Source organism: Podarcis vaucheri (genome assembly GCF_965113315.1).
Source record: "Podarcis vaucheri genome assembly, chromosome: Z".
NCBI lineage: Eukaryota > Metazoa > Chordata > Lepidosauria > Squamata > Lacertidae > Podarcis > Podarcis vaucheri.
In genome coordinates this window covers 27,100,150-27,244,328 of record NC_138758.1, presented here as the reverse complement: position 1 = coordinate 27,244,328, position 144,179 = coordinate 27,100,150, and the positions used below count along the sequence as shown (strand labels likewise).

General features: G+C 43.9%; 1 protein-coding gene and 2 long non-coding RNA genes across 4 annotated transcripts; 1 reads left to right on the top strand and 2 right to left on the bottom strand.

Annotated features, from left to right (window-relative positions):
• Nucleotides 1–30,752: 30,752 nt before the first annotated feature.
• On the top strand, nucleotides 30,753–137,879 carry DCX (doublecortin). Of its 2 annotated transcripts, none has more exons than XM_082208665.1 (7): nucleotides 30,753–30,885; nucleotides 32,508–32,898; nucleotides 53,957–54,297; nucleotides 112,349–112,451; nucleotides 123,958–124,080; nucleotides 130,592–130,686; nucleotides 135,761–137,879. In XM_082208665.1, the coding sequence occupies exons 2-7, from the start codon at nucleotides 32,535–32,537 to the stop codon at nucleotides 135,815–135,817; spliced, it is 1,083 nt and encodes a 360-aa protein (XP_082064791.1). In that variant the 5' UTR covers nucleotides 30,753–30,885; nucleotides 32,508–32,534; the 3' UTR covers nucleotides 135,818–137,879. The 2 variants fall into 2 exon arrangements, with proteins under 2 accessions (XP_082064791.1, XP_082064790.1); XM_082208664.1 differs by having other exon boundaries at nucleotides 123,958–124,095.
• LOC309524213 lies at nucleotides 51,597–64,397 on the bottom strand. The gene is made up of 3 exons (XR_014215857.1): nucleotides 64,359–64,397; nucleotides 62,018–62,326; nucleotides 51,597–51,860 (listed from the first exon to the last, which is right to left on the bottom strand). It is a non-coding gene; the product is annotated as an uncharacterized lncRNA (long non-coding RNA).
• On the bottom strand, nucleotides 102,784–124,004 carry LOC309524216. The gene is made up of 4 exons (XR_014215862.1): nucleotides 123,933–124,004; nucleotides 116,821–117,023; nucleotides 107,777–107,967; nucleotides 102,784–103,102 (listed from the first exon to the last, which is right to left on the bottom strand). It is a non-coding gene; the product is annotated as an uncharacterized lncRNA (long non-coding RNA).
• Nucleotides 137,880–144,179: the final 6,300 nt, after the last annotated feature.

Genomic DNA, 144,179 nt, shown 5'->3' with positions numbered 1-144,179 from the left:
GGCTGGGGGAGGGCTTTTGGAAAGATTTGGGCAGGGGGTGGGAAGGAGTTGAGCACCCTTGCTTACGGTTCAACAAATGTGCCCTTCACATTACCATTAACTGGCCCCCTGAGTTAGGATAATGTGTGGTTTCACCTCAGTCCACAGAATAGGGCAGGTATGGGGGAACTTTTTCAGTTCGAGGGCCACATTCCCTTCTGGGCAAACTTGCAGGGGGGCACATGCCAACAGGTGGGCAGGGCCAGATGTGGAAGTGGGTGGAGCAACACATGCCATTTTCACCTTTCAGTTGGATTGTTATGTACTGAAGTTCTCACCCTGGGCCAGCAGGGGGATACTGTAGATAGTTTTCACTCAGGTCCACGTCAGCTATTTTAGGCGGGAAACCCTGGGTTGTTGTTGCTACAATGTTGACAGCCGGCTGCCTATAAAAGCAGGCCGGCTGAGCTGTTTGCTGTTCAGTTCTGTCCAGCTTACAAATAAAGAGCTGCTCTGGAGAAATCGCTGTGTCGTCTGCTATGTTCGCCCACAACTTAACACTGGCGACGAAGGTGAGATCGATGGACATCAGAGCACAGCCAGATGCAGCCACCCTCTGAGCAGAGCTGAATCACTGAGCTGAATCACTGAACGAAATCACTGAACAGAACCAATTCAGAGCTGACTGTTCTGGCTAGAGCACGGTGTTCCATCCATTGTCCTTCACGCCGGCATCGGAATCATGGCTTCACTTGTGCCTCTACCGCCATTTGCGTCAGCCTCTGAATCATGGGACTCCTACCTCGCTCGGTTCGACTGCTACCTCCAAGCCAACGACCTGACGCAAGTATCACAGGAGTGTAAGCGGGGCCTATTCCTCAGCCTCTGTGGGCCTGAGGTGTTTGATACGGCCCGAGCATTGGTTGCGCCTGAAGCAGTCCAGGCAACACCGTGGGACACGATCCAAGAGAAGCTCCGCAACCACTACGCACCAAAGCCGTCCAAGATTGCTGCCCGCCATGCATTCTACCACCGGAACCAGGCAGAGGGGGAGTCAATCAACAACTACACCACCGCCCTGCGACAGGCTGCAATGCACTGTGAGTTCCGAGACTTAGACGATGCCCTGATGGATTGAATCATCTGCGGGGTCCGGGACATCCATCTGCAATGGCGTCTCCTCGCCAAGCCAGACCTCACGCTACAGAAAGCCATTGAGGAGGCTGTGGCCTCAGAAGCTGCTGAACGCTCTGCCCAGGAGATCCGCAAGTCCAGCAGCCTGCGTCTTGCTAGGAAGCCAGTTCAAGTGCATCATGAAGAGGCCAGCAGTGATGAGGTGAAGACGATGACGTGCACCAGACAAAGCGGGAGCGCAGGAAGTTCCAACAGAAGTCCAAGGGCCAACCGGAATGTGCTGGCTGCGGAGGCAACCATTCCCATGCCAAGTGTCAATTCAGAGACGCCATCTGTAGGAAGTGTTCCAGAAGGGGCCACATCGCTAAGGTCTGCCGATCGGCTCCGTCTGACACACCCCCTTCACCGACTCGCAAGTCCAAGTCTTCACTCCAGTCTGCCAAGGAAAGCTGTTTTGCTCTCACCAACTGCCGCTGCCCGTCTGGAAGCACGATTGGCCAAACCGACTCGCCTACGCAACGCAAGCTGAACATCACGGTGCTTATTGAAGGAGCTCCATGTGACGTGGAGATCGACACCGGGTCTGCCCTGTCCATCGTGTCTTGGAGCACCATCAAAAGACTGGTACCCAGAGTCTCCAAAAGGCAACTCAACTCTCACCGCGTACACCTGAGAGACTACCAGGGAAACGACATTCCCGTGGTAGGCGTTGGCCGGTTCTGGATCGCCTTCAAGGATTTTTCGGGCCTGCTCCAGTTGGTGGTGGTCGAAGGTCAGCGGCCAAGCCTCCTAGGGCTAGACTGGTTTGATGCCCTCGGCCTGGAAGTCACCGGCATCAACTGCATCGCTAACGCAGAGACTGAGGGTCTGGTCAAAGACTTTGCCGAGGTTTTTGACGGCACTTTGGGGCAATATACAGGTACGCCCATCTCCTTTAGCCTTGATCCACAAGTCGCCCCCATCAAGCTAAAGCCACGCCGGGTTCCCTTTGCTCTCAAGGCTAAGGTGAACGAACAACTGGACAAGTTGATCGCCCAAGGAGTTTTGGAGCCGGTTGACCACGCCTGTCAAGCCAGACGGGTCGGTGAGAATCTGCGCTGACTACAAGTGCACGATCAACAAGGCACTTCAGCAGCACGCTTATCCGGTTCCTGTTGTCCAACACCTGCTGCATTCCCTGGGTGAGGGTAAGGTCTTCGCTAAGCTGGACCTTGCCCAAGCCTATCAACAACTGCCCGTCGATGATGCCACTGCTGAAGCCCAGACGATCGTCACCCACCGAGGGGCATTCCGTTGCCACCAGTTGCAGTTCGGGGTGAGTGTGGCTCCTGGCATCTTCCAAAGCCTTATGGAGCGTCTCCTGCAAGGGCTTCCGGGCGTGGTACCATATTTTGATGACGTCTTGGTGTCCGCAGACTCACACCAGCAGCTGTTCAAGTGCCTCCGTGCCGTGCTGACCAGGTTCCAAGAGGCCGGGCTCAAGAGGGAGAAGTGCCAGATCGCCGTTTCACAGGTAGAGTTCCTGGGCTATCTTATCGACGCCTCCGGCCTTCACCTGACCACATCCGAGATCCGCGCTATCCAGCAGGCCCCCATCCCAAAGAACAAGACGGAGTTGCAGGCGTTCCTGGGGCTGCTGAACTTTTATAACATGTTCCTGCCCCACAAAGCCACGGTGGCTGGGCCTCTTCACCGACTCCTCAGCACAAAGATGCCTTGGTCCTGGGGTCATCGGGAGACGGCGGCCTTCAATGCGGTTAAGGCTCTCCTTTCATTGGACCGTGTGCTGGTACAGTACAGTGAATCCAGGCCGCTGGTCCTTGCCTGCGACGCCTCACCTTTTGGCATCGGCACTGTTCTTAGTCACCATTTTCCAGACAGAAGAGAAGCACCGCTCGCCTACTTTTCCAGGACGCTATCTCCAATGGAACGGAATTACAGCCAGCTCGACAAGGAGGCACTGGCACTTGTGGCTGGAGTGAAGAGGTTCCATGAATACCTCTATGGCAGGACTTTTGACCTCATCACTGACCACAAGCCGCTCCTGGGCCTCCTCGCCGGTGATCGTCCACCGGTCCTCTCGCCATGCATGCTGTGATGGACTGTTTTCCTGGCTGCCTACCACTACCAGCTCGTCCATCGTCCGGGGAAATCGATGGGCCATGCCGACGCCCTCAGCCGTTGCCCTCTTACAGCGTTTGTGGAAGACCCAGCTCCTGCTTCATCGCTCCTCCTGATTGAGGATCTTCCAGCAGTGCCTGTATCGGCTGCCACTGTGGCCTCCGCATCTGCCCAGGATCACACCATCAGCCGTGTGCTCAACTGGGTGTGGAGGGGGTGGCCACAAGGGCCTTTTGCATCAGAGTTCCAGCCCTTCGCAACCAGACAACATGAACTCTCGGCTCATCGCGGCTGTCTGCTGTGGGGAGACCGCGTCGTGATTCCCCAAAGACTCCGTCAATGCGTCCTGGAGGCTCTGCATGTTGGCCACCCGGGAATTGTCAAAATGAAGGCGTTGGCTCGGTGTTACGTCTGGTGGCCTAACATGGACGATGCCATCACTGCCTGGGTGTCCGCCTGTCAAGTGTGCCAAGAATTGAGGCCTGCACCACCGGCAGCTAAGGGACACACCTGGGAGACGCCAAAGACACCCTGGTTGAGGGTGCACATCGATCTGGCTGGCCCCTTTCACGGCCGTATCTTTATGGTAGTGGTGGACGCCTATTCCAAATGGCTGGAGGTGGCCCTGATACCCTCCACCACTACCGAGGCCGTCATCCGGATGCTGCGAGGCCTGTTTGCGATGCATGGGTGTCCTGATGTCCTTGTCTCCAACAACAGACCGCAGTTCACGTCAGGCACTTTTGAGCGGTATCTTTTGGGACTGGGCATCTGCCATGCCCTAACGGCACCGTTTCATCCATCCAGCAACCGGCAAGTGGAGAGAATGGTGCGCTCGGCAAAAGAGGCACTGGCGCGCCTGGACCGGGGAGACTGGCATGAGCGGGTCGCCGAATACTTGTTCGTGCAACACATCACCCCTCATGCGGCCACAGGGCGGAGTCCTGCTGAACTGCTTATGGGCTGCCGCCTCAGGTCACCGCTCGACCGGCTGCATCCAGACTTTGCCGTGGCCGAACCCCCAAGCTGTGCCAACGCGCCACGGTCAATTGTTCCAGGAAACCAGGTCTTTGCCCGGAACTATGTGGGGGACATTCCTTGGGTGCCAGCCACAGTAGTGGGAGTCACTGGACCTCGCTCGTACCAGGTGGCACTCAAAGACGGACGCTTGTGGCGCCGGCACATAGACCATCTTAGGCGCAGGGTTGGGGACTTTGACACTACCGTGGTGCCCCCAACTGCGCTTGTGGCTCCAGAAGAGACACTTACAGATGGCGAGGCTCCACCTACACCTCCCTTGCAAACTGCCAGTGTGGAGCCGAACCAAGCCGCTTCAGAGGGTCTGCCAGACTTACCACAAACTCAGACCACTCCATTTGCGGAGGCTCCACCCACAGCAGCGGATCCAGGGGATTTGGTTTCAACGCCACCTAGGGTCGCACCACAGCCTCAGCAAGAATTGTGTGGCCCCCCGGACTTGGCTACCAGTCCCCGGAGGTCTGGCAGAGTTTCCAAGCGCCCAACTTATTTAAAGGACTATGTTGTTGGACATGTATCACTGTTGGTCTAAGTATGGGAAACGTAACCGATCTGCTTTTGTGCCTAATTGAACCATTACGTGTAGTGCTGTATATAAGGAAACCATTATGATTGTAATTAACGCCTTATCTCGGTGGGGAGGGGTGTTATGTACTGAAGTTCTCACCCTGGGCCAGCAGGGGGATACTGTAGATAGTTTTCACTCAGGTCCACGTCAGCTATTTTAGGCGGGAAACCCTGGGTTGTTGTTGCTACGATGTTGACAGCCAGCTGCCTATAAAAGCAGGCCGGCTGAGCTGTTTGCTGTTCAGTTCTGTCCAGCTTACAAATAAAGAGCTGCTCTGGAGAAATCGCTGTGTCGTCTGCTATGTTCGCCCACAACTTAACATGGATAGTTTCAACACCCACCCACCCAAGTGTTATCAGATTTCAAGTTTGACCTAGGCAAACACACTCCAGGACAGTGAGAGATGTAGCTTGGGCAGAGAGGGTGTGCCTCGGGAGGGATGTACAGCCTGGGGAGAGTCCCAAGGGCCAGAGAGAGACCATGAGAGGTGCATTTGGCCCTCAGGCCCCCTGTCCCTGGATCAGCTGATTCTTAAACTCCCGTATTCAAGGCTCCTGGTGGGAATTTCTTGGATTTTGTGTCTTTGGGCCCATGCAGTTTATTTTTCTTCTGTTATTGAATGGAATCTAACTGGAATAAAAACCAGATGTATTCCCCACATTGTGTTGGCACATAGCTTGGAGTCAAGATGAATGGCAACTGGGCATTTGGGAGCAATTTAGTGTAGGGGGTTGGACGGTTCTGGTAGAACGTCCATATTTTCTGAGCAGAGCTTGCTTTGCTTCATTTATTGATTAGATCAGCAAATGGGCTTGTGGGGCATTTTCTCTCCCTCCCCTTTGTTTCCATGTGCAGTCAGTGCTCTTCCCCTTTCCTGCTGGTTGTGTTTTTCTTGATTGCAAACTGAATTCATTGCTTAAACGTGGTTCATCTGTAAATGCGTTTCTATGCTCTTTATAGTGGGGGTGGGGGAGGGAGGGCAATGTGTGTGATCATATCAAGAGCCAAATTTAAAAAGAGGCAGAAAGGAACACACCCTGCCTGGATTTTTCAAGAATTGAGAGGATGTTTCCTTTGTCATTCTTTAATTCACCTTTGAATTTACATGAGAAAATTGTAGTTTAGCTATTGCATTCCTTGATAAAATGGTGTGTGTGTGTGTGTGTGTGTGTGTGAGAGAGAGAGAGAGAGAGAGAGAGAGAGAGAGAGAGAGAGAGAGAGAACAATGGGATCGGAAGAACAATGGTGATCTGCAATTTTGGCGGAGAAATTCTGCAATGGTGGCATTTGGCAGTAACCATACTGTAAATGAGAAATAAAGGAGAACACTTTGAATGGGAGGGGGAGTCCGATTGCACACCCCTCCTTAAGTCTGTTTTTGGTGATCGGTTCAAGCTGTTTGTACAGTCTTGGTTTCTCAGCTGTTCTTGCCGGTAAAAGGAGGATAGGCTGTGGAAGCAGAACGGCAATTATTCCTAGTATGTAACTTGACAGCGGAGTGTTTTGCGCACAGCAGCTGAGCTCAACCAGAATCCACACACTCACACTCTCACGACTGATTACTCATCTCCTGCCAACAGACAGGTTTCCTCAGGGCCTCACTGCTATCTTGGGGAATGTCTGGCACCCATATTCTCCAGCCTGAGGACACACATTGATTCAGCATTACAAACTCCAGTGCAAGTTCAACTGATAATGCATATGTTTCACCAGGGATATGGGAGTTAAAGAGAACTCATAAAATTTCACAACCAGTAAATTATATGATTGGAACATATATCACTAGAACTTTGGGGCATGCAGTTAAGCTGAATCCTGGAAGCTTGAGGGCAGGCAAAACGAAGTGCACAGCACATAATTAAAGTAACAAATTTGCTTCCATAGGAGGTAGTAGTGGTTATGAACTTGGATGCTTTTAAAAACGTGTTAGCCACATTCATGAAGGCTATGGCTATCAGACTATTAGCTACAATGGCTGTGTTTTATCTCCACTGTTGGAGGCACTATAGCTCTGAGTACCAGGTGCTGGAAATCACAAGTGGGTAGAGTGCTCCTGCGCTCAGGTCCTGCATTCAAGTTTCCCACAGGGATCTGGCTGGCCACTGTGAGAACAGGATGCTGGACAAGATGGGCCTATGGCCTGATCCAGGCTTATCTTATGTTCTTAGTTGCATAAGTGGATTTTAGTTGTAGATTTGCTCTTGCTGGAGAAAATTATAGTGGAAATGGGCTTGCTTGACTGGGTGCCCTGTAGTCAAGGGTGAACAGTGTAGAGCAGTTGTCATAGACTGGCCAAATCCAGGGGAGTGATGGGAGGCACCAGCCACGGAAACTTCTAGGGAACCCCCTAGGAAGAAGGCTCAGTGTCAGCGGATTGGTGGTGGGACAGTGATGAGTGGTCAGAGCGAGAAGTTGCAGACTGGGTAGAAGGAGGTGCCAGGAGCAACAGGGTTTAGTGTGCAAGAAGAGGCTGTGCAGACTCCGAGGCTGAGTGTAGGCAGGCTGTGGAAGAAGACAGGAAGTCTTCCTCTCCTGCTGCAGCCAGCTCCCCTTCCTCCTGGGCTCCCAGAACACACAGAGAAGTGAAGAGGGTGGAGCAACAAGAGGCAAGAAGGTGACGCCTTAAGCTACTGGGGAAGGAACCGGGGGTGGGCGGTGGAAGTCTTAAAGAGTGGAGGGAAGGCAGGAACCTTCAGTCTTTGCAGCTGCTTCATTGACGCAACACATTTTGGAAAGAGTTGCTGAGACTATTAGGCCTGAGCTGTGGTTTGTGTCCTTGAATAAAGAGTTAAATGGTCTTGGGTGATTTACTGTTTTATTGCTGACCTACAGCTGACTCCAGCCCTGACAGCAGTGGAGGGCAGATTTCAGGCTTGCAGAATCGGGTGGTTTTTTTAATAGACTTGAAAGATCCACCAACTGTAGCCAGTTCCATTGGACATAACACTTGGAAAATCTTGAGACTAGAAATTATTACCTTTAGTATCAGAATTGAACTGAGATGATACTGCTACTACTAATAATAATATATGCCAGACATTGTAGGAATGTGACAAGTGCTATCGGAATACACTTATAATAAAGGTACAGTACTTTGGAAGCTAGACTTGGATAGTTGCAAGCCCAGACATGCTACCACATAATGGATGGCAAGACCCTCCTATAAGTTGTACGATGTCAGGGCTATTGCAGCTTTGGAGACATCTGTTCCCTATAAAATGAATTATTATGACTCAGGTCTGAAATTTATGCTTTATTTTGGTGGGTCATTTTTTATTAGCCCTTAGCGATGAATCATGGCCATTAGTGCTCAAGAATGTGCTAAAAATAGCAGCTTCACCCAAGTGGGCAGCAACTGAGCCGCCAGCAACACTTGTAATAGGTAGGCATGGACAAGTTGAATCAATTTCGGTCCCTCTGTTTCTCATTTGTCCAGACTTAAGTTCTGTGCATGTCATTTTGTATACGTTTGCAAATATGTTTTGAAAGAGGGGGAAAGTCTGCCTGAACTCTCATACACATTTTCATGTGTATACTAGGGCTAATGTCCAGAGCCTGAACTGAATTAAAACAATGCAGGGTGATCCAGTCTTGGTTTGAGACAACCCCAGATGGCCTTGGGTCAGGTTAGCCCACCCAGAGTGATACAGCACTGTCAAAAGGAAATGTACTGGTGAAAGAGCACCCAGCAGGATCAAACTCTGCACTCACCAGGTGGTAGTAGAAGGTTTAGTCTTACTCTCTGCGCTACAGTAGAGGAGCAGGGGAGTTTCCTCTTTCCCCTCCCTCTTGATCACATGTTTAACAGGGTTTGGAACCCTAACTGAACATTAGGGCTAGGCTCCTGAATTGATCTGGGGTCTGGATTTGAGTTGGGTCAGTCTTGGATTGAACTGGGAGACCCTATACTGAGCCAGACCTTGGTCTATCTAGCACAATACTGTTTAGACCGACTGGTCTCCAGGGCTTTAGGTAGATATTGTTCCCAGACGTATCTGGAGATGCTAGGGACTGAGCCTGGGATCTTCTGAATTAAGGGCAGATTTTCCACCACTGGCCATATGACTGTTATGTCAATAATAACTAAGGGGTGGAGCGCAAGCATTATCCAAAAAGAAAAGGGGGGGAGACCAAGGGCCTCCTCTTTTTACCTACCCTTCTCCATGATTAGTGACGGGCAAATATGAAATTTTCAGTTTTTCTGTTTCTCATTTTTCCCACCTTAAGTACAGTTCTCAATATTTCCACATCAGCGTGTGAATTGTTATTATTATTTTAAAAGGCCTCATACTAAATTCATCAGTATCTTGATGCGATCTCCCTATATGCAATTTTTTTCTATGCAATTTTGCCCAATGTAGACTTTTTTTTCATTTTTCCTTTTTTTTGCAAAGCAGTGTTCCCTGGTATAATGCACTTTCTGCATTTATAGTGGTACCTCGGGTTAAGTACTTAATTCGTTCTGGAGGTCTGTTCTTAACCTGAAACGTCTTAACCTGAAGCACCACTTTAGCTAATGGGGCCTCCTGCTGCTGCCACACCGCCGGAGCACTATTTCTGTTCTCAACCTGAAGCAAAGTTCTTAACCTGAAGCACTATTTCTGGGTTAGCAGAGTGTGAAACCTGAAGTGTATGTAACCTGAAGCGTATGTAACCCGAGGTACCACTGTATAATCTATGCCTTTTCATGCACACTTTACCCTGTAAAATGTATTTTCCCACACATCGCTTGGCTGGAGAACTGCATTGCAAAACTTAGAGAAGTTTAAATCTCAAAGGATGGCTGTGTTTCAGTTCACGTATTCTTTCAGAAATTGCAAATTAATTAGGTTCACTTGTGAACTGGATTGAATTTCTTCGCCATTCCTATGAGCATAATGTAGATGACTTTCTTAGCCTAACACATATGCATTCAGGGGCTAGTAACCACAGAAGCCTTTTTGCAGTAAAATCTGCTAGCTCTGCCCAAGCAACAGCCTACAAACAGCTTATGAGTCTTAAGGTATTACAGTTGCTAATGAAAAGAGCTATACATTTCCAAATCCATCATGCATCGTTTTGTGTTATCATTCAGTGCAGCAATGCCCAAGAAAAGGCAATGTTTGAAAGGCTGATTACAAATCACTAAGAAAAGGGATAATTGGGGGAAATGTTGCAAGTTCCTCCTGGAAATTAATGGCAGCTAATGAGCCATTGTCAGAAATTGCAGCAGGGTGGGTAGGTGGGAAATCCTGGGCCAGTAATTTCTTTTTGTGTCTGGATCTGGATCCGGACAGCCAGAATAAGGAAGGATAGTTAAAGGTGAATTTCATGGAAGATCCCATAGTGTTGTAAATTTGCATGGCATAAAATATGTTAAATGTTGGCTTTGTGGTGCTGGCAAACGGACTTTGTTTTTTATTATTATTATTTTGGCACATTCGATGGACTGAGCCATTCTAACAGGCTGTAAAGCTGAGGGAGTGTTGGGAACTTTGGCTCTGCTTTGCTCCTTAGCTCTCCCCTCAACAGGCTACCACCAAATTATCTGCTTGCACTTTATCTGGTGACCTTCCTGTTTCTGAACCTTTTGTCAACCTTTTATCAGTGTGACTGTTTGGCCCAGTACTCTGTTGATCAACAGAGCCAGACTGATACCCAGAGAGAACTTGCTGCAAGACAGACCCAAAAAAGAAAAAAACAGAACACCTCTAGTCATCACATACAGCTCCCAAGTCAAAACAGTACAACACATCATCAGAGATCTACAACCTCTCCTGGACAATGACAGTTCTCTTTCTCAAGCTCTGGGAGGAAAACCTTTCATTGCCTACAGACAGCCACCCAATCTTAAACAACTCCTAACCCACAATAATACTACAACCAGACTTAACACGGACACTGGCACCAGAGCCTGCAATAAACCCAGATGCCAACTTTGCTGCCACATAACCCGGACAACACCATTACTGGCCCCAACAACATCACACATACCATCTCGGGACTATTTAATTGCTCATCGCCTAACATTGTGTATGCCATCAAATGCCAACAGTGTCCTTCAGCTCTCTATATTGGACAAACAGGCCAAACCTTACGCCAAAGAATAAACGGACATAAATCTGACATCAAGAATCACAAAACAGAGAAACCAGTAGGAGAACACTTCAATCTCCCAGGACATTCTATACAAGATCTCAAAGTAGCTGTTTTACTACAAAGGAATTTCAGAAATAGACTGGAAAGAGAAGCTGCTGAATTGCAACTCATTACCAAACTTAAAACCATGGAGAGACCTGGTATGAACAAAGACATTGGATTCTTATCTCATTATACATGACTAAGCCATTTTTCACCTTCTCACCCCTTGCCTTTTCCTGTAAGACCTATTGCAGTCGTTAAGAGTCGTCAACAGGCTCATCTCAGCTATCTGCCAATCTCCCATTCCCACCACCCTTCTGAGTAATACCCCTCCCCACCATCTCACTATATAGAAAGATCTGGCAACTTCTGTTTAAGTGTATCTGAAGAAGTGTGCATGCACACGAAAGCTCATACCAAGAACTAACTTAGTTGGTCTTTAAGGTGCTACTGGAAGGAATTTTTTTATTTTGACTATGGCAGACCAACACGGCTACCTATCTGTAACTGGAATCTTTTGCTGAGTCAGTTACAGATCACCTGCCATAAAACTGGTCCATTTTGACATAAGTAGCACCTTTTAGTATCACTAGCAGCAGGGCTTTTTTTTCAGCCAGAACTCGGTTCTGGTCCCTCTCGGATGGGCACCATAGCCTTCATAAGAGAACTAGAGAGGCATTCATAGTGAGTTTCAGCACCTCTTTTTCTAGAAAAATAGCACTGACTAGCAGTCATACAAATTTAGATGAGAGTGTTTGGATTGGGCAGATCATGGGCTCTCCAGGCTCAACCAGAGCTATGCGAGAGTAAATCCCTCACCCCAGTTCAGCCAGTTGAACTGGTGGTATTCAAGCCAGCATAATTAATCCCAGTGAATATCCCCAAAAGACGAGTTCTAGGGTCATGGTAGGGACATGGTGAGGAGGGCTGCTGCTGGTGGGGTGAGGAAAGGAGAGACTTAAACCCTATGTGCCAAGTGTCCTGGAAAAAATGTGACACCTCATTTCCACATGTGAGATCACAGTGGCCATTTGGGAGGGCACTATCTCCTCCCCCCAAGTGCTTTATTGAGGTGAGATCACAGCGCAGGTCATGTGATTCTCCTTGAGCACATCCTGGAAGACACGCATCCCAGTTTTTGATCTGAAAAAGTTGGATGGTATGCTTAAACTTATTCCATATCACTTTCAGGTCATTTGCGTGTTCAGACCCAGAAAAAAGGTAAAGGGACCCCTGACCATTAGGTCCAGTCGCGGACGACTCTGGGGTTGAGCACTCATCTCACTTTATTGGCCGAGGGAGCCGGAGTACAGCTTCCGGGTCATGTGGCCAGCATGACTAAGCCGCTTCTGGCGAACCAGAGCAGCGCACGGAAACGCCGTTTACCTTCCTGCTGGAGTGGTACCTATTGATCTACTTGCACTTTGACATGCTTTCGAACTGCTAGGTTGGCAGAAGCAGGGACCGAGCAGTGGGAGCTCACCCCGTGGCAGGGATTTGAACTGCCGACCTTCTGATCAGCAAGTCCTAGGCTCTGTGGTTTAACCCACAGCACCACCCGCGTCCCTTCAGACCCAGAAACCTCCCCCCTAAATAAATTCACACTTGACTCAAATTTTGGTTTTGGTTTTTGGCAGAATGTAGGCCACAACTTTATTGATTACAGAAAGTTCGTGGTTGCATAGGCTCTGGTTCGTCTAGCTCCCTACACCCTTGCAGGTAGTGCTGACCCAGGGTTCCAGCATAGCTCAGCCAAGGGTGAACACCTGGATACAGGCTATCTCTGCCACCCAGATGTCCCCCTGGACTCAGACACTGGCACAACACCCCCTTCTCAGGGGTTGACCAAACCATCAAGCCCCTTGATTCCTTTAACAGAATACCCTTCCCATAGGGCTGGCAAGAGCGCTCACCCATCCCTGTCACTTGAACCAGTGCCTATCCGCAACCTTACAAGTTGTGACGATTTGCTACGCGGCAGGCGAAACCCAAATGGCAACAGCCAATCAGCCAAGTGGGGAAAATTCCTGCCATGCCCCTGTCCCAACGACAGATGACACATGACGGCATAGCAATCACAAAAGACCCTAAATATAGGGAGAGGTGGGCGGGTGTTCCGATGGACGAGCCAAAAGAGGAAGCTCTGGGTCACGTGCATAGGCATATATTGGTCCCTCGAACCATTTAGACTGTACCCCATTGGTCAGATTAAGCCCAGCTTCGAGGGACCTACCAATCGGGTGTTGTGGCTTGTCCAATATACCCACCCACAACACAGGAGGTCAGTCTCCAGGTCTCACCGCAATACATGCCCTCTTTAAGGGAGGACCCGATTTATGTGACTTAGCAAGCCAATGGACCTTAAGCTGGCAAAAAGGGTGGAACAGGGATAAATTACTCTAGCAAAACTTTTACTGGTGCAAGGTAAACTGCCTTTGTTCGGTTAAGGGTGACTCTGTTAGTTAAATGGCAGATGTTTCATTGACTAAAAGTTATTCATTATGTTGACAGCCCTCTTGATAATGCATGCAATGTAGTGTGAACAGAATCAACGCCGGTTATAAAAATCCAACCCATTATGGGCCTCTCCTGATATTTTTTTCTATCTTGCCAATTTTTTTACTACTTTAAACTCCCTCTCTCCCTCTCCCTCTTTCCTCTGGAATCTATTTCCCTGGGATATGGAGTACAACTCAGCTGATTTCTTGTTGGGGTTCCACAAACAAGAAATGCTGCATCTGGTGCGAATTACTCTGATCTTCCTTGAAGCAAAACCGCTGCCTGTGTAGGATAGCCTGTTTCCATGATTCTGCAAATGACATTTCAACCCCATTGTAAAGAGTACACCACCAGGAAATCACACAACTGTGATTGATGATACACTGGATCTGTGCTAGGTGGGAAATAATTCACATTTCCAACGCAAATGTGACATGATCCTTTTTGATGGATTTAATGGGATTTACTTCCCTGTAATTTAAAATATAACAATAAAAGAATCATTCAGTCCTGTAGCTCAGTAACAGTTTTGTATGATCATGCTTCTGGCAGAGTTTCTTTTTGTTATCAAATTACATGGTAGTGTTTGGGAAATTGTTTTATTCTTAGAGTTCAAAAGGCCGGGGGTGCTAAACTGGGCTCCAGATTGTGGGTGCCCAGTACTGCATGTGACGTAACATGGCGTCATAATGTGACAACATGACATGGCATCACATTACGTCATGCATGCCACCTCAGAACCCCAGAAGTCGCATCCGAGGCCCTGCGTGGCCTCAGACACGACTTCCAGTTTCTCCTGGAAGTTGTGTCGGAGGCTCCAAGAGGCCTCGGACATGACCTCCGAGCCCTGCAAGACCTCTGATGTGACTTCCAGGGCCTCATGAAGCACCAGAAGTCTCATCGGAGATCCCATGGTGTGGGTACTGAGCACTCACAATTTTTTTGTGGGTCCCCAGGGCCCCCATGGGACATGGATGGCGCTGTGGGTTAAACCACAGAGCCTAGGACTTGCTGATCAGAAGGTCAGCGGTTTGAATCCCCACGACAGGGTGAGCTCCTGCTGCTCCTGCCAACCTAGCAGTTCAAAAGCATGTCAAAGTGCAAGTAGATAAATAGGTACCGCTCCGGTGGGAAGGTAAACGGCATTTCCGTGCGCTGCTCTGGTTCACCAGAAGCGGCTTAGTCATGCTGGCCACATGACCCGGAAGCTGTACGCTGACTCCCTCAGCCAATAAAGCGAGATGAGCGTCACAACCCCAGAGTCAGCCACAAATGGACCTAAGGGTCAGGAGTCCCTTTACCTAGGACCCCCTATAGTTGGTGCTAGTGCAAAAGGCTATTAAACAATATGGAGAAGGGCAATTTATTGAATGTAGGATCCCATCTTAGGGTGAACACAGACTTTTCTCCCAGCTAAGTGTGTGAGGGATTGCTAAGAGTAGTATCAGCAGGTTCTTCCCCCAAGATGTGTTGGCTACACAATTTGCATTAAACATAGCAAGCCGTTGGCCGGTCTAGCTCCATATTGTTTGCAGCAGCAATGGGAGACCTCTAACCCATAGGTTTAATTAGACCCACCAGGCCTCCCCACGTGGCTCGTGAAGACATTTATTTCAAGCTATGCCCACCTCCCTATACCTGATGCCATATATGCTCCTGGGCTGCTGGGCTGAAACTTGCGAAATGATGATCTGAAGGCATATGAGAGCACCAGTTTAATTTCAGTAGCACCCTGTGTGAGCCCAAAATTCAGCACCCCACTCCTCGCCTTCTGTTCTGCTCAATTCACTATGTCATAGTTGTGGCACTCTAGGCTCAGTACGCAGTGCAAGAGAACTGGTTGCACTGCCCTAAATCTAATTCTGTTTCAAATGTTAATTGTTAGGAGTCTAATTTTAAATCCTTAATTTCTTTTTTTAATTGAGAAAGTATGGCCTCTACATTCCAAGGACATATTCATTCACTGCCAATGCATGCTGATTTGAAGCTATAGCTGCAGTGCTGTTATAATTCATCATCTGCTGAAACTCTCTGCTTCCCTGCAACCATTAGCTCCTATGGCAACCAGTTACCTACTTGGGCAATTCATAGTCATGGTGGGGGGAGGTATACTTAAAAGATTATGCTAAGGCAATTTACCAGGAAGTGTTTTGACTATTGCAGCAGTCTTTGTTTTCTGCATACATTGAATTATACATGCATTATGCTTATGTGTGCCTATGGGTATATTATATGTGTGCAATATAATGTTGCATATTTTAATAAAGCAAAGGGGAGCAAACTTGCTTCTGATAGAGATAGATGAGTGAGATGGGAAGTAGAAAAAAAATCTGTGTGGATTAACTTGACATTGAGATTTTCAGAAACTTCCATCACTAGGTTCACCCTATTTCTGTTTTTTTGTTTTGTTTTGAAGTTAGCATGAAAATACATATGCAGTTTTGTATGCTTTAACACAATATATCCCTTTTTGCATGAATCTGTTTGGGGTGGGAAAAGAGAAATCATGTTACTCTTCTAGTTTTTGGAGGGCAATCCATTTAATTATAATATTATTATTATTTATTTATTTATTTATTTATTTATTTATTTATTTATTTATTTATTTCCCGCCCATCTGACTGGGTTTTCCCAGCCACTCTGGGTGGCTCCCAACAGAATATTAAAAACACAATAAAACATTAAAAACTTCCCTAAAGTAGGTGCCAGATGGCCTACTATGCTAAATGACTTCATCTTCATTATGAAAAAACTGGAAGAGCCTCAGTTTATTTTCTTGCCAGCTCCCTTCCCTTCTTGGAAGTACCCTCTAGGACTACAGTTCCTATCATCCCTGACCACTGATCTGGCTACCTTGGGATGATGGGAGTCCAAATACAGCTGGACCTTTATTGAACTACATGACTGGGAAATGAGGGCAAAGCGGCTACTTATATACATTTCTGAAAGCCTGAGCCACTCCCACTCCCAACCTGATTGGCTGTCTACACTTCCAAACTGTGAATCAAGACTTAGAGTTCAAGAGCAAATGGCAGAGGTCCAAATCCTGGAATGTTCTGTGATTGGACAACATGTATCGAATCAGAACACAGGAGCTCAGAATCCTTAGTCCGTACTCATGCTCAGGCAAACACAGACCACTGATTACATAACAAGACCCACATTTGGGAAACCCTGCTCTAGGAAGAGAAAAGGGAGAGCTATAATTTTAAATAGTTTGTTAGGAAAGAGGAGGCTTGGGGAAGGAGCGGGTCACCCCAATCATAGGCACCAGCTCCTAGGAGCCGAGGCACTTTTGGGGTCCCCTTTTGGGGGGGACCCCCCATTGTTCAGAGAGCAGAGGAGGGTGAATGTAGAGCTGGGCGTGACATGGCTTTGGTGGTAGGCAGCTCTTGCTGCTGCTGCTGCCGTACCTGGCTAATGCTGACTTCCCCTGTCTTTCCCTTGCACAGGAGGGGTAGGGGGAGGAGGGGGCCACCAGCTACTGAGGCCATGTGCTGCCACTGGGTTCAGCTCCGCTCCCTGGCTCTCATGAAATTGCACACATGATGTCAGGACATTGCATGTGTGCTGTCAGGACGTTGCGTCAGGCCCCCGCAATCTTTTCCAGAAGTTAATGCTTCTGATCTCAATTGCGTAACCCCACCATTTACAGCAGGGGTTGTCAACCTGGTCCCTGCCACCCACTAGTGGGCGTTTCAGGATTCTAGGTGGGCGGTAAGCGATTCTACTGCACAAGCTGAATCCTCCTTCCATCGAGCACTAGTGGAAGGAGGATTCAGCTTGTGCAGTAGAATCGCTTACCGCCCACCTAGAATCCTGAAACGCCCACTGAAACGCCCACCATTTACAGCAGGGGTTGTCAACCTGGTCCCTGCCACCCACTAGTGGGCGTTTCAGGATTCTAGGTGGGCGGTAAGCGATTCTACTGCACAAGCTGAATCCTCCTTCCATCGAGCACTAGTGGACGGTAAGGAAATTTTACCATCAATAAAGATGCATTAGTGGGCGGTAGGCATAAAAAGGTTGACTACCCCTGATTTACTGCCTGCTCTCACTCTGAATTGGGAAAGGAATTCACTGCTATTAAAAGCTAGGAGTTAGGACTTGGCTGGAGAACTATTTTGCAAAATTCTGAGATATGTGAGTTTAGAAGAATGCCTGTGTTTTGGTTCATGAATTGTTTTAGAAAGTGAATATCAGGGAGGTTCATCTTTAAATGTAAAGGTAAAAGGGCCCCTGACCATTAGGTCCAGTCGTGGCCGACTCTGGGGTTGTGGCGCTCATCTTGCCTTACTGGCCGAGGGAGTCAGCGTACAGCTTCTGGGTCATGTGGCCAGCATGACTAAGCCACTTCTGGCGAACCAGAGCAGCGCACGGAAATGCCGTTTACTTTCCCGCCGGAGCGGTACCTATTTATCTACTTGCACTTTGACGTGCTTTCGAACTGCTAGGTTGGCAGGAACAGGGACTGAGCAATGGGAGCTCACCCTGTCACGGGGATTCGAACTGCCGACCTTCTGATTAGCAAGTCCTAGGCTCTGTGGCTTAACCCACAGCACTCCCCTTGTCCCTTTCTTTAAATGTAAACTGAATCAAATTCCTCCCCCATCCCTAGTTTCTACTTATTCAGCAACTGTACATGTATCTTATAATGCACAACTCCTACAGATCATCAGAAGTCAACACTAAAGGATTGATTCCTTGAAAATCTGGAATGAATATTGTCTTGTAAAAGCAGCAGTTACACAGGTCAAAGTAGTAGAATGGCAATGCTTCAAGTTAACATTGTTTTTTGAAAGCAGGCTTTATATATAAACCAAAATCTCTTAAAAGTCATGACAAACTAAGATGTGGACATAATAACTGTGTTTAAAGTGTCCCTATGGTTACTCCTTGAGAAAACATTCAAGAGTTCATGAAATTTATCCAAGAATGTGCATTTTATGATCATGCCATGCAACGACAGAACATAGTTCTTAGTATCTTAACGTGTGTGGGGACGGTGGTTTTTGGTTGCTTTTTTTTGCTTTTTGTTCTTGATTTTATTATGTACAGTGGTGCCTTGCAAGACGAAATTAATTCGTTCCGCAAGTTTTTTCGTCTTGCGGTTTTTTTCGTCTTGCGAAGCACGGTTTCGGAAAAGTTTTGGAAAAGCTTCAAAAATCACCAAAGTCTTCAAAAACCTCAAAAAAGGCTACCACACCGCGTGCTATGAGTTGCTCCTCGAAGTCAAGTCGCAACTGTATTAACGGTTTTAAGAAAAAGGAAACAAACTTGCAAGACGTTTCCGTCTTGTGAAGCAAGCCCCTAGGGAAAATCGTCTTGCGAAGCAACTCAAAAAACCAAAAACCCTTTCGTTTTGCAAGTTTTCCGTCTTGCGAGGCATTCGTCTTGTGAGGTACCGCTGTATTAGGTATTTTTATCTTGTATTTTTATGTTGTGAACCGCCCTGAGTTCTACAAATGAAGGGCACTATACAAAATTAATAAATAAGAATAATTATAATCCTGCAAATATCAACATATTACTGTATTTTTTTATTTTGTATAAAGCTCCATGTTTTTAGCTCTTATGGTTGCAAGAATGAGCTTGATAGTGATAGAACTGAATGAAGACACACCTCTTCCAGCAGACTTTAACATGAGGGGAATTATGACCGTAATAATTTATGAACAGTTTCCTCCTCCTCCTGCTTTTATGAGAAGTTGTCTGCGGCCTTTTGATGAAGGGTGGCACACACATCTCATAAATAAATAACGCAAACTGAATTTCTCCCCCATTACTAGCATTTTCCCCATAACACTTAGCATAAATCTTAATTTATGCATAATGAAGGACCAATTGTCAATCACACACTGGTGTTGTCCACACATTTTCTGGTTTAACGCCACCATTTGGGAGCTGCTCTGATGACTTGAGTTTGTTTTCTCTGAAAGTGTATGATAAATCCCATCCAGTCAGGTATGATGTAGTGAACAGGAGAATGCCATGACAGCATGAAGTCAATTGGATTTGGTAGCCATTGCGACTCAAGTTTCATTTCTCTAAAAGGGTAATGATACATAATTTATATCCCATCTCAAGGTCATGTTCATGGTTCTCTGCCCCCACCTTATTTCACAACAGCCCTGTGAGATGGTGACTGGTCACCCACTGACTTTCACGTCTGAGAGGATTTGAACCATGGTCTCCCAGATCCTTGTTCAACACTCTAACCAATACACAACATGCACATCTCTGTGTAAGATGCAACACTGTGTGAACGATGTACGGTATACTGCTTGATAAATACATAGTAGTGTACAATTTCCCTGAAGAGATCCTTCCAGTTTTTCTTTGCCTGAGGCCACCTGGCATGTTTATTAAGGTGAAAGTTGATTTCAGCCATCACATAATCACCCCCAAGCAGTTCTGTGTTTAACCAGGAGGTCACCTTCTTCGATCAGTTTTGTGGTATCTCTCCCTCCCACCCCTGCCATTCATCATCACATGTACTATCACCGGTGGACAAACACAGGCCAAGTAATACCAACTACTCACATCTCAATCATCCTTTGCATATCTGAAAATGTGTATCAAGTAGTTCAGGTGTCTTCCACCTTTTCAGGCCCAGGACCCACTTTTAACCCAAAAATGCATATGTGGACCCATTTCTTAATGGGTTACCATGTATTTGCAGGGTGTTAGCACTCCTGTTGCATCTTGTTGAAGCCCAGTGATGTAGCTCATTCAGTCATTACTCTTTTTTTATTGATGAGGTCCATTGCTAGGACTTGGCCACTTAACTTGGCTGGGGCCACGGGGGAAAGCTAAGCTGACCCAGGGTGGCTGGAAGGTGTCACCCTTTGTTTCCACAGTTGAATCAAAGCCAGCCGTGGACATAAAGAACAGGCCAAGAGAAGTGGGAACAGTAGAAGGACTTGGTAGAGGTGTGTAAGGGATGTGAGGGCGATCTGGCTGCCACATCTGTCACCCCATTCATCACCAGGGTTGATTCGGCTAATCTGGCTGGCTGGGCGGGTGTCCCCTTCCTCCCTCACTGCTCCATGTGTGTCCCTCCCGAAGCTGCACACTCAGTGGAAGAGGAAGACCATCCCAGATAGGAGTGTACCATTCTTTGGTAAAGGGTATATGATAGCTGCACTCCCCTGCTAGAACCTCCGAACAAGCTCATGGTAGAGGTGTATAAGGTCATGCTTGGTGTGGAGAAAGTGGATATAGAGAAGTTTTTCTGCCTCTCTCTCATACTAGAACCCAAGACAATCCAACAGAAGATTCAGGACAGGAGGGGAGAATGCTTTTGTGCTTGAATCCTGCTTGAATTCCATGGGCACCTGGTTGATCTCTGTGAGAGCAGGATGCTGGACTAGGTGGGCCATTGGCCTGATCCAGCAGGCTCTTATGTTCTTATGTAAAATGTTTTCCGCAACATTGGGGAATTCCCTACTCACTCCTGAACCCAATCCAAAGTGCAGCTGTAAATGCTACACCCCTCATGAAGCCATTAGGAGTACAACAGGGACTGGTCCCTCCAGCGAGCCCCCCTGCACCTCGGTCCATCTCTCCCATTGCTTAATTACCTTTGTTGATGTTCTGCTGGGAGCAGAAGGAAGATCTGTCTCTCCGTTTTTTGGGGTTTTTTACTCTGTTGAGTTGCACTTGGGAAGGGAAAGCATTTCCCATTGCTCCTGGCCCCTGAAATGTAGCCACGGAAGTGTGTGAGACACCAGCACATGTGTGTAGTGGGAGGCTTGGGAGGGATACCTTCCTCCTTCCCTTTATTCCCATATTGCCATAGCAGCAACAAAGGTAAATGAAAGAGGTCTGGAGGTCATGGAGTAGGTAGGCAGGCATGCAGATAGAGTTGAATAAATTCTCTATTGTGGATTAAAAATTGAGCAGGAGAAGAAAAATCACAGACCTTTAAAATTAACCCAATTCATATTTCTGAAACTGGGAATATGAATGGTGGCACCATGCCACTGGCAGCACCAGAAGCCCACCTGCAGCCATTGAGAAAATGGATCGCCTCCAGCACCTTCAAGTGATCATTTCTAAATGAACCATTGTGGGCTAAGGTGGACCCACCTTTTCAGTGTGTGAAATTTACTTTTCCTGTATTACGTATACGTGTGTGTGTGTGTGTGTGTATGTATGAAACCAATATTATAAGAGGGGGATAGCTAACTTGGTGTCCTCCAGATGGAGTATGGATCTTCCCATGGAACCTATTCTAGAGATATAAGGGTTACTACAGAGAAGACCCTTCCCCTGGCACTGCTGGGGAAAAGCAATCTAGGATGCTGAGTGCACTTGCCCCTCCAGCGAAAGCTTTTAATCCAGAAACTCTCCAAAATCAAGGACTTGGGTAAGCATCCTGAGACATCAGTTAAGTAGCGAAGGGTTAAATCGCTCTCCCTCAGGCAGATGCAGTGGAGTAGAGAATGGAAGCCCTGGAGAACTGACTTCACCACCCACATAGTGCAAGAGAGTGTGGGTAGAGACAAATGATGAGGATAGGATTCCCCCAAGGAGGGTGTGGCTTGGAGGAGCGAATCAGCAATATTTATATATTTTATTTATTATTTTTATTTAGACAATTCCTGTTTCACTTAATGTACAGATGTCTTTAACTAAACCAACAACAAAAGTTACGGAAATGCACAGCAAAACCTTTAATACAAGTTACTGATATTAGTTCCTTCTCATTCTGACACACCTCCTTACTCCACCCTTTTGGCTCTCACACAGGGCCCAAACAAGCTCATAAATCAACCCCAAAACCTCACAACCAAGAGGGTTTCTGGAATCTGCTTACATCACCATACTACTTGACTTTGTGAGCAGCCACTAAGACTGATGAAGCTTGAGCTGTGAACCAGGATGGACTTGTCCTAAACCAGGGGTAGCCAATGTAGTGCCTTTCACATCCAATGGACTACAACATCCATTGGTCATGCTGCTAGGGTTTATGAGAATCCTTGTCCAGAACGCGTAGAGCACATCAGGTTAGCTGTTCTTGCTGCAATTGAGTATGAGAAAGGAAAACATTGAAATAATTCCTATCATAATCACATATATCAAAAGTCCTATTGATTCCGACTCAGATTTGAATGACAGCTAAAACTTCCATTACCCCCGTCCAAGGTATAATCCTGCTCCAATAACCTATGAATGGAATCCATTGTTTTGACAAAGTCTCAGATGAATAGCTCTCAACTTCCTAAACATGTTAGAAATAAGCCTGTTTACGCATCAGCATAGTTTTTGAATTCTTACATTTCCAAGTTTCCATTCACGCCAGATGTTCTTCTTTCTAGTAGTTAGCTTGTGATGTCCTACGTCCTACAACAAATTAGCCATTAGCTATCTGTGTTCTGCAGCAACACAGTGATTTCAATATACAAATGAAATAACTGGGCACCATCTCACAGTTAATATGAGGTGATAAAATATCCTCATAATATTTTTGAGCAGCTGGAAATTTCTTGGACCACAGCCTAAAGACTCAGTTCATTTTTTTATATCTGGAGTTGCCAACATGAATGTTGTTGCTCTATAGCTCCCATCAGCTCAGACAGCATGGCTATGGCCAGGGGTTACGGAACATATAGTCTAGCAGCATCTAGTGGCACCATATTGGCTGTCCTGGTTTATATGACCAATATAGACCATTTATGTTCTACATTTTCTGGAATGTAATGGGTATACAGAATAATATATACAGCCTCTGGCTTCTTCAGCAGCCTGCCTCATTGCTGCCTCTTGGCCCTCTCCTCTGCAGCCTCCTCTTCTGCCTCTGGTTCTGGGCTGCTCTCTGCTCCAGCCTCTTCCTGCTCACTAAACCCTGTTACCTTTTCAGCTTCTGACATCTTCTGCTCCCTCGTCCCCCTCTGACCACTCATCCCACCACCAACTCCTTGGCTCTGAGCTTTCTTCCCTTGGTGGTTGCCAGCTGGTGCCTCCCACCACTCTTGCATCCAGCCAGTCCATAGCAATATATCTGATCCATTTACTGCATGTTTGTTTTCTGATCTCTGGTCATTGCTGGTCCAGATGGAGGACCAGGTGAAGTCATTGCTATTCAAGGCTCATGTGTGAATGCACTCTAATTGCCTGTGCCCCAGAGCATCCTTATTCAACTGTGGGTCTCCAGAGGCTGTTGGATTAACAATGCTTATCACCCCTGGCTATTGGCTAAACTGTTTGAGGATTATGGGGATTGTAGTTCAACAATATATGGGGGCACGGTGTTGAAGAACTTTGCTGCAGAACCCCTCAAGTAGAAACTAGGAGTTGTATTCAGCTACTCAGAGTAGACCAATGGGTAGGCTGGCCCTGCCTTTGGCATTCATATGGCACTTTTGAATGCTAACACTTTGTACAGTTTACCTCAGTTTGCGCAATTTATTTTAGTAAATCAAATCTAGCAAGATCTAATGTTAGTTAGAACACACTCATTGAAGTAAATGTTGATTTCAATGGCTATACTCTGTGTATGACTAATGTTGGATCTCACCCATCAGCTCCATAATTCAGACATAAAGTTGTCTAGAAGGCAGGACATTGTCAATGACCACCTAGAGACTTTGTGGATGTGGTGCAGTGAGATTCAAACCAGGAGTTTCCATGATGGCTGCTTGTAACCATATTTTCTTTCATCACCCTTTTCCAAACAAAGGAGTGGGGTTGGGGGAGAAGGAAATCTCAAGGAACAGGGCAGCTATATATATTTAGCCAGATTTAATTGCTCAGGGTAAACATTGACTCTCTGCTACTGCTTGGCGGACAGAGCGTTTCCTTCATTTAGGCCAAGTAATTGGATTCAAGGAACTAAATTTAACCTACCTTTTTATCTAAATGAATTTATTGATGGGAGGGAAATGGCTGCAATTCCAGTGCCTCAGTCACTGGCCATGCCTGAAGTCATTAAGCAGTGAGGGCTTCACAAAACCACCTTTTCCCTCTGCCCAGCGAAAAGTGATGTAATCAGGGACAGCATCATCACTGAGGCCCATTAGTGTCTCAACAAGCATCAGATTATCTTATGTGAGGCTCCAACAAGGCACTAGCTGGGCTCACCCTGGTGGCCCCAGGGCTGACTCTGACTCTGATATTTGACTCTAGAAAAAAAAATGCATTTGCAGCCCCCTTAACTGAGAAAATCATGGGAGTAAAGTGACAACAATTGTGAAAGTTATTTTCATGGGGAAATCATGAGGGAATCATGGGGGAACAGAAACACATACATGCAGAAAGTGTTGGGGAGTAGCGATGTTGTCCAATGCAATGTTGTAGTGCCATACCACCACCACTGGTGTGAATGAAAATTAGCATGACATGACAGTTTCTCGGCCCCAAAGCCACAGTTCTGTAACAAAGCAAAACTATTACAGTGGTACGTTGCTTCCACTGGCGGAGGAAGAGGAGTGCGGGGGGAGCGCACCACCCCCGGCAGCACGATCCTGGTGGGGTGCCATCACTGCTGCCCCCCTGCTAGCACTGGGTGCCACACCCCCACAGGCGATGTGCCATGCCCCTAGGATGCGCACCATGCCCCTGCGGCCTGTGCCACCGCCCCCAGGATGCGCACCAGCCCCGCCTCTGCCTGCTCTCTGCCCCCTGGTGCCAGAGCATGAAGCTCCGCCACTGCTTGCTTCTCAACCGCCTTGGTTCTCAAACGCTGAAAACCCTGTAAAAGACAGGTCGGAGTCCTGACTGGTTACTCACGAGCAACCACCATTGCCATCTGACAATTAAGAAATCAGTAGACTAACTCATGGGAGGCAGGTCACTGGCTGCTACAACAGCAGGGCTGAGGAACCTGCTGGCTTCCAGTTGCTTTTGGGTGCCAGCTCCCATCAGCCTCAATGAGCATGGCCAGTGTTCAAGGATGATGGGCAATGTAGTACAGTAATAGCTGGATGGATTTCACATTCAGAGGTAGTATGCCTCTGAACACCAATTACTGGGCAGCAGCCATATCTTCAGGAGCACTTGACTTCATTATGCACATTATTTATTTATTATTAGTTGCAGTATTTTTATAGGTTTATTGAAACAGATTACGCTTGGATGTTGCTCTTGGCACTGGAAGACATGTAATACACAAGGAGACCAATGAATGTTGCCGGCACCTCAGTGGAGACCCATGGTCCGCTCCAGGCACCTCGATGATCCACATCGACCGAAAAGAGGGGCTTTTCCTCGTCATGTCTCACTGGTCGCGATGGCGGGTGCCGGGCTGAGGCTGCTTTGTCTGGCTGCGGCTGTGGCGCTGCTGGTGCTGAGCGGGGTGTGAGCTGAAACCTGTACAGACCCAGTCATCTCTCCATCCTACTACACTACCTCAGATGCTGTTGCAGTATTTTTATATCCACAGCATTTATAGACCACTTTTCAGGTGGACCTCACAAAGTGGTTTACATAAGATTATTACAACAACGGGTATAATTTCAGGTGTTTTTTTTTAAAAAAAAAACAAGTTGCAATAGAATGGAAAGGATAACATGTTTGTTTAGAACAAAAGCTGATACTGCTTCTGCTTCTTCTCCTCTCCCCCAGGGCCACTGCTCTCACTAGGCCAACTGGGCAGCAGCCTAAGATGCAGACCTTTGAGGAGCACAGTTTTATACAGATTAGTTTTTCTTTTACAGTATCTTATAAATTTCCAATAATGTTTTACTTTTATTATTATATTTTATATTAATGCTTTGAAACCACGGAGATACCATTTTGGTATGTGATGCTTTAATAAAAGGTCTTTGATGACACAAGCCTAAAAGGTTTAGCTGGGAATACTTCCCAAACTGAAGCTAAGGCCCTTTGCTGATGAAATTTGTAAGTTCAAGTTTGTGGTATCCCTTGTTATAGGGTACAACCTCCCTTTGGAAGTCAATCTTACAAGCAAGCTACTACAGAATAACTGATTTATATTCAGCTACAAGCCAATTGGAAGTGACCAATTGGAAGTGACCTTGTGGGCTGTAGGTGTGTTGAGGGTTTTGATAGATGCTACTGCAAAGGAGCTCGAAATTCTACCAGACTTTGGGACAGAACAAGTTAGAAAACAGAGAAAGAAACAGCAGTTTGAGATGAGGCCCAAGAAGAGGCACCACAAGCTCCAAAGCCACAATTCGATAAAGGTTTCTACGATGCTGTCTTAGTCATGGGCCATACAATCTGTTCAAGAGAGAGTCCAACAGCTACAATGTAATTTGGCTCCTGCATGATATATAGAGTATCAACAACAACAAATCTACTGAATATATACAGTACTTAAGGCCTGCAAGAATTTAGGAAAACCATTGATGCACAGTGGGAAATAGGATATTGATGCTGAACATCTGTGCTGTGAAGTTACAGCAATAGCTTGAAGACTGACATAGTCTCTGCTACCACAAGGAAAATTTCTCCTCATGCTACAGGAACCCTGCAACTTATGCAGGGGTTAACGTTCTGGGGATCAAAATCATGTATTGTCAAAACAGATTGGGTGCAATGGCGGATGGGATTGCCAAAGTCTTTCCCCCTTGATGCCCCTCCAATGCCCCCTTTTTACTTCTTCTTTTTTAACTTTCCCCCCAAGCACGGAAAGCTGAATGCACACAAGCTAAATGCATGTAGGTTGTGAGCTTACGGTTCAACAAAAACTCATGTATAATTTGCCTAATGTTTCTGTTCCTCTAAGGATCATACTCACACTTCCAGTGTCAGTGACAAGTATTGAATACAGTTTCTCAGAACTCAAACTTATAGAAACTTACATATGCTCAACTGTGTAGTAAAAGAGACTTGCTGGCTTGGCAAATATATTAGGGTTGCCATATTTCAAAAAGTGAAGCAATCCGGACACAAAATCTACACTTCGGACGTGCCATACATCCACCCAGATGCTGTTTAGGAGGGCTGAATACCGGCTATGTCCCGGAAATTCTAGATGTATGGCAACCCTAAACAATATCAATTGAACATGCCAGAGCATCAGCACTTGGCTTGAAGGAATTGGTGACCAAATTTCCAAAGAAAAAGGCATGCAAATTGCAATTCTGGTGTGTCTGAAATTGAAACTTTTAAGAGCCTTGAATTTTAACACCATAATTAACAAGATGATTAAAAGTGATTTGTGTGCTAAAACATTTTCTTTTGTATTCGAGAAAGATAATCCAAGATTGTTTAATTACGTATACTTAGAATTGAAATTTAGACATCTGTTTTTGAAAATTGAAGTTAGCATTTTGGGGGTGGGGTACAAGTAGTTAGCATCGCCTGGTCAGCTGTGCCTGTGATCATTCAGAAGCAAGCAATGTGACATCACTCACACTTGTAAACAGGGCCTGTCTTGATAGACATTAAGGGGAGGCAGCAAAGGTGGATTTAGGGGTGTCCCCACCCCAGTTCAGTTGCACTGAGAGGTTGCACCGCAGGGGATACCACAACTATTATTTAGGCCGAAGCAACAGAGGTTGGGGGCACCACATAGGGCACTGTTGAAATTGAGAACTCAAGGTCCACCACTGGAGGTGGGTCCACAATGAAGGCTGGAGCCAATTGAAAGTACACTGGACTGCCCATAGAATAGCCCAGCCTCTTTTCCCCAGATGCATTTGCAATTCCTATTCGCTCCCATGTACCCAAACAAAGACATGGTATGGGGGTTCCTGAACAGCTGTTGGGACTGAGTAACCATTTCCCTCCCACTTCAGCACACCGCTGGGCAAGACACTTGTGGTTTTTCTGCCTGCAACAGACAGTGTATGGGGTACAGGTTTATTTCTTCAGAGATATGCAATTACCGTATTTTTCGCTCTATAACACGCACCAGACCATAACACGCACGTAGTTTTTAGAGGAGGAAAACAAGAAAAAAAATATTCTAAACAAAATAGTGGATATATGATTTTTGTGGTTCATGCTGTGGCCACAGACATGTGATCTGACAGTGAGTTTGGAGTAGCCCAATGCAAAAATCCTGAGGGTCCATGTGGATCCATGCTTTGTAACCATGGAGGAGGGAAGGAAGGGGAACTATGGATCCTCTGCTCACGACTGCAGCAGATCCCCCCGCCACCCACAGGCATTCGCTCCATAACATGCACAGACATTTCCCCTTACTTTGTAGGAGGAAAAAAGTGAGTGTTATGGTGCAAAAAATACGGTAATTCAGTGCAATTAGTAGGTCACAAGTGGATTTGCCAGATCATGTAAAACATGATGTAAAAGTAAGGAATTTGGTTGTTCTTATTATTATTTTATTATTCCTGTATTGCAGGCTGTTGGACCAGATGATGAGTAGGCAAACTAAGGCCCGGGGGGCCGGATCCAGCCCAATCACCTTCTAAATCCAGATGGTCCAGGAATCAGCGTGTTTTTACATGAGTAGAATGTGTGCTTTTATTTAAAATGCATCTCTGGGTTATTTGTGGGGCATAGGAATTCATCCATTTTTTTTCCAAAATATAGTCCAGCCCCCCACAAGGTCTGAGGGACAGTGGACCGGCCCCCTGCTGAAAAGGTTTGCTGACCCCTGGACTAGATGACCTGTAGGGGCCCTTACAACTCTACAATTTTATGAATCTATTATTCTAGCCCATGTTTTAAGGCATATACTCAAAGCAGACTTCAATAAATCAGTACATCAGCTGCCCCAACCTGTTGCCCTTCAGATGTTTTGGACTACATCCCCCATCAGCTCCAGCCAGCATGGTGGTGCTGGTTGAGGCTGAGGCTACAGTGCAACATTAAAATTTAGCATGACAGTAAAAAACTAAACATCAAAAACAATAAAATAACAGGAGGAACTAAAGCGGTTATTAAATAAAACAAGCATAAATCTGGCTGAATCCAGGTCTTCTTGAATGTTTCCCCAAAGTTTAACATGTGAATTTCCCTGAAGAGGCCATTCCAGAGATACAGAGGCTACCACAGAGAAGGCCCTGTCCTTGGAACTCAATGCTGGTAAAAAGGTCTCCTGGACATGGAGGCCTGGAGCACGGCAGGTGGAAGCAGTGAATGGAGGACTTACCTTAGCAACCATGCAATGCCACAGGGTCTAAGTCATGAGTAGGCAAACTAAGGCTCAGGGTCCAGATCTGGCCTAATCACCTTCTAAATCCGGTCTGCAGACGGTCCAGGAATCAGCATGTTTTTACATGAGTAGAATGTGTGATTTTATTTAAAATGCACCTCTGGGTTATTTGTAGGGCCTGCTTGGTGTTTTTGCATGAATAGAATGTGTGCTTTTATTTAAAACGCATCTCTGGGTTATTTGTGGGGCATAGGAATTCATTCATTCTCCCCCCTTCAAAATATAGTCTGGCCCCCCACATGGTCTGAGGGATAGTGGACTGGCCCCCTGCTGAAAAAGTTTGCTGACCTCTGGTCTAAGTGGAAGTAAGTAAGGAGGGCAAGCTTATCTCAATGAGGTGTGGCTTAGAGGAGCTGATAGTAAGGGATTGAACTCAGAAACAGGGATGGGTTGTCCTAAAACAGGGGTCGTCAATATTGGTACCCTTCAGAAATTGTGGACTCCCACACCCATCATTCCTGACTATTGGCTATGCTCGCTAAAGCTGATGGGAGTCTCAGTCTAATATCACTAGATTGGGCACCCTGTTGGCTGCTACGCCTGCTCTAAAAGGTGCTGCTGTTGGCAGGTGCCTAAGGCATGCCTTTGCAACCTAAATAGTTACCCGTACTGTGGGCTTGGGGCTGCTTTTAATCAGGGGAGGCCATCCCATTGCAGATCCATTGTTTATAATGGATGAAGTTGTGGTCTTTAAAAATCATTCCAACAAAGTGCCTCCTTGTTCCCAGCCTTGTGGGCAGATTCTGTTCATGAGTGTGGCTGGGGAGCATCAGCTTATGCCATCATTTGCTCACAACCTCCCCCTCCTAGTCCACAAGGCAAGTGTGATTTTCAACAGGAATCAGAAATTCAGCTTACAAGACTTAACACCTTCATTGCATCTGCAGATTCGTAGCACTGTGGCATAAATCAAATGCTGGCTGATTCCAGCTGGGTCTGGAAGGTCATTAGGACAAGTAGAGACAATGGGAGGTTTGCCTTGGAACATAGTGAACAATGCAGTCAAGATGTAGCTCACTCAGCCCTCTTCATCTGCTTAAGCAAATGAAATCTGGAATCATGCTCTCTTTCCTCTGTTAAGTTTGGAGAGGGAGAATTTTAGAGAGTCAATCCATCATGAGCAGCAAGCCCACTGACACAAAAATACTTTGCAGAAGGGGTGTCTCTGTGTGTGTGTGTGTGTGTGTGTGTGTGTGTGAGTGACTCAAGGCACTAGGACCTAGGAGGAGTCCTAGCCAAACTGGCAGGAATTTCTTGCTTGGAGCTCAGACAACAAAGACAGAGTGTGGCTGGGTTTCTCTCTCTTAGCATCTCCACCCTGCGAGCTGAAAAACCGGTGAGTAGAGCTTACGCTTTCCCAGGCAGAAAGTAACAGATGCCAGATGCACAAGAGAGGGAGAAAGAAAGACCTCGCATTGCAAGTGAACAATGCCTCCCAACAAAAATCTCTTGACTGCAAAAGTTGTGCTGAGATTGCATTGTTTTCAGAACATCGTTTCTAGACCTGTGAGAGTCTTTAAGTGCTGGCAGGGGGAAACATTTTCTTAAACTTGGAGAAAGGAAGATAGGCTAGTGGGAATGGAAACTCCTTTTGCTACCCAACAGTGACAATAGGGTCAGAGACAGGTCACTGGCACGGAAGAGAATGAATGAAGGGACAGGGCTTGGCTAGCCGGATGAGAGGCAGAAGGAAAGCAACAGCTTTTTCCAGGATTTGTACCTGATTGCTGAGTCTAGGGCTTTAATCCCATTTCTGTTGTGTGAATCTGTGATGAGAAGATGTGAGCTGCATGTTAATAGCCCTGCATAGCCAAATGGTAGCGGTATAAGGTTTCCAGTCACCCAGAGCTTTCTTTCTGGTTTGGAGTTTTCCATTGCAAGAGGATACACTCTCTTGTGTCTTAGTTCATGCTCGGGATTATTTCTGTCATTCCTCCGCCCGCCCCCCTCTCCGCTCCGCTGCAGAAATTCAATTGACTCTCTTGTCCGCTCCCTCTTCCTATAGTAGTACTACGCCGCAGCCTCTGAACAATGAAAGGTGCGCTTGTAGTGGTGTGATGCACATACCTTCAGCAATTAAAAAATGCTTCATTAAGAGGGAAGGCGTGTGGGGGAGGGGATAAAAAAACCCCTCTTCCTGATTAGATGATGCAGCAGATTAACTGTGCAGGGGGAAATCTTGCAATTTAACATAAACTTATTCCAATGCCATTTGAATGTCAGGGATTCCCACCCACTGCCTCCCAGATTCTAATATCTGAAACTGATAGCTAGATCAGAGGAGGTCTATGAAGGACTGGTCACAAAGAAGTCTGGATCCTAGCTAGATGTCTTCCTGGTCTATCAGCCATTTCAATTTATAGTCCCCCATTTGACATAGCCCTGTGATTCAGCTTGTCGCCCCATCGGTGAATGGGCATGTTGAAAACCATGCAAGTGAAGCTGGTGGTTCAGTCTTTGGGATGCTTAATCCCCCAGGGTTGCTTAGTCTGTCACTTCCTTGTATCCACCTACCAGCCGAAGTTCTTTTTTTCTGCCTTCAGTCTGCAGCCCCAACTACACTGCAGTGAACTTCTGTTCACTGGTCTTTAGTAGTTTGTGGATGGCTTGCATTCTGAAATGGCAACCCTGGACATTTCTGTCCCAGTCTCACCTACTAAGCCAGATATAGCAAGGGATCCTTATAATCCCTGGGGCCAACTCCATGCAATTGGTTGCCTATTACTAAGTCTGCTCCATTGTATTGCCTAGAGTACACCCACCCTTCCCGGCACTTGAACCACACCCCCACATACAAGGAAGAAACCTTCTATGGTGTTACTCCAGGGGAAGTAAAACATAAGAGCAAAAGTGTGGGTTTCTTTCCACATCCAGGACCACCAATTGCCAGTTATTGGGTTGACTCACTTAATTCCTCCCTTTGCATCTTTCCCTTCTCCTGTTCCTCCTCTGCCTCAGCTTCACACCTCTAGGGCTCACCGAGCTATGGAACTTGATTTTGGACACTTTGACGAAAGAGATAAGGCGTCCAGAAACATGCGAGGCTCCCGTATGAATGGCCTGCCTAGCCCCACTCACAGTGCCCACTGTAGCTTCTACCGGACCAGGACCTTGCAAGCGCTGAGCAATGAGAAGAAAGCCAAGAAGGTGCGCTTCTACCGCAACGGAGACCGCTACTTCAAGGGGATTGTGTACGCTGTTTCCGGAGACCGCTTCCGAAGCTTTGACGCCTTGCTTGCTGACCTGACTCGGTCTCTGTCTGATAACATTAACCTGCCTCAGGGAGTTCGCTACATTTACACCATCGATGGCACCAGAAAGATTGGGAGCATGGATGAGCTGGAAGAAGGTAATTAGTAGTAGGAAACAATGCTTGCTTGCTGGTGCAGGGAGGGCATGGGTGTGTGGAAGAGGCATGATCAGCTTAGAAAGCAACGCATAGGAGTCCCACTACTTCAGCCCTCATTAGAGGAGCATGGGTCATGATCCAGTATATGAATGGCAAGGGCCTGGTTCACAGGATTGTTAAAAGAAGCAGCATTTAATCCATGGGTTCTTTTTCATGAATGGCAATATAATTCATTCAGAACCTTGGGTATGGATCCTATGAAGCTGCCTTTATACCAGACTGTTGATCATCTGGCCCAATATCTGATGGGTGGTAGCTTTCCATGGTCTCAAGTGGATGTCTCCCCTCAGCCCCCCTTCCTGAGACCACTTCACAGAAGACTGGACACACATGCAAATCATGTGCTCAGTTCCTACAGGGACTGAGAAGAAAAACAGTGCCTATTAAAAGGAGCAGGAAGTTCTCCACTGGTTGTTTAATAAGGACTTTTCTCCCCATCATTTAAATGATGTTCTGGGCAGGGGGGTCCTCAATGCACAGTGTATTTGCATGATTTCTGTACAAATTGTGGGCATGTTCCTGTACTATGTCTGTGCTTGGGTGTGCTTGCATGTATATGCATTTGAAGTCGAGTTCATTTGGGGAAGGAGGGGGAAATGTGCCAGGTATTCAAATATGTGCATAACAATTTGTATGTTGGTTTTGTCTGTTTGTGGCTTTTGGGTATTATGTTCAGTCTGTCCATAGGGATGTCCTTCTGTGGGTCATTAGTGAGGTTGCTGGAGGGTGGTATGTGTACAGGGCAACTACCATCATATGGAGGGGCATTAAGGACCATGTATGTGTTTAGAGCATGTGTGCACATAAGTAGTCATACCCAGTATATTTGCAGGATGCATGTTCTTCGGCTGGAAATATTACTAGAAAGCATGGTGTTTGTGTTATGCCATTTGGAATTATGTCTGTCTGTGTGTTGATTTGGAGTGGAAAGGAGAAGGCTGTTCTGAGTATTCCCTCAGGACCATGTCTGCAATATCACTCTCCGTGCCGCCTTGTACCCAATGCATCAGTGCTTCTGCTTTGTATTAAAGGGGGTGTGCCCAGGATTTCTGTAGGAGCGAGTGTGAATAAGAATGTGTATCCATGTGGTTGGAGGATTTGTGGAAAGTACTATTCCACATGGGTGTGTCTGGGTGAAGCTGTGTCTCGGTAGGGTGTATGTGAACAATTTGCACTATGTTCTGCAAGGTATATGCATGCATTTATGTTCTGCAAGGTATATACATGCATTTATGTAGCCATACATAGTTGTGCGGAGCATACAGGCATAGTTGTGTGGAGTCGCCGGTCTGTAAATGTGACTCAGTGTCTGCAGCATGCAAAGTCACCAACTCCAAATGCCCAAACCTCACATTGTGAGTCATGCAAAAAACCCAAAGTAGATTGCCTTAAAACTTGTAAGATCATTTAAGATGATTTAGTAAAGCACATTGCTGATGTGATCTTTAGTTTATCATTTGTGCTAAAGGATGCTTTTTTATTGCTCCTCATTACTGCAACAATTTTTTAAAAAATGTTTTATAATACAAGTTGAGCTTTCTCATGCTTCCAGTACCTGTGGCTTTACAAAACGTTTTTTCATGTGGGGTGGGGGGAACAAGGTTGGAGGGGGTGAAAACCACAGGATTTGCCATCCATGTGCATCAGTGTGACTGCAGGGTGTGTCCCTTTGTTTGGGGCGACTGTGTTCAGTGTCTCTGTAAGGTGCATCTGTGGCAGCTCAGAAGGGAAGCTACATGGAGATGCCCCAGGGGGAAGGTGTGTCTGCTGAAGTGAGAGAGGTGTAGCAGATGTGGGTGTGGATCTGTCAAAGGGGGCAGTTGGAGTATGAAAGGGGGCGGAGGAGGGATGTTTGCAGTGCTATGCCTGTTAAAAGAAGGCAGGAATGGATAGAGAGATGGACTAAAAGAAGGAATTCAGGCATGGTGATGCAGCAGAGTCTGGCATGTCTAATATTTCTCACAGCGTTCCATGGCGAGTTTGGAGATTCCTGCAGAGAGTCGTATTTTGTGATAAAGTAAGGAGTCATCCTTTTTTTTAAAAAAAAAAAGATCGCCACTCTCCACGGTATATCTGAGAGGCAAATGAAAGGTTTTTTCCTAGTATGTATATCTAAATAAGCATCTTTAAAAGCCTTGATTGTATGGTACCAGTCCTTTCTAAAGGTGGAGATTCTGGATATCCGTGTCTACAGCTGCTACCTTTTTTGTTTGTCAAGGTGGATGCACAAATAGATTTCTGCTCATTGTGTGCCTGGAGATGCAAAGGTTAAATCCCACGTTGCTTCTCATCCCTCTCAGGCAACATTTCCATGTACTCTTAAGTTGCAGAGGTACTCTGCCACTTGTCTTTAAGCCAGTGAGTTGCCATCTTGAATGATGTCATCCCATGGAAATGCTGTCCCTGAAGCTAGGATTTCCAATAATGACATCATGGTGTCAGCAATCAGCCAGGCCTGCTTTGTTACCATTTTGCCATGGGCAGGAAACTGATGTGCATTGAACATGAAGGGGGCAACATCCAGTTGCGGTGGCTGCTGATGCTACTGAGCCTGCTGTAAGTCTTCATGCTTTGTTTCAGCACCTGAGTTCCATCTTTAAAGCAGAAATCCAAGTGTTTTCCCCATTCACCTTGCCTCCTGGCTTTTTGTTAACACATATGACTCCTGCTCTGCCTTCCTCTCTTAGGAAGCAACATCTTTGCACTACAGAAAAAGAAAGAAAGAGAATAAACTCAACTGTACATGTACATTTGTGTGTCTTTGAGAGGAGTGGGGATAATGAAGTTTGGAAATAGGTGGAGCAAAGCCACTGCAGTTGTTCCCCTCTATCTTTGTTACCTGTGCCTTATCTGTCTTTTCTTCTCTTCCCTTCCAACTTTATGATTCTATGATTCACTTGATCCTCCCCCCCCCGCCCATATTTTCTAGCGAAATCAAATTGGAATCTGCTTGGGGCAGGGAGCTGATGTGTTTGCGTTGCTACTCAGTAAAGTCCCATGTATACTGAAGACACTACTGAGATAATTAAAATCATAATCCTAAAGCCACAAGGATTTACTACTAAAAACTCATATGGGATTTTGTGTGGGTGGAGGAGACAATATGGATTTGCTGGTAGAGTTACAATGGAACAATACCCTCAAACAAGTTCAGGATGAGTTTTTTTACCCTTGCAATTATATAATGCATATTTGTCCACACGCACGAGTGCACACACACACGCAGGGGGCATTGTGGCATAAAGGGTCACTGCATCTGGCTGGTAACCAGGAGGCTGGTGATTTTTTTTTTTAAAAAAAAATATTTTTATTAAACCATTTTAACAAAACAATTATCAATCATTCTTTGTTTTTCTTGGCAGGTCTCGTCCTAAAATCCCTAACTAAAACACTTCTGGCTTCTTTACAAATGTCATTTTAAACATTTTTTTCAATTCATTATATATCATCTCCCAAAATTTTTTAACTTCTCTACATTCCCACCACATATGATACAAGTTACCTTCTTTTTCTTTACATTTCCAACATATATTTGAACCAGTTTTGTACATTTTTGCCATTTGTACTGGTGTAATATACCATCTATACATCATTTTAATGTAATTTTATTTCAAAAGAGAACAATCTGTAAATTTCAAGTCCACCTTCTACAGCTTTTCCCAATCCTCAAATTGTATATTGTGCCCTATATCTTGTGCCCATTTGATCAGAACTGCTTTGACCTCCTCATCTTTTGTTTCCCATTCTAGCAGAACTCTATATGCTTTCTTCAGCAGCTTCACTACTTCTTCTATAACCTCCTTTTGAAATCTGGAGGTTGTGTAGCTAAACCGGAGGCTGGTGATTTGAGCCTGCCTAGGAATGGCTGTGGGCAGGATCCCTACATTGCAGGGGGTTGGACTAGATGACCCTCAGGATTCCTTCCAATTCTATGATTCTAATTTTTATTTCCAATCCCTGAAAAGTACTGCTTATGCAGAATACCATACTTTGGCTATGACAGGCTTGTTCATACATCACACATTTGTTTAGGCAAGCCTATACAGACATATAGATGTTGGTGTGCATTAATCTCTTTTTCCATTAATTTTAATTGTTTTGAATTGTTTTTAATTGATTTGAACTGATTTGTAATAATTTTAATATTTATTTCCAAGTGCTTAGTGGCTTTACCGCAATCAAGTGGCATATAAATTTTGTTAAATCAGTCAAATATATTACACTGGGTGTAGGTGCAAGCTAAGATTACACAGGTTTGTATGAAAGAATGATTGCTTGTTGATTTGTACAGTTCAACTATTCTGAGCACAGGTCCACAAACTGTACATTTGTTGAATGTAACATGTGAACACCACTTAAATGTCTACATTTCACTTATCTTTCCTGGTATTTAAATGCAATGAGTTGTTCACACATTATATACCGTGCACAGGTACAAGCTGCCTCTCTACACATGTACAAATGTGTATTCTTGTTTATTTGTACAGTTCATCTATTGTGTAACACACAGAATGCCCATACACTTAATGTTACATGTGTAGGAATATACAATTCAAATATTTGTTGAACAGGTACATAGACTGTACACTCATTGAATGTAATGTGCAGATACTCCTATGATGTGCTTGGGAAATCTGGCAAACTGATTTGCTTCTCTTGGCTACTCCAGGCACAGGTCCAGAGGAATTCAATCCAGTCACAAAACACAGCCCTTCATTAAGCACACACCCTGCTTTCTAACAGCACTTTGCCTGGATCTACTGAAATACAAAAAGCTTTGTCAAAGCCTCATAGAATTGTAGAGTTGGAAGGGACCCCAAGGGCCAACTATTCCAACCCCCCTCAAATGCAGGAACCGGAACCTCTATTACTGTTCACATGAGCAGAAAGAGGGTTAGAGCCCTGTGCTTGTGTCACCATGCGTGGAGGTGTGTCAGTAGGTGGAGCTAATATTGAGAAATGTTCGGTTCCAAATATGGCCCCCACCCCCAAAAAACAATAGTTGCTGAACAAGGTTTTGCACCTAGTGGCAAAGGATTATATAATGAAGTTGTGGGATTTCCTGCTACAAAATATGTGATGCTGATCACTAGGTAATAATACTCTAAAAGGGATTAGATACATTAATGGAGGAAGGAAGTTTATCAGTAGCTACTTTTTAGGATGGCCCAAATTAGACTTGGGGTGTCTTGGTCCTGCTTTACAGGGGACAGTCCTCTATTTTAGGGGTGGAGAAGCTGTTTCAGAACAAGAGCCACATTACAGAAACCTTTCAGGTGGGCAGTATATGGAGTAGGGGCTGGTCCAGAAGCAGAAGACCATTGGCTTTGGTTGAGATTACAGTCGTACCTCGGAAGTCAAATGGAATCCATTCTGTAAGTCCGTTTGACTTCCAAAAAGTTTGGAAACCAAGGCATGGCTTCCGATTGGTTGCAGGAAGCTCTTGCAGCCAATCAGAAGCTGCAGAAGCCGCGTCGGACGTTCGGGTTCCAAAGAACATTCGCAAACCAGAACACTCACTTCCAGGTTTGCAGCGTTCGGGAGCCAAAACATTTGACACGCAAGGCATTTGGGATCCAAGGTTCGACTGTACAATAATTCTATGTTCAGCACCCCAGTTGGCATCTGAGTGGGAAGAGACAGATGCCTTTACTCTGAGGGTAAGGAAACCTTTTCAGCCTGAGGATCACATTCTCTCCTGGGGAAACTTTTGGGGATCACGTGGAAGTGGTGGGTGTGGCCAGAGGCAAAAGTGGGTGAAGCATCAGATTCAACTCTATCTGAAGGTGTCCTTATTTGAAGGACTGCCTACTCCAAGTCAGGTTTAAGAATAAATATGTAGAAGCAAAGAATAGAGAACAGGAGCTTTGAAGTTACCCATCAATCATTAATACCTGGAGAGCAGACTGAGAAAGCCTATAGGTCACCTGATCTCAATCTCCCCTCCTATGTACTGTACTTCTGCTTAAATTATAATCACTATTTCTAAATTTACACCTGTAATTATGATCCAGCACATGCAAATTTTATGCAAACACATGTGCTTTTTCTGCCCTCTCATTTGACAGTGCAAAAATGGTCACCTTAATAGAACCTCTGAATACTCTTATGTTCTGGCCAGTTTCACAGTCATTGGTCTCCTGAAGAGTTCAGATGGAGCTTGATGGATCAAAGTAAAGCATAATCTGGTTTCTCTGAAAGTTCTGTAAAACTGTAGTTTGAAACATAATTGACATAGCACCTAGTACGTTCAACATTTGTACTGCTAGGTAAAATCTTATGTTCTGCATGCAGACTTTGTAAAAGGTGTTACTGTATAGGACTTTTGACAGTAGGGCTACAGAATGCCCAGAATGACTAGGCCCGTTTGTCATCGTGGTGCCCTCCAGATATTCTGGACTACAACTCCAAAACATCTGGCGGGTGCTAGAATGGCATAGGTAGCTATAGAGAATTCAGTGAAATAATTCTGCTATGACTCTGGGAATGTGAATGCCAATGCTATATTTAATGCCTGAAAGGGCTGTCGGCAGCAGAGTGAGCAGCCGTGCTTCCTTGAGTTTGCTGAAGGCCAGCTAGAAATGAAAATAGACATTAATGGGCTATGATCTATGATATATTGCCAGCATTTGCACCTGATGTAGTAGTTATAGCACAATGCATTTCATTTCAGGGAGTGACTTTCTTGCTCATGGTTTGAGGCAAGGTTCATGCATCAGGAATGCTAGAAGAAAACAGGCTTCCATAAGGAAAACGAAGTCCTTTGCAGAGTAGGGTTGGCTGTCCTTGCACATTGGTTTATTAGGCTACCTTGTCCCAAACTAAATGGTTTCAAAATGCCAGTGCAATGGGCAATGGTGGAGCTGCTGCATCTCCCATCTGATTCTTCCACTTGCCCTTTTGTATCTCCTGCTTCCTGTAGACAAACCAGATCTCAGTTTCACCTCATGATGAGCAGGGTGGGAGGGTGTATGGAAGGATCATGGAATTGTAGAGTTGGAAGGGACCCTGAAGATCATCTAGTCCAACCCCCTGCAAGGCAGGAATATGCAGTTGTCCATGAAGATGAACAAAGTGAGAAGCTTCATCTGTCTCCACCCTGTGACGTTATAAATTGTAGGCAGAATCTACAACAAGGTTGGGGAACTTTTTTTTCTCCTGAAGACTGGATCCCTCAAGTGAAAGAGGTCTGTGGTCTGCTTTGCCAACTCAGTGTAGAATGGGAGAAGTGGAGAAGGGGGAGGGGAGTGGATGTGCTTCAGGCGAAATGCATGGGCTTGGTTAACAGGTCTGGTGGGCTGTGATAGGTCTGTTGGCCAGAGGTTCTCTATGTTGGATCTACAGGTTGCGGTCTAGTAGCAACTGAACAGAGTCCATTCATTCATTCATTTTATGACTGACACATTTTATTACTGAAACCTTAAAAAGGACAACAGAACTAGTAAATCATACGACAATAATGCTAAACACAGTGAATAAAAAAACCAAAATCCAATAAAGCAGCCACTGGAATGGCTTTGTGGAAAATCAATGTGTAAGCAGATAGCAGAGAGGGAGGCATAAGGAAGCCAGTGAAAAGGAGGACTGTCATCTTGTTAAGCAGCATAGATGCCAACTCCCTGGGGTGCCCGAGCACCCACAAAATTTCCCATGAAGGGGCCAGGCATCCACAAGTTTCGGTGCCAGGGCCAGGCACGCTGCATGCCACCCATGGCCCCAGGAAGAGCCAAGTTGGCACTCCTGTTAAGTGGGGTCTGGTGAAGGGGGCAATATATGGACCTATCAGTCAAGCAGTCATATGTCATAGGTATTGCCAAATAAAGTCATACTGGGATAAGTGGCTTCATATGTTGTTTGCTCATGTGCACCACAAGTGCCCTCCAATAGGCAGCAAAGTCCATTGGCTTAGTACTCCCCTTCAAAACCTTAAGATGATGAGTTAATTTTTCTTAAGTCAATTCAAACTGAACTGTAGCCAACCAGTAGGGATGGGTGGACCAGCCAATTTCTATTATCTGTCAATTTTGCATGTCTTCAATCACAGGTCTATTCCATCTTGGTTTTGATTAATTTAAAGGGGGGAAAACATGCACGTGAAAATTCAGATGTAAATTGTATGGACTTTAGGCACATTGTTCCCATGCATTTCCCCTTTGATGGACAAACAAGACAGGCATGTAAATAGGTCTGTAGCTTAGGGCTCAATTTGATCTGATGTTAATTTTGTGTGGATGCACATTTGTTTGGTTATGCAAATAGCATAACCTGAACAGCCCCAGGTCCATCAGAGGTGGGGCGTTCAACTTCTTCTCATCCTTTCATGGACTTGTGCAGCTCCCCAAAGCTGTTGTTTGCAGACTTCCCTTGAAATGCAAATAGAGAGGTATTTTTGTTTGGATCATGGCACAGAGAGAGAGAGAGAGAGAGAGAGAGAGAGAGAGAGAGGCTGAAACTGCTCATCCCCACAGTCCAGAGGCTTCCCCACACATGCCATTTACATAACAAAAGCATACATCCTAATTGCATTGATGCAATTATAGTCACATGTGGCATTGTCTATATAGGAAGCAGTGCTGGTGGTCTCTCCAAAATATCACAGAATCTGACTTCTGTACTTCTTTGTTTCTATAGTATATTATTAGGGACACCTCTTTTCTAAAAGCCAGCATATTCACAAAACATTCCCTTTTCTATCTAGACACACTTCTAGAATCCAGAAATATTAGCTGAATTAGCTTCAGCGTGGTATGGTGCCCCCCTTTCTAACAGCTTGCGTCATTCTGAAAAGGATACAGCCGTGCCCCCTCAGGGGGGATGCCCTCCCTGCTGTGCAGATATTATATTATTTGTTATGCTAGCAGCTGTCCCTGGAGGGTCTGATTGATTTGTACAAACAAGGACAGAGGCTCTAGGAAAGACAAAGCTTGAAATATTTCAAACCTCAATATTTTAGGGGTTTTCAGAGCCTTCTTATGTGGGTTGATTTAAAGTTCAGGTGACAGAGGAAAGGGCAGATGTAGAGAAATTCCAAATGGGTTCTAAACATGTGTAATTCCCACTCAAATTGTAAATCCCTATAAAGTGGAAAGCTGAGAAATGCAATCCAAGTATGGCACATAATGGATGATGGGAGAGAGCTCAGCTGACAGTCAGAGAAATTGGCCGTTGCCCTCTGGAGAGTATTCATTCAAATGAGTTTTCATGGCTGAATTTCAAAATGGCCTCAACACAAAGTGTTCATATCCAACTGATTGCCAATGCAGAACCTGATGCTTTTTTGAAGTTTGCACGCAACATGTTTGAGGTGTAAAATATGTATTTTTATTACAGGAGGTGAAAGTAATCTGTGCATGAGGCAAACACACACGCTTGCAGTTATATGTGTCATGAGGTGAGATGGTCTGTAGCTCCCTGATGTCTGCCTTTTGTTGGAGCTGCATCAGCAGAGATCATTCCATATACAACTAAAGGGTTAATTCTGTTAGTATTCACAAGTGAAGAGGGGGGCAGGTAGAGGTGTTGCTTAGCAACCAAGCAGAGTACCATTATGTTTGCTGCTGAGGTAGCATGTGCTCTGATTGATGAATGAGTTCTTGATCTGTATGTTTGGTTGAGTTTCTCCCTGCTATGTATGAGGCCTGAAGTAAGAAAGACAAAAGCCCTCTCTATATGTCTCCTCCAGTTATATAGCTTATGTTCGGTTTTCCGCAGCAAAGTGTTATCAGCGTTTCTTTCTCTCTTTTGACTCTGTTTCTGTTATTTAAGGGACTCTACTAACACCTTTTCCTCCAGAGGGCTTCTTTCCCTCATAGGCAGCCATTTTGAGGGGCAAGTACCCATGGTGGCTCTTATTTTTCTAAGCCTACCCACAAACCACAGGCTTCTACAGTCACACACATCGCTCCATCCAGGAAAGAAAGAGGTATCACTACGGTTCTCGGACACACTATAGGTGTGCAAAAGTGTGTGAGGAGGGCACAAAGCAGGACTGATGAGGGGTGTGGCCCAGGGAGAGTCTGGGGGGCCATATGCATACAGGTTTCTTTTTGAACAGAACTCACCGGAACCAAGGATGCCAGTTTGAATAAAATGTTGGAGGGGGACAGGTAAGCCCCGTCCCACATAATTGATCACAAGGTGTGGCACATGCACCATTTGAATGGCAATACCTATAAACTTTTGGGGCCCTCAAATATTTTACTGGGGGGTGGGGGCAAAGGGACTTTGTCCCCTAGGAGTTGGCTGAGTTGGAACTAAGTTCTGGCACCTCTCAGAATGCGGTGTGGGGTGTTCATGGTGAGTTCCAGTACCTATTTTTCTAGAAAAATAGCACCAGATATATACATACATAATTTTATAGGTATGCTGCCTTTCCATGGTTAAAGCCATGCTCAATGCAGCTTACCACATGAAAAAATACATAATTAGAAATATAACAAAAGTAGTCATAACCAATGAGTAAAACATCAAAAATTACACAACCAAATTGATTTTTTTCCTTATAAATCATAACATCTAAAATAAAGATACAAAAATTTAATATCAATTACAGCAGCAATCCCCACCTCCACCCAAACCTCAGCCCAAGAGTCTGTTTAGCAGCCTCAGCTTTTGTAGCTGGAGTCAGTCCAGACCTTCCCTTCCCTGATCAGGTGGGAAAAGTCCTGCAAGTCAGGGAGCAGGTTTTCCAGGATTCACAGCAAGAATAATCTTTGGCCTCTTCAGCAGCCTCAGCTTCTATAAAGAGCCCTGGAGGAGCACATTCAAATAGTAAATTCCTGTAAAGTGAAAGCTGAGCCTTGGATTCCCACCTCTGTAATACATCATGGGAAATATGGGTTTGCTATCATGAAATGTTAGTCTGCAACTGTGGTCTCTCAATCTTTTTTGACAAACTCTTGAACTTTCAGTGCTTTTACATATGTAACAAAATTTATAGGCTACTTAATAAAATAAAACAAAAGTCTGCAATTGGTTTACACGGCACTCACCATGAAGTTGTTATAGTAAGCACCACATTTTTAATATGTGGGTGGGGGGAGGTTCAGTATCCCCAGGAAGAAAAGGACCGGGTTTATATAAAATAGTAAAAAATGTTTACAGGAAAATACCAATAGGATTTACAGACTATCAAAACAAGCAGGTGAGCAAACATAATAAAACTCTCAGTATACTGTGGAACCTCGGTCTCTGAAGCGTCTCTGAAGCTGAATGATTTGGAACACGAAATCATGCCGAAAACCTGGAAGTGAATGCTTCCGTTTTCGAATGCGTCTTGGATGTCAACCAGCTTCTGAGGTGCGCTTCTCCATTTTCTCCATTGAAATTGCCAACCGCCCATTGCAACTCAGTTGTCGAATGTTTCGGAAGTCGAAAGGTCTTCCGGAACAGATTACGTTCGACAACCAAGGTTCTACTGCATATATAAAATCAAGAGTTTAAGAATGTCTGCCTTGCCTAAACAAAAACATTTTTTGTTGTTGTTTAGTCGTTTAGTCGTGTCCGACTCTTTGTGACCCCATGGACCAGAGCACGCCAGGCACTTCTGTCCTCCACTGCCTCCATTTCTTCCCCTTCTATTTGCCAGGAGGTGATGGGCCCAGTGGCCATGATCTTCGTTTTTTTGATGTTGAGCTTCAGACCATATTTTGCGCTCTCCTCTTTCACCCTCATTAAAAGGTTCTTTAATTCCTCTTCACTTTCTGCCATCAAGGTTGTGTCATCTGCATATCTGAGGTTGTTGATATTTCTTCCGGCAATCTTAATTCCGGTTTGGGATTCATCTAGCCCAGCCTTTCGCATGATGAATTCTGCATATAAGTTAAATAAGCAGGGAGACAATATACAGCCTTGCCGTACTCCTTTCCCAATTTGGAACCAATCAGTTGTTCCATATCCAGTTCTAACTGTAGCTTCTTGTCCCACATAGAGATTTCTCAGGAGACAGATGAGGTGATCAGGCACTCACATTTCTTTAAGAACTTGCCATAGTTTGCTGTGGTCAACACAGTCAAAGGCTTTTGCATAGTCAATGAAGCAGAAGTAGATGTCTTTCTGGAACTCTCTAGCTTTCTCCATAATCCAGCGCATGTTTGCAATTTGGTCTCTGGTTCCTCTGCCTCTTCTAAATCCAGCTTGCACTTCTGGGAGTTCTCGGTCCACATACTGCTTGAGCCTTCCTTGTAGAATTTTAAGCATAACCTTGCTAGCATGTGAAATGAGTGAAATTGTGCGGTAGTTGGAGCATTCTTTGGCACTGCCTTTCTTTGGGATTGGGATGTAGACTGATCTTCTCCAATCCTCTGGCCACTGCTGAGTTTTCCAAACTTGCTGGCATATTGAGTGTAGCAACTTAACAGCATCATCTTTTAAAATTTTAATCAGTTCAGCTGGAATACCATCACTTCCACTGGCCTTGTTATTTGCAGTGCTTTCTAAGGCCCATTTGACTTCACTCTCCAGGATGTCTGGCTCAAGGTCAGCAACCACACTACCTGGGGTGTACGAGACATCCATATCTTTCTGGTATAATTCCTCTGTGTATTCTTGCCACCTCTTCTTGATGTCTTCTGCTTCAGTTAGGTCTTTACCACTTTTGTCCTTTATTATGGTAATCTTTGTACGAAATGTTCCTTTCATATTTCTGATTTTCTTGAACAGCTCTCTGGTTCTTCCCATTCTGTTGCTTTCCTCTATTTCTTTGCATTGCTCGTTTAAGAAGGCCTTCTTGTCTCTCCTTGCTATTCTTTGGAAATCTGCATTCAATTTCTTGTATCTTTCATTATCTCCCTCGCATTTTGCTTGCCTTCTCTCCCCCGCTATTTGTAAGGCCTCGTTGGACAGCCACTTTGCTTTCTTGCATTTCTTTTTCATTGGGATGGTTTTAGTTGCTGCCTCCTGTATAATGTTGCGAGCCTCCACCCATAGTTCTTCAGGCACTCTGTCCAGCAAATCTAAATCCTTAAACCTGTTCCTCACTTCCACTGTGTATTCATAAGGGATTTGGTTTAGATTGTATCTTACCTGTCCAGTGGTTTTTCCTACTTTCTTCAGTTTAAGCTTGAATTTTGCTATAAGAAGCTGATGATCTGAGCCACAGTCAGCTCCAGGTGTTGTTTTTGCTGACTGTATAGAGCTTCTCCATCTTTGGCTGCAGAGAATATAATCAATCTGATTTCGATGTTGCCCATCTGGGGATGTCCATGTGTAGAGTCGTCTCTTGTGTTGTTAGAAAAGCGTGTTTGTGATGACCAGCTTGTTCTCTTGGCAGAACTCTATTAGCCTTTGCCCTGCTTCGTTTTGATCTCCAAGGCCAAACTTGCCAGTTGTTCCTTTTATCTCTTGATTCCCTACTTTAGCATTCCAATCCCCTATAATGAGCAGAACATCCTTCTTTGGTGTCACTTCTATAAGGTCTTGTAATTCTTCATAGAATTGGTCAATTTCAGTTTCTTCAGCACCAGTAGTTGGTGCATAAACTTGGATTACTGTGATGTTAAAAGGTCTGCCTTGGATTCGTATCGAGATCATTCTATCATTTTTGAGACTGCATCCCAGTACAGCTTTCGCCACTCTTTTGTTGACTATGAGGGCCACTCCATTTCTCTTACGGGTTTCTTGCCCACAGTAGTAGATATGATAGTCATCCGAACTGAATTCGCCCATTCCCGTCCATTTTAGCTCACTGATGCCCAGGATGTCAATATTTATTCTCGCCATCTCATTTTTGACTACATCCAACTTACCCAGGTTCATGGTTCTTACATTCCAGGTTCCTATGCAATATTTTTCTTTACAGCATTGGACTTTCCTTTCGCTTCCATGCATATCCGCAACTGAGCGTCCTTTCGGCTTTGGCCCAGCCGCTTCATCAGCTCTGGATCTACTTGTACTTGTCCTCCGCTCTTCCCCAGTAGCATGTTGGACACCTTCCGACCTGAGGGGCTCATCTTCCAGCGTCATAACTTTTATATGCCTGTTGTCTTTGTCCATGGAGTTTTCTTGGCAGGGATACTGGAGTGGCTTGCCGGTTCCTACTCCAGGTGGATCACGTTTGGTCAAAACCCTCCACTATGACCTGTCCATCTTGGGTGGCCCTCCATGGCATAGCTCATAGCTTCTCTGAGTTATTCAAGCCCCTTCACCACGGCAAGGTAGTGATCCATGAAGGGGAAACACATTTTTAGCAAGCATCAAAAACAACACCACAAAGACATCTGGTTGTAGAGCACAGGTGCTATCAGTGTTTAAAAGGGAAGTATGCAACTATATCATAAGTATGTCATAATCAGAGTGTGCTTTTCCCTTTCAAAAGCTCGAAAATCCTAAGAAAAGATGCAGACCCCGGGTCTGCTCTTTCTTCATCTCCTCCATCTCCCGTGGGGCAGAATTAGGTTGATAGTGGTCTGGAGGCAGACTAGCACCAACCCAATAGTAGTAATGTTTTGAGTTCTGCCAGGCTCAAATCAGATTTCATTAAGATGAGCCATTTCCCCAGCCAAGATTTAATAAGCTCTAATTCCTCCCAGCCATTATCTTCTAACTCTCTGCTCTCCTTCCTTCCCATCCAGCTGGTGCTTCTCCATTCATTCATTCATTCTTTCATTCATTTGTATACCATCCTTCAACCAAACAGGCAGTTCACAACACAAAAATCAAGCGGGAGAGAAAAAGGAACAGAATTCTCCTCTGACTTGAATAGAAATACAAGCTGGACAATCATTCCAGAGTCACAGAGCCAATTCAGACCTAATAGGCAACCATGATATTGCAAATGGACCTGTGATAGAATGGCTTGCATGATCCCTCCCACTCCTCTCTTAAAAACCACCAAAAGGAGATCAGAAACTTTAACTTCCACTTTTAAGCAAACCATAGTTTTCCGTTACCTCCAAACTCAGGAATAAATGATTTGCTTAAACAGTGGTTTCAAAACATACTACAGGTTGATTGCAGCTTCTCCCAAGTTTGGATGTAATGTGGGATGGTGGTTTGTTACTAATAATAATAATAATAATAATAATAATAGCAGAAGTGAACGTTAAGAAATGTTCTCCTCATCATAGATGTACAAAAAGACGTCAGGTAGGATCATTCATGTAGTGGGGAACTGGTTTTCAGTTGATATCTAAGACAACCAAATACATTTGCCTTGTATTGGAGGTAAGTGTCACAGTCCCCCAAGACTCAGATTTCTGAGCTTGTGGAGGGTGGAGGAGTTTTGGTAATATCTCTTGGGAGCGCCCTCCCTGTGGAACACCCTCCCATCAGATGTCAAGGAGATTAAGAACTACACAACTTTTTGAAGACACCTGAAGGCAGCCCTGTATCGGGAAATTTTTAACGTGGCTGGGGAAACCTAGCCAGATGGACAGGGTATAAATAACCTCCTCCTCCTCCTCCTTCTTCTTCTTCTTCACCAGACAAGCAGTCTGGTTGTCTGAGTGGTTAGCTACATACAAGCTAGGAACAAAACAAAGCAAATAGGGAGCCCTGCTGGATCAGCCAGTGGTCCATATACAGTGGTACCTCTGGTTACAAACTTAATTCATTCCGGAGGTCCGTTCTTAACCTGAAACCGTTCTTAACTTGAGGTACCACTTTAGCTAATGGGGCCTCCTGCTGCTGCCGCACTGCCGGCGTGTGATTTCTGTTCTCATCCTGAAGTAAAGTTCTTAACCTGAGGTACTACTTCTGGGTTAGCGGAGTCTGTAACCTGAAGTGTTTATAACCTGAGGTGTTTGTAACCCAAGGTACCACTGTAGTCCAACATCCTGTTTTCACAATGTCCAACCAGATGCCTACATGATAAGCCCACAAACAGAATCTGAACACAGCAGCACTCTTCTCACCTGTGATTCTCAGCAACTGGTACTCAGAAGCATAATGTTTATGGCATTGCAATTAATATTCAGGGTGTGTTTTTTGAATCGCGGTACAGCCACTTAAAGTTGTCAAAGCCAGACTTGCCTGTTACACTTCTGGTATTGCACTGAGTAGTAAAAGAATTTCAGCATCTTGAATGGTGTTGCATATGGTCCGTGGATAGGATTACGTCTCTGCTGTAAATATCATTGGGTGGGTGGGGGAAAGTTGACACATATTTCCCACTCCCCTTCAAGGGTATTTTTGTCACTCATTCTCACCAATCCACTTGATTCCCAGTTCTCCTGAACTGACAATTTGCATACCATTAGGGTATTCCAGTACCATGTGCTGATTGATTGATTGATTGATTGATTGCCTTAATCCATCGACTCCCTGTTCAAGAAAATTTACAAGCAGAAGTGATTTAAAATATATGCAATTTAGTTCCATAAAATTCCATTTGTAAAATCCAAGCAGAAACAACAGTGACTCAATTAAAGCAACAATAAATGTTCATTATGGAAAGCCTAGCAGCTTGGCAGAGATGTTGAACAGATTTTACCCCCTCCAAGGAGAAAGGGAGAAGGAAGGTTTGCTTGATTGAAGATGGAGTAAAACACACACACACGAACATGACTAAATATATAAATGCATTTCCTCCACACCAGCTCACCTATGCTGTTGTATGAGCATTAGTGCTGTAGAAACAATAGAATAAGTAAGTGCTATTCATTCATTTGCTTTAAGCTTATTAGAGGCTTCCTTGTGCTATAAACCTTGCCATATGCTGAGTGAAATGAGCTTCTCCTACTCAGCATCCTGAGCTTTCTGTAAACACCTAAGGACATGCAAGGACACAGGCTCTTGGGGAGGGTGCTTTGAGGAAACAGTGAAGAAAAAAGAAGTCAGCATTAATTAGTGACCCTCAATAAGGAGAATTGTAGTCCAAAATATCAGGCTGATGAAGACTTGTCTGGACCTAGTGCAGAAGTGAATGCATTCCTTATCCAGTGACACCTGCTCATCTTTTGCTGTAGAAGATGGACTTCTTTTTCCTTCTGAAGATCATGATGTGAATCAGCATTTGGGCTTCACAGAAGGGATGTACAAAAGGGCCTTAATTGATTCTGACATTCACTCAGGTTTTCATCTGATATTTTCCTTTCTGCTGCAATTGGTTTATTTTACACAAGTTGTCTTCTGTTTCATCCTCTGCTGATGTGAAAACATACATATTCTTTTAATGTATTTCTTAGCACACATTAGACCTGCATGGTGCTATTTTTCTAGAAAAAGAGGTGCTGGAACTCATCATGAACACCTCCCTTGTTCTTTTAGAATGATAATGGTGCCCACCTGAGAGGGGCCAGAATTGAGTTCCAGCAAGTTCCAGCTGAAAAGATGTCCTGGACCTGCAGATCTCAGCCATCAACAGATATTAAGATATCAGTTACATTCCCTAGATGTTCCCTTTCAAAGTTAATGAGATTCCAGAGGTCTAAAATTCCCTGCTCGTCTGCTATAGCAAAAAACCCTCCAAAGAGTCTTGTGACACCTGAAATACAAAGTTAATGAACTGGCTAAAGGTCCATCACAAATCCATCTTTAGCTACAATTCCAGCAGTGGCTCCAGGAGGTTAATCTGGACAGCCTAGAAGCCTCCCTTCAACTCTTAATATTCTATGAAATAGATTCTTGCCTTAATCCACCAGTTGTGTATGACAGGAGTGGGAAAAACCTGAGGTCCTGCCTAAGGTGGGTGGGGCCAGAGGGAAAAGTAGGCAGAGCAATGTAGGCACTTACCTCTGTACAGCCAGGCAAAAGGCAGAGGTTCTGCATACTCACATCTCTTTATCCCAGCAAGCAGGAGGCATTACAAAGGTTCAGTGACAGATTCCAGCCAGGCAAAAGCTCTCACTTAAGTAGAGCACAGAGCAGAGAAGATTGAGGGAGGTGGCATGGGGAAGAGCCCTAAGGGATGAATAGAGGTCTACATACACCCCCTGGGACTGATGTTCCCTACCCTTCTCTATGACAATAATACTTGAATGTAGGCCACTTGCTCTGTGATGAGGAGAGAGCCAGGGGCCAGGGCAGGGCAAGGTTCATTCTAGATGCAAGATTCAAGGAGCACAGAGTTCTGACATTGCTTCAGCAAAAAACATCCCAATTGTTTCCCCACTTGCACTAGAAGGTTCTCCTTTAATTAAAGGGGCCTAGCCCTCTCCTGTAGTCTCCTACTAAGGCAGAAATGTAGGGGTCTCTGGTCCTGGTGGCTTGTCTCTAATGGAGTAATCCAAGTCTGAGGCCATTAGTGCCACATTCTTGGGCTGGAGGGACACTGACCCCAGAGGCTTATCCTGTAGCAGCATGCCTTTATCCTTCTGGTTCAGACTGTGGCTCTATGATCTGGAGAAGACTCTGACTCCTGGTTACCAATGGTAGGGGCAGAAAGAGTTTTGGTTGAAGTCTTCCTTCAACCAGGGTGTTTCTGTGCTTTGGCCTCTATATATTCCTGCATTGTGTCCTCCAGATTTAGGGTTGCAATCCAGCAACATCTGGAAGGCACCAGTGGAAACCATGCCTGGTTATGCATGTGAAAAATCATTTGGGATTCTTCTGAGAACAAAATTCAGCAGTGATGCAAAACATACTAGGCATCCTAATCTGGTGTTTGTTTACTCAGAAGTAAGGCCCAAATAAATTAATGTGCATAGGATTGTTGCTATAGTCAGTAATATGATCACAGCTCTTAAACTGGCAGGCTGAAATTAATTTTAAATTATTGATTTTTATTCTAGCTTGTCTGTTGACTTTGGGCATGGTCTAATTTTTCCCATGTGATGAGTGACCATAAGGTGTTGGTTTGTTAGATATGTTGCAATGTAGAGAAGTAATTATATCATTGACAGCCGTAGTATTAGTTGACAGGTTGTTTGATTGCAGTTGCCTCAAGGTCATATCTCTTTCAGTAGATTCAACAGTGTAGCAGAGACATCTTTCTATGGCTCCAGTTTTCATCAGAATAGCTGTTCCTGCAAGAAGCAAATCAGAGAGACAGATTCTCTCCCTTTATGTATATAAGAATTTCTTATTGTACATGATAACAAGTGTCTCATTTTTGATCTGGGATAGTATCCTCTTGGCAACTATTCTGTTGGTTGTAATCCTTTGAGGAATGTTTTGAAAGTAGTTTCTTACTAAAATATGGATAACAGCTCCTTTTTTGTTGAAATACTGTTCCTCTTTATAGTTACATTAAATGCACTCAGCAATTAGGAAAATGAGTCTGGAACAGACCCCCACAAGAGGTGATGGACTCTTCTTCCTTGGAGGCTTTTAAGCAGAGGTTGGCTGGCCATCTGTCATATATGATCTAATTGAGATTCTTGCATTGCAGGGGGTTGGATTATATGACCCTCGGGGTCCTTCCAGCTCTATAACTCTATTATTTTGTAAATATGTGTGTTTAAATAAAAGCCTTTTCCTTAGCACTTCAGATGTTTATGAATGTTCCGTGACATCACAACCACCTCAGACAATCAAACAATGTTCCTCCCCTGGTCTTGACTGTTTGTCCTATTGTGTATGAGACTGCATGTCTCATATCACCTTAACTCTAATAGTATTCTAAACTCGTTCTTTGGGGGAAGGTTTTTTTTGGCATAAATGGTTGCTCCCTTTTGGAACTGCTTTTAATTGCTGTAGTTAACTTTTTTTTTTGGTTGCTGCATTTTTAAAACCTTTCTCGCGCTGCTGTTTCAGTGTTTAATGGCTGCTTAATCAGTGTTATATTGTGCTTAAAATGGTCAAGTGTGCATTAAGTTTAAATTTGTGTCAATGAAAGTTGTTTGTTAAACCTAATTATAATCTGGAAGCAATTTTGGGTGAGTGTGGGGGTCATAGCTGTCAACTTTCCCCCCTTTTTAAGGGAAAATCCTATTCGGAATAAGGGAATTTCCCTTAAAAAAAGGGAAATGTTGACAGCTATGGTGGGGGTTGCAGTTGGGAAGGAAAGTGTTAATCTTCTTAATATACTTACACACACACACACACTGCATCCACCATTAGTTTTATATATTTTTACGTACGTCCCATTGGAAACTGTCTTCTAAGTCCAAATGGGGAGACTAGGGAGGGGACAAAGAAGGGTGAAGAGAGGGGAAAGGAAATAAAGTGAAAAGGCAGAATGAGGGGGAGGGAATGGATGGTGTATCAGAGCCCTGCTCTTACCTGCTGCTCCACACCTGGGCTGCATTCACTTGGCAGTTTATTCCATTTCCCTGATGCTTCTCTGTTCATTTCCACATTTTTTTTGAGCTTTCACATCACCTAAGAGCCACTTCCGGAAAACTAATGGAACACAGAGCATACTCAAAGCTCATTTCCATGTTATTTGATTCCAAGGGGGTGGGTGGAATGTGTTTGCAGGAAGGTTGCAGCCCTCTTTACCTGGAAAGTCACAGAAGTAAAGTGAACAAATCTGGAGCGGTATGCCAGCGTGCAGATCTTTCCTGCAGTTTCCATGGCGGAATCATGAGGGCACTGAAGCACCCATGTGCAGAATGGGTTGTTGGGGAGCAGTGAAAATGACATTCATTGTTGTTGTACCTAGGGGTTGGCTAAGCTGGTGGGGGGTGGGGTGCAAAAATCACTCCTCTCTTGGTGCCTCAACAGAGGAATCTGAATTCTGGTGTGGGCCATCACAGCAGCAATTGCAAGGGAGGGTGGGTGCGCTGGTCAGCCAAATTTCATCCATGGGCCAAACATTCCCCACCTCTGGAATAGAATGTGTGTCTGTGAGTGTGTGAAAGAGAGGAAGGAGGGAGGTATTTCAGGTACTACTGAAGGGGAGGGTGAATTTTGCCCACCTCTGCTCCTGCTACTACAGCCTTTAAAATTACATAAATACTGGGCCCTCTCCTGGAATAACTGTTGCTGTATCAGGAAGGTTGATAAATTGATAATGCCCAGTGGGCACTTCCCACTGTTTTAGAAATCCATCTGTGTTTAAGAAATGTGATTACAGGAGGAACTTCTCTTCCTCTGGCTCTAATTTTATTTGAAATACCCCATTGCTATATTGTCACTGTTGTTTTCTAACCCCTTCTCTCTTTTCCGTTCTCAAAAGGCGAAAGTTACGTATGTTCATCTGACAACTTTTTTAAGAAAGTGGAGTATACCAAGAATGTCAACCCCAACTGGTCTGTCAACGTGAAAACCTCCGCCAACATGAAAGCGCCTCAGTCCCTGGCCAGTAGCAACAGTGGCCAGGCCAGGGAGAACAAGGATTTCGTGCGCCCCAAGCTGGTGACCATCATTCGGAGTGGGGTGAAACCCAGGAAGGCTGTCCGTGTGCTGCTGAATAAGAAGACGGCACATTCCTTTGAGCAAGTTCTCACCGATATCACAGAAGCCATAAAGCTGGAAACAGGAGTCGTCAAAAAGCTGTACACGCTGGATGGAAAGCAGGTAAGACCATTTTGTTCAAATGCCCCCAAGACCTCCAAAGTTTCACAACAGTACAAAGAGTGGAAGGAAATACACACGTAGAATTGTGTGGCATTTGCTCCAAATATTTTTCGCTCTATAAGATGCACCAGACCACAAGACGCACCTAGTTTTTGGAGGAGGAAAACAAGAAAAAAAATATTCTGAATCTCAGATGCCAGAACAACAAGAGGGATCGCTACGCAGTGAAAGCAGCAATCCCTCTTGCTGTTCTGGCTCCTGGGATAGCTGCGCAGCCTGCATTCGCTCCATAAGACGCACACACATTTCCCCTTACTTTTTAGGAGGGAAAAAGTGAGTCTTATAGAGCAAAAAATACGGTACTTAAAAACACCATCAAATTCTTAACCAGCGAGCCTCAGAATGGGAGACCTGTTACAACACTGGTGTCTTCTCCTCTCCCACATTGTGCTGGCCCCGGGGGTAAGGTACCGTGAGTGTAGCAGAGTCTACACGAAGAGGGGCGAGGTCCGATGCAAAGAGCCGGGCGGGGAACAGGAACGCTGGAACAGAAGGCTGAGCAGGTAACAGGAATGCCGGATGGTCGGGAACAGGAGGCTGAGCAGGGAACAGGAGTACTGGATAGTCAGGAACAGGAAGCCGAGCAGAGGACAGGAGTACCGGATAGTCAGGAACAGGAGGCCGAGCAGGGATCAAGAACACAGGAAGGTCCGTAGCCAACAACGACGTTGCTCCCGCAACCTGGGGCCGGCCTGACTGGGCTTTTATCCTCTTCTAAGGTCAGGGGCGGTCCCGACCCCCAGGAGCCCCGCCTCCTCTGGCCTTAAGGCGAGCACTCCTCCTGGGGGCAACCAGTTCCCTTCGCCTCTCTGCCCTAAGCCTCTGCAGATCAGGAGAGGCCGAAGGGTTACTGGGCCCTGGAGGAGGCTCACCTGTGGCCACTGAGTCATCAAGCCCCTCTGGGGCCAGAAGGGCTTCACCTGGGGCCAGCTCCTGATGCACTGCCACAGGTGCAGGCTCCTCAGCATCTAGGCCTTGCCCCAGTTCAGCCGGCCCTGGAGGCGGGGACTCCTGTGCAGGCTGGGATTCCTCTGTTTCATCCTCCGAATCGGAATCCCAGGCCATCACACCCATGCTATCTGGAGTCTTCAGTCAGTTTAGAAGCCAGGATTGGAACTCCTTCCTAAATTGAGACAGTGTCCTGTTTGGAGGGTCTCATTTTCTATCCCACATCCACTCCTGCCACTTGATCATAAGCAAGCCCTACTCACATGATGGGTGTGCAGGTAAGCTGACTTGGTCACATGATGCTCGTGTCTACACTGAAGCTGTGTATACACTTATATCAGTCCAAAATAATTCATGTTTTTCCTTAACATGCTGCTTTCAATCTAGATTGATTCTAGGTCCTGCCATCTTCAAGGGTGGGTGTGGCTACTTGTCACTTGTTTGAAAACTCGCCCCTTGATTAAGTTATCCTTGCCTTTTGCACCCTGCACATCTCCCAGGTGAATGAAGTAGGAAGTGGGGTTTGTAGTATTGGTGTAGTAGTATTGGTGTACAACCACCCAGTGTCATTGGATATACTCTTGTGAACACACACACTTTGCTGGGACATCCTACAACTGTTTTCAAATTACAGTGCAGCATAATGCAGAATCAGTTTGCAAGAAGTTTTGTTTTTTAAATGAAACCAGTTTCTTGAACTGCTTTTCAGGTGCAATTCAGCAAATAAATAAATAAAATTATGCAATATATCTAGATTGTGTGTAGACTACATCGAAAAAGCAAGTACTGAGTCTCCAATTTGTTCTAGAATAAAATGCCACGTGTACACAGTCTGAGTGGCATAAGTTAGCTTCCTTCACAACTGCGTCACAGGTGCCTCTAGGGAAGGGTCCTAGCTCAATGGTAGAGTACCTGCTTGGCATAAGAACATAAGGAGAGCTCTGCGGGATCAAGCCACAGGATTATCTAGTCCAGCATCCTATTCTCACAGAGGCCAAGCAGATGCCCATAGGAAACCTGCAAGCGGGACCTAAGTGCAACAGTGTTCTTCCAACTTGTGATTCCAATCAGCTGGTTTTTAGAGGCATATTGACAGCCTTCTCCGCTCCGGATTTATCTAATTCTCCTTAAAGTCATCCACGCTGGTGGTCATCATTATATCCTGTGCAAGCAAATCAGGTCCCAGCTTCAACCACCAGTTAGATATGGGATCCATCCCTGTCTGAAATCACTGTTGTGAGCACTGGCGGAGGAACAGGGGTGCGGGGGGAGCATACCACCCCCGGCAGCACGATCCCGGTGGGGTGCCATCGCACCTGCCCCCCCTCATGCTGGGCACCACACCCTCAGGCAGCGTGCCATGCCCCCAGGACATGTGCCATGCCCCTTTGGGCAGCGTGCCACACCCCAGGATGCGCGCCACGCCCCTGCGAGCAGCATGCCATGCCCCCAGGAAGCGTGCTAGCCACACCTCCGCCTGCTCTCTGCCCCCCCCCCACACCAGAGCTTGAAGCTCCGCCACTGGTTGTGAGACAGCACAATACTGACCTAGGTGAACAGTGGTCTGAATCAGTATAAAACTTCCTTCCTTTCTCCCACATACATATTCAGCCTTCCCCACCTTATGCCTGAACATGCTGGCTGATGCTGAAAGAAAACTGTTCTTCACCCAAAGGGTACCATGTTGGAGAAAGCTGTCAGAAAATCACATTAACCTCCTTTTGAAACCTCCTTATTTGTCCCTGGGAAAAAGAGTGAGTGAATCTAGTATGTAGATATACCCGTCAACCCAGTATGTTCAATATATGGGCAGCTAAGGGGGGTGGGGTAGGGGCAGCTCCCCCCCCCCTAAATCAAGTAAATCAATAAAAATATTTAACTAACTGAGATTCTGCACCCCCAACATAAAGCCACCCCCAAATACAAAGCCTGGCTATGCCCATGGTTCAATATGCTAACTACATTTAAATGTAATTGATGAAAAACTGGGAATCCTTAGCTGAACATCCTTCAAATATTTGAAAGCTGCAGAGTGCAATCCTAAGCATATTTCCTCAGAAGTAACTCTCGCTGTGTTTCATCAGAATTATTCCCTAGTCAGCAGGCACAGGATTGCAGCCTTAGCCCCTTCACACTCTACAATTTTATAATCTGTTGCAATATCCGCTTCTCGTTTCCCTTACCCATGTTTTTCCATATTCCTTCTCTGATACTAAAGCCATGCTGACTAAGTGAACATCTACTGAAGCCTAAAATTAACCTGCCAAAGTGGCCACCATCTGTTCCTATAGAAGCCAGATTTTTCATGCCAGTGGTTATGTTACTAAATTGTCACTGGTATTAGTATCAGGCGGGAGAATGCATCCAACCATTGGAGGAAAACAGATGCACCAACACCACTGTCCTGAGCACCACTGAACTGTGAATATTCTCCAAAGGATTCTCCCTCTGCTGCTGCTGCTGCTGCTGCTGCTGCTGCTGCTGCTGCCACCACACACTTTGAAATAAACAATGCAGGCAAGATTGTACCAGAGTATTATTCTGGCTTTAGGGTACAGTCTCAACAGTTCTCAGGCTTCACACTAGTCAGAACGTTTTAAAGCAAAATGGGTTGCTGTCTGTCTAGAAACAAAGTGAGTTGGAGGAATGGGTAGAGATCATTTGGGGTGAACAGATTCCCCGGCATATTGCATCCCATTATTGCTGTGGAGGAGTCAGCTGAAAATGTCATGCTCCTCTTTCCTTTGGGTTTATTACTGAGATTTTCCAAAAGTACGTCTGGAATTGGCACATGGACAGTTTCCTGGAGGTTTAAAGTGCCCTGCTGTTCATTGGTTATCTCTCTCTCTCTCTCTCTCTCTCTCTCTCTCTCTCTCTCTCACTCCTCAGCCCCACCCTGCTGCTTCTAGTGCGTGCAGATAAATTAGAGTGCAAAAAGGAATGTGGATGCAATTCCTTTTGCACTGTACTTCATTGGTAACTGAAGGCTAATCCACACTTCTTCTGGTCCCACTGCTTTTCCCTGGGGATAACTGCTCTTTAGTGTTCAATCCAGTTTCACCCGGGTTGCCATTTATTCCAATCTATCACTAAAGAGCAGATTTTTCCTTGGAAAGCAGAGGGCAACAAGCTGATGTGTGGATGAGCCCTCAGACTGAACACACACAAGGGACTGAGAACGCACATGTCCAGCAATCTGAATGAAGTCCAGAAATAAAATTTTAAAACAGAGCATAGGAAGCTGCCTTATATTGACTCATACCATTGGTCCATCTAGGTCAGTATTGTCTACGCTGACTGACAGCAGTACTCCAGTACTGCTGGAATCTTTTTCAGCCCTACCCGGAGATGCCAGGGTTTGAACCTGGGGTTTTCTGCTTTCAAAGTGGAATCTCTAGTGCTGAACTGTGGCCCTTCTCCATAATGCGAATGCCAAACTCTCTATCTAGTTAGCTATATACATGAATTCAAATAAACTGCGCCTTTCTTTAGGGTAGTTTTCAAAATGAGGAAAAGGACTTCGAGGTGAGCTGATCTAGGACCCTCTGGACTCCCTGCCCTTTGACTTCCCTACCTCCTAGGTCCTCTTCCCCGTCCACATCTGTTCCACAAAACTTCTCCTTCCGACAAAACTTCCCCTGCCCACAAACCTTCTGCTCAGCCAAACTGACAATGTTGCCTTCCCTCACAGACTTTGGAGTACAAATATTTTTACAGCTTTGTTCCGACTTGTGTGCAACGGAGGGCAAGGGGAGTCAACTAGGGACTAAAGTGACATAAAGCTCACAGAGCCAATGTCCTAATTGCTCACATTAGTGAGCAGGCCTGACATGGATTTTTTTTTAAAGGGCATCAAAAGAGTTCCACATGACCAACTGGTTTACTGGCCTCATTGGAGACCTGAAGGAGCGTCTCCAACCCCTTCGTTCAGCCCAGACACTGAGATCCAGCTCCAAGGGCCTTCTGGTGGTTCCCTCACTGCAGGAAGTGAAGTAACAGGGAACCAGGCAGAGGGCCTTCTCAGTAGTGGTGCCCGCCCTGTGGAATGCCTTCCTGTCAGATGTCAAGGAAATAAACAACTATCTGACTTTTAGAAGACATCTGAAGGCAGCCCTGCTTAGGGAAGTCTTTAATGTTTGATGTTTTATGGTATTTTTTATATTTTGTTGGAAGCCGCCCAGAGTGGCTGGGGAAACCCAGCCAGATGGGCGGGGTATGAAATAATAATAATAATAATAATAATAATAATAATAATAATAATTAGCTTCAAGAAATCTCCCTAAAGTTGCATTCTTTTTCCTAACCTCTGACAGCCTGAACATCTCAAGTTCTTGACTTGCTCATCAATTGAATGGTTCCATTGGGTTATAAGTAATGGCTTGAGAATGTACAGCATGCACTCAGGATCTGCATGTTGTGCAGGGCCTGCTGGAGATTATGTATAATAATCAGAGACTGGACAAAATTCCACATATATATCCACATTCCCCAAGGCCATGGTCAGATGCAGTAACACTTCTGAATACTGACTGTTTGACACCACAGGAGAGGAAGATGCTTGATTCCTACTTGAGGGTTTCCCATGCACATCTAGGTGGTCACTGTGAGAACAGAATGCTGGACTAGATAGGCCATCAGCCTGGTCTAGCAGGCTCTTTTCATCTGTGAAACGTACTTAATTCTCTCTTAATGGACAGGTTATTTGCTCCTTCTGCACATATAAGATCCATATTTGGGGTAAGGTTATCATATGCACAAAAACAAAAGGGGGAGGAGGAGCATTGGCCTGTTGTTCCATAGCTTTTATTTTCCCATGTCTTTAGCTAAGTGCTGCTGCTGCTTCTAAATGTTACCTGTCTTTTCCAATGAAGTTATATTCATGTGTCAGGACATTTGTGGTTTTACACACCAGAGAATTCCTAGCCCTGTTAGAATGTTTCCCTCTAGCAGTCTTTGCCTCTACAAGGATGTAATGTGGCAGGTGATAGGTGAACTCCAGATACCTGCTGGAGAAGCAGATGCAAATGTGTACCAAGGCTAGGTCACTGCTAGATTCTGCAGAGCTCTGTGAATTTGCCACCTGTGCTTAGATGATGCGTGAAGTTCAAGCAGTGGAAGAAGAAGAAAAGTCTGTGAACAGCTGTTTCCACAGAAAGTTCAAATACAAATGAAACCATTGTTTCAAGAGCTATGGTGGTGCCATTCTTCAAGAAACAACGCCTAACATGATTGCTTCAGACCCATAACATTGGCTACACATTGACATGCGGGTATTCAGTAGTTCAGGGGCAGCTAACCTGGTCCCCTCAAGATGTTGTTGGACAACAACTCCCATAAGCCTCCACTAGCATAACCAATGGTCAGGGATGATGGCCATTCCTGCTAGCTCATACTGATGAGGGGACCAAATGCTGCATCCTTGAAAGTAGGCAAGGTCCCCAAATCCAGAGAGAAATATGGGCTTGGTCAGAGGATCATAGGGATCATAAGGAAGGTTGGATTGGCCAGGTTTGGTATCTAATATATTAGGAGTCTGTTGTTTTTCAGCTCAAGCCACTGATATCAGGGATAATATCGATTGTAAAATGGTGTAGAGAGATTTAAAATGGCACCACCAGGGAGCAGATCTTTTTCAATGAATCATGACTTTTCTATTATATCCTACTTTGCAAAATGGAAGATAATTTAAAACCAGTTTGAGGGGGGGACAGTTTATATTACATACACAGAGGAATACACACACACACACACACACACACACACACACACACACATACACACGGAGTGCAAATATACAGCAGCTGGAGCAGTGCAGAAGGTCACAGCTTTTGCAGCTCTGCTCCACGAAGAACAATGGAAATAATAAGTGGTATTGACTCCACAGGAATAATTATGCAGCCAGTCTGCCTGCAGGGCAGCAGGGGAGAACAGGACGGTGAGGTCCTTCGTTTCTATCCCCATCCCTCGCCATCTGTTCTCTGCCACTTAGCTGATATCTGGTCCACTGGCAGAGCCTGAAAAAGCTTGTTCTTCTCTTGGTAATCTACAGACATCAGTCCCTACCATGTGCTGATGGGCTTGAAGGCTCAAGAGCCTGGTAGAGGGACTTGACCTCAGATACCATGCCTGGTAGAAGGGCAAATGGCACAGTCTTTCCATTCCTTCTCCTTTTTGACTAACTTATGTAAATAAAAGTATTTGCTTGGGCAGTGAAATATACATCTTTTTAAAAAAAGCTGGCTGGAATGCTTGGTGTAATTCTATGTTCCCTATTTCTAAGCTATGTGAATACAAATAAATGTATTCGTACTGTCCTCCAACATTTCATGGCTCCACGAAGAGGATTCTTATGCACTTGGTGAATTTCTGGGGTGCACATTCTTTTACTTTTCTGCCAAACTTTTTTGCATTAGGCTTTCTTGATCTTGGTCTAAGAACTTATGGAAGCTTCTACTGATCTGATCTTTTTATATTTTGATTTACTGCATGCTCTAGGTTGCTTTGTTGGCTGTTTGTCAAAAAATCAAGACATGTGCAAAAAATGAAAAGCCAATCAACCAAACAAAAAACCTGGTTGGAACAGTAAATAAGGGTGGGGTCAATTATTTATTTACTTCCAATATTTACAGACTGCTTTTCACCATAAATGGTCTTGAAGCAACCAGTTTTTAAAACGTCCATCATCTTGGCTAGTAACTATTATCCTACTTACCTTCCATGAATTTCTCCAACCCTCTTTAAAGCTACCCAAATGTGTAGCCATCACTAACTCTTGTGGGAGCTAATTCCAGGGTTTAACTATGTGCTGTGTGAAGAAGTGCCTCCTTTTATCTGTTCTGATTCTTCCGGAATTCAGTTTCATTGGGTAGCCCCATCAGATTCTAATATTATGAGAGATGGGGGTGGGGGACCTCTCTCTGTCCACTTTCTCCAAGCTTGAGGTTTCCAGGCCTGAGGGGGCCCTGAGCAAAGTGTCCTCTGGTGGGTCTCTTTCTCCATCAATGGGCCCTGGGGGGCTTACCTAGAGAAAGAGAGCAACAGTCCACTGTGTATTACAAGATGGCTTAGCTGCCATTTTAATTTCACATGGTGTCCTGAGACAATGTCCCACTTTCCCATTATGGGAAATTTAAATTGCAGTAGACTTAAAAGGGGCCATGTCAGGCAGCTGCCCTGGGCCATACCAGGATGCTGGGCGACGGCAACTGCCCTGGGACACCAGGTGCTGATCCTGACCCAGATTAAAAATTACTTGAGTATATACTGAAAGATTTGTGAACTTCTTAAACCTGAAAAGCTTTCCTGGAGAGTTCATTTCTGGACAACTCAGCTGTAATGGGACTGAAACACTCCCTCTCGCCTTCCTAATGCAGCCATATCAGAAACCTTATCAACTGCTGGCAGACTGCAGGATTACATGTAAATGAAGTATCAAAGGCTAGAATTAGAATATTAGCTATGATGAATATGACTTTTGCATGCTCAAGTGGGCTTCACAGTGGATTAAAAGCATCCTAGCCTACATCTCTTAATTCTTGCTGAAAGTTTAAGGCACTGTTTTCACTGAATTTTAATATGGTGTTATTACTTTCTATGATACTATGGATTTTCTATTATTTTAGACAACTGCAGTCACTGAGGTTTACATCTGGACAAGCATATGTCAGGATGAAATGAAAGCAATGAGACTATTATAGCCAAACATGCCAGTCAACAAACTGCTTCATTGCCTGTGTAGGGAATTTTTATTTTTAACTTTTTGGCATCATTTGTTTTTCAAAATTTGAAATGGAGTTTTGCTGATGCTGCTAGCCTAGATCTTTAATCCTTGTTTTTCGGTGTGATTAGGGACTTGCCATCAAATCACCCATAATCACCAATGATTGCATGTTCTCTGCATATTTTTCTAAGCAGCAAAGCAAACTCTCAGCTGTGCATAATAGCAAGGATTTGGACACCTCTTAATTACTAATGTTAAGTATTCAATTGGCAAATCATCCTCATTGCATGCTAATTAGTGTCACGGTCCAAGGAAGAGATGGGCACAATATAGACTATAAGCGCTATGAGGTCCAAGATGCCTGTTTTAGAAACTGTATTCGTGCAGTCAGTGTGGTGTCCTCCAGATCTTTATTGGAATACAACTTTCATCATTCCTGATCTGATGGGTGTTGGTCAAGAGCTGACAGTGCCCACTTTGCTGCCACCACTGCCGTAAACAACTGCAAATATATATATAATCTATAGGCAAACATGAGTACCAAGACAGTACGACTGACTGGAGAAAATATTGCACAGCTCTCATGAAGAATTCCAACCATAATGTCTTCCTCAGGGTCTTGGTCTCAGTGCTGCCTTTGTAGAACTCAGTAAGGAAAAGGATGGTGACAAAACTCAACCTATAACCTATTGGGAATGATAAGGGGGAAGGCAAGGAGCCCAACAGTAAGTGGAGACAAAGCCCTTGACAGGCAAAGCCAGAGCAAAATAGCATTCAGCACCAACCAATTTTAGTTCCTCTGCCCCTGTCTTGGACAATCACTGGACTGCTTGTAAATACAGTGGTAGCTCGGGTTACATACGCTTCAGGTTAGAGACGCTTCAGGTTACAGACTTTGCTAACCCAGAAATAGTACCTCGGGTTAAGAACTTTGCTTCAGGATGAGAACAGAAATTGTGCTCCGGCAGCACAGCGGCAGCGGGAGGCCCCATTAGCTAAAGTGGTGCTTCAGGTTAAGAACAGTTTCAGGTTAAGAACGGACCTCCGGAACGAATTAAGTACTTAACCCGAGGTACCACTGTAAGAAGATAAGCAGGTGGGAGCTTGCTAAGGGCAGGCTGTTTAGTGAGGCAGTGCTCCATTTGCCTTTATGGGTTAGCCTCCTTTGACAGCCGCATTTGTGCTAGAGCTAATAAATAAAGAATAATAAAAACCCAGAGTCTCATCCTGCAAAGCCACAGGTGTTTTGAAGGCCCACCCTCAGCACGAGAGGCTATCCAAGGGCAATATTTAGGCCATAGGACAAAAACCTTCTTGATTCAGTGTCTCCCACCTTCCCTTCTTCACGTGCTTCCTTCCCATAACTCATGGCTTTGACTGGTGTGTGTATTCCCATTCCCCCAACCTCCCATTGTGTAGTCTGGCAGCTGCAAGGACCAGTTGCTAGGTGACAGCCTCTGCAGCACAAAGCGCTCCGGCTGGGCAGGTCAGTCCTGCCATTTTCAGACAGCTGTGCATAATTTCTATTTGCCTTTCTCTCACTGTCGCTAAATCACAGGGCGCCGAATCGGCATAAAACATCTAATGGAGATTAAAGGGCTGCACTTATTCTCATTGCTTTATGCTTCTTTAAAAACATTTCTTTGGTGAAAAGAGATTGCACATGGGTAGGCTTGTCTTTGACTAGAGCCAGAGCAGTGGGGTTAAAAATTAATGTCAGGCCAGAGTATTTTTTTGGCATTTAGGGTGTGTGCACGTGTGTGTGTGTGTGTGTGTGTGTGTGTGTGTGTGTAAATACACTCAAAAGATTGGATTACTCATTGTGGACAGCCAAAATCAAATAACAGGTGGGGTAAGATTACCTTTGAAGGAGAAAGAGCTGTAGCCTGTAGCTCAGTGGCAGAGTACTTGGTTTGATGCTCAGAATCTCTAGTTTGGGCTGGGAATGTCCCCTGCCTGAGATCCTGGACAGCTTCTGCTGGTTAGTGAACAGTTATTGTGCTGCATGGGCCAGTGGTCTGACTCTATAAAAGGCAACTTCCTGTATTTCTGCAAGGGGGCTATGAACTTAACTTCCTTTTCTTTGTTAATAGGGAAAAAAGCTTTTCTGCCACTTCAGGGAGCCAGTTGGCTGACCTCAGTAATCCAAGGGTGTTCCCTTTGTAATTGAAGAACCTTTGGCCCTCCAGATGTTGCTGAACTAGAACTTGCATCACTCCCATTGCCTGGGGCTAATGGGAGTTGTAGTTCAGCAACATCCGGAGGGCCGAATGTTCCTTGCACCTGGTATAGAAGGCCATTCCTAGGCAGGTTCTTGGGAAGGTGGAGGAGATGACTGCTCTAATTGAAACAGAGTTCGCCAGCATGCAAAGTTGAGAGCCATTCCAGAGACTTATTTTGCCTCTGTGCGCTGCTAGAAGATCAGATCCAGATTCCTTAGATGGCATCATTGTAATCAATGTTAGTCCTACTCAAAGTAGACCCACTGAATCAATGGGATTCAATGGCTGTGTGTCTGTAAGTGTGATGACTACAGAGAGTGAAAAGTCTTATCTTCTATGGGCAGGGAGCAGGGGAAGGTGGAACCCTGATCATTAAATGTTGATTTTCAGAGTTGAATGAAATTGTAAATGGAGAGAGATAAACAGATGGTACCTGAACATGAGTACATGAGTGGGTGGGCCATTTGGAACTAGGATGATCTTCATTCTAATCCTCTTTCACTCAGCTAACCCTGTTCCATCTATTATTATAATGCTCACACACCTTGACTGAATTTCTAGGAAATGAGTTCATTGGCTAGATACAGACTACAGCTGGATCTGCTGGGCTTTTGTCTCCTTAACAGTAGGGTTGCCATATTTCAAAAAGTAAAAAACAGGACACCCCGAAAGTTGCTGAGCTTTTTTTAAAGGAAACACCCAAAATTGTTGAGCTGAAAAAAAAGTGACTTTTCGGTTGACTTTCCTAGGATCCAGGACAAAGCACTGCCTTTTGGAAATCCCTCCCCTCCAGACATCAATTTGGAACACAGGTTGACATATGTCTGTCTCTGGAGACAATAGAAGAGTGTGCCTTTGGGAGTGAAGTCAAATGGTCGGAGAGTTACAGCACTTGCTGTGGTTGTAGAGACCAATATGTCTTATTGCAAGTGGGGCAGATGAAGTTGTGTTGCTCTGCTACTGGAGAGGAGGAAACATTTCTTAATTGTGGGTTTTGGCCTACTTGTCAAATGCCACCCACATCACAAAAACAGAGTAGTCACAGCAGTGCTGCATTCTTGCCCGTATGTGCATTGGGAGGAAGGATTTGTGTATCTGGCTCTGCTAGAAGTAAGAAGATTAAATCCTTCAATTAGCATAGGATTTGACACAGCAGATAAGACCACGGGGCCCACTGAGGTTTCTGCCTCTTTTTGATTTCCTATCAGGCAGTGCAACAGCTCAGATGCACCAGTGCTAATCAAGATGCTGTATGCTTGCTCAGACCTTAGCTTTTGCAGGGGCTTAAACTCAGAATCTGTTTTAATGGAAGAGGCCATAGCACAGTAATAGAGCATATATTTTGCATGTATAGCATTCATGATCCAAGGGGAAGGCCACCAACAAGGAGGGGTGGTAGCCAAGATGAGGCAAGGTAAAGGTCAGAAGGAGTTCAAGGTGGAGAGAGTTCAAGGTATTGGTTCAGGACCAAGCGCAGTGTTCCTGCCACTGAGGCTGGAATCCAAGTTGTCTCGCCTAAGTTCTGGAGCATCTGACTGAGTTTCAAAGCAGTACTAGATGATTATTAGTCAGAGGGCAGTTGTCAGTTCCTTCGTCTGTAAACAATAACTTCTTTGTGGCAGCTGTGGGGATGTCTGCTTAGGGTTCCCTTGGGGCACTGAAGAGTCAGTAGACCAGCCGTCAGAGTCTGGCAGCTGAAGTGTCTCCTGAGGGCCCAGGGGACTAGAGCTCTGCTGCCAGCAGATCCACAGAGCATGGATCCATCCAAGCTTCAGTTGCCAAAGAACTCTGTCTCCAAGGAAACTTTATCTGGGGTCATGGTACCAGATCCCAAGTATCTCTAGTTAAAAGGTGGAAAGGCTAGGAACATCCTCTGCCTGAAGCCTTGGAGTACTATCAGCATAGATAACACTGAGCAAGATGGGTCGTTGGTTTGATGTAGTACAAGCCACTTAGGAGGGGGGCAAGTAGTTTGTCTGCATCTGGCTAGCTGAAGCTTTCCCACCCCTGCCTTGAGCACAAACACATGAAGTTTCATTATACTGAGAGGGGTCACTGTTCCATCTAGCTGAGTACTGTCTGCAATGACTGGCAGTGACCCCCCCCCCCCCGGTTTCAGGTAGGGATCTTGCCCCAGCCAAGTCCAGTAGCTTACCAGAGTATTCAGACTCTAGGGTCATATGTGTCACGTTCCAAATACAGTCATACCTCATGTTACGTTCTTTCAGGTTACGTCCCATGGCAACCCGGAAGTACCAGAAAGGGTTACTTCTGGGTTTCGCCGCTCGCGCATACGCAGACACGTAAAATGATGTCACACGCATGCGCAGAAGCAGCAAATCACAATTCACGTGTGCGCAGATGTTCTGTTGCAGGTTGCGCTCTTTTCATGTTATGAACGGGCCTCCGGAACGGATCCCATTCACAACCAGAGGTACCACTGTAGTATTTATAGACCACACGGGGTATGGATGATGATCAGAACATGTACCCTCCAAAGCCTAAACTGGAGGCACATTACATGTGGTTCCTTTTTGTATGTGCTAAGCTGCATCTACAAAGACAGGACTGAGGCTTTTCCTCTGAACTGGTACATCCCGTCAACGTAGCTTTGCCAGTCTCTGTGGCTGGCTGGTCCTTTGGAAGGAATGCTGGATGCATGTGGCTTATTAATTCCGCTGCCAAGTCTTTTCCCAAGCTGGCCTTTTGTTGTATTTCTCACTGCAGAGCTCTTTTGATTCCCAGCCCCCTCCTCTCACTGGAGCTTCAGTTCCTCTTGGCTGCTTCTTGCTCACCCCATTGTTACTCCATTTTCAGCCTGGAACTGCATCTCCCCAACATGCACGTCCAGACTATTAGCAAAGTTGGTCCTTTCTCTCTTTTTCTCCCAAGTTCATGTGACCTGTGCCTTTCTTGGATCCAAATACTCCCGTGCATTGACTCAACTCATGTAAAAGAGACAAAAGAATCAGCAAAACATAAGCTGGGCTCACCAGAGCCAGCTGGCAGTTCTGTGTGTATCTCTGTGTGTGTGTGTGTGTGTGTGTGTATACACACGTGCGTGCGTGCGTACAGAGGGGGAAAGGTGGGTCACCAAACTGTTACAAATGCTTGTTTTGACCTTTAAAAAATGAACTAGAGTTCTCAGAAACAGTTGTGGTTTTCCTTAGGAATTATACTGCTATGTCATAAAGTCCTATGGAGTGGGGGCTGGCACATCCACATTCTGAAAACTGTAATTTAAAAACCATCTGAGTGTGACTGAACATGCCCTGAATGATACATTCAGCAGAATCAAAGGATGCATGCTTTTCCTAGAGTTACATGCCTAAATGCTTTACGTATACACCCATACATACACCCACCCACCCCTTTCTGTCTATAGCGAACTAGCATGGCAGAGATGGAAGTTCAACCTAGCTTTCTCCCATGCATGAAACCATGGCTCAAGACTCCATCCCACTCCTATCAGACTCAGAAGAAACAGAGGATTTGCATGTGAACCAAAAAGCAGCTGCCCTCTTAGAGAATTTTGATATTACTTTCCTTTCAGAAATAGCATTTAACAGTACATTTTTATAGGGACATTACTGTCTTTTCCGAAGATTAATGTTTGTTCTGATTCAGCAGTAAACAGTAGGCTTTCCTGGGGAAAGCGGTGGGACAAATTAAAAAGCTCTCAGACTTATGCCTAGTAATCACACAACAAACCAAAGTGTGAATGAGCCCTTACCCTTATGTTCAGCGATCAGGGAGCAGCTCATTTGGTTAGAGCATGATGCAGATAACACCAAGGTTGCAGGTTCAATCCCTGTATGGGACAGCTGCATATTCCTGCATTCCAGGGTTTTGCGACTAAATGATCCTCAGGGTCCCTACCAACTGTGCAGTTCTATGGTTCTACAAAACACTTTTTATCTGAGAAAATCTGTTCATGGTGCTGAATGCAGGTTCCATTATCAAAACAACTCTGGGCAATGGAAAGGGAAATAAACTAGGAAGACCCTTGATATCACATCCTCTTGCAAGACCTAGTTTAATTATTTGATCATCCTGATAGCCATACAAACTAACAAACCAATTATGAAATGTTTATGTTTTGGCATATAGTCATGTCACTTTCCTGAAGAAAAGAGAGGGGTTTATCCTAATGTTAAGTAATATTTACATTAACATTCACTATGCATAGAACAATCGGCCAGAAAAGGGAAGAAAGCAGGAAGGTTTGACACTGTAGGTTATTTTTGTCTATATTTGCACTACAATTTAAATTTAAACTAATATTCAACTTCCTCCTCTAAGTGATTTTTTAAATAGATGTTTCACACAGCACAGGATGACATGCATGCACACACACCCCAATTTTATCCTCATAGCAACTGTGAAGTAGGTAGGCTAGACTGAGAGACATACACGAACTTGCAAAAGCCAGCCAGCTGGTTTTGTTAGGATTGGAACCCAGGGCTCCTTGGTCCCAGTCCAATGGTCTAGCCAGTATACCACACTGGCTTTCAATATGTTAAGTATTGAACTGTTTCCCCTTTTGGCTGATGAGACGTCATTATGTTTACACACGTATGCTTACTTTCTAAAACCCCATCACAAGGTTATCTTAATATATCCAAAGCATACAGTTGCACTGTGGACAAATTTCATTTCATCTATATGCTTCTTTTCATTTTGAGTTTGGACCATTAAAAACATGTGAGATCAACTGCTGGTGCATGTTCATAAGTGTACTTACTTACTTACTTACTTACCGTAGATTCCAGCGTATAAGACGACTTTTTAACCCCAAAAAAGAGGTTAAAAAGTCGGGGTCATCTTATACGCCGGGTATGGCTGCAGTGGGTGGCAGGCTCCGCTCCGCGCCAGGAGGAAGTTGCCCGGGGAAGCTGCCCAGCAATGCTAAGCCGGCTTTGCTGGGTGGCTTCTTCCTAGCGTGGAGCCCGCCGCCCACTACCGCTGCCCAGCAAAGCTGCTGAAGCGTATAAGACGACCCCCCAAATTGGCAGCGCCAATTACCCAGTCGCCTATTACGCCGGAATCTACGGTACTTTAAATTGTTATATATCCACAAGAGTTCATACAGTACAAACATGGAAAGCTGTCTTATACTGAGTGAGGTCATAACCTTATGTAGCATAATACTGTCAAACCGACCAACAGTGATTCTCCAAGGTTTCAGAATAGGGCCACTCTCAGACCCACTTGTGCTCTATCACTGAGGAACAGTCCTTCAGACATATTCTTATTTATTGAATTTATATATCGCCCTATACCCGGAGGTCTCAGGGCAGTTCACAGGACAAAAACAAAATATAAAGCCACATATATAATCAAAATAACAACAACAACCCAATGCCCCCCCCCAAGAGCCACATTTTAAAAGGGCACAGGATGTCAAGCAAATCAACCAAAGGCTTGGTTAAAAAGGAATATTTGTGCCTGGTGCCTAAAGGTGCACAATGAAGGCACCAGGCGAACTTCCCTGGGGAGAGCATTCCACAGACAGGGAGCCACAGCAGAGAAGACCCGTTCTCATGTTGCCACCCTCCGGACCTCTAGAAGAGGAGGCACACAAAGAAGGGCCTCAGATGATCTCAGGGTCCGGGGAGGCAGTGGCAGAGCAACATGCTGCAGACCCCGGAGTGGAGAACAGACGGGGGCATGGTTGTCACGTGTCCCAGGAGCATGACGCATCGCCCATGGGGGCATGGCGCATTGCCCACGTGGGTGTGGCACGTGTCCCACGGTTGCATCTGCTGGGGGTGCAGCTGTGATGGCACCATTTCCCCAAATGGTACCCAGTGCAGCGCGCTCCCCTGCCCCCCTTAATACGCCAGTGCGGGTAGGTTCATATGGAAAGAGGCAGTTCTTGAGGTATTGCGGTCCTGAGCCATTTAAGGCTTTATAGGTCGAAACCAGCACTTTGAAGTGGGCCAAACGGGCTCCACAACGTGGAAGAGGACACTCGGGTGATTGTGTCAATACCCGAACCCATTTGGGTGTTCCAGAGGTCAGCTAGGGCTTCGACAGGGGCATCAGCTGAACCCACCCCCCCACAGCCATTTGGAATCCCACTGGATCCATCAGCCTCCAAGAGCAGACCTTCCCCGCCTGTGTGGAGGGGAAAGGTCTGACAGCCTAAATCTCAACAGGAAGTGATCTGCCCATGACAAGGGACTAATGTTGATGTCCCCCAACTTCAAATCACCCGCTTCCTGCCTACTCGAGAAAACAAGGTCCAGATTGTGCCCTGCCATGTGCATTGGGCTGGTGACATTTTGGGACAGCCCCATGGTTGCCTTGACAACCATGAAGTACTGAGCTAGCCCGCTGCCTTGGCATGGATGTTGAAGTCTCCCAGAACCAGCAGTCTAGGAGTCCTCAATACCAGCTCTGTCAGCTCAGGCAGGGAGACTGCTGGGCAGCGGGGCGGGCAGTAAACCAGCAGAATCCCTAATCTGTCCTGATTGCCCAATGCCAGAAAACACTCTAGACCCCCCTCTCAACTGTACAGAGAGCCTGAAGATAAGAGAAAGAATCTCTATAAACCACAGCAACTCTCCCTCCCCGACCCTCAAGTCTGGCCTGACCTGATGCTGCACTGAGTCCCCAGGTGGGCACAGCTGGTTAAGACCAGCTCCACCCTGTCCACCCACCCAGGCCAGGTTTCAGTGATACATGCCAGATCAACCTCCTCATCCAAAATCAGATCATGGATGAGGGAGATTTTATTCTGGGCTGACCTGGCATTCAACAGCAACAGTCGCAGACCCGAGGGATGGCTGATATGACAACCACAATGCCCCAGGTTGGAGTAGGAGCTGGCACACAGCACAGTCACTAACTGCCTGGGCCATATGCCCCTTACTCAGCCTGTCCCTCCTCCCATGCAACACCTCCCCCTCCCTAGAACCACTGTAATTGTGCCTCCCCCTGCTCTCCCCCGCTCCTTTCCTCCAGGAACATCCCACAAAATGCCCTTACATATCTAACTGACAAAGTGGATAGAGGCAGGAGTACGCCCCCCAGGCTCTCAGCAGGGTGGTCCCTGCTGTGCAACAGCAGCAGGGACCACCTGGGCCAGGTGGATAGAGGCACGAGGACGGTCCCCAGCAGGGTGGTCCCCAATGTGCAACAGCAGCAGTCCTTATGAAGCCTGTCAGGCCCTGCCCTGGGCCAGGTGGATAGAGGCACAAGGATGGCCCCCAGGCTCTCAGCAGGGTGGTCCCCAATGTGCAACGGCAGCAGTCCTTATGAAGCCTGTCAGGCCCTGCCCTGGGCTAGGTGGGTATAGGCAGGAGCATGGTCCTCAGGTACTCTCTGGAAATGAAGTGATGAAGAGACAATGATGGCAGGAGCTGAGGGAATCTCTGGGGCTGAATCATTGGCATCAGAGGATGTCAGCAGGGAAACATTTTCAAAAATGAATGATGTGGGAAGCACAATCCATGGAAGTTCTTCTCAGTAACCTCTGGCAGAGATCTCTGCAGAACATAGTTCTCTAGTAGCTGCTTCCTACGATCCAGAGAAAGATTTTTTATCAGTATTGGGCTCTCTGGTGGCTCAGGATTCCTCCTCTATGGCTGAAGCTCCCAAGGTGTCTGGCTCAGTCATTCCGTAGCTGACCTTGGTGGTTTGCCATGAGGTGAAGTGGTAGAACAAATAATGTGGGCAAATGTGGGCAGACAGGAAGGGATGTCAATGACTGAGGCTCTGCCACTAATCCTTTCTCTGTGGTGGATTGGACTCTCTTCCCTAGTCCAATTCAGGCAAGCTCTGCCCCTCCAACAAGCATGCAGTGCTGGCTGAGGGATAGGACATTCAAGGAAGGTGACATGGCCACCCACCATGTAACACCTTGTGTGGGACCATAGCCAGCAACACCATAGCCAGGAGTGCTTGCCACTCCTTCCCTCTTGCCACTGGGCACAATGAGGCCCTGTGCTATGGAAGCCAGGCCAATCGGAAGTGACTAGGATATAAGCTGCAAAGAATACAGAGTCAAATCTATACTAAGCATCTGTTAGTTATTAGCATCTAGCGATGCAATCCTTCTGACTTAATTCTCTTTAGCTTCAGCCTTTGCAGTTCTGCAGTATGTTTGACCCAAATATCCCAATTGTGGTTTTCATATTTTTACACTTCCGTTCACATAAGTTGAAAGGGCTTCTCCTGATTCTGTTGCAGGAGTTGGTTTAGAGAGCCAGTTCATGGCTCCTTATCAAATTATTGCCAGAGCCCCAAAGGCTCTCTGAAAACACCCTCAAAAACATTCTCCATAGACCCGTCCCATTGCGTCTTCTGCTTATCTCCACTGCTTAAGTACTTACACTTTCAAATTCATTTAGACACAGGGCTTCGGGGAATTTTTATCCTCATACTGATAATAGGAGCATTGTTTGATTTGTTTCAGCCATTATCCTTTTCTTTTGGTAGGATAAAAAAGAGAGTGCATTAGGTACTCCATTATTTTCTGGTGAAAGTATGTAGTGATTCTGCTGCTGCCCAATGAAAATGCTGCCACCCAGTATTGCTGAGGTTGGAAGAAAGGATGAGAGAAGAGGAACCATGATCTAAAGCTGTAAAGATTCTACCGCACCAGCATAGATGTCTTTTAAAGGGGCCAGGTAAATGCATGGATGAGCCAATGTGATGTAGTTGTTAGATTGCCAGATTGGCACCTGGAAGATCAGGGTTCAAATCCCCACTCAGCCATGAAGCTCCCTGGGTGACCTCTGGCAGTCTCTGTCTCTCAGCCTAACCTACTTCACATGGTTGCCATGAGGGGGATGAACCATGGGATCCTAGCAGTTCAAAAGCATGTCAAGTGCAATAGATAAATAGCTACCGCTCTGGCGGGAAGGTAAATGGCATTTCCGTGTGCTGCTCTGGCTTGCCAGAAGCGGCTTAGTCATGCTGTCCTCATGACCCAGAAGCTGTCTGCGGACAATCGCCGGCTCCCTTGGCCTATAGAGCGAGATGAGCACGCAACTCCAGAGTTGTCCACAACTGGACCTAATGGTCAGGGGTACCTTTACCTTTAACTGTATATTAAATGCTCCTATGTGCTGCTATACACATATATTCTGGCATCTGGAGTTAGTAACTATGAAGTTTATCAGTGGCTACCAGGCAAATTTATTTGTTAGAAACCATTGGCCATCACAATGCAAACAGTATAGAAATTTATTTTAGAATAGGTGGTCCCCAGCACATGGGACCCTATGTTGTGCAATGAAATTTTGGGCTGTTGGGCTGCTAAGGTGAACTGTAGGTGTACCGCATTTATTCCCATCCATCAGCAAGTAGCAGCTACCTATTCCTTGGAGAATTAATACAAGGAGCAACGCAGTACATAATGAACAATATTTCCCACCTCTTCGTGGAACAGGTATGCAAATGACATTTTGCAGGTATCCTGGCATATCTCCCATCCAAATATGCTGTGGGCATAGTTTTAAATCTCAACGCTATAATTGCCTTCCTCAGCATATGAATTGATGATTCAAATGAAGCTGGAAGTTGGAAGAATTAGGGCAGACAAAAGAAGAGCAGTGCATAGTTAAAACTGTGGAATTTGCTCCCTCAAGTGGTAGTAATGGCCTCAATTTTGGATGACTTAAAAAAAAAGAATTAGACAAATTCATGGGCGATTAACCTATTGATGGCTACTAGCTATGATGGCTTTGTGCTGCTTCCATTGTTGGAAGCAGTATGTCCCTGACTACCAGTTGCTGGGTATCATAAGTGGGGAGAGCACTGTTGCACTAAAGTCCTGCTTGTAGGCTTCCCATTGGGGCATCTGGGTGGCCACTGTGAGAACAGGATGCAGGACTGGATGGGCCTTTGGCTTGACCCAGCAGGGCTCTTCCTATGTTCTTATGCTCCATTTAAAGAGCAGCGTGATGGTCCTGAACCAGTTTCCTTCCCAAAGCAGCTGTTTGTTGCCTGCAAGGAGACGTTCAGCAATTGTGTTGGAATGGTAATCGAACATCTTTTCCAGCTGTGAGCCTGAGCTGCTGCTGCTGCCATAACCAAGTTGCCCATAAACTCTTTGTTTCAGCAACTGCTGCAGTGCAGAAAAAAAAGCAGAACAGGCTGGTCTGCAGCCAACCTTCTGGATTTGTTAATAGGGAAAGATGTCCAAAGGGAAAACTTTTGTCAATATGGCCTTCCCTTCGCTTTGCTTATTTGTTTTGTAAGCTGAGAAAGACCCCCATCTTTTCATTTAAAAAATAATTTATTTCCTTTTTGCTTGGCAGCAATCCGTGGTTTCAAACATTCATGGTACAAATTTAAATAGTATCAGCAATCCTGGGGAACTACTGATCAGCAGCAAATCTACACTGCTAGCAGTGCTTCTGAAATTCTCCTCCCCTTAATGTCTCACTGGATTTCAAAGCTCTGAATTACTTAGTCTTCTTTCCACAGTGGAGTGAACGTATTATGAATTCTCCACCATTCCATGATTTTTTTCCCCAAATTAAATTTTCTTCAAAGCGTGGTGCTGCAGCTTCCAGTCCTTGTAGTTTATTTGCATCTTGCCATTCTACTCTCTGCATTGCCGAAGCAACCCAAGCACTACCTGCACAACCAGCATGCCAATTTATTGCACTCTTATCACAATGACTTTACATATGAAGTTCCCTTTACATAGAAAGTTGCCATTGGCCAATTTAGCTCAGCACTGTCCACCCTGACTAGGAGCAGTGATTCAAAATTCCAGACAGCCCCACCTGGTGATGCCAGGGACTGAAGCTGGGGCCTTCTGCATGCAAAGCAGATGCTCTTATCACTGAGCTTAAGCCCTTCTCCCCCTAGTCAGGGATTGCTCTACCTCCTTACCTCTGCCTCTTGGATCACTCTGGCTCCTTAGGATGGCCATTGTCAAATTCCATTGGGATCTTCATTCTTGTATGAGTTAAACAGATGGGAGAATATCACCAGCTCTGTATTTCCTGTCATACTGATGAAATGAAGGAAGTAGCCACACTTGGCATATCCCCCACCCCCATTTTACAACTCTTGAAGGTACATTTGTGAGCCATGGGCTAGCAATATCAGCAAGTCTCTGGTTTTGCAGGCCAGAAATATGAATCTTGGGGGCTTATAATACGTATTGCAAATAAAGGAAATATAATGACAACCAGATTGTTCCACGGCTTAGATTCAGACCAAAGTCAGAGAATACTTCTTTTCCCACCCCCATCCATTCAGCCAGCTCCTAAATACCCTCTCATGCATCCATTCATCCAACCAACCAACCAACCAAACCCCAAGCTCCACCAAGCTGCCAGTGATTCTCCAACCCACCTTCCATCTCACCCCTCATAGCTGAGGGTAGGGGAATCAATGGCAATAGTAGGGGTTGATTTGGATTGAATGAGAAAGGTTTCAGGATTGGTTAAGGGTTGAGGAAGAGGCTGAACAATGTTGCTCCCCTGACAAGTCCATATTGGTTTGGAATGGCTCAGAATAAACTGCGCCAAAATTACCTATTTGTTTCTAAAGCTGGAGGTGGGGGCTCAGCTCTCTCTAACATGGGCTGCTCTTTAACCCTCTCAACTACTTTACTCCAATTGCTGAATGACCACTGAGAAGTAAACACACATTCACACCCACCCACCACCCCACACTCATAAGGAAAGAAGAGCTGCATTGAAATGGTATGAGGAACATGGCAGATGGTGGGTAATGATGACAGATTGATTCTAGATTGACATGGATAGAATTTTACCCTTTGGCTCTTGAGTACCTAATGCATTCCATTTTTTGCTGTAGCACCTTCAAGATACAAATGTTTTTATTTGCATCTTTCTCATTTGCCTGCCAAATAAAAGTGAAGACTCTTCAAGTTCTACATTTTGTCAAAACATAGCTCTGTTGATTTGCTTCTGCCTATATGCAGAGAAGGTCCAGGACCCCAGAAAATCTGAGGACTATATTTATATTGAGTTACCAAATCCAGCCCTTAGCCTGACCTAGCCAAATGAGAGCAGAAGGGGTCTAAATCATTTCCCTGAAGACTGCAAAGGGATTTTCTATGGACATAGAAGGCAGCAGGGAGCTGATGAGCCTTTGCATATGGTTCAGCCATGTGGCAGAAGGAATGTGACATGTCCAAATAGCTAGGGCCTTGAAGAGGTCTCAAATACCATAATCACAGGTGCAAAAGTGGACGGATTATCTTTGATGCAGAAATCACTGTCATAGGCCATCTGAACATTTTCTATTACTGCCTGGCAAGGTGTGTAAGTAGATAAATGAAGCAAAAGCAGAGTGAAGGGACGAGGTAAGCAAAATCCTGGATTGGCACATTTGGAACTTATGCAGTGGGGTGCAGAAAAGACCAGTAGTATGAAGAAGATACCTGAGTTTTAATTTCTTTTTGAAAATTATTTTAAAATAAATTATTATTAATATTATTAACCATTATTCATCACTTACTACATAACTTGTCTCAAAGCAACTTACAGTTGCTTAAAAAAAGAAACAGCAACCCCATAATGATGCAAATATAAAACAACATAGAGAGAATGATATGCTTACTAAAACTGCAATATTATCCTGCAATATGATAAAATGACAACTTCTAATCCAACCCATTTCAATGCAAAGCAAATGCAAAGCAATTGTGGGGAGGATAATCAATTAAGTATCATCTCCAGACTGAAAGTAACAGCAAATACTGATAATATTTGCTGGATTGATTTTTGTTCCAGACATGGGACAAATAAGTGCTGAACCGCCATTTCCCCTCCCATTTCCACTTCTGGCAAAAAACCTAATATCCCTACTTCATAGTGTCTAATGCTTCCTCCAAAATGTGCTTCACAATGTATCATTTAAACCACCAATGGATCCAGCTTGTGGGCCAGATCCTTATCTCCCTCAACTCCCCACAGGTCAACTTTGACAGGTGTTTGGGGCCATCCACCTGTCAGTCACTTTGCACAGTTAGGAGGCCAGGTGATGACTTCAAAGGGGCTCCCTTTAGTAGCATTTGGGTCAGAGGTAGAGTGAGCTCCTTTGAAGGTGGGCAGCTAGCCAGTGGCAATCAGGAAGAGCAACACTCCCATGCAACAGGTGATGATAGTGATGGTGGTGTAAAAGGTAAATTGGGGTGACCTCAAGCCTATCTCCCCCAACCCCAACCTTTGAAACTGTTGGGATATTCAGACCAGACAAAAGAAAGAACTTCAGTCAGTGCGTAGTTAAAACTATGGAACTCACTCCTACAGGATGGAGTGATAGCCACCAACCTGGTTGACTTTAAAAGAAGATTAAACAAATTAATGGATGATAAGGCTATCAAAGTCTACTAGCCGTGATGGCTTAACTTTGCCTCCAGTCAGAGGTAGGAAATCTTCTGAACATCAGTTGCTGGAAACCAGGAGAGGAGAATGTTGTTGTGCTTAAGCTTGCTAGCTTCCCATGGGCATCTAGTTGGCCATTGTGAGAACATGATGCAGGACTAGATGGGTGACCAGCCTGATCCAGCAGGTTCTTCTTATATTCTTATGTTTTGGCTTACATTCCTATGATGTCACTTGCATGGTAGGGATACGCATGGAAATATAGTGATAAAGGTAGGTTATGAATGGGTGGATGAATATTAGCTGCAGTTTCCCTTCTCTTCCTTTCCCTCTGCCTCTGCTGCTTTTGATGTAAGCTCCCAGGTGATACCTCTTCCACCTGCACCAGCCAAGCGGTCCAGAAGGAGAAACTGGATGAGAGCTGGTGGATATTTTTATATAAAATCTCTGTACTCAAATGTCATTTCCAGAATCTCATAGCTGGAGGTCTGGCCCCAAACTTGGTTAGCAAAAGTGTAGCCAAAGAAAAATGCTGGTGGGTTATATCCAAATAAGACACTGAAATTCATAGATCTAAGTTAGTAATGTTCATTATTTTCAATAGGTCTACTATGAAAAGGAATAACATTGGTTACAAGCTGATGCTTCCTCAGTGCACTTTTTAAAAAATCCATTATAATGTAGTTAAAAGTGCATCTGCTATACGGTAGGATAGATATGTAAAGCTAAAATATAGATATTCAAGATACACATTTTTTCAACATGATTCTTTTATCTGGGAAAATCTGATTCCACAAAATAATGCATCATAGGAGGCAGGGGGGAAGGATAAATTTCATCTGATAAATAATTACAGGAGCATAAATAAAACATAATTTATTCTTTTAAAAATATCCCTTGGGTTTGGCACTTCTCCAGAGCTCTTTAAAACATAACATGAGTCATGGAAACCAATGATGATTTCTCCAGACAACCACAAACTCAGCTAATTTGATATTGAAACGGCTGTGATAGATGATTTAAGCAGTGATCTTTCAAGAATTGAAATGCAAGCCAGCATTTTGCAATCACATTGAAGATACTGTCTTAGAGCTCAATAAATCATGTGTTGGAAAACTTGTTGGTTGCTTATTTCCTGGGTATGCCCTTCCATTTTACCACAGCTCAGTAACACATCCTTTGCATATAAAAGGTCCCTGTTTTAGTCTCCTGAGACTTTACTTAAAGGGTGTTTGGTGTGAAGGCTGTAGAAATATCTGGAGAGCTGCTGTCAGTCATAGTAGACAAGGGATGGGGAACCCATGACTCTCCATATGTCATTGGACTGCAGCTCCCATTGTTCCTGACTATTGGCCCAACTGAGGACTTGTCCACATTTCCATGTGTTCTGGGATTTCTAGGCATGGTTCTGAGAGGTTTTTCTTTCCCTAAGAAAACCCACTGTTTACTGCTGAATTGGAACAAACATCAACCACAGAAAACCTGATTGGAATTGGAACAAACATCAGTCGGGTTTTCTGCAGGTTGACATTAGTTCTGATTCAGCAGTAAACAACAGGTTTTCTCAGGGAAAGTGACGAGACAAAAGAAAAACCTCTCAGACCCATGCCTAGAAATCAGAGGACAACCGGAAGTGTGGACAAGCTTGACTGGGGCTGATGGGAACTGGAGTACAGCAACATATGAAGGGCCACAGATGGTCAGGGATGATGGGAATTGTAGTCCAAAAACAACTGGAGACCCAAGTTTGGGAAATGCTGCCCTAGACCAAACGGTACCTTGGCAAAAAGCATACTATTATTATATATTAAATTTCTACACTGCCCTTCAACTGAGGCTCATAGGGCAGTTTACAATATAAAGGCACAAAAATATATACCATAGTAACAGACAAAAAAACAACACCTAACACCCAAGCCATTGATTCAGTTTTTGTATACCATTTCATTGTGTTTCTATCATTTCGGGACTTTGATTCGGATGTTTATGCAAGATTTATCCCTGCCATGTAGGATGATAAATTTGCATGGATCACAGTCTCAGTCAGTCACAATAATACACACACAATTTGTTGATTGAGCACTGGTGTACATTTCCCCGTGTTTTACACCCCTCCTGCAAAAGTTAACACAGTGTTGGCCATATGAGGCTTTGTTGCCATCCTTATAGATTAATTGCTTGCACAATTTTTATATTAGTAGTTGAGTGGCTGGATGGATCAACTGTTTGACAATGAATAAAACAGCTTCATGTGCCATTACTAAATAAGAAAGCAAGGCTCATGGCTAATGTGGGGTGAGGAGGAAGTGGAAGATCATGAAGTGAAGGATCTGTCATGTGTTGCTTGCACACTAGTGAATTATCCAATTCCTGCCCAAGTTAGGGATGCCTGAGTAATTTATTTTTGGGGATTCTGATGCAAACTGATCTGATGTGAACCTCCTGGACCAAAGCGCAGATCAGAATATATTGGTTCTTTGGATTTCACACTTCTCTGACTTTTGTTAGAGAAGTCGTTTAGAAATGTGTATTCATTCATTTATTTTTTAAAAGGGGGTTCAAAAGTACAGATTAATATATGTATCTAAAATATTGGTGGGTGGATGTGTTTATAGGGATTAATCCAGAGGTGGAGCAGATATGAAGCAGAAATAGACTGCTCCATCCACACCAAGAAAACCTCCTTTCCATGTGCTTTCCAAATTCTGCCACTCATTATGCACCACTGGAGAGGGTAGTGAAATGCAGAAGCGATCAGCACAAAGTGTAAACAGAATGAAATATGCATCAGAAGAATTAAATATGTATTGGGCTGGATTCTACAACTGTAAACCTGACCCTTGGTGGGAAAAGAGCTCACTGTCTCTGACTCCATTCATTTCTACAGATGTTTCCCAACTGTGCTCCAGAGAGAACACTGGAGATGTTCAGTGGTAGTCTAGGCATGACTGATAAATTTATCTACAATGCATAGTGATTTAATGGTAGATACATCAGGGTGTTTTAGAAGACAAATCACAGTGCAGAAAGCATTCATTGAGGATGGGGAGCTTGAAAAATACCATCACTACTAGTGATGAAGATTAAGCTTCAGTTTGGGGGCACCAGAGATGGGTAAAAAAACAACCAAGGGAGGGGTTCACTGCCATCACTGGAATTCCCAGTGGTTTCCATTCTGTCCCCACCCCTGCAAAGACACAGAGCCATGCTTTCCATGAAATATCATTACTCTGATCATTATCCTGGGGTGGCATCTCTCAATCACTGCATTAATTTAATATAAATAGAAACAGGAAGGCAGATAATAAGCTCAATGGCTTGGATATTGCTGCAATAGTTGGGGATCTTTTTCCTGACTAGGGGCCACATTCCCCCCTGGGGAACTTGAAGGTGTATGTCAATGGTGAGTGGAACTAGAGTTAATTTGACATAGCTATAATTAAACCATACAATTGTCTATAACTATATGCAACTCCAGGCAAATTTCCCACTCCTGTTACTTCTTTCCCAGTAAGCAAAGGAGACACCAAAGAGATTTCATTACATTTAATTTCTGTCCTTCCACAGCACTGCTACATGTATGTAAATTTCGGACTCCTCATCGCTATCCAGAGTTTATTTTCCCATTGCCTCATTCTCAGAGTCTCCTTGCCCCACCCTGAAATTGAAGTTGAATCCTGACAAGACAGAAGTACTGTTTTTTGGGACACAGGGGGCGGGCTGGTGTGGAGGACTCCCTGGTCCTGAATGGGGTAACTGTGCCCCTGAAGGACCAGGTGCGCAGCCTGGGAGTCATTTTGGACTCACAGCTGTCCATGGAGGCGCAGGTCAATTCTGTATCCAGGGCAGCTGTCTACCAACTCCACCTGGTACGCAGGCTGAGACCCTACCTGCCCGCGGACTGTCTCTTTAGAGTGGTGCATGCTCTGGTTATCTCCCGCTTGGACTACTGCAATGTGCTCTACGTGGGGCTACCTTTGAAGGTGACTCAGAAACTACAACTAATCCAGAATGCGGCAGCTAGACTGGTGATTGGGAGCAGCCGCCGAGGCCACATAACACTGGTCTTGAAAGACCTACATTGGCTCGCAGTACGTTTCCGAGCACAATTCAAAGTGTTGGTGTTGACCTTTAAAGCCCTAAACGGCCTTGGTCCAGTATATCTGAAGGAGCGTCTCCACCCCCATCGTTCTGCCCGGACACTGAGGTCCAGCACCGAGGGCCTTCTGGCAGTTCCCTCATTGCGAGAAGCAAAGCCACAGGGAACCAGGCAGAGGGCCTTCTCGGTAGTGGCTCCCACCCTGTGGAACGCCCTCCCATCAGATGTCAAAGTGATAAATAACTACCTAACATTCAGAAGACATCTTAAGGCAGCCCTGTTCAGGGAAGTTTTTAATGTGTGATATTTTAGTGTATTTTTGGTTTCTATGGAAGCTGCCCAGAGTGGCTGGGGAAACCCAGTCAGATGGGTGGGGTAGAAATAATAAATTATTATTGTTGTTATTATAAAATCCTAGCAGCTGCCAATAAATTATAAATAAACTCAGTTTCCTATTTGAATTGAAATGCTTTCAGATGAACTAATACTGCAGTTTCTCGGCCCATTGGAATAATTTTGGCTATCTTTTAAAAGGTGGTGTGCATTTATTATTTATTTCTCGAAATATTTTTAAACTATCCTTCAGCAATTGGATATCGGGGCAGAGTACAGAATAAGACCAAATAGGCCATACAACTATAAAAACCACAATTGTTAATATATAAACCATAAAATACAACTAAAAGAATGTTAAAAGGTTTAGTTTAGTTTCCAGTACTGTTGTCCTGGATTGCTACCATATGCATTTGCTGTCAGCCTTTGTCTGTTGAGTTAGTTATGACAGCGATCATTTTGCGTGGGAGTTCTGTTCCTGGATCCCAAGCATGTTGGCGGCATACACATAAACCTGCTCTGCTCCACCCCGTCCCCTTTCTGCCCTGTTCTGGGCCCAAAAGGACCTGGACATCAGTTGGCCCACACAAAATGGTCGCCACCTGTATTTATTATTTGTACCTAGAGCCCTCTCTTCACCCATATGCTCCCAGTTAACAGAGGTACAAATGATAGTAAGATCATTGATGTGTTTTAACTGTTTTTGTGGAATGCTCAATCCAAAAAGAAAACTCTCTCAGCAATTTACCCCAAAAGAAATGTAAAAATTGAGATAAAATAAGATCAAAAAAGAAGTACACAGGATAAAACCATCAAAAATACAGATTCAACCAACAGAATCTAAAAGCAAGTACACTGTAATGTTCCTGGAATTCAGTTTGTGTTTTATGCCGTCTGGTTCACCAGAGTCCTGAAAAATTTCTGTCCAGTGTTGACACAAAACTCAAGGGGAGGGGCCTGTAGAGACTTGGCTGTACTGCACAGAGCTGAGAGGCAATTCAAAACCTGAGGCCTTTATTCCACAGAAGAACATGGTTTCCTGAAATCTTCCCCATGGCCCGTTTCAGGCTGGCTGGAACCCTGAAAGCCAGAGCTCTCTGGCTAGGGACTGGGAAAGCGGTGCAACGTTTTGTTTCTGGTTCCCCCTTGTTCCCTCTAATGCCAAACAGAGTGGCTGTGTGCCAGCTACTAAGGTAGTAAACTGCCCACCAACCCTCCATGAGCTCCCTCTCCCTACTCTGTAAACTTTGAATTGCACCGCATGCTGGAGACTCACAGCTTAAAAGAGCCCAACTTGTAAATAGATAATATTTGCCAGAATAAAAAATAAGTCACGATCTGAAGGAAAGTTTTGGTCTCCAATCTGTCAAAAGGGTGATGTAAGCAGCATGAAACCCCTTTTTCCTGTGTCAGCACTTACAACCTCAGTGCTTAACCAATAATTGCCATTCAGCTTTGCCATGACAAAGTACAAATCTGTTTTGCACAGAGGTTAAGAGCATCTGTACACTGTCTCTGCAGCAGCAAAGGGCAGCTTAATTTGTAATTAAAGTCTTTAATTTCAGATAATCTTCATTAAGAATATAATATTTCCTCGTATCCAAATTCTTTCAGGGTTGATTGTCACAGATGTAAAACAGCAAGTCTTTTTTTGCATCAAGTACTTCTTTGGAGGACAAGCTGAATGCAAAACCACCAGTTAGATTTCTTACAGCAAAGGAAGACTGAGAGTTCAATAGGTATTGTTGCACACCACCCCAATCTCTGACCAGTGCAGGATTCCAGGGGTTCCAGGCACTTAGCCAGGGTTCAGTTTCCTCAGAATGAGGCACAGCAGAAACTGTGGCATCTTTAGGATATATGGTTTGCTTACACACATATAAAACCTTAGCGTCTGATGGAGAGGCTCATAGCATTCACACAATCCGGTCTTACTTCTCCCATAGCCACAGCCTTGGATCCCAGCAGAAATATGTCATGGCTTTGTCTCTGCAGTCGCTGCCTACTTCTAGCCCAGCCCTTTCACACAATTCTGCACTGGCTTTTGACCTCATAAGGACCAGACTATTGAGGGCGGGACCCATTTGTCCTCTGTTACCACTTCCTCTGTTACCTTAACATCTCATACTTTGGGGCCATTAGCAAGAAGCTGGGCTGGTTATTCCAGCAACTGAATCCTTGCTGGATCCAGGAATGTGACGGGACTCAGACATACAGCCTAACTCCTGCCCAACTCACAAAAGCATATTCACACATTTACAGTATGAATAATGGGGCTTTTTGACTGGATAATTAAGATGTGTTAAATCCCTCTTTATGGAAAGGTCAACAACTCTACTCCATATTTTTAGGGAAGATCTGTAAACCTAACAAATAGTTATATATGGCGCAGCCTTGACAAGCACATGCATATTAGGAGAGAACCACACTGAAATGCTGCTACATTTTCATGTGATTTTTTTAAACTGAACTAATGTGAGGAATTGAATTTAAGATGGGGGGAAATGAGAAACTGGAATAACTGGAATCGTCATATTTACCCATTTCTATCAGCCTGCTTCAGTTCCCCACCCCTACCATAGAAGGCAGGCAGGCGGAGCAGCCATTTTTCATTTATATTCACCACAAGTCTGAAGTCAGCCATTAATGTTCCAATCCTGTGGATAGTTTAAAAGATAATGACTTGCTGTTTTAAAAAAACATATCGGTATAGACAGTGCTGCCATGGTATCCTTGACACAGGTATTATCTTTTCCTAATCCTGTTTAAAGCTTGAGTATGAATGTTTTCCATCTTTTACTCTCTCAAATGCGGCGTGCTGCATCCTGATTTCGGACAGTGATCCCTGCAAACAAATGAAATGTGTATATTGCAAGGCATTCATACAAAGTGTCGGCAAAGCATGAAATTTTTAGTACAAGAGCGCATTAGGAGAGGTGAAAATTTCACGCTCAACTATGCACAATGATCTGAATGGATTACATTGGGGGAAAGTTTGCCAGCAATGATTTGCAGTGTGTTTTATTCAACACTGATAATGTCTCCATTTCCTCTGAGTCAAATGTGTTAGCCAGAGTTATTTCATTATTTACTAGATATTTTAAAATGTGTAATGGCCATCAACTTGGATAGCTTTAAAAGAGGAGTGGACAAATACAAAGGCTACTAGCTCCATGCACAAAGCGTTGCAAGTTCAGTGCTATGCCTTTGCCTACAGTTTGATTTCAAACTGTATGGGTATAAATAGGATGTCATGGGATGGTCAGGGTGTGGGGGGCTTATTCCTAGGTAAGTGAGGTTAGGATTGCAGTCTCAACCAAGTAATTGTCATGCATTTTTAGGGCTGCCATATGTCTGGAATTTTCTGAACATAGCTGGGATTCATCCTTCAGAAATGGTGCCTGGGCAGAATTTTTGGAAACCGGTTAAAATGTCTGGGAAAATCCGGGCATATGGCAACCCATGTTGGAAGTTTAAAGTTTTGGCAAATTTCCAAAAAAAATAATACAAAAAAATAGCTTTAAAACTTTGCCAAGAAAAGCTCAACAACCTTTGTGTTCGGATTTTCACTTCTTGAAATATGACATCCCTGTGCAGTTATTATTATCAAAGCACTTGTGCTGAGTTTGTATCCTGTTTCTTTCAGTTGTTTAATCAAGATGGCTGCTAGTCCATTTATGCACTAGAGAGTAACCTCCATTGAACACAATGGAAAATATTTCTGAGCAGGACCCTGCAGGTGGGGGGCAAGCAGGTGCACTTGCCCCAGGCCTCAGAGGGCTGAGCTGGCCCAGGCCCCCACCAGGGACCTGCTGCCTTTTTGTTAGAATTTATAAGTTTATTCTAACAACGCTCCCCCCCCCCAGGGCCTCAGACAAACTCAGCACAGGCCTGCTCCTGAGGAAACATACATAGGCTTCCTCCATTAATCAGTTCAAATTAAGGCCATTGGTTGACTTTAATCAAATTATATAACGTTAATAAATCATCATCATTGGATAGGTGTAATATTTTCTGTGTGTGTAATTAGTTAAGGTAGATAAAAACAGCAACTTTTAATTAGCTGACAGTTCTAGGAAAAGGTCTCTTTCATTTTAGAACTGATTTCAATGAAATAAACTAACGGAGAACTTACTGGTAGGCAGCAACAAGATATGTGCAGCTGAAATAAGTGGTGCGCCTTTGCAATTAATTCTGCATGCCTGAGTCCAGGGTAATGTAGCAAATGGAAAACACTTGTTAAATCATTCTAGTGTGCTGATATTATAGTGTATTCCATGTCCTAGGCATAGGGCATACTTGCATGTAATTGTGAGGACATTATTATTATTATTATTATTATTATTATTATTATTATTATTTTATGAATGTGATCCAGTAGGGTTCTTCTTAGGTTCCCATGCACAACAAGCCTCAGAATCCTCTGTAGCAAGCTGGAGTCAGCGGATGCACTCAGGAGCCCATCAACAGGTCAGTTGATGTGGAAAGAATACCTTTAAGGTACAGGTTGGACAATCACCTTAGCTGCTTTCAGACCTTCAGTGAGCGTGGAGCGTGAATGGGCAGCAGGTTTCTGTGTGCTGTGCTTGTCCCCAATTGATGCCAATTCACTTGAACATCTGCATAGAGTTTACACGTGTGCAACAGATATCTGTGGAGGGTTGTCTCCTTAAAAACTGGGACCTTGCCTTTTCTGAGATGCCTGACTACATGGATAAAAGTGTCCACATGCAGAGGGAAGGTTAGGAATAAGACTGGGGTCTGCTGACTTTATCCATTTTCCCCACCCAACTCATGTTCTGAATGTCAGAGAAAGACTCTTGTGTCATCATGTTATGTGAAATATTACAGCTTTTGCCAAAACAATAGTGTGTGTGTGAGATTTTTCTTGATTTTTAACCAAACATTGACAGAACATTAAGTTTCCCCCAATTCCCCCCTACCCCCCAGAACAGAAGATTAGTATGCCTGATTTTGCCATAAGCCTGTGTGCACAGTTGATGGTACCAGTCTTCTGAGTGTTCAATCAATCTAGACGTTGTAACTTAAAAGTAATTTCAGTAAAACCTGTGGCTTTACAAAGCCCAGAACATTGTAAGAAAAGAAAAAAAGAACACAACTGTAAATGTGAGGAAGGGCTGTGAGATCCATATAAATCTCAGCCTAGCAACAGCGGAAACCTGCTATATTATGTAAAAAAAATAAAAATGCCTAGACCATGATAACTATAAAGAGCTGAGTATAGAACCATAGAACTTCAGTATTGGAAGGGACCCAAGGACCATCTAGTCCAACCCTCCACAATGCAAGAATATGCAGCTGTTCCATATGGGGATCAAACCTTCACCCTTGGCACTAGCAGCACCACTCTCTAACCAACTGAGCTATCCAAGCTGACAAAGTAAGAGCTGAGTAGATGCTCGTGGATTCCATATCAACTCACATAATACATTTCTTAGGGAACTCTTATTCATGTGTAGGATTTGGGTGTCAAGGAGGAGATAAAGCCAAGACTTGGTATGAAGTGTTTCGATAATAAAGAAATGTCTAGTTATTGCGATGAAAACAAAAGGATTGGTGTGAGGCTGGTTCATGTGATAAATTTCCTTGTACTTTTCATGATGATCACTTGGGCATAGGCTGCACATGCAAATATTTTTGTACTGGTCCTTCATTTTTAATTGGAATGCATATTATAGTAAAGGTCAATTGAATTCTCAAAGGCCAGTATCCCATCCCATCCTATGTATAACTTGACATCTTTTCCCTTGAAGGACTGGCATCTTAGAGCTAAACTCATTATTAGGTTTCAGCTACATAGCCACAATGGCAATAGCCTACCCTTTGATAGCCTTGCAAATACACTATTTGCAAAGTAAAGTGATTTTCCCCAACACAGTGCATTTTTGTATTATATGTTCATCAATATTTTGCATATTTAACCCCAATAAATGCAGTTTTGTACACATTACTTGGCCAGAAATCTGCATCACAAAATTTAGAACATGTGAATTTTGAAGGGTAGCTATGTTTCACTTTGTGTATTGTTTTGGAAAGTAGCTTCACCTTTAAGTGTGAACTGAATCAACCCTAATTATGACAGATAAAGGTGCATTGTTGTTATTGTTGTTTTGAGTATTATAACCAGGATTATTTATTTATTTGCCTATCAAAGGTTTCTTGGTTTACAAAAGTATGTGCAATGTCTCTTATTTCAAGTTACATTTTCTACAGATCAGTTTCATTTGTTGAGACATTAGTGTTACATTAGGAAGAAAGGGGAGGGGGAGAGGGAGAAAGAGGTGATGGGGGGAGTGGTGAGTGGGGTGCAGTTGGGTGGCAATACTTCTGTTCTACTTAGTGTATGTGTGGGGTTTTGTGTCAGTGTCACTTCTGTGGGTACTCTTTACTATTTGCTTGTATTCTTTTGCTGGTGAGAGAGGTAAGGTGCATTGTTAACTGAGACCAGGGGTTGTCAACCTGATTCCTACCACCCACTAGTGGGTGTTTCAGGATTCTAGGTGGGCGGTAAAGGCTTCTACAGCACAAACTGAATCCTCCTTCCGTCGAGCACTGGTGGGCGGTAAGGAAATTTTACCATCAAGAAAGATGCATTAGTGGGCGGGCGGTATGAAAAGGTTGACTACCCCTGTGTGAGACTAATGGTCTGTCCATGTCACTGGAAATTGGAATGGAGACTTCATCTTAGGATCAGGCTAAAAGCTTTTGGTGGTGGTGGTGGTGTTAATAGTAATACTTTAATTTCTATAATTAATAATAAATTAGTAATTATTTATCTTGCGATTTTGAATCTTGGTTGAGATGAAAAAAAATTGAGTTTCTGGAACTGTTAGACAATAAGTAGCCTTGAGAAAGTGCAATTGTGTGCCTTTGGGGAGATGGGGAATTGCTGTTTAAGATTTAACGCTGCCTATCTGCGAATTTGCTATTTCTCCCGCACCTTGCTCAAGTTGCACATTTGTAAATAAAAAAAAAGTATGAAGTCAGAAAGTGTAGATTAACTGCCTGAAATTTGACTTGTGTCTTAGTAGCAATCCAAAAAAAATTTCATTTGCTAAAAAAACTAAAAACCATTGGTGTTTTTGAGATCCTGGGGGGGGGGGAAACATGAATTATACTAAATATTGCATCACATTTCTCCTTGCCCTGTGCCATCCTTGGGATAAGAGAAGCAGTAGATCCGCTCTTAAAACCATCTGCCTCCACTGTTTCCCCCTGGGCTGTTAGTTGGATGTTCGGATCCTCTTCAAATGAATTTTTCCTGATTCCCAGGAGCAAGTGAACATGATAGGATTATAAATCAGGACTCTCTCTCACTGTAGAAATATTTGTACTCACTCCAATTATGCAGCCTCCTATTTTAACACTCCATCTATTTCAGTCTTACTGCATCACTTACTCAATTCATGTAGTAACCAGAGACTAGATTGGAGCTTGTTTCTGGTCCAATGGAGGTATCAGGGTGTATATACAGTATGTTATATATGTATTTAAATTGGGCTGTGGGCCTCTACACACTTCACTTTCTAAGGGGTGCACCTAAAAACAGCCAGAGGAGCTGTTCTCCATCATGTCACTGAGAACTTGATCCCATCTATGCTATTAGGAACAGACTTATTCCCCACCCCCAGGAAAGCACTTACCTCCAAGCACACCAGTCTCATGAGGAGAAAGAGTATTGAGAATGAGCATGCCACATTGCACCTTTAAAGCTGGCGGGAGGGGCATGATGGTTTGTTGAGATATCTTCTCAGCTTTAATCTGGTTTTGGACTCCTGATTTTGCTCTGGAACTCTCTAGTCATGCCTTTGGCGATCTGCACCTGTAGCCTGACCTGTACCATTGAAAGCCTCAAATAAATCAGTATTTCTTTCTTCAGATGTAAGAGCTGCTGTTGTAGTTTTTGAGACAGGAGACAAGACCAGGAGTTCTCCTGTGCAAAGATATTTGTGCTGGTAGAACACATTGGTTGATTGGGGCAGATCTTGAAAACACAACTGCAAAACAGAGGATTGAATCTGGCTGAGGAAGATTCCACAACTGTCCCTACTTGTGATACCATGAAAACAAGCATTTCAGTTTAAAGTGCTTTTACTTGTTGTATGTGTGGTTTAAGAGAAATCAAGGGGAAACAAGGCAACACAACGCTTAAATGCTGTGCCACTTTACAAAACAATGAAGGTTTTCGTATCTTTAAGGAAGCTACATACTTACATTTGCTGAAACCTTAAAGCATCATTGTAAGGCAATAGCTGCCATTCCTGTTTTTCAGTATAGCCTCTGGTGCAATTTAGTTGTTAAGCAACTCTGTTTTTAGCCTTTTGCTAATCTCTAAAACTGATAGTCTAATACAGACCTGTGTGAAAACTGAGATTTAGTCAGTCAAAGACTCTTCTCAGCCCCTTTCAGAATAGCTTGGCAAGTGACTTTCTCCCTAATACCTTGCAGCTAAGGAGGTTTGGGAGGAAGGCAGTGAAACCAGAATGTCTTAATTAGGGTGCTCTGCTGGCTGAATCTTTATCTCATATTTAAAGACTTGCTGACAGGAGGTGGTGAATTCAAGGATATTTATAGCCTAGGTTAAAATTCAGGAAGATTAAAAGTTTGGGAATTAACTTGTTCCTTTCTTATAAAACAGAGCCCTACACTTAGTTCTCTTTCAGTTTACATATGAAAAGCAACAGTCACCATTATCTACCTGTAAATTCCACTGGAGCAACACTGGAGTTCTGAATAGAGAGGGACAAATATGACAATTTCAGTTTCTCGGTTCCTTATATTTCCAGTCTTAATTTCAGCTCTCCACATTTGCACATCACATTTGGGGCTCAGGTTCTAATTCCATCAAAGCCTTAGAAATACAGTAAAGGTAAAGGTACCCCTGCCCGTACGGGCCAGTTGTGTCCGACTCTAGGGTTGTGCGCCCATCCCACTTAAGAGGCCGGGGGCCAGCGCTGTCCGGAGACACTTCCGGGTCATGTGGCCAGCGTGACGAAGCTGCTCTGGCGAGCCAGCACCAGCACAGCACACGGAAACACTGTTTACCTTCCCGCTATAAAGCGGTACCTATTTATCTACTTGCACTTAGGAGTGCTTTCGAACTGCTAGGTGGGCAGGAGCTGGGACCGAAAGACGGGAGCTCACCCCGCCGCGGGAATTCGAACCACTGACCATACGATCGGCAAGCCCTAGGCACTGAGGTTTTACCCACAGCGCCACCCGCGCCCCACATTGAAATACAGTAGTGCAGAATAAATTTCTTCAGAAACTTTTCTTTCAGAAACTTCTTTCAGAAATTTCTTTCAGAAATTTCTTTCAGAAACTTCTTTCAGAAACTTCTTTCAGAAACTTCTTTCAGAAACTTCTTTCAGAAACTTCAGAAATACAGTAGTACAGAATAAATTTCTTCAGAAACTTTTAGTCCCTCCCTTCAGGAACCTCTGGAGCTCTCTTATGTACAGAATTGGGGTAGCCAACAATCAAGGCAAGAGCTGACAGCACCCAGCTGAACTACAAGCCTGTCAGCCAAACGTTTTCCTGCTTTGTGTTATTTGGAATGGGGTAATAACCAATAATGGAAGTTTATAAGACAAAACCTTATAGATAGTTATTACTTCTCATAGTTGAATTCTACACTTAAAATGAATAAGAGACAACTTTGGGAATGATTCAAGAAGGCATTTGCATTTAATTAGGCATTCCAAAGTTCCCATTTCTTGTTAATGTGCCGTTTATATAGGAATCCAACAGACTGATTCCCGAAACCTTTGCTAATTCCTGGAAGCAGAATTACTATAGCAGAAACGGTTCCCTTTCCTTTGAGTGACACTAACAGAATTGTTGCACATAAAGTGGCACTTTATGTTCTGGCTGCAAGAAAGATAAGAAAGAGATAGACGATATCACAAGTTGCACAAGATATTTGGAGTTCTAATGGAAGTTAAGATTGGTATGAGTTAGCAGGTAATACTTATGAACTCTGCTGTCCTCTCTTTAAACCCTTGATGCCTTTTATTATGTAATCATCTTATGCAGTCGGGCATGGTTTGCATTTTGGCAAATTGAAATTAAATTTTAATGGTCTTCGTTTAATTAAAATATTTGATAATGGTCACAGTAAAATTATTTGGTGATGATATTACCACATCAGTTTGTGATTTCTTTTTAAGTCCTCATGGAAATTCATTACCATGTTGGTGTACCTTTCTCCTTATATACGAATTGACTTCTGCTTCAAAGCAGTAAACAGTGGGATTTCCCAGAGGAGGCAGTGTGAGAAAAGAACCTGTCAGGCTCGTGCGTAGAAATCATGGGACAAGTGGCAAGGGCAGAGGCAAAAGGGGGGCAGAGCAACGAATGTAAAGTTCACCTTTGTACAGTGGACTAGTTTCTATATAGTCTCACAACCCCTCTCAGTCCTCCATCCTGACAAAGAGGCATTATCAGGCCCAGTATCCCTGAAGGAGCGTCTCCACCCCCATTGTTCTGCCCGGACACTGAGCTCCAGTGCCGAGGGCCTTCTGGCAGTACCCTCACTGCAAGAAGCAAAGCTACAGGGAACCAGGCAGAGGGCCTTCGCCGCAGTGGCCCCCACCCTGTGGAATGCCCTTCCATCAGATGTCAAAGAGATAAACAACTACCTGACATTTAGAAGACATCTGAAGGCAGCCCTGTTCAGGGAAGTTTTTAATGTGTGACATTTTAATGTCTTTTTAATCTTTGTTGGAAGCCACCCAGTGTGGTGGGGAAAACCCAGCCAGATGGGCCGGGTACACATTTATTATTATTATTATTATTATTATTATTATTATTATTATTATTATTATTATACCAGAGTTCAAGGACACCTTCAGGTCAAAGAAAAATGCTTGGGTTTAAAGCAGGACCAATGAGGAGACATAGTCTGGGGAGAATTCTAAGTTAGAGAGGCCTAGAGGGTCACCCAACCCTGAAGTAGGGTTGGGTTTTGCATTTAAAATGCAAAATAAAAGAAGAGATGGCTTACCTTACAAATACTGCAAAAACTACAAGGGGATGGGTTTGTTTCTTTATTAAGCTAGCCAAATGTTTTACAGGAGAGCATAGCTGTCAATGTTTCCCTTTTTTAAAGGGAAATTCCCTTATTCCGAATAGGATTCCTAGCAAGAAAAGGGAAAAGCTATTGCCAGCTGTGCAGGAGAGACCCACACATTACGGGTGACTAAAATGATAGTACTGTATAGAGATAAGAAATAGCAAAAAGGACTGAAGGCTCCGTAAGAAGATTTATCTTTTAGGGAAAGCTATAAGCAACTGACCTCTCCTAATATTTGAAGATAAATTGGAAAGGCCTTCTCCAGGGGAACAAGACATTCTCCAGCCGTTTCTTGGAAGGGAGGGGGCAAAACATTAGCAATGGTCATAGCACAGCTTCTTTGACTTTTCCTAATGAGTTTTGTTGGGGTGGGGGCTGCTGCTTCTGCAAATGACAGCAGCAGCAACTGTGTTGACAGCCTAGCCACCATTTTGCATCATCCATAGTGTCATTCCAGGGAAAATGGCAGCCCACACAGACATGCACACAGAGAATATTCAGATATGATTCTGCAAAATCGTCCTTTTTTCAGGGGTTGAGAAAAAAGAAAAATATTTTCTGTCTGTCACATTCTGAAGCATATGCTTGTGCTAGGTTTATGATGTAGAAGATAGAGAGGCAGTCCTTTTTGTAGAAGAAATGAGCTGATAGTGGGATTTATACATTAGATTAGTTAACAGGATTGGATAGAAGATTCTTGTCATTGCTGTTTTTATTGCACCTCCCTGCAAATGCTGAGTATGTGTTTTCAATTACTGCACCTTTCTGTGGTACATCAGCTCTCAGTGCTCAGGCATTTCCTAAATTGTCAGAGGGAATTAATTTTTATAAATGCATATTGCAATGTTTTAAAGTGGATGCTCGAATGGACTAGTGATTTTGTCTCCATCTGTGCTACATATTTAAAGCAGTATCATGCCATTTTAAGCAACCATGATGTAGGTATGTCCTGTGTTGTCACATTACTGGGCAGAAATTGTTGACGGCATTAAGAACAAAAGAACATAAGGGCCTGCTGGATCAGGGCAATGGTACATCTAGCCCATCATGCTGATCTCACAGTGGTCAAACAGATGGCTGTAGGAAACCTGCAAGCAGAATTTGAACACAAGAGCGCTCTTCCGTCCTGTGGTTTCCAGCAACTGGAAGTCAGAAGGGAGGAAGAGCAAAGCCATTGTAACTAGAAGCCAGTGATAGCCCCGTTTTCCATGAATTTGTCCAGTCCCCTTTGAAAGCCATCCAATTAAATTGGTGCTGGATTGCAGCCTAGCCTTTGGTCAGCTGTGGAGGTTGGGTGTGATTAAAACTTCCTTTTGCATTGTGAAGGAATTAAAGGTGCTGCTCCAAGGGGAGAATTTTAGGCTGGTCCTCCATGGTGGCAGAGCCTGGGCTCCTCTGGGAGGCCAGAGATACCAGTATATTCAAGGAATCCAACATCTTTACAATGGATTGTAAAGTTCTTGAAGTTAGTACACACGATTCTGCAAGCGGTTCTGCATAATGCACATTAGAGAATAAATTTTCCTCTAATGGAGTTTCTGCAGATCTCTCTGGTAGGGTGCCCCCAACAGTGGCTTTCTTCTGGGCTTCCTCCATGGCCCCTGTTTCAGGCTGGCTGGAACCCCGAAAGCCAGAGCTCTCTGGCTAGGGACTGGGAAAGCGGCGCAACGTTTTGTTTCTGGTTCCCCCTTGTTCCCTCTAATGCCAAACAGAGTGGCTGTGTGCCAGCTACTAAGGTAGTAAACTGCCCACCAACCCTCCATGAGCTCCCTCTCCCTACTCTGCAAACTTTCAATTGCACCGCATGCTGGAGACTCACAGCTTAAAAGAGCCCAACGTGTAAATACCATATTTTTCGCTCTATAAGACGCACCAGACCACAAGACGCACCTAGTTTTTGGAGGAGGAAAACAAGAAAAAAAAATATTCTGAATCTCAGAAGCCAGAACAGCAAGAGGGATCACTGCACAGTGAAAGCAGCAATCCCTCTTGCTGTTCTGGCCTCTGGGATAGCTGCGCAGCCTGCATTCGCTCCATAAGACGCACATACATTTCCCCTTACTTTTTAGGAGGGAAAAAGTGAGTCTTATAGAGCAAAAAATACAATAAATAATATTTGCCAGAATAAAAAATAAGTCAGAATCTGAAGGAAAGTTTTGGTCTCCAATCTGTCAAAAGGGTGATGTAAGCAGCATGAAACCCCTTTTTCCTGTGTCAGCACTTACAACCTCAGTGCTTAACCAATAATTGCCATCAGCTTTGCCATGACAAAGTACAAATCTGATTTGCACAGAGGTTAAGAGCATCTGTACACTGTCTCTGCAGCAGCTAAGGGCAGCTTAATTTGTAATTAAAGTCTTTAATTTCAGATAATCTTCATTAAGAATATAATATTTCCTCGTATCCAAATTCTTTCAGGGTTGATTGTCACAGATGTAAAACAGCAAGTCTTTTTTTTTGCATCAAGTACTTCTCTGGAGGTATTCTTTGAATGCAAAACCACCAGTTAGATTTCTTACAGCAAAGGAAGATTGAGAGTTCAATAGGTATTGGCCACCCCAATCTCTGACCAGTGCAGGATTCCAGGGGTCCCAGGCACTTAGCCAGGGTTCAGTTTCCTCAGAATGAGGCACAGCAGAGACTGTGGCATCTTTAGCATATATGGTTTGCTTACACACATATAAAACCTGAGCGTCTGATGGAGAGGCTCATAGCATTCACACAATCCGGTCTTACTTCTCCCATAGCCACAGCCTTGGATCCCAGCAGAAATATGTCATGGCTCTGTCTCTGCAGTTGCTGCCTACTTCTAGCCCAGCCCTTTCACACAATTCTGCACTGGCTTTTGACCTCATAAGGACCAGATCAGGGGCCAGCAAACTTTTGCAGCAGGGGGGCGGTCCACTGTCCCTCAGACCTTGTGGGGGGGCAGGACTATATTTTTGAAAAGAAAGAATTTTTGAAATGAATTCCTATGCCCTGCAAATAACCGAGAGATGCATTTTAAATAAAAGGACACATTCTACTCATGTAAAAACACGCTGATTCCTGGACCGTCCACAGGCCGGATTTAGAAGGCGATTGGGCCGGATTCAGCCCCCGGACCTTAGTTTGCCTACTCATGGACCAGACTATTGGGGGCAGGACCCATTTGTCCTCTGTTACCACTTCCTCTGTTACCTTAATATCTCATACATAGGGACGATTATCAAGAAGCTGGCCAGGTTATTCCAACAATTGAATTCATCCACGTGTTAGTGAACCTTTTTTCTAATATACCAAATTATGTTTGCTCAGCTGAAACAGGGAGCCTCTTTTACACCTTCCTCTCCAGGGGGATCCAATGGATTGCTTGAGTGGATGGAATCAGTTCAGTGATGGAAAGTTCTTCAGTGGGAAGGTTGTGAGATACAGTTCAGCCATTCACCACATATGGCAGCTGCATTCAGGTCCAGAACTTCCTTACAAAAGTGCCAAGCTCAGTGGTTATACCTGTTGTAGAAGAGGTAGGGCTGCCCTTTGTCCTGTATCTTAGACAAGTCAATAGAAAAATCATATATATATGCGCTCAACAGCTTTCGAGGTGTCCTGGTTTTTACTTTTTGAAGTATGGCAACCCTAGGAAGAGTGAATAGGAGGGAAAGTGTGTGTGCATGTGTTTATAATGGAATATTTTGGAAGAGGGCATGATTAGCTTGTTGAAACCCACTAGTAATAATATTAATGCCCTTAATTTGCATACCACACAGCCTATATACTTTGTGATTACACATGGTAATAAGCAGATTTCTGAACATTACCGTAATCAACCCAGTTTTCACAATCATGGGCTCTGGGTGGTGGAGCTATGAACCACTCATTATAAATGCATATCAGACTGAGAGCACTCGGTGTGAAGATTTAGCTTAACACATTGCTTGCACCTTTCAGTGTCTGCTGAGCAAAAAAAGATCCCATTAAACATGTATTGGATACATTAATAAGATAATACAGTGGTGCCTCGCAAGACGAAATTAATTCGTTCCGCAAGTTTTTTCTTCTTGCGAGTTTTTCGTATTGCGATGCACGGTTTCACATAGGAATGCATTGAAAATCAATTAATGTGTTCCTATGGAAACCGCCTTCAGACCAGGTCCGGGGACAGTCTGTCCCCCAACCTCTTCTGAAGGCTGGGGGGGGGGACAAGGGCTTTTCTTCCCACCGCCAGCCTTCAGAAGGCTGTTCTGAAGGCTGGGGGTGGGAAGAAAAGCCCTTCTCCCCACCTCCCGCCCCGCAAGCTCCGGGGACAGGAGGGCTTTGCTGCCGCCCGCCAGCATTTTAAAAGCCCCCGCTGTCCCGGGGCGATTTTAAAATGCTGGTGGGTGGCAGCGAAAGCTTTGCTGCCGCCCGCCAGCATTTTAAGATCGCCCGGGACAGCAGAGAAGTCTCCGCTGCCCCGGGAAGGCAGGCAGGGGGGAGCAAAGACTTTTGCCCCCCGCCGGCCTTCAGAAGAGGTCCTGGACCTCTTCTGAAGGCGGGCGGGGGGCGAAAGTCTCCCCCCCCTACCTTCAAAAGCCGTCGGGAACAGCGGAGAAAGGCGCCGCCTTTCTCCGCTCTCCCGGGAAGGCAGGCAGGGGGGAGCAAAGACTTTCGCCCCCCGCCGGCCTTCAGAAGAGGTCCAGGACCTCTTCTGAAGGCGGGCGGGGGGCGAAAGTCTCCCCCCCCTACCTTCAAAAGCCGTCGGGAACAGCGGAGAAAGGCGCCGCCTTTCTCCGCTCTCCCGGGAAGGCAGGCAGGGGGGAGCAAAGACTTTCGCCCCCCGCCGGCCTTCAGAAGAGGTCCAGGACCTCTTCTGAAGGCCGGCGGGGGGCGAAAGTCTTTGCTCCCCCCGCCTGCCTTCAAAAGCCGTCCGCGATAGCGGGAAGCGCTTCCCTGCTATGCCGGACTGCTTTTAAAATGCTGGCGGTGGGGAGCAAAGCCTTTCGGCCCCCGCCGGCCTTCCTGGACCTCTTCTGAAGGCCGGGGGGGGGGAAGGCTTTGCTTCCCACCACCAGCATTTAAAAGAGGTCCCCGGAGATTTCCCTATGGGCTTTCGTCTTGCGAAGCAAGCCCATAGGGAAATTCTTCTTGCGAAGCGCCTCCAAAACAGAAAACCCTTTCGTCTTGCGGGTTTTCCGTCTTGCGAGGCATTCATCTTGCGGGGTACCACTGTAAATGCAAGCACAGGCATTCAAAGGGTGGGGGAAACTGGGTAAAGCTGACCTGCAGGATAGAGTCATTCATCCATTGTGGGAGCATAGCGTGGTTGGAAAATTTATCTATAAATTATTTCTTAAGATTCTTGCTGTAAGCACCATATTTGGAAACTCAGATAGCTGTCAAATTATTGTAGTACGAGAGCTAGTTCTTCACACCAAAGTCAGTAACACCTCCACCCCTAATTCACACTGCGGATGGAAAGATCTGTCAATTTTAGTTCTGTCTTTCTCCTTTTCCCAATGTTATTTGTGTCTCAGGAGCAATTGGAATTTCTCCTAATAAACCCCATACTGTATGCAGTTTTGACTGCATTTTTGCAAGTAATCAACCCAGTAATACACTTTCTCCTAATATGCACCTTTTTGTAAACACTGATTGGTTGGAGAACTGCACTGCAAAATTCGGATACGTGCAGATTTTGAGGGACGGTTTCATTTCACTTCTTGTATTGTTTCAGAAAGTGCAAACCTGGTAACCTGGTAAACCTTTTAATGCAAACTGAATTCCATTTCTCTCTCCTCCCCGCCCCTGCCCGCCGTTCCCTAACAGACACACAAAAACATGAGCTCTGACAGAGGCAAGACCAGGCTGTAGACTTGATACCATAATAACAACAATAACACCAAGGCTGACATTGATTTCCTTCAGCATTTATTCCAGCAGGGAGCTATTGATATCAGCAGGAAAGGCCTCTATGTGCAACAGCTATAGAATTTAATGAGAGGCGGGCATGCTGAGTGAAATGTTCCTACGGAGCTGTCAGATACCAAAAACACATTCACATTTCATACAGTTTCCTCTTCCTGCTTTGGGGGTTTTCCCTGAGACACCTAAGACTTCTGTTAAAAGGCCACCCCATCAGTCAATGAGTCCCTTTGCCCTTAAATCACGTCTGTGAGATGATGCAGGGCTTCAGACTCTCTCTTCCTCCCCTCCTCCCTCCATCCCATCTGCTTCACACATTAACGTTGATGGGCGTGCCTGGGATTTTGAAGAGAGAGAGAGGAAGAGAGAGAGAAGTGCACTCCAAATCTGGCGTGTATTGGAGAATGTGTTCTGCACTGATTGTTTCTATGGTTACACACTAGAGAGCTGTGAAGAGGGGTGTGGATTTGGGAGAGACCCTTTAATTTGCACAGAAATAGCCAAATGAGAATGCTGAAAAGCAGGACCAAATAAAAGCCTGTGGTGCTCTTGATGCTAAATGTGGGATGGGGAACTTGTGGACCTCCAGGTGCTTTTAGGCACCATCTTCTACTAGCTCTAGTTAGCATGGCCAGTGGTCTGCAGTGACTGGGGGAGTCCAGCCATGTCTGGAGAGCAACAGTTTCACATCCCTGAGCAAAACCAAGCTTTGTTCCTTGCCTCTTTGTGAGCCTCTCCCTCTCCCTCAACATGGGGTTGTTTTTGCATTGTAGGAAGCAGAAAATGTATGGGAAGGCATCAGTAGGGGATGGTAGAGTCAGTGGGGACAGGGTGAAAGAGTAATGCTGGGATCTTTGTTGCTATGGAGTCAGCAGACCAGATTTCATGTTCTTGCCTCCCATTGCGTGGCGACGTCCCAGGAAGTGAACCCTGTGTTACCTGTGTTAGCATTGCCATCACAGTTGTAAACTCATCTTCACGGACAATCATGAATGTGCAAATCCGTCTATTTTTGGTTAGTGCCATTTTTGCTCACAAACCTGTTCCATTCTATTTCCACAGTAATCTGCCATTTGTTTTTGTACAGACAATGCCCCATTTGCACAGGGGTTGCATTTTGAGGCACTGCATACATCTGCAGGGTGAGCATAAGCCTGCCCTGCCCCCTTTTGGTGTTGAAAACGGCATGTGCACCAGCTGTCACACACATGCCAAACGTGTGCAAATGGGGAGCTGCCTGTATTTTTAAAAACCCACATGAAAAATCACATCTAAACAGATATTTCTCTCTCTCTCGATGCTCATTTCTAATGGAGTCTTTGGGAACATTTGTTAAGTGCAAAAGCCAAGGTAGAACAACTTCCTAATCCACACATTAGTCTGGAAATGGTGGACCAGGCTGTCAGTTTGTATCAGAATTCACTAAGATTACATTCCTTGAGCATCCTTAGCCTAAGAAAAATGCCTTGACAGGTGTACCGGTAATATCCAGTGAAGCCAATGAATGTTATTATATGTAGCTTTGTACCTCCTTTTATGAAGTGGGTTCCTGTGAACTTTTAACACCTGTAAGGGTCACTGGAATGACAAGGTTCTGCTTCTCCTGATGGAGCATGCACTGGTGGAAGAAGCAGAGCATGCTGGGTAGGTAAGGTAGATGATGCTCTTAGGTGCCTCCAGACAAGGCAGAGTTCCAGTCAATGAAGGGAATGAAGTGGTAATTACTTACTTTGCATCTAATGTTTGAAGAACCAGCTTGCCATTGGAATCTTCCTTCCAAGCTAACTGGGTCTCCACTTCTCTTGCTCCTTGTGTTTACAATGTTCATGGAGTGTGTGGGAGAGTTAATGGTAGGGGTGGTGGTGTATACTTTCTAGAAACAAATAAATTATTATTATTATTATTATTATTATTATTATTATTATTATTATTACCCTGCCCATCCAGCTGGGTTTCCCCAGCCACTCTGGGCGGCTCCCAACAGATTAAAAACAACAAACATTTAAAAATTTCCTAAACAAACAAAGCTTTACTTCCTATTGTATGCTGTCTCTGCAACTCCTTACAAGTGGTGGAAGGAGGGAAGTCTCATTAGTGGACAGAGAAACCCAGGAGTTTCAAACATATATGTGGACTTTACCCATGCAATGTGGAGGAATAGGAGAGATTAATGCTTGTTTGCCATCGACCAGAATTGGAATCTACAACTATTTTAGTATTAATGCTTCAACATGTTTGCAGCACTGACCCGTCGCCAGAAATGTTGACAGTAGACCAATGAATCTCTTTTCCAACACAGGTCGATAATCCAACCTCTGACACCATTGGCTGTAAATACAATGTTTATATGGAGGGAAATAGCATCTCAGCTTGGGACTAATTGGATTTCTCATGTTTTGGAGGCACCAAAAGTTCACCAGACATGTTCAATTCCTTTTTAATGTTTATATTGGGCAACTTGGCAATTGGCCAAGTTACATTCGGCTTTATTTCAAAGTGGCACACAGTTGGGGGTGAGCAAGCTTATTATATAGCCTTTAAATAGAGCAGCACTTATTTATTCATGTGAGAGGGCTGAAATGAATACACCCCGCAAGAAAAAAATCTGCACAAAAATGATAGGTCCAAACTGTTTCCTGAAAGATTTCCAAAAGCTTACCTTTATCACACCATTTTGCTGATGCTTGGAATTCTAATCAACTGCATTTTTGGCACTGTTTATTATTTAAATATAATCAGTTATGGCATAATCGGGCTGCCAGCCGATTCTGACTGTGTGTAATGCCATTTGTGAAGCTAGTTTGGAGTGAGGGCAATGACCTCGCTCTGAATTCATTTTGTTTACCCTCAGTGACATCATCACATACTTGAATGACTATCTGACATTGTCACTGTTAAGAGCAAGTGTATTGTTTTGAATTTGTTTATTTAACTCAGTCTCAAAAATAAACTTGGCAAGCTGTAGCAAATCTAAATGAGCTAGATTCTGCTGCTTAAAATGAAATCCATGAGATTTTAGAAGGAATTTGCTTCACGAAATAGTCTACAACTCGGCATGGTCTTTTCCTCAACATTCTCCATCTGCTGACTTCCTTCTTCTACTCCAGCTCTTCAACATTGCTAAAGAAACAACTGTTATATTTTGGCAGCACAGATGGCATAGTGCACAATATCATGTGTTACAAAAAACATTTGAAACTGCAATACTAATAGTGGCAGTGCCACAAGTCGCGTGTGCCGCAACACGCACCTACGCCTTCAAAACTTTCACTAGCCCTGGTGAAATGTCTTTGTCTTCCTTCCAAATCCCTCACTTTTGCTTGAAGAGAAACCTTCAAGTACTCTTAGAATTGGGCAAAATATCTATCGTGCCTGTAAACACCAAATGACATTGTTGAGCCAGATGGAGCCAATGGCCTGACCCAATTTAAGGAAGCTTCCTGTGCCTGTACTAACCAGGAACAACTAAAAGAGGCAAATAGAATAAAAGTTAATGTTAAATAATCAACGAGTCGGGGAATGACTAAAGAATTCAAGCAGAGCAGGAATGGGGAATCTTTATGATACTGTGGGCCACATTTCCTTCTGGACAACATTCCGAGAGTCCTATGTCAGTGGTGGCAAGGGCAGAGGCAAAAGGGGGGCAGAGCAATTAATGTAAACTTCACCTTTGTACAGTAGACTAGTTTCTACATAGACTCGCCACCCCTCTCAGTCCTCCATCCTGATAAAGAGGCATTATCAGAATTCAAGGACACCTTCAAGAAACCCAAGAAACATGTTTGGGTTTAAAGTAGGACCAATGAGGAGACGTGGTCTGGGGAGAAATCTAAGGCCCAGTTAGAGAGGCCTAGAGGGCAGCATTTACTCCCTCCCAGCACAAGGTCCCCCAACTCTGAAGTATGGTTGGATTTTGCATTTAAAATGCAAAATAAAAAAAGAGATGGGTTACCTTAAAAATATGCAAAAACTGCAAGAGGCTGGGTTTGTTTTTTGAGCTAGCCAAATGTTTTACAGGAGAGATCCACACCTTATACAGATAAGAAATAGCAAAAAGGACTGAAGGCTCCGTAAAAAGATTTGTCTTTTAGGAAGAGCTATAAGCAACTGACCTCTCCTAATATATGAAGATAAATTGGAAAGGCCTTCTCCAGGGGAACAAGACATTCTCCAGCCGTTTCTTGGAAGGGAGGGGGCAAAACATTAGCAATGGTCATAGCACAGCTTCTTTGACTTTTCCTAATGAGTTTTGTTGGGGTGGGGGCTGCTGCATCTGCTGCAAATGACAGCAGCAGCAACTGTGCTGACAGCCTAGCCACCATTTTGCATCATCCATAGTGTCATTCCAGGGAAAATGGCAGCCCACACAGACACACACATATTCAGATATGATTCTGCAAAATCATCCTTTTTTCAGGGGTTGAGAAAAAAGAAAAATCTTTTATCTTTTACATTCTGAGCCATAGGCTTATGTTAAATTTAATGTATATCATTAAATTAGGATTGATTGATTATTCTTACATGTTTATTGATTATTAGCTGACTCTGTTCCTTTTCTTCATTCTTTTTCCTTTTGTTCTAATAAAGGGGAGGGGGGCAGAGAATCTCAAGTCCACCGCCCTCCAAAGGTCTTTTGAGAGCCATTTCAGCTCAGCTGTGATTTTAAGATTAGAATTGCATCTTTAAAGCAGGCAAAATATACATTTAGAATATTTCTGTCTCCTATATTCTGCATATGCCAGGAAGGAACTAGATTGTCCAGGTTCCCATGCTTTCTGTTAATCATACGAATTCCACACATTAAACCCAGGAGATTGTGATCTGTAATGTGCCTTTAGGGAAACTCTAATGGTCTCCAAGAATCTCTAGCTTAAAGTTATAGTTAGGTGTAGAGAAATACAACTCTAAAAGGGTGGGGGAGAAAGGAAAGTAGGAAGGAATTGCAATACATGCAAAGGATGATGATTCAAAATGTAGTAGCCAAAAGATAAACTGAAATTTGGATTTAGGAAAGCATTTCTACAAAACACCACATGCTGATAGACCTTTCCTTTGGAGTATCAGAATTCGCTTCAAAGAGTCAATCAGACAGGAGTAAAACATTTACTTTTTTATTTTGTCATGACAAAGTAATGGTACAGACACGCGTTACCCAATGTTTGCCCGCCTTCTCTGGGCTTGCCAGCCCTTTTTATACATTGCAAAATAATGCCACCTGATTTCTGGGAAATCGTAATTTTACCAACTTCCTATGTCCTTATATGAGCTGACCTTATATGGGCTTGCTTGCGCCCCTTCTCCTTCCTGCACCACCTCTCCACGCCATGAACCTCAACACGTGCTCAAATGTAAAACATGTGATTTATACTATTGGCAATAAAATGGGGCTTTGTTTCTTGCATTATTATCCCCCTCGCCTTCTTGTCTTCAGTCTCCCCCCAAATGGAGCCTATTCAACCTTGCCCTTTACTGCCGAAGCTTGACATTCCAAGGGGCCCTGTAACATATAGGTGAGAAAGCCTTGTTCTTACCTCACCCCTTTGGGAAAACCTATGAGAGAGAAGAAAATGCCTTAAACAGTTTTCTTTCTTTTGTTCTTTTGGATCATATAGAAAACAATATTCTAATGGCCCCTTCAATGCAGGTTAAAATGGCATTGCAGGGGGTTGAACTAGATGACCCTTGTCATCCCTTCTAGCTCTACAGGTCTATGAAATGACAAGATCACTTGCCGTTTCTCTTTGTATTCCACAATGGTCTGAAAATCCCCTATAGAACATGTGCACATAAATGCATATCTGCACAAGCTTCTCCCCATCCACCTCATATATCATGTCCCCAGGCATGCAGTGAGCATGCTGGTATAATCTGCACCTAATTTGGGAGAGTATCCTGTTTACCGTGCCAAATTCTGCTATTGCTTTGGAGAGGTCACTACTCATTTAAGAGAGGTTTGTTTTTGTTTTGCAAAAGTCATTGTAATATTTGTGGAGAATACTTTTGTTTCCTGAACTTTATGGAAAAGTTGGAATCCCACTTTGTAATCCTTTCATTCATTCAGAAGAATTGTGATTTTGGGGGGTGCAGAGAGCGGATCTTGAGAAAAGAAGGCAAAGAGGGTGAGAGATTACTAGTCATATCCCTGTTGGTCTTAGGCTCCAGATTTCAGCCTCCCATTAATATTTTTTTTTAATCCTGTGAGATAATAGCACTGCATATACATATGTGGGAGAAATTTGATTCAGTGACCCTACCTAATCCATGGTCTCTGAAACAATACGCAAAGTTAAACACAGCCATCCCTAAAAATTGCTGTGTAGTTCTCTAGCCAAATAATGTATTCAATGATGCATATACTGAGGTAAAGTGTTTCATTAAAAAATACATAAATTAGCAATCATAACATACAATAGCCATGCTGCCTGGGCCTGATGGGAATTGTAGTCCAAAACATTTGGAGGATACTAGGTAACATAACACAACTACCTTGTATTGACTTTGACCATTGGTCCGTCTAGCTCAGTACTATCAACATTGGCTGTCAGTGGTTCTCCAGGATTTTGTGGGATAACCAGCCTCACATAGCCAACATGCTTAATTCTAATTATTGCATAAATGGGTTAATGCCATAGAGTAAGCTATCTAAGCTATCCTGCCGGGCTTAGGTAGATCACTCACCTTGGAAGGAAGGTAATCAAGCCTAGATAATAATAATAATAATAATAATAATAATAATAATAATAATAATAATAATAATTTATACCCCGTCCATCTGGCTGGGCTTCCCCAGCCACCCTGGGCGGCTTCCAACAAAATATTAAAATACAGTAATGCATCAAACATTAAAAGCTTCCTAAACAAGGATGCCTTCAGATGTCTTCTAAAAGTCTGGTAGTTGTTGTTCTCTTTGGCATCTGGTGGGAGGGCGTTCCACAGGGTGGGTGCCACTACTGAGAAGGCCCTCTGCCTGGTTCCCTGTAACTTGGCTTCTTGCAGTGAGGGAACTGCCAGAAGGTCCTCAGCACTGGACCTCAGTGTCCGGGCAGAACAATGGGGGTGGAGATATTCCTTCAGGTATACTGGACCGAGGCCATTTAGGGCTTTAAATGTCAGCACCAATACTTTGAATTGCACTCGGAAACGTAATCTGGTTGCTTCTACTTGGCTGCTTTGCTCTTACAAGCCATTCTTCAATTTCTCTACCAGTAATTTAGGAACTTCACCACTGTACCTAAGCCACGTTTTACTGCCTGTGCAACTTATTCTGGATGCTGTATGGAAAAGCTCAGTCAATTCCACTTTCAACTTCTCCCAAATGCTAGCCTTTTACTCCATTGCCTCACTGTCCCATTGACTTATTTACCCCATAATTCCCTACCCCAGCCAGTCCACGTATCTGTTCTTCCTTTTGTGCTACTGAAGGACATGCCTAATTTTGTCCAACTTCAGTCTTCTCCTTCCCCTCTGCTGCATCAGTATGACCGACAACCATTCAACCAGTCCTCAGTGTCACTGGTGGAGGAAGGGGTGTGTGGTGGGTGCAGTCCACCCCAGGTGTCATCCATTGGGGGGGTGGACATCGCTGCACCCCCCCCGGGATGCTTGCCGTGCCCCTGCAGGCAGCTAGCCCCGCCCCTGGGTGCACAGCATGTGTGCTGCTCCGGGTGCTGGAGCAGCTAGCTCCGCCTCTGCTCAGTGTTCCCATTTCTCAGATTGGAACAATTGCATAAAGGTACCATATTAAATGTCCTGCTATTACCCATTTCATTCATTGCAGTTTCATTGTTTACTCACTGTGTACAAAACAAAGGGAGCAGAGGTCTTCAAACAATGAAATCTTGCAGCTTTTCTTTGTTGCTGTTGGCTTGAAAGCTGTTGTGATGACATTATTGCCAGTGCTGTGCTTATTCTAGCTTCAACAGCTTGCTACCTTTGCAAACAAGCTGCTTTCATATTTCCTGTTCTTCGACTTAATAAATTCATTGCTAGGAGCATAAAGAAGCATTTAGAACAATTAATGATGTGCCGGATATCTGCTTGGATATATTTGCATTGACATGCCCTTTCTCCTGGGATGCCTCTGCTTCTCTGGCTAATTATTGAACTTAATTAGAACAGCTGATTGGGGGGGACACAAGTAGCAACCAGTCTTTTAAAGTGTGTCAGGCTTACTTAGAGGTAAAGTATTCATTAGCCTCAGTTTAGAGTCGGCAGAGGATATCACCAGTGTTAAGTTTCCCATGTGGCTCCCATCAGATTTAAATGCGCACCATGTGCACTAGATTTTGTTACAACACATATATTAGTATAGCACACCAGCTGTGCACATGACCAACCCATATATAAAACAGAGAGAACACAACCATCAGCAATGCACCTATCTTAATTTAAACATACAAGTTGATATAAGCCATCCAACTGTCCAGATAAGTATCTACACAAAATTGCCATTTAGAAGAATCATGTTCAAGTTTAGCTAGGGCAGTGAAGTCCTCAGGCCATTGCACGTTGGCAAGTGTTAATTGTTGGCAGATGTTTATTCTTTCAGGTTTGGAATATAAGTCTCCTAGCAACCATAAGGTATGTCATGTGTAAGCCACCTTCAACATAAGAAGCAGCCCCTAGCCAATGTTTTAAATAATAAACACTGCATGCAGATGAACTGAGAAAAATGAGAAGTGCACATACTACATATATGGGAAGAGGCAATGCTTTGCTTCTAAGATGGAGGGGAACTGGATTTCTCCAGTTTCTCCATAACCATTGATAATCAAGATGACTGTTAGTGCAGATAACAAAAAGTTTTCTTCTCCCCCCCCCCCAACTTTTATCTGTCTGTGTCCACATGTGAATTGTAAATGTGAGGGTGGGAGGAGACATAAAGAAGCCAAAGCATAGGAAACTGCCTTAAACAGATTCAGATCATGGAACCATCTAGCACAGTATTATCTACAATGAGCAGCAGTGTTTCAGGAAGGGTACATTCCCAGCTCTACCTGGAGATATTGAGGATTGAACCTAGGACCTTCTCCATGCATGCAGGATTCTTTCTCCCACAAAGCCCCAGACCATTTTGTAATTGCACATGTCCACTACTCCTTGTGTTTATGCCTATTGCTCTTTTAAGTTTATCAAATTATACATGGCGTGGAGAAAGAACAGGGCTTCTCCTTTTCTCATATCACTAGAACTCGTGGACACCCAGTGAAGCTGAAGGATGGAAGATTCATGACCTACAGAAGGAAGTACTGCTTCACATACCACTTGTTTCACTCGCTCCCACAAGGAGGCAGTGATGGCCATCAATTTGGATGGCTTTAAAAGAGGATTGGACAAATCCATGGAGGAGAAGGCTATCTATGGCTACTAGCCATGATGGACATGTTCTGTCTTTGCAGTTGGAGATAGTGTGCCTCTTAATGCCAGTTGCTGGAAACCACAGAGGGAGATGCTCCGGTCTTGCTTGTGGGTTTCCTAGAAGGCAACTGAGTGGCCACTTTGAGAGCAGGATGCCGGACTAGGTGGCCCATTGACTGATCCAGCATGTTTTTTTTCTGAAATTCTGAAATGTTAAAGAATGGAGCTGTGGGGGAGTCCTGACTTATCAGTTTCTCTTGAAAGAAAACATCAAGTCATTTAGAACTCGAATCTCTGGGGAGATCTTTCAATGGGAAGAACTTCAGACATTCTCCCTTTAGCAAATTTGAAGGAGAGAGGCTGCATGAAACACTTATGTGGGTATGTTGCCCACATCAGCTATAAACTGGGTCTCATTGTTTTCACCGTGTAGGTGGATCGGGGGGGGGGGACGCTTCCCCAAAGTTCCTGGCTTGGAAAATGAAAGATGTGTGAAAACCAAAGAATTGTAATGGCAACTATTCCGTAGTTTTATCTGTCTGTCTGGTTTTAATCTGCAATAATAGTCACCCATCTGAAATGCTGAGACCCGTCGCGGTAATGGAAAGCTTTGCGTCTGATTTATTATAGCCTGAAATTAATTTAATCACAGTCCAATTCAGATCAGTCTGTGGCAATGAAGATGAACTACTTCTGGCTCAGTAGGCAGTAAGCTGATGTGCACAGTATACCCACTAGGCATGGCACTCTCTGCAAATACACAGGCAAACTGTGAATGCTACAACATAGCTTGTGTAGGGCATGCCTGGTACTTAATTTGTGCAATGGAGGAGGGTTTGAAGTCCAAATCCATCTTGAGGGCATGCCCTGATCTTGAAAGATTAGAATGGATTGTGAGTACCCAGTGTTTTAGGAGAGGCATTCTAAACAATCTGTACATAGTAGTTGGCTAACCTATGGCCCTCTAGATGTTATTCAGCTCCAGATCCCATCAGCCCCAGGCATCATGGCCAATGGTCAGGTATGGTGGGAGTTGTAGCTCCAGTGCTCAGGTTGTGCTTGGGGGTTTCCTAGAGATATCTGGTTTGCTGCTATAGGAACAGGATGCTGGACTGGATGGGCCATTGGCCTGATTCAGCGCGTTCTTCCTATGCTCTTATGTTCGTTCATGTAATTTTACAGGACAATTCTGTGCATGTCTGTGCTGAAGTAAGTCCCATTGAGTTCAATGAGACTTACTTCCTGGTGTGTATAGATCTGCAGCATTACAACTAAATCTTATGCACGTCTGTCTAATCTGTACATGCCAATAGGATTGCAATTCATGTTTGGGTTTTTTTTTGTTTCCACTAAATCAAAGCTCAACTTTGACTAGCAACAAGACACTCTTTGACCCAAAAACAGAGTGGTTATCACCATGTCAGGAATATAGGTTATCACCATGTCAGAAAATAGACGTAACAAATACAGAATTCCAAAGCATTTATCCCAAGTTACTAATCAAATGCATATTGAGCAAGATGGGTTTTCTGAAACACTCTTTAAAGAAACTTTTTGTGCAGAGGCTATTGTTTCCCATCCTGGTGGTTCTGTTGTTCTGACTCACCTTAAATCTGAGCTCTCCAAAGATTAGGTGACACAAGTTACTGTGAAATTATTGCTGTTTCCAGTAGATTAATGAAGAACTTAGTTATCTTCTTGTTACTGTGTAATCGTAACTGATATTTCACATGTAAGGTATAATTAAGCTGTCATGACTGAAGCTACTGAGGAGCACATGGGAGCTTTTTCTGACACCTTGCTTATTATTTGTGTTGCCTCCATTGTTCTTTGCGCCCTGTGACATGGCAGCATAGTCAAGCATCCCCATTGCTCTTATGTAACCATCATCTAAAGAAGGAAAGAGCGCTGGTGGGCACATGGGATCCTGTCTTGCTTCTCCATTAGCAGGCAAACCAAACAAATTTATCCCCTATCCTTAACTGAAAGGGGTGCAGGACTGGGAAACCTGCCTGGATGCCTGTAGATGTCACAAATAAAATTTGGCTTGTGAAATGTAGACTAGAGGCTAAGTCCACTCAAATCAATGTGTTCATATTTATCATTGAAAACATTTTTGCCCTGCTTGATTAACTGGAGAAAGGTGGAGGGACCCAGTGAGGCTTACAAATATAAGTGGAAGACACTGCTCTCTGGTTTATAATCTAAAGGTCATAATTTAAACATAAAGGGGATTGGGAGGGAAGAGGTGCAAAGCCAACTCAGGGACTAGTTCTTAGTTACAGAGCTCTTGCAAGAACCAGATGGAACAGAACACAGCAGAAGGAGAGAAGGGCCCAAAGGTTGCTAGTCTCTTTTTGCTGAGGGGGAAATCCTGTTGCCACTACCATTTTGCATTGTGCAAGGTGCAGTCCCTCCAAATGTCCCTATTTTTCAGGGGTGTCCCTGATTTAGAGAAGCTGTCCCAGTTTCTGATTTGATCCTGAAATGTCCTGCTTTTCCTTAGGACGTCCATATTTTCATTAGATAAATTTTGGAGGATGTGGTGCGCTGTCCCTATTTTCACTGGAGAAATGTTAGAAGGTATGGAGTTATCCAGGCCCCGAGCCGGTTGAAGGCAATCCTGTATAGGGAAGGTTTTTTAAAATGTTTAATGTCTTATATTATTATATATGTTGGAAGCTGCCCAGAGAGGTTGGGGCAACCCAGTAAGATGGGTGGGGGATAAATAGTAAAATTATCATTATGGAATGGGATGTCCCTATTTTCATCAGAGAAATGTTGTAGGGTATGAAGGTGCCTGGTCGTTGTCTTCTTCTTCTTCACAAAAAACCAATAGTTTATCCTTGTTTTTCTGAGAATATATGACATTTTGCAGCAGGCTTTTGGGAAATGAAGAAATAGCAATGGAGAGAAGGGGTAAAAGTTGCTTTATGCTTGCATGAAGCCTGTTCTGTAAATGTGTGGTATGAATTAAAACTACAATGAATGACTTTGTTCTCTCGATAGGTGACCTGTCTCCACGATTTCTTCGGTGACGATGATGTGTTTATTGCCTGTGGTCCAGAGAAATTCCGCTATGCACAGGATGACTTTTCTCTGGATGAAAATGGTAATATCAATCACACTGTTGTTGTACTATCTATAAATTTGTGTGTTGTAGGAGGCAGGGGTAAAATCTTTTTATACCTTTATCAGCTTGAAGTTGGATTGCCATAGGGCTTTTTATTTTAGATGTGTGGGCATGAATGCATGTACCAGTAAATACTAAGGGTGTGTGTCACTTCTGTGACAAGGTAAACCAAGGTGATTTGGGGAAGACTCCTATTTCTGAGTTGGATCGTGCAGTTAACAAGGCATTTTGAGGTGTAGCAGGCACTCCCTAAGCTAAGAGTGACCCTGGCAGTTGAAAAAAGTGCACAACCAAAACCCACCTGGAACAAAGGATGGTATTCAACCAAATAATTATGGCAGTAGAACTCGTTTTGCTTGAACAGAGGGACTTCTCCCCCCCCCCCATAGCACCCTACACAAATCTGCTTCAGAGGGTTGAGGGAAACCACATAATAGATTTAGTGAGTGTGTGGCTGGAGGAGAAGGGGAGAAGATTCTGTTGCACAAGGATAAATCCTTGCCCTGATGGGATCTTCCCCTTGGTGCTGCATTGAATACAACCCCAAGCTGACTGGGGAAAGTCCTAGAGCTCAAGAGGGCTAGGGGTGAATGTGGTGGGAGCTTCATTTTGATGGACAGGTCTAACTTTTAATCACATTTGTTTTCCTGGAGCATTCGAATAACAGTGACAATTTCATTTTGATTTTTGGTAGTGGGTGAAAACAGTGGCTGGCAGTCAATGAAGTTTTACTCAGAGCAGAAGTTTTACTCAGAGCAGAGCTACTGAAATTACTTGGCCTAACTTAGTCATGTTCATTAATTTAAGTGGGTCTACTCTGAGTAAAAACCACTGTATGTTTATTTTTCACATGGATCTATGCCTCTCATTCTGCAAATCAATGACAAATTCTTCATTATATCCCCAAAAATCTAAGGTTTGGTGGACAGAAACCCACATCCAGAAACCCTATTGGAGTAATAAGGTCATTTTGGTTTGTGACATTTTTCCTACCATGGGGAAGGTGTTCATTCCCCCCCCCCCATTATTCCTATTGTACTAATACCCAAAAGGTAAAGTCTTCCTTTGCTGAATAAGAACTGCAGCTACCATTTAAAAATTGGACAGGATTCTTCTGCTCAGGAGGAGTGACAATGCCTGTAAATGGCATTCTGTTCCACGAGAAAATTGAAAGTTATAGCTTTTATAAAATAATAATAATCAAAATATAAAGGTGCCCTATATGAAAATATTGAATACATTTGCCTATACTTTGGCAGTCTCAATCCATTCTCGAGGTTCTGCTGTGCCTACAAATTTCATCCACTTCTGAGAAAATAAAAGGCTATAGCCATGTTTAGATTCCCTGTTATAGGGGGTGGGGGGCAGGGGACAGACACATCTTTGTTTTTAACAGACCTAAAAATTTGGTCCTGAATAACAAGTCAACTTGGAGGGATGCTGAATAGCTCTGAAACAGACTAGGCTGCTTCCCAAAGTTAGAAATATATTCAAATATTGTGGTGAGTGCACACCTCTAGAAAAGGCAGCTTGAATTTTATACGCACAAGTGGTTGTTTTGCTGTCTGTGAGTTTTCAATATCCCCTCCCCACCAACACCAAGTCTGTCTGTCCAATGTTAGTTAAAGCTTATGAATTGTCCACTTGGGTGTGGCTTGTCTCACTTTTAAACTTCACAGCATATCTCCCTTGTCCACTTTGAAATGCATGAAGAACTGAGACAAGTGATCTCATCCAGAGAAATTGTACATGTCTTATTCAAAGTGCCTCTCCAAATGTTGCTTTAGCCAAAATCCACTGACAGCCTAAGAATCGGCAACCTCACCTCTTCCTTGAGAAATATTGCTAAAGGTCCTCTGCTCCTCTTAAAAATCCTGTTTGGTTAAAGGTGAGGCCAAACATTGACTCTGAATTGTACTTTCGAAAAGGTTGTGATGGTAGCATTTGAGATGGGAAATTCTGACAGCCCAATTTTCTGTCTTATTTGTGCCATGGCTCTCTCTGTGCTGGCCTCAAGCCACTGTTAGGAGGCAGACTTGATGCCTGTATTTCAAGTGAGAGGATAAAATAACCTCCTTTCAGAATATACTACTAACTGGGATGTACTTGCCTATGTAGCTACGCACCCAATTTCAAATTCTCTTGTGGGGAAATGTGCTGCTACCATCGTTGATGAAACCCTAGTGTCTTCATAAATGCATAGATATCTGGAAATGCAGTCCGTGAATGTAGATGTCTGGGTTTCTCACTGATTGAGCAGTTTACGCATGTTAGCATCTAATGGGCAATGACAGATTTGCCACAAGGCAGAATAGGTGGTCTCATTAATGGTGCCAACATTATACACTTCACAGGAGCGGCAGGATCTGCCAGGAAATGTCATCTCATTATAGCCATATGGATGCATTTTGTATAAGATACTTAATCACTCCCATTAATTTTTTAAAATGTTGATTTGTCAAGTGCTTCAAATGCAGGATGCAGCACCCCAAGAACTCCCTCCCTCCCTCTCTTTCTTTTTTGTAAACCAACACTCTGTTGAATGCAATCTCTTAAACTCAGTAGAAGGCCCTATATGGCTCCTTATCCATCTTCCAAATTGAAAAGCAAATAACGCTATGTAGAACAAGCAAATCTATGCAAGTTTAGCTTAAGTTGCTTAAGTAATACTGCTTGCAGCATTCAGCAAACTTGGCTGAGAGATGAATGGCAAAGGATTTCATCTGTCACCCCCCTCCTTTTCCTGACATAGATCTTCAATCACCCCTTCTTCCCTGGCATGGATGGGGGGCACTATTTTGTGGTTCACCTCAGGTACCGGCCCTGATTGCATTGAGCCCTTCAGTGGGCAGATCCAATGTTGCTGGCTTCTCAGCCCTCAGTTAAATATCAGCCAGCTAGGAACCTGAGCAGGAAATGTGTAAGCCACCAGGACCATAACAGGGTCCAAGGGTCTCAAGTCATAATGCATGCTTATTATGCAAGCTCCAAAATGCATCCCAAGAAAACTGACTCGCCCCTTCCTCGCTGCCTCCCAATCTAAAGTCTTTGCTAGTTTACCCATCATTTCCACTTGACTGAGATGGTTTTTTGGTGGGTGGCAGCCCTTGGTTTTCCTCCCACCCCTACACACACAAAAGTCTCAGTCATCGTTTATGGAATCAGAAAGTCTTCGTGAAACTTACACGTTGGCTTGGGCCCAAGAGTCTTATGTATATTTTAGCAGTTCTCACAGCTCCAGGGAAGCTCTCTCTCTGTCTCTCTCAAGACAATTTGGAAAAGAAATCCTGACAGGACAACTTGACAGGAAGCCCAGCCTGAGGTGTCTGAACCCAAAGAAGACTGGGCATTCTGCCAACCAGCGGAACATTTTGCTTGCAGGTGATCAGAGCTCCCACATCTCTTTTCAGGTTCTTGGGAGATGCAAAAACTAGAAGCTGTTTATTGTGCATTATGTGTTGCTAGTGAGAGCCCCATTAAAATTCCAGTGTATTAGCTTTTATTATTAATTAATTAGATATATATCTTTCCCTTCCTTACAAAAGAGCCCAGGGCAGCAAACAGACAAGCCATAAAACAGTTAAAACATCTAAAAAACAATTCCAATGCAGCTGCAGACTGGGAAAGATCTCTGCTTAAAAGGCTTGCTGAAAGAGAAAGGTCTTCTGTGGGTACCCAAAAGATGACAGAGGTGCTGCCTGTCTGATACCCAAGGGAAGAGAATTATGAATGGTAGATGCTGTCACACTAAAGGCCTGATTCCTATGTTGTACTATACGGACCTCCTGATGAGGTGGTACAGTGGTGCCCCGCAAGACAAATGCCTCGCAAGACGGAAAACTCGCTAGACGAAAGAGTTTTCCGTTTTGGAGGTGCTTCGCAAAACAAATTTCCTATGGGCTTGCTTCGCAAGACGACAATGTCTTGCGAGTTCCTACTTTTTTCTCCCTCCCCCCCCTTTATAAGCCGCTAAGCCGCTTATCAGCTGATCTGATCAGCAGATAAGCCGCTAAAAGCCGCTAATAGCGCTAATCCGTCAATGGGCTTGCTTCGCAAGACGAAAAAACCGCTAGACAAAGAGAATCACAGAACGGATTCTTTTTGTCTTGCGAGGCACCACTGTATCTACAAGAGGCCGTCATCTGCAGACTTCAATGACTGATTGAGTATATAAGATGTGAGATTATCTTACAGATATCCTGATCCCATGCTATAGAGGGCTTTATACACCAGAAGCAGCACCTTGTTTGCAGCCTGGTAGGTAACTGGCAGCAGTATACATGAGAACATGACTGTTAGAAACCACATCATCTTTGGCACATGCACGCCCTCACACACCACACCATACCAGCTCTGCAGTCTGACTTGTGTGGACCAAAAGGGCTTCAGGCTCCCAGGCATCTTCTCTTCTATCACCACAGCAGAGAGACCAAACAGTTGAAAGTCTCTGCAGCCACTGGTTTGGCTGTTCTAAGTCATGCTGCCCCCTCCCAAGGCAATGTGGACTGTATTCAAGGCACCTGCAGCAACAAAATGCATCTCTCTCTAGACCTGGCATTAAAAAAGAAAAGAAAAGTCAGTAATACCAGATTCAACAACTAACAATTTGCTTTCCTGACACCTAAAAAACTCTGTCTAATGATAGGGTCAGATGTGGTAGCAAAAGCCAGAGCAGGATACCTTGCAGCTGCACCCAGAATTACAGCAGTGAATGAATAACTTCCTTAAACCAAACCCTGCCATCTTCAGGGGCAGACCCATGGCACAGGGAGAGGTAGCTGCAGCCTTGAGGTGCTGCTGCTGATGTGAGCTTCAGTCCATGTGTTATCAATAGAAAAGAGAAGCACCAGGCACCATCTAAAGGTAAAGGTAAAGGTACCCCTGCCCGAGCGGGCCAGTCTTGACAGACTCTGGGGTTTGTGCGCCCATCTCACATCTATAGGCCGGGGGCCAGCGCTGTCCGGAGACACTTCCGGGTCACGTGGCCAGCGTGACAAAGCTGCATCTGGCGAGCCAGCGCAGCACACGGAACGCCGTTTACCTTCCCGCTGGTAAGCGGTACCTATTTATCTACTTGCACCCGGGGGTGCTTTCGAACTGCTAGGTTGGCAGGCGCTGGGACCGAGCAGCGGGAGCGCACCCCGCCGCGGGGATTCGAACCGCCGACCTTTCGATCGGCAAGCCCTAGGCGCTGAGGCTTTTACCCACAGCGCCACCCGCGTCCCTTAGGCACCATCTACTCATGTGTAAAAGCATCGAGACTGTGTCCTCTTAGACCTTTGCCAGCCACACACACATTGTTCACAGTAGATTAAAAGCTTAAATGAATAGAGAGAGTCATGGATAAGAATGGAGGAAGAATCTGTTTTAAATGGGTTTATACCCAGAATTTGGTGGTTCTGACTGATCAAGCTTTGCCCACATGTTACGGCTTCTTGCATCAAGCTTCTTGTGCATGTTTATGAAAAAGCCCAACTAATTATATGCAAAGTTACACAAGCAAAAGCTATGCATATGAAAAGAGTCAAGCCCCACACAGTACTATATTTCTGCAGTATAATTTCATAAGAATGAATACATGAGTATTTTTATACATTGTTGTCTGTATCTGTTTATGTGCTGGTTACTTTGGAAATATATTAATATAATATGCATATAATAATGTGAGCATTGTTTGTATTCTTTTAGCAGAAAGAGTAAAAATCAAAGAGCAGGATGAGTATTAGGGGGAGAAAACCCACATCTGTATGGATAGGCTCAACATCAAAATTTCAAGAAAATTTCAATCCTTATCTCAGTCCAAGCTTTCCTTTTCAGTTGCTTGCTTAGTTGTTTGTTTGGAGTTCCCCCCTTCAAATAAATTCCTAATGCTGCTAAACCCCCCACCAGAAATACAATTAAAATATACAAGACTCTACATGTTTTTAATTAGTAAGGTTGGGCACTTGAACCCCTAGTGCCTAACATTTATTGTTAGTGTATCATATATAATTAATATTCATGCCATTCCACCCAATTTTGGTATATAAATGCAAATCAGGCATTTAGAAACATAAAGACTTTAGAAACTAAAGGACATCTTTTCATCTTCCCATTCTTCAAAATGAGTACAGTAAGGTCTTTGGGGTGAGGAGAAGATGCTCTGTGTTACAAATTCATATTGGGCACAAAGAAATGATACTTCCATTTTGGATGGATTGGGTGGATAGGCAGATGAACAGATAGATAAATGCTGTTTTGAGAGGTTCAGTAGTGATGGCTAACTGGTGTTGGCCCCCAGCATTCTGAAGTACATATTGGAGTTCTGCGAGAATTGGGTTGCCCCAGTGTTGCCCGGGTGTTTGATAGGGCCCATCTGCACTATACATTTAAGACAGTATCATTCCACATTAAGCAGTCACTGCTTCCTTCCAAAGTATCTGGGAATTGGGGCTGTGTGAGTGGGAAAGGGTCTCCTAATGACTTTCAGCATAATGAACAAACTACAGTTCACCGGACCCTTTGGGAAAACAATGACTGTCTAAAGTGATAGGATTGTGCTTTTGATGTATAGTGCAGATAGGGCTATAATATGCATCCAAGCTCCTATACAGGCATTAGAGTCTCTGAATTGGACCATGCCCTTGCCATCCTCCTTTCTCAGGCTTTATTTCACAGCTCAGCAGCTAGAGTTGATATGTCTGTGGTGTCTGATGTCCTGCAGATGCATGTCTCTTACTGTGATGGCTTTTGTCATGATGACATGAGTAATTCTGCTTGCCTGACTGGAGGATAGCTGACAATGTGAGGGACATCGGCTGCTGCCTGATGTGATGTCCTGATGCTTGACAAGGCAAAGTATTCTCTATCTCATATTCCTCTCCTGCATTCACCTCTCTGCTTCTGTGCCTCTGAGCTCCTTTGAAAAAAGGTTATTCCATCTCTTTTAAATCTATTCATCTTGGCAGTGTCTTAGGCCTCCCAGCAAGCCTGACTCTTGGAGACTGTTATAATCTTGCTTTCTGCCTCTCCAACCCCCATGCCTAGCTCTGATGGTGCGGTTCTGCATATATTGGCATTTTCCATGGTGACATTACATTATAATGCCATCTCAGAAGACGCCATATCGTTGTTGTCCCTCCACACTAATTGTAAGGAAACTTGGGGAATTTTATTGCCAAACTCTGTTCTGACTGTGTGTGTGTGTGTGTGTGTCTTCTCTATTTTTCAGTTAAAAAAAATACATGTAACAGTCTCCATATACCCTCACCACCCAAGGAACATTCCATGCATATACAAAGTAAATGAAGACTGTATCAAGCAGCTTATTATTAATTATAGTAGTTAAGGGTCTTCTACTCTTCATCTTAACACACTGCCCCAGAGTGAACCATTGGTAGCTGGTGGGCGGGAGGGACAACATTATCCTTTCCAGTGTAGTGAATAAGCATGTGCCATATAGTTTCAAAATTGTCTTTGGTCTTTGTGTTCCACCAGAGCTAAGTTAGCTGCTGTTTTCCAGTACTGTTAGGAGTGCCATATGTCTGGGTTTTCCCGGAGACATGTGGGAATCGGACTGAAAAATGGCGTCCGGGCGGATTTTTGCAGAATCGGCAAAATGTCCAGGAAAACGCTAACGTATGGCAAGTAGGACAATTTATTTTTTTAAAAAATGATTTTAAAATCCAAAAAAAGCCCCCAAACAGCCTCAACCAATATAATGTTTCTCATAATAACAGCAGCATATGATCCAAATGACTGCAGCAGCTTTCTTTTCTGGAGAAAGCATCAGCATCAACAGCATCCCTTCCTCCAGCACACAGATGCAGCTTTGGCCAGAGGAGTAGTGGATGCTCTCCCTCATCATCCCTCCAGTGCCTGCTAAGGAGAGGTTTCCAAGCGGACCTCACAGCCAGCAGTGAAGGCTGGGAGGACCCTGCAGGAGGGCCAGGGCCACCTTTCCAGCAGCCACTGTCTCCCCTCGCAGCTCTAGGGTGCAAATCACCGGCGCCCCACCACCAACAACATAGAAGTCCTTACATATTGCTATAGAGAGGTGTGTGTTTTAGCGGGGAGCAGTAACCCCCTCCTCTAACTACCTCACTAGTCAAGCTTCCTCCTCCTCCTCGGCTGACAGGCTGTGGGTAGGTGTGAGTGTGCCAGGAGCTGGTGTGCAGGAGAAGCATTGTAGGCTCGCATTGAACGTGCACAGACACTTGTGCCTCCCTGTCTGGATTTTTACTTTTGGGTGTAATTATGTTTCCAGCTGCAGACATGAAAATGATTAGTAAGTCCTTGAACAATAAATTAATACGGTCATCTGTAAACAGATTTAATAAAGCTAGCCTCAGAACAGGTTGTACCACTTGTCTTGTAACAGAAGGAATTTCTTCAAAGACTAATTTCCAAAATAATTGTACAGGTTTGCATTGCCACCGCATATGGATGTATTAGCCTATCTGCTGACATCCTCTCCAACATAATGCTTAATAATAATAATAATAATAATAATAATAATAATAATTGTATGCCACCCATCTGACTGGGTTGCCCCAGCCACTCTGGGCGGCTCCCAACAGAGTATTAAAAACACGGTAAAACATCAAACATTAAGAACTTCCCTAAACAGGGCTGCCTTCTAAAAGTCAAATACAGTGGTACTTTGGGTTACGAACTTAATTCGTTCCAGAGGTCTGTTCTTAACCCGAAACCATTCTTAACCTGAGGCGGGCTTTCACTAATGGGGCCTCCTGCTACTGCCAGCGTGCAATTTCCGTTCTCATCCTGGGGCAAAGTTCACAACCTGAGGTACTACTTGCAGGTTAGTGGAGTTTGTAACCCGAAGTGTTTGTAACCCAAAGCGTTTGTAACCCGAGGGTAATCTTTTAGATATTGGATAGCAACTTTTTTGATTCTATGTATAATTTAAAGTCAGTTGTTCAATAGTATTTAAGGGTCTGGTGGCTTGAGATAATACTGCTGGGTTAGCAAGGAAATGTATAATTTGATGTATGGACAGCGAACTGATTTCAAGGTCACCAAATTGTATCATTTTCTGTACTCCAGTAAGAGGTTTCATTCCCTTATAGAGGTCTCTTTTTGTGTGTAGTCCCTTTTGGTTCCAGCCTTTGAAATGTGTTTCTCTAAAACTGTTACAAAACGAATAATTGTACACATTACTGGGGCCAAATTTTTGGATCTTGAGGTTCAAACTTGTAGGTCTGCTAAAGAAAAGGGACTCAGTATATAGTTGAGGACAATAGACTGGTAAGTTAAATAGGGTAAGGTCTCAGCTCTATTTTTATTAAAACAGATTATTTTTTCATTATTACATGTGCAGGATCATGACCATAATAAATTTGGGGTCCCAAGTCTTCCCATATGTGTTGATTTATTTAAATTGGATTCTGCCACCTTGGTTTTTTGCTTTGCTGTTTAAAGTTAATTGAGTTAAATTCTGTTTGTTTGTTTTTTAATAATAATTATGGATTTGATCAGGGCATCAAAATTCTTTTTCTTGCAGAAATATTCTGTAGGATTCTTCTTTTTTTATATAAAGTGCATTGGAAGGGAGTTAGCAGAAAACACACCCTCCACAAGAGAAAGAAAGAAAAAATCCCAGCTACCTCAAACAGCAGCAACAAACATCATCATTTAATTTTGGGCATTATTATTCATCATTCCATTTTGGCAAGTGTCCCAGGGGGGTGGGGTGGGGATGACACCTGGGGTGGACCGCACCCACCGCACCCCCCCTTCCTCTGCCAAAACCACAGGCTTACATTCTAATAAACAAACAAATAAATAAAAATACATCACACAAGGGAAAAGGGGCAAGGAGGGAAGAGAATAAAAGCAAAAAAAACCCTCAAGCCCCCTTGTTTAGACAGGTGTTCCTATCTCTCCCACTGAGGCAGCCGGACAAAATGGCTGCCCTCAGATGACAGTGGAGGGAGAGAAGGCCTAACGGAGCTGGCCTGTCGCAGCTCTGCTTCTCAGCTCTCCCAGTGGCTGCCCTTGATTGGCAGTCTCCTTTACCCATAAAATAAATAAATGGAGATCCCACCCTCACATATACCCACCCACCCCTTGAGTCTTAAATTAGTTATGCAATTTCTATTCTCCCAATCAATCAATGCTATTATGAACATCTACTAGTGTTTCTTAAGGGAAGAAATTACGGCCTTGTGATCTACAGCCCCACTTGCAGTTTTAATTATTTCCTTCATTGCTATAGTGAGGCCTCTACTCTCAAAGCAGTAGCTACATTCTGCCACTCCTCGCTAAGTTCCTTTTAAAAATTGCTGTAAAAGCTCAACTGTTGGAGCTAATTCCTTCTCAGGCGTGGTTTGATTTTCATGCTATTGCAGGCCACTCTCCATTCACTGCTGGCCTGAAATTTTTAGATTAGCTGATCACAATGGGAAATAGGACTTTTTTCTCTTTCTCATCTCCAAGGCTCTGAAGCATTGTTTTCTTATGCTAAATCTGCAATAGCACACTGAGGGCTAATTAAGGTTGAAAAGTATTTTAATTTGGTGGTGTGAGTGGGATTAGATAATCTAAACCACCATTTTATGTGATGATATCATCACACACACCCCTTGGGTGTATAAGATTACTTTGTTCCCAGCTCTGACCTTTCGATCTGAATTGTGGGTTTGCTGCAGAATCTGTAGGTTAAATATCTGCATAGTTATATGCAATATGTTGTTTGGGATTAGATAGTGCCAGAAATGATCTCATAGTAATTAGATCAGGTTTTCCAGGAGTAAGTGTTGGAGCAAAGGGAAAACTGCTTGGGCCCTAGCAAGTATGAGACAAGTGGGAAACCACTTGAGCCTGTGCTTTCTAAGACAAGTGGAAGTATGGTCAAGCCATTAGACAAGGCTTGCTAAGAGGTGGGGGAGGCATGGCTCCACCATCACCAGGATGGATATACTTCCTTTCCTGCAAGGAAATCTGGATGTGTCAGAGGGCTGGAAGTTCCTGTTAAACCTGTAGCTGCTGTCCATAAACCAAGTAAGCACTGGTCAAGAAGAATCAACTCCAGAACTCTCCAGGAGTCCAGGGAGATGGAAGAGAGCAGAAACAAGAGATTGGGGAAAGAAGAAGAGAATTCAGGTTGATTTACCATAATTGACATTGGCTCTCTAAGGTTTCAGGCAGAAATCTTTCCTACCTGAGGATTCCAGGGACCTTTCAAATGCAGATCATGTGCACTACTGCTGAGCTATATAGGCCTCCTTCGATGTTTAATTGTAATGCCCTGCTTAAAAACAACAACAGCATACTACCATCTCTCTAGGTCAGGCTTGCCCTCCAGATGTTTCTGGCCTACAACTCCCCTAGCTAGCAGGACCAGTAGTCAGTGATGATGAGAATTGTAGTCTCAAAACATCTGGAGGGCCAAGTTTGAGGAAGCCTGTTCTAGGTGCTGCAGATATGTAAGACACTTAAAGGATCAATGCAATCACTTACTTTGGTTTTGTGTGTTGTTTATCAGAGTGCCGGGTAATGAAAAGCAACCCTCCAACTACTCCAGGCAGCAAGTCCTCCCCAACACCTCAGAAGAGCTCTGCAAAGAGTCCAGCTCCAGTGCGCCGGAGCAAATCCCCAGCTGATTCAGGTAACCATCAGGATGGTGAGTGACACTTCTTTTCCCAGCAGATAAATGTTGGCTCCACCTGGATCTGGGTGATAAGTTAGCATCAGGGTCATTGATTCATACATTTCTCACTCATCTGTCACACAGGGCTGGCAACAGGAGCTTTGTGTCTTTAGGCATCTGCCAAGGTCCATAACCTGGCAGAGATTCTCTAGAGAACTGGCCCTGCCTACCTGTTGTTGCTCCTCCTCCTCACCACAGTCACTTGGCTGTCTTTTGCCCAATCCTGACTCTTCATCGCCAACTCAGAGTAGGGATGCATGTTTCTCATTTTTCCAAGTTTACTTAGGAACGCTTGTTGAAAGCTCATTGAAAATTTGAGCACACTTTATCAACTGAATCATCTTTTTCTGTTTACTTGTTGACATTCTTCAAAGAACTCTACTAGGTTTGTGAGACAGGATACCTAACAGAAAGAAAAAAATATATAATAAAAATCCAGCAAAACAGTAACATGCAAAAATAAAAAGATGCGGAGATTTGAGAGTAAAGCATATTACTAAAAATATATAAATTCAAACTCAGATCTATGAATGGCCCATTTCTTGACTAACAATGCTTACAAATAAAATCAAGTCTTCATTAGCCAGAACATCCATTATGACTTGCCCAACATGTTTCACCCTATGGATGTCTTTAGTGGCTCATATACACTAAAAAAATTGTATTTTTTTTAAAATAAAGAGTTCCACAAACTCATCAGGGCAGTTGATTAGCCCTAAGATCATAGATCACTTCAGTGCCCTACAATTTAACCTACACATAAACACAGAATCTAAGACCACAGTGGCGTGGGGGGTGCAGGGGGGGGCCGGCCGCACCTGGCGCAACATCTGGGGGTTAGGGTTAGGGGGCGCAAATCCATGGGTTTGGGGGCGCAAATCACTTGCCTTGCCCTGGGTGCTGACAACCCACGCTACGCCACTGTAAGACCATAAGAAGACCCTGGCTGCTGATTCAGGCCAAAGACCCAACTAGTCCAGCATCCTTTTCTCACAGTGGCCAACCAGTCATCTCTGTAGGAAGTCCACAGGCAGGATCTGAGTGCAAAGAGTGCTCTCTCCCCACTTACAATTCTCAGCAACTGGTTTTAGAGGCATGCTGCTGCTTCTGACCGTGGAAGGAGAACATAGCCATTGTTGCTTGAAGGCATTGACAGTCTTATCCGCCATGAATCCGCCTAATCCGTTTTTAAGCCATCCACTACCTCTTGTGGTAGTGAATGCCCTGTGGGAAAGACAACTTTTTTTCTGTCTTGAATCTGCCCCCTCAAGGCACTAGCATTCTGTTAGTTTGTATGAAACAGCAATGTTTGGTTTGAGGGTTTGCTTTTTTCTTTTCTTTTTTACGTGAATGACAAATAGGCTAAGTAAGTTTTGATTTGTAACAAATTGGAAGAGACACATGAGAAGAGAAAAAATGGTGCTGAATAAGGACACCATGAATAAAACATTACCTGGCCTGATTTTTGTGTGATGCTTATCTATTTTATTTGGTTGAAACAGCATATTCCTGAAACTTTTCATCTGTGACATGCCTTGACAACTTATTCCTCACCCTTACATGTTACAATCATTTGGTCTTTTGTTTGACCCAGACGTGTTTTCCAAAACCTAACAAAAAAAGAATATTAGGCTGGAAATAAGATCAGCTTGATGAGTGCAAAACATCTGAATCTTTGCATATCTTTCCTGGGTTTTGGTTGTATAAGAAACAGAGTGTCTAGGTGAATTTATTCGTTCAATGTTTCTGCCACCCCCATGATAATCTATACCAGCACTAGTGATACTTGCTATATTCATGCCACTGACAGAAATTTTAAGACTGGTGATGACATTCGACATATTATTTATAGAGAAGTCACAGCTGTTTCTTCACCTGCAGTAGAAAAAAGCCCCTCAGCTTCTATCCAGTTTTGCAGCTTGTATGATAGTTTTGCATTGTACATTGTCAGTTGTTATTATTATTATTATTATTATTATTACTACCACCACCACCATCAACCTTTCAGCATGTGCATGCTGCCTTTTCAGGGCTAGCCCTCAAAGGCAGTTCACAGCCTACTAAAACAAAAATGCATCACAAAACAGCAACAAAAAAATGCTAGGGTAGTCAGTAATGCATTGCTAAATTTATATTGTACAACACTTAGATATTAAGTGATTTATAAATGTTTTTAAATAAAACAGAGGGGAAGAAGGATGTGCATTGAATTTGCACAGGTTCATTTATACAAAGATGCAAACGTAAAATGTAAAGATATAATTGAATATAATATGTACAGATGTAAAGATGCAATCCATTTCACCACAGTGGGGGCAGAGTGTGACCTGGTGGCTTGTGCGCCTGATTAGTCTGCTGTCCAGTTGCTTACTGTGGATGGGCAACTTCAAGGCCCCACCCCTCTTCTTTCCCTTCTTTCTTTTTAATCCAGGCTTGAACCTGGCAGCCCTTCCAATAGAGGGCTGCCCTCTTTAAAGTAAGCCACTTGACCACAGTATATCAATCCACAATCTCTACTGTAACAATAAATCAACAAAGACCCCAATAGACTGAAACAAGTGTTACCTACAACATCATGTTATAGCATGGATTGCTGCAGAGCTACTCCATATCCCTTTCCTGGAGACTCCATTCCATTAATCTGGCCCCTCCCCTCTTATGCTTTTAGTGGGCTCCAACCCCTTTTAAAAGTACACACGGACCTAATGTAAGAAGCAATTACTTGACCCAAAGCATTCACAAGTGATCAGCTGCACTGTGGATTTTGAGAAACAGGGAAATGTTCTGTTTTTAATAGAAAAGCTTGGAGTCTTTAAAATGAGATTTAATAAGTTTGCTTTCAAGCAGTGTTATTTATTCCCACTTCCAAGTTTTATTTGAACCATAATGACCTATTCATTCTGCTATTATTTCATGCATCAGTCTGAAATCATACCCAGATATGACCAAAGCTTGTTTCTTAGCCAGCCCTGCAAAAAACAAACGTAGCATCTTTCAGTTAGATGTATTTTTCATCCCAATATATATCAGTACTAAAAGATTTTACAGAGAAGTTTAAATGTATGATTTATTGGTGGCAGAGTGTTGCATCCTACTAGGATGTAATCAGATCAGACCCTTTAAAATGAATGGTCCTATGTTGGTCATGTCTATTAATTTCAATGGGTCTATCAAAAACATTTTTTTTAAAATGCCCATGCAGATTTTCATTACAGCAAATAACAAACCAATCAAGAATTGTAACTATACCGTGACAAAATGAGATTTCTTTCAAGGCTCAACCTAGATCAGGTGTTCTCAAAGGTGTTGTAAGAGGCACCCCCAAATAAAAAAAGAGAGAGCGCAAAGACTCCCCAAGTGTAACCAAAATGACACCATTAGGAAAATTAATCATTTTCTATAATGAAGTTCAATACAAAGGAAGGCCTCAAACGCCCTACTTTTAATAAAGCTAATGTATCTAATTAGACGTAGGGGAGGCAAAAAGACCCTAGAACTACTTTCAAAAACAGTGGAATCATTTTGCAACCAAGACGAAACCAAAATATAAACTGAATTCTATTCTCCTTTCAATAAAATATGTAAATTGTTCCAAATACTACAAATAATACACTTTCTTATTTGATCCATATTCGAACACTTCTGTAAAATATTGCTACATACATACACTTTCATCTCCAAGCGGTGAGAGATTTTACTGGTCTGCATACCACAGGTTTGGTTTCCTCATTTCTGGGAAAGCCCATGTCATTGTATAAAATCCTCATCGGCTTTCCAGAAAGGACAGTCAGGGAGATTGTGGAGTTCAGGGAATGAGGGCAAATATAAAGAAAACACACACACATCATCAAGCACCTCATAGCATGTCCAAAGTAGGAATAAATAATACCTCTTTCATGGTGGGCAGAGAATTTTACAAAAATTAGGGGTTGTTGTTTTTTTAGCTCAGCACTAGTTTGTACTAATTGGTCTTTGCCAGTTGACTTTCCAACCTCAGCTTCCTAGCTATATCAAACCTTCGTTGTGTGATGTGGAGAGGATTCCATGTTGCTTTAAGGCCAATTAACATTCCCATGCCCTTTGCAAGTACCAGGGGGAAGATCCATAGGACATTGATTTTAAATTAAAACATGACCTTCTCATGCTAGTGTCTAGCAGGCTGAGCCTGAATGGGGAAGGCACGATCTTCTAGCCAATGAGAATCTGGCTGGGCACTTCTCATTCATTGCTTCCCTAAAGGCCTGCAGAGAAAGGGATGCATTTTCACAAGACTGCAAATTCTAGCAAAACACCCACAGAATGACAGCCTGGCTTGATCTTTTGAATGTTTACCAAGAATCCTTATTACAAGTGGATCTACTGCAGTCTGGATAGTCTGCAAAGGAGACTTCTAGATTATTACTTAATGCTCTGGTCTGTATATAATGTAGCAAATGTTGCATTGTTTTCCTGCCCTCATCCCATATTTGCCTCTCCGCCCCCCATTTTATGTTCTCTACAACAAGTCTATGAGGCAGGTTAACGTGAGCGTTTTTGACCCAAGATCAGCAGGTGAGCTTCTTATTGCAAATATAACAGACAGAAAGGAAAGAATGAAAGATCCACTCACATTAACAATAAGAATAATCCACCAATCCTAATTTAAGTATATGTATTAATATAGGCAGTCCATACATATACATTACTGTTATAGCACATGTGATAGAAAGAAGAGTTTCTTCTCTCAGAGCTGGTAAACCTGTATTTATAGTTTAGGAAGCCAAGATGAGAACACGTTGGGGAGTTTTCCTTGAACCAGTACATTCAGAGCACATAGCACCTCACTCCAAAGAAAAATAGGAACTATTGTTTATTAAGGATGATGGGAGCTTTAGCTCTTATGAGTTCCCCGGATTCTTTGGGTGAAGCCATGCGCTTTGAATGTGTGATGTGGATGTGACTCAAGTCAGACCTTTGGTCCGCCCAGCTCAATATTGTATCTACACTGACTGGCAAGAGCAGTTTAGGGTTTCAGGTAACAGTTTTTCCCAGCTCAACATAGGTATATCAAGGATTGAAACTGAGGCCTTCTGTGTGTAAAGCACGTGCTCTGCCACTGAGCAGACTTTATCTATAGAGAGTACCTTACATGATTGAATACTTCTCTGTACAAATGCATATACAGTGGTACCTCAGGTTAAATATGCTTCAGGTTACACTCTGCTAACCCAGAAATAGTACCTCGGGTTAAAAACTTTGCTTCAGGATGGGAACAGAAATCGTGCTCCAGCGGCAGGGCGGCAGCAGGAGGCCCCATTAGCTAAAGTGGTGCTTCAGGTTAAGAACAGTTTCAGGTTAAGAACGGACCTCCGGAACGAATTAAGTACTTAACCAGAGGGACCACTGTATAAATAAATCCATGCACATAGAAAACTAGCTAGGGCAGAATGCTTTGCCTGACACCGAGCTTTCAGTATGGAGGGATTTTTAAAAATATATTTATTTTTTGGTACAGTCGTACCCTGGTTGTCAAACACCCTGGAACTCAGACGTTTTGGCTCCCGAACGCGGCAAACCCGGAAGTGATTGTTCTGGTTTGTGAATGTTCTTTTGGAACCCGAACATCTGATGGGGCTTCTGTGGCTTCTGATTGGCTGTAGGAGCTTCCTGTAGCCAATCAGAAGCCACAATTTGGTTTTCGAATGTTTTGGAAGTTAAACAGACTTCCAGAACAGATTCCATTCAACTTCCAAGGTATGACTGTATACAGGACTATTGATTTGTATGTGCTGCTGAGTTGCCACCTAAAGAGGTACCACTAGGATACAGGTTTACCATCTTACTGAGGACAAGATATGTTGGCAAGAATTGGGGACAAAGAGAAAGAATTGCTGTTCAACTCCAGGTGGGACAAAATACATTGATGTGTTTACAAAGTTATAGATAGGTAAAAAGGGGAGGGAAAAATGCTAAGGTTATCTGCTAATGACATATAAAGATTTTCTTTGGAAGATCTACTGGCCTGGATTTTTTACCCTTTTGTGGAAAAATACCTTTTTGTGACTTTGCAAAAGGGCATTGTGCTGATGAAAGTTAAAGAAGTGTTAAAGTGCAAATTTAAAGTGCACAATTTTCAGCTCCAATCTTATCTTTCTTTGGAAGGAAAGGAAGGATTTAAATTCAATAAATAAAAATAATTCAATCAAAACTGTTTCAAACTCAGCATTTCCTATCCTTCTTGCAGCACCTAAGTCATGTTTTCAAAAACATGACCTGTTGCTTGCAAAGCAAAAGATGTGTAGACAGACAGACAGATACCTCAACTGTGAGGTTGGAAAAGAAACTTCATCTGAACCAGCAAATCATGATTTAAAAGTTTTATTTTGGAATTATGCTTCATAAACTGGAACATTTCAATGGGAAACTGAATAGGCATTAAAATATATATATTGTCCTTGTTCATTGCTGATTTCTCCTTTGCTTTGTATAGCCAATGGAACATCAAGCAGCCAACTGTCCACACCCAAATCGAAGCAGTCTCCAATCTCCACACCCACCAGCCCAGGGAGCCTCCGTAAGCACAAGGTATTACGTTTCTTATACCTTACTAAACCTCCTACATGATTATTACCTGCCTGCACCATTGAAAGAGTTTGGGAGGGTGGGAGAAGTACCTGGACTGCTCCACTGGAAATAGCCAGATGGTGGTAAGGCAGTCACTGGTTCAGCTGCAGTCTAGTAACTATAAAGGATCTCTATGCTTGATTCTGCATGGGGCTGACATTTTGGTTGGTGGTGCAATCAACTGTTAGGGCTCACCCACTCTTCTGTGCTGGTTTCCCCCAGGGAAATCTGATCTTCAGTGCTGAATTGGGTCTTCTGCAGATTGATGTTTGCTCCAATTTAGCACTCAAGAGTGAGTTCTCTGGGGGAAAGCAGCAAGGAAAAGGCAAAACCACTTGAAGCCATGCCTAGAAAGCACAGGACAAGAGGGAAACAGCTCAGACTTGTGCTTTCTAGGCATGAGGAAAGTGGAAGTGGATGAGCCCTCATACAGAATTCCTATTATGCCATGCTGTCCAGGCACAGACCCACTCTTTAAACCTCTGTGTCCAAGTGTGGGTTTTTTGTCCAGACTGTGTTTTACCATTGAATTGGAGCAAATGGCAATGCATAGAAAACCCAATTGCAGTTTGCTTCGATTCGGTGGCAAAACATGGATTCTCTCAGGGAAAGTGCTGGGACAAAAAACCAAAACAAAACTGTTTGGACATGGAGCTTTGAAGCCTGGGGCTGTGCCTAGAAATGCAACACAAAAGGAAGTCTGAATGAGTCATTAGTCTCAGCTGTCCATCTACATTTTAGCAAGAATAGTGTATTGACCTTCCAGGATTGTTGTAAAATGTAAGGCTTACTGAAATCCTTTGAAAACAAACATACAGTGTGTGTGTGTGTGTGTGTGTGTGTGTGTGTGTGTGTGTGTGTGTATACGCATACACATACATGTGTTTGTGCATGATATCTAATGTTTTCAAGTATCTATACAGACAGAGATACTTATAAAAATGATTGTCATTCTGGAAAGTACATTCTTTCATCTTCATTTATATGTACAGCAGATATAGTCATCTGTTGTATTTCTTGGGTGAGCAGGAAATAAGGCATATTGTATCATGAAAGCTGAAATGAATGGAAAGTGTTGATTGATTAAGAATGGAGATTTTGTATATTGTGACCATAGTCACTTTCTACTCCAGACAATGGCCTAAGAATACCCTCATTATTGTTGTGGCATTCCGCCCCCCAAGCCCCAAAACCATGGAAACTGCTGCCAGTTATACATTACTGCAAATGATTTCCATTGATTTGGGATGAGCAAACATCCCACCTCAGGAAATCTCCTTCATAAATTATCCAGATTAATAAACTTGATCAATTTCCAAACATCCTCTCCAGACCTCTGGACCTATTTAGATTATTCTAAATAGCTGATCTGGATACGTTTCGTAGTTGACCAGAAGTGAAATGGATCCATGAGGGTAGACTCCCTAAATACAGGCTTTAATTACAGGTTTGTTGCTATTTCCTGACTTCTCTTTCTCTGACTCGTTAACACTCTATTTCTCCACATGAATGCTTGCAGGGACCGAAAAAGTATTGTGCAAACCAGCCCTTAATAAGGACAGTCAGTCAGCAGGAGCTTTCAGAGATGGTAGTTTACATTAAAAAAAAAAAATTCGAATCCTAATTGTGTGTGTTTCCTCTGCCCAGATTTTTCCCACTGTATATTTTCTATAGGAACTTTCTGCTGCCATCATAATGAGATACAGCCAAGTGAGACCCTGGTGAACTTCTACAATGTCTTCTTAAGATCAGTGAAAAGGACAACAGTTCAGGGGCAATAAAAGTTCCTTTGAGCAAGTGATGCTTATACATGAATCTAAAGGAACTGAAATGAATGTGGTGGCTCTATGTATTAACTGCATCCATCACTAATGATGATTTTGTTCAACGTTCCTGGGGCTTCATTTGAATGGTGGTTTTGATTGAAACTGTAGCAGAAATATGTTCTGAAACACATTACCACAAGCTCCCTCTGCTCACCAATGAAACCAAAAGTAAAGGTTTTAGGTCCTAAACCTATTCATTCCCCACATTTCATCAGCATTCCGTTCACATAGCATTTCATTTTTTCACCTGTCTGTTTCACTTTCTGGAAGGTGTAGATTTTCAAGGAAAGATCAGCATCAGAAAGGCTATGAAAAAGGGAGGTACTCCAACTATGTTACCTGTAGGCTCTAATGGACCACGGTGGAGCAGGTGCTGTTACCAGTTTACAGAAGGCTTTGGGTAGCTGGGATGAGGTTTGGGTTCTTTAAATGCATTCATTGAAGATTTAACAATACAGTATCAGGGGCAGACCTTAGTTATATGAAGCCCTGCAGGAGGCCAATTGATGCTGTCCCCACAGCCCTTACAACACCAGTTTAAGTGCTTGCCCAGCTTTGGGAGGGAGGAGGAGGACTCTAGGACCCTGTCAGAGCCCCTTCACACCTGAATGGTCAGGAGGTTGTGGACTCTCTTTGCATGGAGGTTTTAAAGCAGATGTTGGATGGCCATCTGTCATGGATGCTTTAGTTGAGATTTCTGCATTGCAGGGGGTGGGGCGAGATGGCCCTTGGGGTCCCTTCCAACTCTAAGATTCTATGACTGAGTTTACTTGTATACCGCTTTTTGCTCAATGAGCTGCGCCAAAAGCAGCTTTCGAAACCTCAAAGTATAGAGAATTGAAAATGCAAATATACAAAGTGCAGAACATGTCAGTAAATTAAATTTAAAAATCCTGGCACTAAAACAATTTTAAGGTTTGTGCCAGGTGGTCCTCCCTGAGGAGAATATTCCATAAACAGGAGACTACTAGAGAGAAGGCTTATTTTCTTTTCCCCACACTCCATTGGAGGGTGGCATGCAGTGAAGAACCTCAGATAATGATCTCAGATTCTTGACAGTAATATATGGGCAAAGGCGGTCCTTTAGGTATAGTAGTCCTGAGTCATATAAAGCTTTGAAGGTCAAAAATAGCACTATGACTGTAACCCAGAAACCAACTGGCAACCAGTGCTGTTAGGACAGAATAGGTGTTATATGCTCATGCCTTCTTTTCCTAGTTAATCATCTAGCTGCCACATCTTCAGTAGCTGTAATTTCCACACAGTCTTCAAAGGCAGCCCCATTTGCTAACTGTCATCCCTGACTACTCTCTATGCTGACTGGGACAGATGGGCATTGGAGTGACAAATTCCCTAACACTGCTAAAGATGCCCTTGTAACAGCACTCATGACCACTTGGTCCCTAGGAAGATGAAGAGCAGATCAGGAAGTGGGCTAGAGGTCAGGAAAAGCATCCTAAACTGGTGTTAATCCAGAACTGGTGCTATATGTTCACACCTTCTTGTTCCAGTTAACAATCTGAGAGATACTTGTGCCTTGCAACACTGGGCTAAATGTCCGAATGTAAGATTGACAGGACTTCTTAGAAGGTCATGACTCCAGCAGACCTCTTCCTTTGTGCTTAGAATTTAAAGTGAAATATAGAGAAAAGCTTCATCAAAATTTGGTGAACTTCTGGAAACATGCTCAGCAGTAGAGCATATGCTTTGCATGCAAAAGATCCCAAATTCAATCCCTGGCACTATAAAAAGTTCGTGTCTGAAATACAGGAAAACCATTAAAGTCCTAGACAGAAAAGAACTTTTTGAGGCTGTGTTTGGATCAAACTGTACTTGCCACCCAAATTCCTACTATGGAGTCAGAAACTCTGGACTTTGGCAACATCACTACTTACTGGAACTGGGGGGGGGGGAGGTGCGGATCACTGTCCACAAGCAAGTGGAAACTGGGCATACCAAGCACCCCACTGTATCTTTTTTGTTCATCAAAATGCTCAAATACTGGCAATTCTACTCCATTAAGCAATGAAAGACATGCAGATAATTACAAAGCTTTAGCAGGCATTTTGCTATTCCCTTATAAGGACACTTTTAAAAAATGTTGAGATTAATGCTTTATTCTGCCAGCTGCAAAGTACTGTATAATTGTATTTTGCTAGTGCTGTCACAGTAGCCTTCTGGGACAGGACTGCCTGTAGCAGCTCTAGGGTCTTCTAATTTTCCATCCCATGCTCCCTCCCATGCTCCTATGATGGATCATGGTATTGCATGCAAACTCATCTACAAACATAGAGTGATGGCGTTGTTCTCATTTGCAGTGACAGGTGGATCATGTGAAAAAATAGTTCACCAACAGAGGCAGATATCTTCCTATATACATAAAAATGTAAGGCTGTCATCACGTAGCTCAGGATTTGTAGTGCCACATCACAATCCTGATTTTGTATGAAATGAGGGTGGGATAAAATGAGAAGGGAAAAGTGGTGGTTTAGAGCAACAGAAGATGCTTGAATACAGCAAGGATAGAGAAAGCTGAGAGGAATATAATGGTTTTAAACAACAGCAAAGGTTTGAGTAAAGTACCTTAATACAACGGAATATTTGAGGGCCCTGCATCCGTTATCTCTCTCCCATGAGGCAGCTGAGGAATGGAATAGAGAAGGTTCAGTATAGTGAGACGGATGGTACACTGAAAGGGGAAGAAGTGGCTGTTCTAAACAATGACAGAAGTTTGAGTAAAGTGGAGATGGAAAGACACAGAGGGAAAATGGCAGTTTCAAACAATGGCAGAGGTTTGAATAAAGTAAGAATGGAGCAAAAGTGTGAGAGAAAAGTAGCATTTTTAAACAGTGGAAGAGGTTTGAGTACAATGATCAGGAGATGGCAATGAAGGGAGGGGAAGCAGCAGTTTAAAAAAAGATTTGGGTTAAAATAAGAATCCCCTGGAAAGAGGAACAGATTTTAAACCACTCTGAGAATTGTAACTCTGTAAGGGGAACAGAGGTCTCGGTACCCTTAGCAAACTACAGTTCCCAGGATTATTTGGGGGAAACCATGTTTAAAGTGGTATGACACTGCTTTAAATGTATATTGCAGATTGGGCCTAAGTCTGCAATGATTATTTGTGCACTGAGTCACTGAAGCAGTTCCTCATTGATGCTGAAGAGGCTAATTGTGGGAGTTAACACGTTTTCCCTTTCTCCTTACAGGACTTGTACCTGCCTCTATCCTTGGACGACTCTGATTCCCTTGGAGACTCCATGTAAAGAAGCCCCCTTCCCTGTGTCCACACTCCATTTTAGATATAGCACCACACTTCTGCCAAAAGGAGCAGAGAGGTCACTGGTGCAAATCCAAGGATACAAAAGTTATGTCTTTTCTTTTCTTTTCCTTTCCTATATTTCTCCTCTGTGCCACAAAACCAACACCTATGAATCCACAGAGATAAAGGGATACCGATCATCTGAGTAACTTCATAGGAAAGATAAGTGGCCATTATTGGCAGCTTGAAGTCAGAAGGCTTGAATCCTCATGCTCTTCTCACACATTTTAGCCCAAGTGTTTCCTTTTCTTAAAAAAAACAACCCATAATGTACTGGCTTTATTTATTTGGCTGCCAGTCAGGTGACAACTTTCTTTTGCAAATGTTCCATTAGCAACTCTGTCCAAAGCCCAAGAGTGGAAACAGGTCTATCCACCAGCACCTCCCCCCCCCCAAAAAAAAATACCAATGAATACCAGCAACTCTGCAAAAGCAGACCTGTTTCCAATGCTGGGTCTCTGAGTTTAACACCTGCATATTGTCTGATGTTAACTCACAGCCAGTGGGAGGCAACTCTTGTCTCTTTGTGAACATCCATATAAGTACAAGGGTGACTGGACAATGCTAAGAAATAAAGAGCTACATATCATGATTTTCTCCTCAAATAGGACACAGGGATATGTTCTAATAAACACACAAAGTTGTTTTAGCGGGGTGGGATTTGGGAAGCCACCCTGCTGGCTCTGCTTGCCAACTCTGCTCTCCATCTTTTCCTCTTCCTCAGTTGTACCTCAATCTCCCAACCCACCTCAGCTGAGCAAAACTCACCTTGGCCTCATCCCCTCACCCTACCATATTCTCTTCAATTGCCCCAAATCACCTCAGCCCCATCTTTTCCTCCCCTTCTGTCTCACTTCAACCCTTCCAATGTGCTCAGCCTTTTTCTTCCTTCTTTGTCTGGTCTTCCTCCAAATCACATAAGCCCCATCTTTTCCTTCTCCACTTCACCTCAACACCCCACCATATCCATGCTCTCAGCCCTGTCTTTGCTTCCTTTCACCTGAGCACCTTGGCTCTATCCTCAAATCCTTTGTCTTCCACCTATACTCAAGTCCTACCACCTGCCCATCCTCACCATCAGCTCCCCCCCCCCCATTTTTGATCAGATGGAACCAGCCCTGGTCCTGAGGCACTCCATGGCTGCAGAGATGATGGCTCCACTGCCCCTCAATGCCCTTTGCTTTGAGGCCATTGGTCACACATATACGTACATTTATATATACATACATATGACCAGCAATAAACATGGTCTGGTTGATATGAAGTTACTGAAATGGTATCTCTCTATCTCTGTGGAGACTATCAATGCCTTGCAAACAGCCAACACTGAAAACACTGTGAAAAAAAATTGTTTTCAGGTCTAACACCTTCAGCTTATTATTAATTTTTAATAACAAGAAATCCATACAACTTTTATAGAGGAAAACAAATAATGTTAGCTGTGTCTTAGAGTCAGCTCTTCAATATCCTTTTTTTAAAAAAAGAAAACTGGTGACTTTCTTTTGCTTTAAAAAAGAAACAAAATTTTAAAATATACAAAAAAAAGTTCAACACAGTAAGTGTTTTGAAGTCACTGCCAAACTGACATCAGAGGTTCATAAAATGGGAGGGGTCTGCATGGGGTGGGGGAGGGATATCGCAATTAATTCAAAATGGTTAATATTTTGAGAGTGTTTGTAACATGCTTAAGGTTATGTTTTTAATTTTCTGTATTTCAATAATTCTAACTATGGCCAGATGCTCAGACTGTAGAACTGTTAGGATGTTCATGATACGGTATTATAAACTTTTATCTTGAAGCAGTGCATTATAGTGAAATGGGAAGAAAAGGAATCCATTCAATTTTAAAAAAATAATCATCGATGCAAAGTTCACAGTTTTATACACAGTGGCCATTTTATTTACTGGGTCTGGATACAGATAATATTGTGCATTGCATTATTCCTTATTTGTAGGAATAAGCTCGACATAATCTTGCAAAATGTTATCAGAGCAATACCCATATAACCAACTCTCCTTTAGATTCATTTGCAAACCGTTGTGAGTTTAGAATGTATTGCAGCAACTGTACTTTTGATAAGGTTATGTTTTCATTTTGCAATTTCATTTTGTGAGCCACCTTGGGCAATTTGCATAAAGTTGAAAGGCATATGGAAATTTATAATAATAAATAATACTTCACACTGGGGTACTTAACTCTACAACAACTTTTGGCTATTAGAGGAAGACAATGCTTGGCCCAAAGTTGGTATTTGGTGGTTAGCTTTTGCATTCCTTACCACTGGCATCTTTGTGATTCATGTGGCAATGTGGATAAGCCAAGCTTGCAGTTTTGTTTTAATTATTTTTAAAATAGAAGGTTTCAGACTACCCAATGGCTGCAGTTTTAGTAGAGACCCTGCATCACAAGGGCAAGTGAGGATCTACCCTTTGTTGAACCAAGCAGTTAAAACCTAGGGTTTCCTTATCTCTATGCCATTGTTTGGCCAAAGCTATCTAAACTTTGGTTCGGAAGATTCAGCATTCATGTAAGTTCAATGGTCAGATCACTGTGGAGAAGGCTGGCTTTGAGGACAAAGCATAGGGAAGGCCTACAGGAAAAAAAAATCCAGTGTGTGTTTGATATCTGGCAGATCTGGTGTATGAATTGGAGCAGGTCTCTTAATTTCTCTGTGCCTCAATTTACCGTATCTGTCAAATAAGGACAGTAATACTTTCTCTACCTCATGGGGAGGGATTGGGAGGGTTGGCCAGTGAGTCCTTTCGTTGATGCCGTTAAATATTTTTGGATCATCTGGTGGGAAAGTGCTGTCTGTGACCTCCTAGGGACTAGTATTGAGGAAGACTTTGGAAAGATTGTCAGGTTTCTTTGGTCAATTCCAGTGATGGCTTCTTGGGGTTAACTTAGAAGGCACTGTTGCTTGCTAAAGCTGCCAAGTGGCCCTGACACAGAGCCAGTTCATACCCACAGTTGTCAGCACCAGAAGCAGCAAACTCTGTATGCTCACTGACCTCACCCCTCACAGAGGGGCACTGTGTACCATATGAGGCTCTGAATCCTGGGCATGAGCGTAGCATAGATTGTGAACTGCTTAAGGCCACACTCCAGTCTACCTGGAGATGTGTTTTGCTTGTGATGTTTGATCTCCTGTTCTCTCTCCTCTCAGTCTTGATAGGCTGCTCCCAATTGCCCCTCAGAGTGTGACCGGGAGCATGCACTGGATGAATGTGGAACTGAGGAATTGTTTCTGTTATAATGATATGATAGGGAAGCAGTACTCCACCATAGCACTGTTCCTTAGTAACATGGAGGAATAATGCAAATATTGCTCCATCCAGGAACTAAAGGTCTTTGTAATAATGTATAATCCAATCTTCACTATTTCAATAAGCAGGAAGAAAATGATCCGCAATACAGAACACACACAACCTCTCCTTTTCCTGTCCCCTACCCCCCAAAACAGATCCTACACACAATTGGGTACAGTCCATTTGATTGCTGGTTTTGTGCAAGGCCCAAAAACTGAGCCTATGATTGGCAGGAATACTGTAGTCTTTTGAATGTTATACTCTGTTCTCCCCTCTTCATCATGTCCACAGGAGACAAAGCTAGATGGCTAATGCTATTAGCCACAATAGCTACATGTAACTCCAGAGGCAATAAACCTCTCAATGTCAAATGCTGGAGGCTAACAGTTGGGAAAAGCTGTTGACTTCATCCCCTGTTTGTAAGCTTTCCAGATGCTGGCCCCTGTTGGTAGACAGAATGTTGGGCTTTTGGTCCAATCCAGCAGGGCTTTTCTTATATTCTTAAGTAGAACATTGTTTACATGGAGTATGTTTCCCATTTACCAACAACAACAATGCGTTTATTTAAACAAGTTATACAGATATAGGCATTTTTCTTTGATTGCACTTAATAGTGGCATATCTGAGAGCCTGGACCAATATGGACTCCCTTGCCTGATGTGCTCCAATAATGCACATCACTCTTCTGAATAAGGGCCTGGCAAGATGAGGCTTTTGTAATAGTTTGTGTTGCCACGCATTGCATCAGCAAGCAAATATACAGCAGCCTAGTGGAAAGAGAAGGTAGATCTTTTTTTCCCACAAGGAAAAGAAAAGCCATTCAGACCTGCAAAAGTGAAACAGGGTAAAGGGCCAGACTCCCAGGTTTTAGAAGCAATTCTTCAGGTAAACGTTCTTGAACTGTAGGTAGAAATCAGTGACCATGTCGGATGTAAAACTGCCTGTATAGTTGATGTTGCATGAGTCTTTATACAAAAATAAAAATAAAAAATGCATGCAGAATAGCAGTGTGTACAATGCTAGGCGTGTTCAGCTCTTAACTCTTGGAAAGGTTATTTGAAAAGAAAGAAAGAAGGATTACAGGGCACTTCTCTTATACCTGATTCATTGATGCAAGCACATGAGGTGGGTGGTCTCAACACTAACACTAACCCAGCAGTGACTGTCTAGGAGGGTGGTTTTCCATATCTCTGGGGAGAACCATTTCTACATTGGCTAATCTCTTGAGGAACCTCTACATTTCGAAGGATGCTGTGCGTGTTCTAGGGTGCAAATATTGTACACACAAAAAACAACAACTGGACAGGTCTGTGGGGTCTCACTATCATCCCATGTGAACTGAAAGTAAACTTTGGAACTGGGGCTAGCTTCATGTTTGGCAAAGTGTTTGCTGATGGACTGCCAATGCTCCTGTAGCAGGCTTATTTGATGGTTTTATGCTGGGCAGCAGTGGTGCTCTGATAAATGCTGAGCATTGGGAGTCCTGAAGGCCTGTTTTACTTTGAATTGAATGTTTCATTTCCCACAATACCTCTGACTGATGCTACATTAGGCCCACAAGTGACATTATAATGGCTGTCTAGCATTTATTGAGTGGCTTGCGCAGGCACCTGCTGGCACCACCATTGGGCACGTTGTTGAGACTACCCCAAGCTGAGCCATGGGCTCCCTAGAGCACACACAACATTCTTCTGCAGTTAGAGAAAATGCCAGAAGATTGGGAACAGATGGCAAGCTCTAGGAAATGCCTGGCTGCTATTACTTATTTTCTCACTGAACAACTGTGACTAAGTTCTAAAGGACCTCCAGAAGTTCCTGGAACACAGCTCAGAAACCTCTGATCTAATCACTGTCACTGGCAGCATGCCTCTGAATCGCAATTGTTGGAAACCACAGGAGGGGTGTGTGCTCTTTTGCTCATGTCCTGCTTTCAGATTCCCAACAGGCATCTGGCTGGCCACTGTGAGAACAGAATGCTGGACTAGATGGGTCACTGACCTGATCCAGGTACAGGACTTCTGTTCTTCTGTTTTTAGTGGTTTCCCATTTTTGCCCAGTAAGTGGAGCCGCCTGTGTACATAAAGGGTGAAATAGTTCTAGGTAGTTGCTGGGGTTGTTCATCGGCTCCCTATTCCCCCAGTATCAGGTTCTTATGTAAAATTAATTATAAACCATTGCCAAACACAAGGCTGGCCTGAGGCAAAGGACAAGGAAGTACCACCCCCCACCATCCCATTCAGTGTAGAAGCTGACTGCACTGGCAGATGAATCTTACTGAAATACTGACAACAATGTGACATTGCTCTCCACCACACCTGAGGGAAGCAGGTTGGTTTAAGAGGCGCCTGAGAGACCTGTGGTAAGGCAAGCCCTGTGTCAGATGCAATATGTCTCTGATTGCCAGTTTCTGGGTATCAAGAGTGGAGAGGGTGCTGTTGTGCTCTGTTGTGTTGTGTCTTCCCAGTGGAACATCTGGTTGTCTTCTGTGAGAACAGAGGCTGGACCAGATGGGCCTTTGGCCTAATATAGCAGGGCTTTTGGCCTAATATAGCAGGGTTCAAACAACAGTCTGCCATCTCCTCCTCCCTCTCTTAAAATTTGTTTAAATTTTCCACACAGAATTCTGTATGACAAGGCTCCTGCACTGATTCTGCTGCAAAAAGTCACTGCTAAATTTCCCTTGGAGGAGGTGTGCCTTTCAACCAGGGATTAACTGGAATCATTCAAAGGATGCTGTAATCCAAAATCAAGTCCATTTATATTTTCAGACATAGTCTCAGACATCTGTCAGGGATTTTTTAACTGATTCATTGCAGGAGGTTGGACTATCAGGCATGGCCAAACTTGGCCCTCCAGCTGTTTTGGGACTACAACTCCTATCATCCCTAGCTAACAGGACCAGTGGTCAGGGATGATGGGAATTGTAGTTCCAAAACAGCTGGAAGGCCAAGTTTGGCCATGCCTGGACTAGATGAAACCTTGGGTTTGGAATCTACAGGATTGGGGATAAGGGACAGCCTAAGTCTGCTATGCTACTGATAGTTATGCCTTGTGTATTTAACCCACCCTGGGAACAAAACTGACTGAAGGGTGTGCTAAAAACAGAACAGTAGAATGGACCCTCTTGGAAGGTGGTGGGCTATCCTTCCATGGAGGTTTTTAAGCAGAGGTTGGATGGCCATCTATCATGGATGAGATTCCTGCATTGCAAGGGTTGGACAAGATGGCCTTCCCGTCCCTCCTAGCTCTACAATTCTATGAACTCTCTGAAGGATGGGCTAGAAGTTGAAATAATAGATACTGAAATGCTTAAGACTAGTGGTTGTTTTGCAGGTGTACTATGCAACAGATCGGGTGCAATAATAGGGCATTAGTGATGGATTTATGCTGGGCCATTCACACATCATTCTACTTTGTAAGTTGTTTTGTGATGCTTCCCCAACGTTATTGCCATCTGGAAGGGGGCTATAACAAAAATGGAACACATACATACCTTCCAACATTTGTGGTATAAAAAGGATTTCAGCAGGAAGGATTTCAGCAGGAAGTTACAGGACATGCACTGATTGGAAACAAAATAGTATGTTCACCCCAAAGCTTTTGCAGGTACAAACAGTATTGGAAGCAGGACTGGGTATCTTTGCCCCAATACCATCATGAGCACAAATCGTCATAAATGCACAATGAAAAGGACATCTGGAGTGTCTCTATATACAGACAGACAGGCAGACATAGCCCCCCATACTAATTCACCAACTTAAATCATTTTCCCTAATGCTGCCATTAACTGCAGAGGGGGAGGGATTTTCCTTTGTTTGGGAGATTCATATTTAGGCCATGGCATTAGGGAAATGGATTCTATCCCCACTCCTGCCCCATTACAACCCTGATCCAGATCCCACAACCTCAACATGGAATGCTCCCATCCCATAAAGTTTGGCTCTTAGGACATTCATCTCTGCTTTTGTTTTACGGTGACCCAAAATCAGTTGTAAATATTTAAAGTTAAATCTGTTAAGACTTGGCACGTTTCCGTGAGAGTGCAGCTAGAAGTGTGAGATGACCATCTGCCCTAAAGCTATTTGAGCGCCTAACATCTGTATATATGGTGAAAGGACATATGTAAGAAACTGGAGCTCTCTACTTAAAAGTTTTTTGTTAAAAAAACACACCCAGAGAAGTTTTGCTCACCATGCAGCTGTCACATTTTGCTTTCCGTTTTAACACACATGCACACACCAGCTGCAGATGTCTAGTGTTCAGCCATCTTTCAAAAGGAAAATTCAACAAGAGGGTGGCATCTAGGATTTAGAACTCTGGATGGTTTCTTATCTTCTGGTGAGACTCTTGCTCAGCAAGTTTGGCTACCATGTTTCATTTCAGGATCTCTTTCTATGTATCTGTAGAGTTTCCCCAAGTTCTGGCATCTTCTCTTGGCTTGCCACTGCAGCTTAAAGCCCTAAATCTTCCCTTTTTCTCCCTTTCTTTCCATACCTGTTCCTCAGTCCTTGATGAGGTAAAGAGAACCTCCTTCTTTCATTCCCTTCCTGCAGTCTATACCTCTTTCCTCCTCCTTAGCAAAATCCTTTCTTGGGGTTTACTTGTTCTCTTCACAACCATCTCAGCTGTCCTCTCAACCATATTCTCCCTGATAGGATATAGCTATAAAGCGTCCAGATATTGCATTTTCTGCAGTGGCTTTGCATGCATGGTGACATCCATAAGAGAATTTCCCTCATGTGCCCTCAGCCTGGATGCTTCCACATCCTGTCAAACCAACTGGGGTATCACACAAAAAGTTCCCACAGCGGCCACACAACTTGTATACAGCAAAAACTGCATCACTGAAATGTTTTAAAAGAGAAAAAGTATTGTCAACTATTTATCAGATTGGCAGTGCCAAACCTTCTCATGGTCTTTATTTTGACTATTTGAGTTGGTTGGGGGGCAAAGCAAAGATGCTTTCAAAAAGAGCAGTGAGTCCACCCAAGAATCCT

Coding starts and splice junctions, on each gene's coding strand:
- DCX (XM_082208664.1), top strand. CDS start 32,535: ATGGAACTTGATTTTGGACACTTTGACGAAAGAGATAAGGCGTCCAGA. Junction 124,096..130,591: donor TTCAGGTAACCATCAGGATG/GTGAGTGACACT, acceptor TGCTTTGTATAG/CCAATGGAACATCAAGCAGC. Junction 130,687..135,760: donor GGAGCCTCCGTAAGCACAAG/GTATTACGTTTC, acceptor TTCTCCTTACAG/GACTTGTACCTGCCTCTATC.